The 129,424-nt window shown below is 35.0% G+C and overlaps 1 protein-coding gene across 2 annotated transcripts; it reads right to left on the reverse strand.

Moving 5' to 3' along the window:
• Positions 1-61,945: 61,945 nt before the first annotated feature.
• On the reverse strand, positions 61,946-121,188 carry LOC123322700 (estrogen receptor-like). Of its 2 annotated transcripts, none has more exons than XM_044910685.1 (3): positions 121,068-121,188; positions 97,435-97,512; positions 61,946-62,920 (listed from the first exon to the last, which is right to left on the reverse strand). In XM_044910685.1, the coding sequence occupies exons 2-3, from the start codon at positions 97,510-97,512 to the stop codon at positions 62,105-62,107; spliced, it is 894 nt and encodes a 297-aa protein (XP_044766620.1). In that variant the 5' UTR covers positions 121,068-121,188; the 3' UTR covers positions 61,946-62,104. The 2 variants fall into 2 exon arrangements, with proteins under 2 accessions (XP_044766620.1, XP_044766619.1); XM_044910684.1 differs by lacking the exon at positions 121,068-121,188 and adding an exon at positions 106,081-106,302.
• Positions 121,189-129,424: the final 8,236 nt, after the last annotated feature.

A 129,424-nucleotide genomic window follows, 5' to 3' on the forward strand; every position in this document is an offset into this window, starting at 1 on the left:
AATAGAGACGCTTGCCATCTATTGGTCGACAAGATTCGACAAGTCGAGAATGATTTCATAGCTGGCAAATAAATTTTTTTTATGTTAACAAAAATAAATAGATTATTTATAAACTATATATTTCTGGGAAATAAAGGTTTAGACTAAGATAACAAAACGATATTCATTTCTATCAAATAAACAATATTTGGACCAAATAAATTAGGCTTTAATAAATTTCTCATTAACTATAAATATCTGAAATTTCTGAATTTCTTTGAGGGAAATCACGTTTATTTATTATTGACTTATTAAATTTATAGTGAATAAATTCAGATCAAATAAATATTTATTAAATGTGAACCGTATCATTTTTTTTTCACAAGTGCATAAAATCACTTGTGAGATAAAATAAAAATAAAAAATAAAATAATGAAATAAAAATAACATTGTCTATGTTTTTTCAACAAGCTTTCAAACCGAGCCAATTAACTTTTGATCCTATATATGTTACTTTCAAAACTTTGTCAGGAAACCAACGTTGAAACGACATTTCAAATTATCCCTCAAATTCATCTAAGTTTGAGGTTTCCTAGAATGGAACTATGGATGCTTAGTGGATGTTTAGATTCATTGGGGGAGATATGACCGAAAAACCACAAAATATGCTCATTTGAGACTACTTTTTGGTACCGCCAAGGTTAAGATAATCTTATTTGTTCTCTTATATATCCATTAAGAGATTAAAAAAATTTCTAGCAATCAAATCCTCATTGAACTTTCAGTTTTTTTATATTCTTTAAAAGCATCCTCAAAATTTATTGTTTTAAAGTTACTCAGAACATACTAATTCAGTAAACGTTCCAGGTTTTATTTCTAATTCAAGGTACAATAATAGAAAGTAGTAATTTTCATCTCCTCCTTCCATCTCAGCTCCCTGTACAAACTAGGAAGAACTTCTCCAATTCCGAACGTCTCATTAGAGATGATTCGACCTCATTTGAATCGACTTCTGATGCAATTCAAAATCAAATCATCCTTCTCCCGGAATAGATGATTGCGAAGGAAGTCGCTTATTATATTAGCGAAAAATGTCGATTCACAACAAATGAACTAATCCTCATCAGATTTCACACGTTGATTTGCAATCATATCACAGTTTTTGTACATCCGTGGAATGGTTGACTCTTTGTAAAATGAAGCACAATATATCCGAAATAAACTGATCAAACCAAATAAAGGCAACGCAATATATCTTGTTGAAATCACTCGATAATTGCCCTGTTCTGTCGAACTACTGCAGATCCAAGGGTTTTCATCTACGAACCACCTTTCAAAAGGATATTCGAGTTTTGAGTTTAACAACAGCTTTTATCTCTCTATTGGTTGGTCGTCTAATCATGGGTCACAAAAATCAGATCAACGGTTGATAGTTGTTTTATTGATCCGCATTGTCTGCCAAAGATCAGACAATTAGTTCCCAGATTTGAAATTGATAACAATTTCCATGAAATTTGAAAGAATGAAAATGACATCTGTGCCGGTAATTCCAAATTTGGAAACAGGAATTTGATACAAAAACATGCCCTCTAACGAACTACTTGAATATATTGAAAAATTCTCATCCTACTATAAAACCAAACAAAATTTCAATGTCAAAATATTTTTTTACTCAACATATTCTCCTCTCAATTGGATACATTTATTACAGCGAACCAGCAACTTCTCTAGACATTTCAAAAAAGATGTTTCTTCCTGCTGTGCAAACCAGACCTCCACAGCTTTTATTACCTCCTCGTTGGAAGAAAATGTACGACCTATTAAACTTTTTTTCAGTTGGGGAGTGAATAAGGGGAGTGTTCTAGTATCTCAAACCCAAAATCACGAATTTTTTGCATGACAACATGAGATTTGTGTGCAGAGGCGTTGTCCTGCAAAAACAAAACACCTTTGGATAGGTTTCCGCGTCTTTTCTCTTTTATTTTTTCCCGTAGAGTGGTCAGTAATGTCTAATAATAATCTCCGGATATTATTCTACCCTTATCACAAAAATTAATTAATGATTTCTCCATGGCAATCCCAAGAAACTGAAGCAAGAACATTTCCAGCAGATTTTTGGACACGAAATTTCTTAGGCTTGGAGAACCAGAGTGTCGCCATTCCATCGATTGTAGCTTTGTTTCTGCATCGTAGAAATGTACCCAAGTCTCATCCATAGTAACAATTTGGTTTAAGAAGTCCACATCGTTTTCAAATCGATGCACGCTTTTGGTCAACATTCAAACATTTGGGGATCCATTTTGCAGCAATTTTTCTCATGTCCAAATTGACGTGAACTATATGATGAACGCGTTCGTATGAAATATTCAATGCTTCAGATATCCGTTTCAGCCCAATTCGACGGTCTGATAAAATCATGTCATGAACTGCATCGATATTTTCGGGGACTGACACAGAAACTGGCTGATGATCTGTCATCATCTTCAATGGAAAATTTACAATTTAAATCTGCCTCTTAACCCTTTTGAATACAGGTACTTGATGATGCCTCGATACTTTTCGATTTTCACAATTTCGTTGGACATCTTTTCTCTTTCAATTAATTTCGTAACTCTGGTTTACTTTTTTGACCTCAAACTTCACACTGACACTTCTAATGAGTTATTGTTCGTTGATATGGTAACGCAATATTTTTTTCATGCATGGAACTGGTGTAGGCTAACTAGATACCAATACATCCTCGTATCTGGTTGAAATCAGAAATGTTTTGTGGTATTACTCGAGATCCAAGTGTTTTCAGCTATAAGAACCATCTTTCAAAAGGATATTCAAGTCTTCAGTCAAGTCTTACAACAGCTTTTATTTTGTCTTTATTGGTTGGTCATCTAACCATGCGTCACAAATATCAGATATCAGATCAACGATTGATCGTTTTTTTATATCCGCATTCTCCGCCAAAGATCAGACAATTAGTCCCTAGGTTTGGAAGTGATAACAATTTCCAAAAAAGTTGAGAGAACGAAAATGACAGCTATGTGACGATAATTCCAAATTTGGAAACAGGAATTTGAAACAAAAATATGCCCTCTAACGAACTATATCCATAGATCATATTCTATTTCAGAATTGGCCGAAGAAACAGCTATTGAACAATAGTGAATTAATATCAAGGCGTACTTCTATGCACACTACTACATCTATATAGATGCAGAACATCATTTGAGACTTGTTCGATGACATAAGTCTGCTGCCGATAAAGACTCTCAGAAATCAGAATCAGAATAAGATCAATATTCAAATCGGATTCCTTTTGCTATTTAAAGTCAAATGTCATTCGCGAAATTATCAATCGAGAAATTTTGTCGGCAAATTTCAATCTGTGGTAGGTACTACATATGACTGTTTTCAATAGGTAACCTTTACATTCAAAGATTTCCAACTTTTCGTGAACGTCTCTTTTTCCGTTTCGTCCAGTGTATACAATGAAGTGGAATACGTGTGTGGCTTCTGAACGAGAACTCCATAATATCAGTTTTTCAAACTCGATACCCTTAATAGCAGGAAGGAACATAATGCTTCATCTCTTTTTATAAGTAAATGGAAGCTCTGATTTTGTACATTAGTTGAATTGTTTGACATACAATTCAGTTTCTAAAGAAATGTTACTTTCACAATATCATTAAATTTGTTCCACCTACCGCAGCGCGCAGTGGAAAAGTACGGTTCATCAAACTGTAACATCATTTAGGTGTAAAATGTGAACTGCCTATTATGTCCGGATTGTTCTTCAATAAAAATCAATCGCCTCCGTCCAATTTTGAATGGTTTCGGTGAAATGAAAAACGTCCGTTGTTGGGTCGATGTTGAAAAACTTAATCTGTCGGTAATCTCGCTTGGAGCAAGTGATTTGTTCATAGGAGGAAATATTGTACGTTCTAATGTATCCAGTACTTTTTAACGTAGGATAGACGTTTTTTAAACATATTATTTGGAACATGTTTCATTATAGGTACCTCAAATTACACATGACTTCAAAGGTCAAAGGTCTAATCATACTTAGATAGATAGATAGATTTATTTATTCTCATAAACATATACATTATGTGAAGAGATAACGTCAAAGGAAAACAAAGTACAAAATCTTAACCTACAAGTAAATAAAGAGCGCTCAGATCAAGATGAGAGGAACTCCTGAATGCTGTAGGGTTCTCTTTCTATTAGAAATTGTTTCAAGTTAGATTTGAAGGACTTGAAAATTTTTATGGTTTGGATAACCTTAGGAATTTTATTGAAAAGGGTAATACAGATATACTCTGCATTTTTCTCAGTTAGCCTTAAATTATGTTTTGGATAATGCAAAGGGAACATGCGCCTGGTTTTATTTATGTTTTCATATGAACTAAAATAAATTTCTCTATTTTTATGAAAAAATAAGAGACACCTGTAGATGAAAAGGCCAGTAAGTGTCAAAATTTTGTTCTTTTTGAAATGACCACTACAAGACTGTCTGTAAGATAGACCATAAATCACTCGGATAGCCGATTTTTGAATGATAAATATTTGATCGACTCCAGTACACCCTCCCCAAGCAATGATTCCAAAAGTTAGAAGTGCTTGGAAATTAGCATAGTAAAGTATCTCTAATACATTTTGATCTACTTGCCTCGCCATCACTCTCAAAGAATACACGACCGAGAGTAGTTTCTGTTTGAGACACGCTAAGTGTTCACTCCAAGTCAAATTTGAATCTATAATCACGCCTAAAAATCTTGTGTTAGAAGAAACTGAAACTTTTGAAGATATTTTAGTTTTTCATAGCTATGTACGTAAACATTCACTTGAAATGAGGACAAAAGATCTTGAGGTCCTGGTGTGCTGAAAATCTTGAAAAAAATAGGGGATTCCGGGAGACTTGCTCAGGTAGGAGTCTTGAACCACCTCAAATATTTCAATACAAATTTCGCGCTACCGGTATCGTAAATAGCTTGCGACATACTCGTAACAAGGCACAACCAGTGGCGGCTCCATTTTGGCCGCCATCGGAGCAGTTCGGGAGTGAGAGGGTTGAACGTGATTTTGTTGTTAGGAAGTAAGAAATTGAATAATTTCTGTTTGTCACACTGTCTGAATAGTTTTATAGGTGCGTGGTGTTCTTTAGTTTTATTGCTCTCATTGATTAATATTGTTTTACAAACGATGAGCTTTTTTAATAATAGGTATACTCCATTCACTTTTATTTTAGCAGTCGGTTGGCTATGGGAATATGACACATTTCACTCTGTATAGTACGAACATGTGGGGCTATGACGCTTGTCAAAACATTTTTGGGTTTTAAATCAACGATATGTTGCCCGTTCTACGTAAAAGTTTCTGTTATTACGTATTTTATCACAATGTCGAATCTCTTCGGAAAATATGTGACGAACATAATTGAACTTTATACAAACTGATTGAAGGCATACCAAATCCAGTTATTTGCATGGAAAATACAAGAGATCAGTATAATATCATAATATGCACTAGCTTGAGGAGACTTAATGTTCGTTATCTTCTTTGGCTAAAGTTTGAATACGTTACATCAGTTGTAGATTTCGAAAATATTAACCCAAGATGAAATGCATATGATGCAGTGGTTGGGAATGGGTATCTCCCGAAGGAATTAACAAATAATTACAAGAATGTTGAATTCTTCAACAAAAATCATCTTGCATCAATACAAGTAAAAGGAATTAACCTTTGAACAAAAATTTCACATGAATAAATAATTAGCAGGACAACTGGCGCGTATTTGTGGCTGTTCATCTTAATGCATTGATATAATAATAGTAACTATGTAAATATTGGTACCTTAAGACATTTACAATGTATAGGACAAGTCAAATGAAAAATAGAAAAATCAATTTTCGGGAACTTATTCTACGATGACATTCATCGAAAATCCTGTAGTAAACTTTTCGAATTAATTCACTCAAACATAAAATTCTCGAATGCCACTACTTTTTTGGGTCTCCCAATAGAAGGAAATTCTTTGTCATCCCCTTCATTCACAATTTTTCTGATTGTGGAAATATTCAGCTGAAATATAAGTCGTTTAGATTCAGAAGAAACATTATATAAATTCTCTATTCTCTATTCTCTTACATTGAATATGTTCGCTACCGTTTGACGTATTGTGGATTTTAGAATATCAGGGTATAACTATTTGAATGAGCGGACCTGAATTCTAAATAGCACTTCCTGAAACCCTGTCTCTTTTTTCAATCACTTTCGGCATTTTCGTAATATTAATTGATATTAGTTGTGGCAACGGTGTTATGACATTAACGACATTTCATGAGTGCCAACCTTACTCCGTTCTCCGTTCAAAAACTTGAGAAATTTATTTCATGGCCAACCGAATGCTAAAATAAATGTGAATGCAGTATAGTTATAAAAGTTTCAAGAAAATATCTGTTGAATAGACTAAAAGGGAGTGTGGGAGACTTGACCCATGCTGTGGTCATCGTATAAAGACAAAGTGGTCTTTATACAATGCTGTGGTCAAGAGACATAATCAGTGGTCCAAGTTTTCCGCACTGAGTTTAGATAATAGTTTGCTTCAAAAAAAAGAAAATTGAATTATAAAAATAAATATAAAAAAATATACAAAGGAACAAGAAAGTAAAAAACATCTCGGAAATAAGGGAGAGTGACTCTGAAATAGAAAATATGTATTTCATACTCTGATACATCTGATGATGAAAACCTTGTCATAGACAATCGGTGGTCATTGGAAATTGTTTTCTTTCAATGTTTTTCCTGATAAACAAACTTATGGTCAAGTTTCTTTCGCCCCCTGTTCAACTTCCCTATGGATTAGAGAGACATGAGCCAATTTTCGGTTCTTAAAAAAGAATTGCTGTACATCTCTCTACTATTATCTATCGTTATCTATTTGGGCATGATTTACGCAGAAAAATGTTGCTACCATTTACGAATACAAAACTCAAGTGGCAAAACTCAGTGGCTCAAAATGAAAAGGGGTTCAACTCTCCCAGACTCCCCATATCTACATTCAATTCAACTACACCAAGGGAACTTCTTCTTCTTCAACGTACGGTGCCTCTACTGGCCTGAACTGAGGTTTTGTGGTCCATTGTTATTCAGCATGTATTTTTAGAGACTCTCTACCCTCAGAGACCAGAAACGCTTGCAAAAATGCCAGTAGTCGACAAAGAGTAGTCCCTCTCACCAAAAGAATATTGTGTGTTGGGTTACGTAGGTGTGTTGTCCTTCAACACTGTAAAGTTACTACCGATGAACAGAATATATATGCCAGGTGTTTATTTTTTCACCCTCATCATCGAGTGAAGAATTTCAATAAAAAACATCTAGAATATGAGCAAGTGAGACAAGTTCTGAATAATATGAAAGTTCATATATAAACGAACTGGCAGCAAAAAGTTTGAAGGAACATCTATCCATAAAACGCAGTCCGCGCATTTCTTAGCGATCCCATAGACAGACAATTGCGTAATTTGTATGTGTAACACTGGAGGATCTTCTGCAGTTTATCTATCGCTCCAGCAAAATGAAAGAAACTATTTCACACTCGCCTTGAGGATTGAGACAGTTGTAGATCTGAAATAACATCCGCACTTTCCAAGAAGCCCGGGACGTGTTTGTAATTCATTCAGTTTTTTTCAGTTTGGATTCTTCACCATTTCCATCTAGATATTGTGCTGAGTCCTTTTTAATTACTCGTCTTGAAGCCATCAATGTCTCTGTTCCCGAATAGGAGTTTCATCATTAATTTTCATTATATCGGTGTCAGCTGAAAAGGATTGAGTTACACTTTCGCAAAAAACTATCGCTTTCATCGTCGATAAAAATGATACGGGGTATTCACACGCTCGAGACGGTTGAGATTCCATACACAGAGGCATGGTAATAGCGGACTAGAAGGGGTAGAATCTACTTGATCAATCTTGGGAGAAACGTGCCACTAATTATTGTAGCAATGGACTCAAATTGCATTTCGCATAGCTTATTTGATTCATAAACAACTTGTAGCGCGAACCAACGATGAAATATAACGAATTGAGCTAAAATCATCCTAATCTGAACCTCTGCTATCACTCACCCTAAAGGCAGAAGGAATGTGGCAGACAACGAATTGATGTTGAAAAACGAAAAGAGATCACCATCCTTGTTCACTGAGTGTATTTTGAAAAAGTAGAAATTGCCACATTTGCACTTCGATGATTTCGAGGTTCTTCACGGAATATTGATCGTGTGACTCACTTGAAACAGAGAATAGTGGTCCTCTGTAATAAAAACTTCATCAGTTTGTTATATTACTTTGAATCACACCTAAATTTGGATTTTGAAAGAAATTGAAATCAAAGATTATAGAGTAGAAAGGATCGGAAACGCCCTCATATCGCTAATACTAAAAACCGACTACATTTTGGCCAGTGAAAACTCATTTGACAATGAGATGGCGCTGAAAACGTATTGCCAATACAGAAAATAACTTTTTAATAACAGTTTTCTGTTTTATAATTGAGGGGTGCGAAATTCGAATTGTATTCCTTACATTGAATTTCAATATTGACCTTGTTGAGACCAGAAAATAAACATCCTGAGCGACAAAACAAAAGGATGGTTTTGTTTTGTGACCAGGATGTTAGCTTTCATCTGAACATTGTTTGGAATCAATTGGTATCAATGAAATACGCTATTGGATGTAATAAATTTTTATTTGCAATCTATAAAAAATTTACAAAAATTTGAAATTATGGATAATGAACAGAGCTTTGACTAGGACAAAAGAGTATATGGTTATCTGCTATAGGTACGTCAAAGGTGTTTTTTCTTTCTAATTTACCGTCCTAGGATACACATTTCCGTTACTCACATATTATTTACAAAATTTTGAGAACCACAAATGAAAAAACCTAACAGAGGTATACAAGCCGGTCAGTATAATTTCTTCATGCTTTTTTATCATTTCTTCATGGTATGGTCTCTTTATGACACAATATACAAATTGATTAATGAATGAACAAAACACTCACAATAATTTGACAGTCACTCGATTCCCAAATCGAAATACATAAAACTTTTGCATTTCTGAATATATTGAAGTCAATTGAGAATCTTTGAATGGACGTATAAAAGTCATAATTTACCCTAAATGGGCCCTTCATTCAAGGGATGCTTCCTGCATACAACAATTTACGTGGATAAACAGTTCTCAATTGAATTGAAGTAAAATCTTCATTGCACATGGTGTAGTCAGTAGCGTTTGCAGGCCTTTACGCCCTGAAAATTGTATCCACTTGGTAGCATTGAAAATAAAAATCAATGAATGACGCAGTCACGTGTTATCAGTTTTAATATTTTCCCATTCTCCTTAATAAAATTCGATTCATTTGATCCACAGTTCTTCACCATACATTAATTTTCAAACGACATTTTAGTTTTTCACCAAGAAATTAGACAAAAATTTCAATAATCAGCAACTAGAAAGAGCTTGATAAACAGAAGGCGGTCCAAAAAACATCAAAACATTCAGAACCTCTGTGATCAAAATGGGCATCTGAAATTTCATATGTTTCTGTAAATGTCCCTCGAATTGATATTTTAACCAGTCTTAGAGCCTTGAAAACACATTTGAAATACAGATGGCGCTCACATCACTTTAGTCGCTTCGTCTCCTATCTTTCTACTCTATAATCCTTGACTGAAATAATTTATTAGATGTCAATGATTGGTTTACACAGCCGAATACAATATTAATCTAAGAAGAATCTCAATGGTGAAAATTTCGTCTGACGTTTCGCTCACAACTGCAGAAAGTATCTATGAACAGGATTCACAGAAGTGAAGAAAATACAATAGAGATCGATTTCTAATAGAAACCGATGTATAAGCCCGCACAAAAGTGGAATAAGATAAGGAGTGTCAAGGACAAATAAATCCAATTTCAGAAGCGGTTTGAATGTAGTAAAATTCACATCCCAACGACCAAATAAAGCATTCACACAAATTCAAGCATCACCAGAGATCTTGTCAACTTGTCACAGAAAAACTTCCAGGGGTGGATACAATATTACATAACAAAAAGGTGTTAACCTCAATATATCAGATTCCCCGGCGATTGAACCAATTCTGTGAATACAGAATTTGATGAAAACATAAATGTCTGTGACAATAACTGTCATTTGATGTTGTCAAATTAATTCTTTATGATACTAGCTAAATTTTACCAGTGAATTAGGAACGTGGTCTGAATGTTAGTGTTCAGTATAATCAAAAATGGATAGTGATAGCGATATAGATAACAGTAACACTTGACCAGTCTTGTCTCGCATGCTTGCTATCCTCGACTGCGCCTCGGCTATCAATTTGAAGGCTCGTCTATAATAGACAGTTTTTCTTCCTTGTTACATAAATAGCTATTTTAAGTGGATATATTGAGCTGGTTGGGAATTGGGAAATCTCAAATATTGAATAGGAAAGAATGACCATGATTTATTGTTGATCGACACCAAATTGTGTTTTCAATTCCATTCTATTTTGAGAGCGGTCTTCGAAAATGAAAAAAAAAGCCGAGAACGAGAGCAGATAATCGTCAAAAGAGAGCAGTTAAAAGCTCGTGAGAACCGATCATCTCCACTCCACTCTTCATCGACAAGTTTCACACGATATCATTGAAAAACCTCCATTATAACCAATTATTTGGGCTTTAGGTATTCTTAGCCGACTTGCCCGATATGGCGAGATCAAAACGTGATCACGATACCACATTTTTACGTAAACAAATATCAGATCAAACTGATATTTGGACGATAGCGATCTGTACACTTGTTCAGTCGCTTTATAAGTGGATCGCCACGATTCTTTAATTGACATTTCTTCTTGCTATATACTAGCTGAAATATGTAAAGTACATTTCTGTAATGGCGGAATTTGCCGACAATCGTAAGAGTTACTCGGAGAGATAAGGGAATGACGAAACTCCGGCTACAATTAATCACGAGTGAAGAGGGGTTCGACCGCTTTGATACTATCTATTTATGTTGGTACAAATGGAAGTGTGAATGTACTCCCCGTTGAATAACGAAACTTCCGACTTCACGTAACTGAAGATTGGCTATACTCGATGACAGTGCACCGTGCATCCATTCAAGCAAAAAGGTAAGAAGGCTCTCCAGCCTGGCGCTTCATATCCATAACAGGAATCTACAAACGGCACTCGTGGATGAGGTAGCGCATATGCCTACCTGGCGATAGATGGCGTACCCGACTGAATATCTCTACAGTGTCTCTAACACGACAATGGCGACAATTGTGGTCTCCTTTTTGATTGGTTAGCTCCGTTTTTGCAATAGCATGGCGGAGTCACGTGACGTGAACTGACTAATCCATCATCAATACTAAACTAATTTCCTTACAAAATATTCTGAAGACGTATGTGGTTCTTCAGGTGATTTTTAGAGGTTTTTGGTTGTTTTCACGTTATATTTAAAAATGCAACAATTAGAGCACTGCATTCATTTAGTCAATACACTACAATACATTGGGGTATTACTTCCTTTTGAATGCTTAACCCTCTAATGCCCAAGATTTTTTCCTTTTTAAAATTATTTCCGTATACTTTCAAGTTAGCTTATGTATAATCTACATCTTTCTTTCGCAAATAGTTAACTGATTTACATTAACACCTGTTCTCACAAAAAGAACCTATACTGAAGGCGGACATGGGTAGTTGAACTATACTGCTCACAGGGAATAATTTTGTATCCACTTATATGCAACCAGTCTCAAGGCGGAGTTGGGTATTAGAGGGTTAAATAATTAATGAACAGGCATGTCCCTTCTTAAAATAATACATTTTTGTATTTCTTATAGACAATTCCAGGTTTTGAAACAGTCGATTGCAGTACTTAATTCTACCAAAAAGGCTTTTTGATGGATGAGTATTTCCTTGAGGATCGTTTGAGGAGAAAACAGTGGATGACTAATATGAAAAGACATAAATGGGCTTCCGATTATTCTTGTTCTGTGAAGTAAGTGGTTTCACTGTTTTCAATTATTTTTATACTGATTCATGAACTTTCAGGTGCTTATACATGTGATTATCCATCATATGTTTCTGAAATGTTTCTGTGAATTCTGTCATTCCACTTCAACTGTTGAGCTTTTCCTTGTCGAACAATCCTCCAGTATTGATGGTTATTTATCTTGCAGGAAAATTATAGTAGATCTAAACGTGGTACATATCCTGAAAGAGCAACTTTTCTACTAACAAATCTCAGAATTTCATCCATCTAGGTATAACCGTTCGGTCTTGACGAATTCTAAAGTGAAATTCGCAATTTTTTTTAAATGCCATTTCCTAGATGAACATCTCAACAAAGAGAGATAGGCTTTCAAAACTGCTCGCAATGGATTCAGCGTGTTCGAAAACCTATATTTTCATACCAAAATTTCAAATATTCGGCCCAGTTTAGGAGAAAATTATTATTTTTTTTTGTTTTTCCACTTTTCATTTTCTCTGGAGTGCAATTCTCTACCGAATCATTAACTGTTTGGTTTTCTAGAATCTTCAAAACAAATTCTATGCATTCCATATCCTAAGACAGTAATAGAACATCCTGATTTCCACACAGAGTAGAAAATAGGCCATTTTAGGGGGGTCTAACCGATTGCTCATGTTTGACCCAAAAATCCAGATTTTCGAAAACAAGTTTTTTTGCTTGGGTGGAAGCTTTGGCAATGCTGATTATAAAACCGAAAATCCCAATTGGATCAGACGAATATAACAGGAGAAATCGCAGATTGAAAATTGCAATTCTTGAAAAATGCCATTTCCAAGAAGAAAATCTGAAAGAAAGAAGATAGGCTTTCCAAATTGCTGGCAATATGTTCAACCTGTTCGAAAACCTACATTTGCTCACCAAACTTTCTTATATCTAACACTGTTCACCAGAAAATCAAATTTTTAATTTTTCCATTATTCCAGTTAGGCGGTGGAACATACTCTGAAGAAGCAACTCTTCTAGTAATTAATCTGAGAATTTCATCCATCTCGGCGTAACCGTTCGATCTTGAGGCAGTACTAGGTAATGCCCCCTACATACAGGTCTAATTTTTGGTAGAGGTACAGGGTCCAAGGTATCTCCTCTTATATTAATATGACACGCTCGAATAAATCCTGAATTTTCCTTCTAAGCATGTAGTAGATATCTCTTGAAGGAGCCTCTTTATTCGTTATGATATGGGAGTCAAAGGCAAAGAGTTCTCACTTCATCTTTGGCAGATGTGTTAGTATGTGGTAGAAACTGGCTCAGTCAATCTTACTAATGATTTTTTCAGACAATTCCGGGATGAAAGACACTTATCCGGGATGGTGTGAATTCACTCAATGCCAGAGACGTATTCTTCTTAGAGATGTAGTACTTGAACGACTGCTAAAGATAAATGAACTGAATCTGCCTATTTCAATTTTTTTCGGACACTTTTTGGCCCAAAAAGTCTAGAAGTTTATTCTCCCTCTCTGTACTTTCGATGGTCCTAAGAAAAGAAGTGTCTTTTTCATGGAATTTATATGATAGCAGTCTGCTAATTGAATTGGTTACTTTCTTAGGTCTCATTTCTTAGGAAATCTACGTCAACCCACCATAATCACATGAACCGGTTAAACTTGATAATTTTTAGGTCTTAGTTTTGAGGATCTTTAGAATTACATCGAGTACGGATCTGTCCGAATATATGTTCCAGGTACCATCATCCAAAACGATAAATAAGTCGTGGAAAAGTTTATGACGATTTTTACGGTTGCATGCAAATAATAAGAGTATGAGGTACGTCCCTTGAAGCGTGGGAATTCCAAAGATGCAGATTTTTCGTGCTTTCTATCTTAATATAATCTGGGTTAGTCACTTTATCGGTACGCTACATGCAACTATCTAGATTATCGTGTGGTTAATGATGATGTTTACATTAGGATGATGATTCTCCTTTTTTCTCAGAAGTACGTTATGGTTAAATGCTCTTAAGGAAGAAACTAGGCTAGATCGACTTGCAAATATGTAGTTGGGATGAATGAAAGTAGATAAAAATCACCGCAACTTCGGATGATATCGGAAAACATTTTTATCTCCTGTTGTGAGAACCATATAGGAGGTTAACTGTTGTGCCACTATCCGACGATTGGTATCAATCGGATCTCTTTATACTGGATTTGTTACGTATTTAATTTTAATCGAATACTTGGTCGAGAACTACTAGAATTAGATCGCTACTTTGAGATTGTTGAAGATTGTTGGATTGAATATTGAAAGAGATGAAGGCTAGCAGTGGCATCAACATTTGTCGTTTGTTGAAAATTGTTGAGAAATAAAGCTTTCGCGAAATCTCATTTCAAATAGAGAAAATACATATTCACTGGGTGACTTCAGATGAAAATCGATTAATCTACGAGGATGTATTGATATCTAGTTACCCTAGACCAGTAAAAAAATATTGCGTTACCCTAGCAACGAACAATAACTCATTAGAGGTGTCAGTGTGAAGTTTGAGATGTCCACCGAAATTATGAACGAAATTGGACTGCAAGCTTCAAAAGAGGTAAATTTTCCATAGAAGATGATGACCGATCGGGAAGGCCAGTTTCTCTGTCAGTCCCCGAAAATATCGATGCAATTCATGGCATGATTTTATCAGACCTTCGAATTGGGCTAAAACGGATATCTGATGCACTGAATATTTCATACGAACGCGTTCATCATATAGTTAACGTCAATTTGGACATGAGAAAAATTTCTGTAAAATGGATCCCCAAATGTTTGAATGTTGAACAAGAGCGTGCAAGGGTAGAAGCATCGCGTTCGATCTGTGCTCAATTTGAAAACGATGTATAGTAGACTTCCGACCGAACTGTTACTATGAATGAGACTTGGTTACATTTCTACGATCCAGAAACACAGCAACAATCGATGGAATGGCGACACTTTGGTTCTCCAAGACCTAAGAAGTTTAGTGTGCAAAAATCTGCTGGAAAAGTTCTTGCTTCAGTTTTTTGGGATTGCCATGGAGTAATCAAGATTGATTTTTTGGATAAGGGTAGAACAATAACCGGAGATTACTATTCGACATTACTGACCACTCTACGGGAAAAATTAAAGAGAAAAGACGCGGAAACCTATCCAAAGGTGTTTTGTTTTCGCAGGACAACGCCCCTGCACACAAATCTCATGTTGCCATGCAAAAAATTCGTGATTTAGGGTTCAAATTACTAGAAAACCCCCCTTATTCACCAGATTTGGCTCCATCCGACTATCATCTCTTTCCTCAACTGAAAAAAAGTTTGAAAGGTCGTAAATTTTCCTCCAACGAGTAGGTAATAAAAGCTGTGGAGGTCTGGTTTGCTGAGCAAAAAGAAACATTTTTTTTTGAAAGGTCTAGAGACGTTGCAGGTTCGCTATAATAAATGTATCCAATTAAGAAGAGAATATGTTGAATAATAAAATATTTTGACATTGAAATGTTGTTTGGTTCTGTAGTAGGCTAAGAAGTTTTCAATATATCCTCGTACAGAAACCTAAGCCTCTTTAATTTGTTACCTCTTCTAGTTCTTAGTTGTTCATGTTCATGGTTGTTGTCAAGTGGAAGATGTAAATGGTTCACCCGTTTGATTTAATAACGAAAACAGCAAAGATTTCAGATCTTATCTGAGTATATCGCCTTAAAGTGATGCAATTGGTACCTATTTCTCCAATAAATCAATGCATATCTCGTTTTGATTTTGATATTACCCATTCAACGATTAATAATTCGAATGTAATGTTTGATTATTTTGTTTCTGAATGCCTGGTGAGAAGTATAATTTCCTTGTTCATCACATTCATCATTGCCTGATGCTCAAAGTGAATTCCTACAACTAGATTTATTTAACACAGTCCAAAATGTCCGTGCCAGATGATGATATATTGTTAAATGTCTAACTCGAATCCATCAAATTGACAACTCAATTCTCTTCCCCGATGCTGAACAATGAATGGTCTGACCTACTCTTTAACGTTTTTATCTCAAAGTTTCCAATTAACTTATAGTTTATGCCTCAACTTATCACTTTTGCCTGACTTGACAGATAATTTATATCTATCAGTTTCATACCTCACAATTACAATATTAAAATCTATTAAGAGGAAGAATACATACCGAAATGGCTACCATTGTTTGAAATTAGGAAGCTCTGTTGTTTCATAAGCCATATGAGAAAGTAGGTATACTTTTATTTCTTGTGAGAAGAGAACAGACGGTCGATTTATTTTATTAGAAATTAAAATACATATTGATAGCTTCAGCATTGTAACGATTGAAAGAAAAATTTATCGATGTTACGAGGATATATTGAAAAATTCTTAGCCAACTATAGAACCAAACAAAATTTCAATGTCAAAATATTTTATTACTCAACATATTCTCCTCTTAATTGGATACATTTATTACAGAGAACCTGCAACGTCTCTGGACTTTTCAGAAAAAAATTATTCTTCTTGCTCTTCAAACCAGACCTCCACAGCTTTTATTAGCTCCTCATCGTTGGAAGAAACTTTGAGACCTTCTAAACTTTTTTTCAGTTGCGGAAAGAGATGATAGTCGGCCGGAGCCAAATCTGGTGAATAAAGGGGGTGTTCTGTGTTCTAGTAATTCAAACCCTAATAAATCACGAATTTCTTGCACGGCTACATGAGATTTGTGTGTAGGTGTGTTGTTCTGCAAAAACAAAACACCTTTGAATAGCTTTCCGCGTCTTTTCTCTTTAAGTTTTTCCCGTAGAATGGTTAGAAGTTATTGAGTAGTAATCTGCGGTTATTGTTCTACCCTTATCCAAAAATCATTTATGATCACTCCATGGCAATCCCAAAAAACTGAAGCAAGAGTTTTTACAGCATATTTTTGGACACGAAACTTCTTAGGTTTTGTAGAACCAGAGTGTCGCCATTCCATCGATTGTTGCTTTGTTTCAGGATCGTAGAAATGTACCCAAGTCTCATCCATATTAACAATTCGGTTTAAGAAATCTACATCGTTTTCAAATCGAGCACAGATCGAACACGAAGCTTCTACTCTTGCACGCTTTTAGTCAACATTCAAACATTTGGGGATAAATTTTTGTCATGTCCAAATTGACGTGAACTATATGATAAGAGCGTTCGTATGAAATATTCAATGCTTCAGATATCCGTTTTAGCCCAATTCGACGGTGTGATAAAATCATGTCATCAACCTTGGACATAGATACAAGGAATGGAAAATAAACATTTGTTGTTGTCCAACATAGACATATCAAACATAGACATATCAAACATAGACATATCAAACAACAATTAAACAATGTTCAATAGGTCTATGTTGTCTGACTGGAGTGAGAAAGCTGCTTAGTGTCGCCAATAAGAATTGAGATAGTTGAATCTGACATCAATGTCACGTCAATTTTCCGTAAAAAAAGGTAGGAGCTATATAAATCGATTGATTTTACGCCACTGTCTTAGTGTCGCGCAAGACAGAAAAGCATCGAATGTTTGTACCACAACAAATACTTTCATAGCCCGTCAATGTCCATTCCATGTATTTATGTTCTGAGTTATGAACTGCATCGATATTTTCGGGGACTGACCCAGATGGCCCTTCCCGATAGGTCATCATTTTCAATGGAAAATTTACCTTTTTGAAGCTTACAGTCCAATTTTTCACGGTCGCATACGAAGGACAATGATCACCAAGGGCATTAAGCATATCTTCGTAAATCTGCTTACCTCTTAACTCTTTTAAATACAGGTATTGATGATGGCTCGATACTCCAATTTTTCGTTTTTCACAATTTCGGTGGACATCTTCTTTCTTTTAATTTATTGCGTAGCTCTGGTTTAGTTTGTTGACTTCAAACTTCACACTGACGTATGAGTTATTGTTCGTTGCTATGTTAACGCATTTTTTTCATGCATGGAACTGGTCCAGGCTAACTAGATATCAACACATCCTCGTATTCGCAAATCCAATTACCGTTGAGGGCGCTGCGAAATGTAAACAAACTTTGACGTTTGTCAGTACTCTTTTCGAGATTTGTACGGCCTAACAGAGTTTTTCTAGTAAATCAAGATATTTATCGGAAATATCGGTGAATTGATTGATTTAGTTGCGTAAAGAAAGATCAACATTCTTTGGAAATACTTCAATTGAAAGGGATGAATTGTGGAATAAAATATGATGATATTGGTGACCCACTGTACATAGACACAAAATGCTATTATTTCACAGATTCTTTCTTGAATTAAACCTAGCTAATAATGGTGAGGTAGCATATACTGAGTTTGTGAAGTGTCTATTTAAAATATTTCAATTCCATGTTATGATATAGAGGTATTCCTCATACTGAAATCTCAAGAGACATAAATATGATTCGGCTCATGGAACAAGTTCTACAGATGTGAAAAAGCATTCATTTGGAAGTATGAAAATTATGAAATTGTATTTCTAAATCGTCATTTGAATTTAGCAGAAAACTCTCGCAAAGAAAAATAGTTTAACCTAACTCCTGCCAGTTGAAAGCACTGGTATAAATACCTTTCCAATATTTTTTCGGGATCAATATTTCTATTCAGAAACCCAGACAATAATCTCATTATAACTTCTCCAAATAATAATTATAATACTTTGTTGGACAACGTGAGATAAGAAAAAACATAGATAAGGAACAAAACTGGTTTTGACTTTGCAGTACTGACAAAGTAGTTTCGTAATTCAGTCGGCAGAGGGCGTCTAGATTTTTGGATTCGCCAATAGTTATAGAAAGAGTCATTTGAATGGTCCTTAGATTTATAGTAATTTGTAGCCCTCTACGAATATTCAACCTGTTAATGAAAACAGGAAACAAACGTTTTTATGTAGAAGGGTAAAGGTCATTAAGAGCATTCTTCAAAGATAAACTTGTTCAATGATTTTGTCAGATGATTCAATTGCTTGTAATCGAATTGTGGAAACATTTGAACTCAAAATGTATCACGCGGCTCATATTTAGATACTATTCAAAAACTAGTGGGCTTCCCTTTAAATATATAGGTATCTGAATTCAGATGACACTTTTTATTTACTCACCAAAAGAAACACTCGATCCGTAGATACTCTTGAAAATTTTCGAACGAGTTGTCGGTTTTCGAATTCCAACACCTTGCGAACCAGCGAGTGTAATGGGGCAATAAAAGTTCAAGATTGCGCCTCATTTTGCATAGATTTTCGAGTAACGTAATTGTTCTTCATTGTGCCGGGGTAAAAATTTAAGTAGGATGGCTCAAAAAGCTAATGATTTGCAAAGGGGTATAATGAGCAAAAAGGTTAGATACTCCTCGGGTAAAGTGCTTCCACGACATATTTATCGAAAGATTTACTGTTATAGCCGTTAATGAACGATTTCGTGTTGTAAGTACCAAGTATGATCACAGTCGGTCAGCCCAGCTGACATTTGTGAGCAATATTATTTATTGCTCTTTTCTTTACGAGTGTTATTCGGAATGCAAAACATATAACGTTGTATTGTTATCATTTTTATTGTAAGCGGGCACTTGCTGGAGCATTAATTTTAGTGTTGTCTGTATTCAATTTCATTGGTGAATCCCAAATTCTATTTAATTAGACTTTCCTGGGCAGAAACATCGTTAAGAGTCGATTTCAACTGTAAATCTCCATTATGGAACAGCAGAACAGAGAATAGAAATGACAAAAAACTCAAGGATTTCGCCGAAAAACAAAATGCCATAGTGATTGGACCAGAGTTACCGACATATCTTGCTTTTGGTATAGGAATACCAGATGTTATAGATATCGCGATACTGAAAAATATAACTCAAGAATTCTCGATTGAGACTTTGGAAGATGGAACCTCAAACCACAATCCCGTGGAATTGACAATTGGAGAAGAACCAAGAGAAAAACTGATGGAGATAAGAGAATATACTAATTGGGCTAAATACTGCCATTTACTGCAATCGGAAATAACAGAAATACCAACAATAAGCACTCCAGAGGACCTGGAATATGCAGAGACTAGCACCAAGTCATCCGCATGGCGATACGCCTGAAGAAGTAAAAGGTCTTATGCGAGAAAATCGAAGACTCAGAAGCATATATCGGATGAATAAAAATAATCTGGACAAAAGGAACCTCAACCACCACAGCCAAATTCTGAAAAATGCCCTGAAATATCTAAGTACAAGCAGATGGAACAAAAGGATTCAAGAACTGAATACAGTTGATCATTCTGCATGGAGAATGCAAAAAAGCCTACGAGGGGAAAAGACTGAAATTCCACCCCCACACGGAGAAAGGGGAATGGCGAATGCCAATACTGATAAGGCAGATGCATTGGCGGACTCGATCGAACGAGAATCGAGAATAAATTACAGGATAGGCGACGATGAAAAAGATTTAGAAGAACTGGTTGAAGAAAATGAAGAAGAAATGGATGAACTACCAGCGGCTGCTGAAATAGACAAACCAACATCGCCAAATGAAATCAGGGAAATAATATGAAGTTTGAAGAAGAGGAAGTCTCCCGGAAGCGATAAAATAACGAATGTTATGTTGAAGAAATTACCTAGAAAAGGTGTAGCAGCTCTAATAAATATCGCGAATGGAATTATGAGGACAGAATACTACCCGGAAAAATGGAAAACAGCGGAAGTCATAGTGTTCAATAAATCATTCAAACAGAAGAATTTCCCACAAAACTACACACCGATAAGTCTACTATCGGCGTTAGGAAAAGTAGTAGAAAGAATTATAGCCACGAGGCTAAATGAGGAAACCGAAAATCTGAAACTTATACCAGAACAGATCGGATTCAGAAGAGAGCATTCAACAGAGCAACAATTATTCAAGCTCACAGAATACATTACAGAGGGGTTCCCAAATAAAAAAGCTACGGTTCTTGTTTTACTGGACGTCGCCAGAGCATTCGACAGTATGGCATGAAGAATTAATATATAAAATGAGATGTGCTAGATATTCGATCAAAATATGCAAGTTGATCAGGAATTATCTCAAAAATAGAAGATTTTACGTGAAAGTGGAAGGAGAATTCTCCACAACAAGAGATATAGAGGCTGGAGTACCCCAAGGGTCAGTACTTGGGCCACTTCTGTACAACATATATACATTCACGATATTTCGAAGAATCCAAGAACCATGCTAACGTTATATGCTGACGACACAGGCAAAGCAACTCGACACCGCAACCCAGAAGTAATAGAACGAGTTCTACAAGAAACGATTGACGAAACAAATGACTGGTGCATAAAGTGGAAACTCAAGCTCAATGGACAAAAGAGCCAAGCAATATTACTACAGAATAGAAGACTGCGACCCACAACCAATCTAGAAGTTGACGGCGAAGAAATCGACTGGAAAAATGAAGCCAAATATTTAGGAATAACGCTTGACAAAGGACTTACTTGGAAAAGTCATATCAAACAAGCAATCGACAAAACGAAAGCAGCGATGAATAGACTCTACCCTTTGTTAGGAAGAAGAAGCCACATGTCGAAAGAGACAAAATTGAAGATAATCAAAGCCGTTGCTAGGCCTCAACTGACTTATGTATCAGTCGCCTGGGATTTCGCGGCAAAGAGCCATATCAAAAGAATTCAGGCCACTGAAAACAAGCTGCAACGATGTTCAATAGATGCACCTTGGTTTGTCAGGAATAGACAGATTTATAGGGACCTAGAATGGGAAACCATAACGGACTTCATGATTAGAAAAACAGAGAAATTATTCGAAACAGCGAAAAACCACCCGAATCAAGAACTCGGGAGAGTAGTGGACTACGACCCAGAGGAAGACAAAAAGAGAATGCGAATTTACCGAAGGAGACCAAGAGATCAATTAAAAAGAGATTGAAATAAGAACAGAAACTTATTGAAAAATCTAATAAAGTGTTATCCAATAGAGTATAAACACATAAATCCCAGCACGGTAGTGTGCGAGAAGAAAACCGACTAAGAGATGAACGGTTTATAGCCAAATGCCCGGAACCAATATTCAAGAAGCAGTTAAGGGTTTCAAGTGGGTCTCGAGCTCAGGCGAGTGAGAAACATCGTTTTTTTGGTATATTTAGTGCCTAAAAATGGCCATGCAACTGTGATTTTCATCGTCTTCGGCCTCTTCATGGATGTAAATTTAGGTCTTTGCAAGCCATCAATAAAACGTGACAAACAAACCAAAGGCCATTCCTCCAGAGGTTTGAAGAAAGTCAGCTCATGAGAGATCCTCCAGAATGTGTTACTAATGTGTTAAATTTTCAAACATCGATTGAAATTCGAGTTGCGAAACTTGCTGCTTTCAATTTTCATTAGAACATCTCGCTGAGTGTTCTGTCACAACACGCAATTCCTGAGCTCGATTTCGATTATTGGAGTACAAACAACTGAACGCTATTCCATTTGGTACACAAGTCCAGAAGCAATTATCACATCGATAAATAACTGTAACATATATACATCTCATTTGCGTTGAACTTTAGGAGTGAATTGTAATTATGAGTAAATATTGACAATGAATGCTATCACATCAATTTGCATGATAGTTTCTCAAGAGTACACATCAGTTGGATAATTACGAGAGGTTATTTATAACTATGGGAAGAAATGTTCTAAATACCACGGTAAGTAATCGACACCTACTGAAGTTGTCACTACGAAGAAATGAACAGAAACGTCGTGAAAATAACTTATGGATCTACATAATCATTACACGTTCATTGTTCTTCGAGCACGTCAAAGGGTTATAAATATCGAGGTCGGGAGGTTGATCTGAGATGAGAAATCGACTACAATTCATTATTCATTATTTCTAAAATCTTTTAAAAGTTAGTCATGAAGAGAAGAGTTGATCTTATTCAAACTCAACCCAATCGATATTTTTTACTATACAAGGTGAGTCTTTGACTCGTACAAAAATTTTAACAGTAGATTCTTGAGGTTAAAAGAAACACTATCCTTCTATACCATCTACTCCGATTCGGCTCTGATAAAAAGATGTAGCCATTTTATGTTTTCATAATGAGCTGTGCCAACCCTGGAAAAACAAAATTACCTTCGGAATAACTAGCTTAATATACGACATTACACATCTGTGGATCTTTTAAGCAGAGTTGTATTCAGCCAAAGCACACAAATTTTTCAGATCCCACAGGTACTTTTTAATTTTTGAACAAATTACTCGAAAACGGCGCATTATACGAGAAAATATGAAGAATACTTTTATTTTACAAAACGTTCAAATATTCATTAGATTGCATCCACCTTAGTTTAAAGAATAGGTTTCTTTGAATTGTTGGTATTTTCATGGTACGTAATGGCCATAATAGGAAAACTGGAAGACATGGAGGATATCTTGAGTTCGAAAAAGATTCATCAAAGAAATGAAAAACTAGATTCCAAAATTAATTTCATACGATAAAACCGTTTGTGAGATAGAACTAAAAATATTTTTTTTATGGTTTTTCAACAGCCTGTATCTTTCAAACCGAGCCGATTCGGAAAAAATGGTATAGGAAAAAAGTGTTTCTTTTGACCTCAAGAATTTACTGTTAAAATATTTGTACGAGTCAAAGAATATAGGTAGTAGAAGGAAAATGAATATTCATTTTTTAGAATGCAGTATAAGTCTGGATCTCGAGAAATTTTTCGACAAAAAATATTGAACGATTCCTCTACAGGGTGTAATGCAATTAAAGCAAAAAAATTTGTTCACAGATGCTCGAGATAAAATTTAGCGTCCCCTCTTTTTTTTTGTCAGGATGCCTTCACAAGACCCATTCAATTGAAAAACTTTTTCTATTATTGGAATTTTTTCATGAAACCCAAGATTTCTTCATCTGGGATTAACAAGCAGAATTCCACTCAAATCTTGGAATGTGCTCAGACACATTCTTAGGGCTTTCTCAAAAACCTTGCGTTTCATGAGAAAATTGTAGAAGACAAGAATATTTTTCATTTGGGCTTTCTAGTGGTTCAACAGAATGAGATTTCGCATATCATGAAACTCCTGTGTACCAAACTCAGTAATTTTCGTATTACTTCTAAAAAATAATTAAGAAGGGGTTAATAAAATACCCTACCAATGTCCAAAATATCCTCAAAACTAAAAATCTATCCATTTCTGGTAAACAAGTTAGGGTTGCTATTAAAAAAAACGTCTAGAGTGTACTTGACAAACTCCTGCTCAATGTACATGAAAAGTTAAGTCATTTAAAATAAAGCATTTTTCTACAGAATAATAAAACCGAAGATATGAATTTTGTGAGTTACTTTTTACTCACTGTGTAGAAAACCCCACGTAGGAAGAAATGATACAGAATCCTTTTCGAACAAATTGCAGCACGAAAAAGTAGTACCATTTTCATGCCATCTCAATTTTGGTTTGAGATTTCTTCTTTGTGTTATAGAGCTATGAAAATCTCAATTGTTCATTAAAATTTTTTTATCACAATATGCAAAAACAAGGCACCCTTTCTGTCAAAGGGCTACAATAAGAGGCAGTTGTAGATTGTTCCTTGTACCGATAGAACATCTCCGAGTATAGTACTAGGTATACTTTACATCTTTACAACGTGGTATGGCAACCGTAGCAGTAGGATGCAGCTGCTCAACGTTGATGGACATGGCCACCTTCAAGCCCGACTGCAGAAGATGCAGCAAACATATAAGAGTGTTATTCCGAAAACATTTCGACCATAAAATGCCGCAACAATACAACATAGAAGACTTGAACCGGTTCATAGTAACTGAATTCTTACAACAATATTTGAAATGGCTTCATGGCGAAATTAATTTATGTATTACCAAGCGTTAATACCTGCCTCGTTCTGCTCACGTACGCGAAGTGCTATTTTACGACACTGCAGAGCTGGTCGTAAAGTGTTTTATTCAATTGAATATTTGAATTTGCTCGCTGGTAATGTATCCTTTTGTGCCTCAATCCAACTCAACTGGTGTGTCTTGCGCGGGCACCATTATAAGATTTTACCGGCTCATATACGAATGCATTCAGGATATAAGAATCACGAGCCTTTATTTCTATCGAATGCTGCATATTCGAAGCTCCTGGGGGATTTCCTGGAAAGCAGACAACATGGCAAAACATGATGGCGTTGCAAAGAGACATTCAGACACAAATCATGTTATAATCCTGAAGAAACTATGTCGTTTCCCAACTCAATTTCAGACTAATTGGTTTTGTTTTTGAATCAAATGAAAAAAACATGACCTCTTGAAGAACCTTCCACCTGGTTCACCCTATTTTGAATAATTTCCGTCTGAATCCATTCCCAACTGAGTTATGAATATTATCATGTTTGACAGCCACATATAGAAAATAATTACCACACCGTATACATATCTAGACATCCATAATTCCACCAATATGGATGTGAAAGTTTTATTAGTATTACCTGAAACCGAAACATCTCTAATTAAATATTTGTGCCGCACCGAATATATTTCGTAAATTATGGAAGACATTACTGCCAAGAGACATTATTCTCAATCGTTCAGTTGAAACTTCGTCCCACGCGTTTATGAGGACATGAGATATTGAAATTAATTCATGCAACGCAGAGATGGTGCGGCCAATTTATTGATCATTAATAAAACTAATTGATACAGAAGCAAAAGTATCGGATTTAATGCAAATTCGAATAGAGATGAAGGTTAGTTTTAGGATGGGCTTCATTGGTTGAGATTTGTTTAGCCTGAAAGCCACATTTTCATGAAGAAATTCTGCAGAATTATGGTTCGGAGATTCACTTTCGCCTTTGACGTTTGTTGAACTTCGTCTGTGTTTATTTTGAGACTATATCCGGTATAAGAATTAATTCAGATGTATACCGCCCGCTGATATGAATATAAACAAGTGTTACGATCTGAATTAAACTAGCCAATTTGCCATCGTCGGGACAACTAAGTGAAGAACGTTCCACCGAAGAAGAGTAGATGCTGACCATGGTTTCGGTCTTATTTGATCTCATCAGAGAAACACACAACTCTATATCCGGGATTATCGATTCACTTTGCGTGGCGAATAAAAAATCTGTACGAAATTTTCTCCTCTAGGACTAGCTAGTCTCTGGTTGAGAAACACTAATCGAAATTTTATGGTTTTATTTCGTAGACTCGAGAAAATGTCCCTATACATAAAATTTCAAAAAGCTTTCATTTTTGGGCAATGAAAAATTACCGCTAAAGGGAGGTATTTAGATCATTTTTTCCTAGTAACCATGGTCCTGAAATGAAATCTTTTTAAGACACCATATTTCGAAAGCAAGACCAAATAAATAGTTTTGGTCGAAAATTTCGTAAGAATGTTTGCATATCCAAATTCTTTATTCTATTAGAATAATGTTTTCTTTCACATGAGATCGAATAAAGAGAGGGTTAATCCACTCAAGAGCACGCATTTGAAGAATTGTTTGGGGCATGGTTATGTGGAACCCTTGCCGGTGGTTTTGGATATATTTCATAAATATTCTTATCATTCATGCATTTGCTATTTGCACTCTTAAAGGTTATGAGGAAAAAACAGTTGTGGTCCAAACAAATAATACATTCAATTGAGTTGGGATCTTTCCAGTTTTTGTAAAATACATGGTGAATCTTTGATTCGTACAAATATTTTAACAGTATATTCTTGAGGTCAAAAGAAACTCTTTTTTCCTATGGCATTTTTTCCGATTCGGCCCTGATAAAACATATAGCAATTTATAATCAGCTGTGCCAACCCTGAAAAAACAAAATTACCTTTAAAATAATTAGCTAAATCTGAGACACTCCACATTTGTGGATCTTTTAAACAGAGTTGTATTCAGCCAAAGTACCCAATTTTTTAAATTTCGCAGATACTTTTTAATTTTTGAACATCAAATTACACGAAAACGGCGCATTATACGAGAAAATATGAAGAATACTTTTATTTTACAAAACGTTCAAATATTCATTAGATAGCGTCCAACTTAGTTTCAAGAGTTGGGATCTCTGAATTTTTGGTATTTTTATGGTGCGTAATGATCATAATGAGAAAACTGAAAGACGTGGGTGATATCCTGTGTTCGTAAAAGATTCATCAAATAAATGAAAAACTATATTTCGAAATTCATTTCATTCTATAAAACCGTTGGTGAGATAGAACTAAAATATTTTATGGCTTTTCAATAGCCTGAATCTTTGAACCGAGCCGATTCGGAAAAAATGGTGAAGGTATAAAGTGTTTCTTTTGACCTTAGTAATCTACTGTTACAATATTTGTACGGGTCAAAGTCTCAACCTGTATATTTGTAGTTTCTTATCTCATATACATCATTCTATAAACATAATACTTAAATTCAATAATAGAATGAAAATTTTATTTGATTGAATCAATTTTTATTGGACTATAGATACAAACAAAATATGGATTCGTAATTGCAAGGCAGTTTCGATACAGTTACTGCACTACCACTGCTGCATTTGAAGTGCAGCATTGCCTTACAGTTTTTGTACAGTGACTGCAATACCATCGCTGTATTTGAAGTGCAGCAACGCTCTACTGTGGTTGTATATCAAATGCAGTCTCTACTGCACAGTAACTGTACAATTCCGCAGGACATATACAGTCCGTTTTGATAGAGTAACTTCATTACCATCGCTGGATTTCAAGTACAGGGTGGGCAAAATTCGTTGTCTCTTGAGGGTATCTCGAGAACTATAAGAGCTAGAAGAAAACGGATGACTTATTTCCTAGCTCTTTTTCAGAGAAACAGAGAATGGTGATAAACCGTAGCCTCCTACGATTCTTTGTTTTTGAGTTATTAGCAAAAAATAAGATAACTTTTTTGTCTTTAGTTACAGATCTGAAACTTGAATCTTCTACAGACACTTTTTACTTACTTTACGAGCTCAAAATATTTTCAAATTTCAAATCATTAGGCGAACTTTCGTTTTTCAAATTGCAAACTTTTAATGAATTTGTTAATATTGAATTGGAAAAGTTTCAGATCTGTAACTTCCAGGACAAAAAAGTTATGAGAACTTTACGAAATCGTGAAAATCTCATTTTTTGCTGATAACTTAAAAACGAAGAATCGTAGTAGGCTACGGTTTTCACCATTCTTCGTTTCTCTGAAAAAGAGCTCGGAAATATGTCTTCCGTTTTCTTCTAGCTCTTCTAGTTCTCGAGATCCCTCCAGTAGAAAACGAATTTTTCCCAACCTGTACAGCAACGCTCCACAGTTTTGGTACAATGGCCTGATTTCAGTGATTGCTGGGACGTAAACAGAAAAAAATCAAAAAATCTAAAGGGGCATTAGACAAGTACCTATAAGCACCGCAAGAGATGGCGTTCACGTGCGAAACTGGTCTCCAATACTAATTTCCTGATGAAGTTGAATATTTTTCAGATCCTGAACTGGTTCATTAGGCATTCAAAATCAATTCGTCCCTCTTCCGTGGTTTGTCGACAAAAAAATTAAGGATGATATTTTATGAACAAGCATCGGTCGTATTTTTGATAACCGCTACCAGTGACCACTTACAACATATCGGGAAAGGGAGCTCTAACTAAATTCATAGTTCATTAATATTCAGTACCTCATTCGATATGCATAGTTGGAAAAATTCGAGAATAGTAAAATCCCTGACTTCCTTTCAGTTTTTCAACTGAAAGATTATGTACTATGAAATATCGCATCTTTGTTATCTGCTAACTAACTCCATAATACACGATACCGAAGCAATTTATTTGAATAGATTTCTGTCATCGGCATTTGTGTGAGTCTGGCGTCGACCGCTCGAACAATTTCTTATCTAATCTATCGCTACACTCCATGCGAGAGATCACTACCCATAAATAAGTGTTGGAAGGCCTTGCTAGAAGAGTGCCGCGCCGCATCTCCAAGAGGAAATAACCAATTGAGTAATTTCTACAGGTATTCCTTATATTCTCGGCGTCTAACTCGGCCATACGATTCTCATATTAGACGTGTTCATCTGAATCGTCTTGCAGCCCATCTGTCGATCTGCCGAGCTCTGGGTGAAAGGACGAAATTGACGAGAGAAATTTATGGCACATCGATACAAATTTTACTACGGCGAAATTAGCACCGCACATAAGTAACAACCTCTCCGCCGACCTGTCATCAACTTTCAAACAGCAAATTTGTAGTCGGCATCCGTACAAATTGGTTGCAATGGCAATCCGTGCATTCCGGTAGCTCTATTCATTATGATTTGATTGATTTATATTTCATCGACGCCTTGAAATCCACTTTTTTTCGATGCCCATAAAGATTTAAGAGTTGCACTTCCTGAAACTCTCGACTTTTCGAACCGGCGAATTAATTTTGATGGAACTGGCTATGGGAGCAGACTGCGATGATCATTTTTTTCACGTTTACCTTTGCTAGTACTAGTAAGATAGGAGATCCACCTTCACGAGCCTTTAAAGACTATGATGAAATGAATTTTTGAATACCCAGGCAGAAACAATATTTTTTCCTATTTGTGTCGAATCGATATTTCTCGCCCCTGTCTGTGATTGATGACCATAGATATAGTTTTCTTCTTCTTCTTTTTCTTCCTTCAACTATATCCATGGCTGCTTAGACTATTCAGACAAATTTCCAGATCAGCCGAATGAGCCTGCTGCTAAGCAGATCTTGGTCATTCCAATACTCAATCGGATTTTATATATAAATTATTATAGAGTACCATAGTCAATAGACATAATATGTCAATGTCGGTGACAACCTCACTTTTGTCAAACTGTCGTTAACCTATATTTGTAAGAAACGTCAGGCGAGAGTTTATTCTGTGATCGTGAATTTGTTTACTTTTTCGTTTGGTAAACGTCAAAATTCTCAATTTTCTCAAGTTTTTGAGGTCTTCAGGGTTGATAGTATTACCTGAGCGTCATGAGCCCGATCTGATGATTCTACTTCCGTATGGTTTCTTTCAAGGCCGGAAGACGCTGCGGTTCGGACAAATAAACCATTTTCCGAACACTCTTAATCCGCTCATCTTTCCTTGTCGCCTCTTCCACTTGGTGCTTATTCGAATTTTTCATGATGGGGTTTTCTACTATGAACTTTCTGCCTAAAATATATAAATATACAGGGTGAGTCTTTGACTCGTACAAATATTTTAACAGTAGATTCTTGAGTTCAAAGAACTCTTTTTGAAAACCTCAAAAAAAAACAGTTTTATCGGATGAAATGAATTTCGGAACATGGTTTTCCGTTTATTTGATTAATCTTATTCGAACACAAGAAATCACCCACGTTTTTCAGTTTTCTCATTATGATCATTACGCACCATAAAAATACCAAATGTTCAAAGAACCCTACTTTTGAAACCAAGGTGGACGCTTTGTAATGAATATTTGAACGTTTTGTAAAATAAAACTATTCTTTATATTTGCTCGTTTAAAGCAAGGGTAGAAGCATCGCTTTCCATCTGTACCACCTACTCGATTTGAAAACGATGTAGACTTCTTAAACCGAATTGTTAGTATGGATGAGACTTAGGTACATTTCTACGATCCAGAAACAAAACAAAAATCGATGGAATGGCGACACTCTGGTTCTCCAAGACCTAAGAAATTTCGTGTCCAAAAATCTGCTGGAAAAGTTCTTGCTTCAGTTTTTTTGGGAGTGCCATGGAGTAATCATGATTGATTTTTTGGATAAGAGTATAACAATAACCGGAGATTACTATTCGACATTACTGACCACTCTACGGAAAAAAATTTAAAGAGAAAAGACGCGGAAAGCTATCCAAAAGTGTTTTGTTTTTGCTGGACAACGCCCCACACAAATCTCATGTTTCAATGCAAAAAATTCGTGATTTAGGGTTTGAATTACTAAAACACCCCTGTTATTCACCAGATTTGGCTACCGACTATCATCTTTTTCCTCAACTGAAAAAAGTTTAAAAGGTCGTTAATTTTCTTCCAACGAGGGGGTAATAAGAGCTGTGGAGGTCTGGTTTGCAGATCAAGAAGAAACATTTTTTTTGAAAAGCCTAGAGACGTTGCATGTTCGCTGTAATAAATGTATCCAATTAAGTTGAGTAAGAAGATATTTTGACATTGAAATTTTGTTTGACTCTATAGTAGGCTAAGAGTTATATATCCTCGTATAATTTCCTGATAATTTCAATACAACAATCCAGAACCCTTTCTTGAGAGTTTCCCTGCAATATGATACAGCAAAAGCTAATCCTTATACAGAATAAGGAGCTTCAAATTCCCATAGACCACTTGACGACGAATTTCTACAGTATATCCCGTACTCTATTTTTGATAATCTGGAGATAAAAAACAAGCTATCACCGCCAACTGTCGCAGTCCGCGAAGCAGGTTTATTTCAATGTTGAAGCTCAATGAAAATTGATAAAACCAGAATTCAAATATAGTGAAACATTCTCCGATATAAAAGAAAAATAAAACAACTTATGGCATGTGCGCAAAAACACTGATCACATAAATCGAAATCGAATGTCTCCACTTAAGAGCTAGTTCGTCGCTTGCTTAGGATATTTATTGTTGGAACGCATACATCCAGTCACCAATTAATTTGTCCAGAGAGTTAGTAATTGAGCATTTCCTGCTACTGATAGGCGTTCGAATAAAGTAGGGATGATTAGTTTGCGACCGCTGATTTCAGATCCGATGGCTGACAACAAGCAGGCTATAAATAAAATGAGGATTCATAAATATTCCTGAAAGGATACCTATTTCCATTGGAATGACGTGAGCAAATAATGGATTTTGGTTAGAGGAAAAAAGCAATTTTGCACTCGACATAGAAACCCTCAAGTAGAGCTCCTAATGAACCCAGAGAAATGACAATTCGTCGAGTTATTTTAATAAGGGCTATTAGTTGGGGAGCCCAAGAGGGAAAATTGGGATTTACTCGAGCATTTACCTGTATAATATAGGGATAATTGCCTAGGACAGTCTGTCAGAATAGTGAAAAAACGATCATTGTACATACTCGGGCGTGTCAGATTAAGATATAGGTATGTGGTTAATTACATGTAGAAAAGTTTTCTTTTAATCTGACAGTTTAAGCTTGAATAAAATGTGTGGAGGGCGCCAAACTTGCAAAAAAATCGTCACGGGTGTATTCCCGAGGGTGGTGGTTTTTTCTCATTCTGAAGCTAATGATTCAAGAATAACGGAAAAAAAATTAATCTGACAGTGTCAGCAAGCCGAAACAATAAAAATTGGCCATAAAGGTCACAAAATCAGTTTTTATGAATTATCCCATCTCCTGGGCTTCAAATCATTTTCACGTTCATTATAAAAGTTGTAGAGCCTAATATTTTCTACAAATTTTGTCCGAAGCAATTTCTTTCTGAGTTTGAACGTTTTTGAGATATATGGCGATGAATGTTCCTTAGACTGGGTTTCTACATTGACCTTGACCTTCGCATGTGTTGCTGAGCTCCTCGCCCTTATCGCCCTCTAACTCGAAAACGGTTAAGAATATGTAAAATTGCTTAAGACAAAACTTGTATAGAATTTTATCATCTTTCCTATTGAATACAGAAACGATTAGTGGTATAGGAAGGGAGATATTTAAAAAAAAGGCTTTCTTATCATCTTCAAACTGTCAGATTGAGAAAACCCCTCCTGATTAAGATCAGATTAATGGGTCAACACATCTGCAACACCGAGATTAACCATCTGTATGAAAATCTGACACGCTCGAGTATGTACAAGTAACCATTTTTTTTTGCATTTCCAAAGGACCGCAGTGACCTTGCGTCACGTCATAATTGTCAGTCTCTTGAAAAGTAGCTTCCTTTGGATCCAATTAACATATCCTCTAAAAATCTGACATGCTCGAAAAAAATTTTTCTTACCATTTTCAACTCTTCCGTACGTCCAGCCCCACCACGCAAACTGTCAGATTAACATGAATTTATTATCAGAGGCACGTAGGGCATATACAGTATCTTAATCTGACACTCGAGTATGTACATCTGACGATATTTTTACATCTAAGAAAACCTTGAGATAGACCTTTTTTTCTTTCTACCATCTAGTCTTCAAAACCAAAGTCAGCTCCCCAACTATGTTACTAAACTTCTTCTGAAATGTATTTTTTCATTGATTCTACCTATTCATTTCATTCTAGTACTAGACATAAAATGGCGAATTTGAGAATATTTTTGAAATGAACTGTTGCAATGCTCTCTGTTTATTCTTCAACGTTGCCCAAATGGTATCTATATATATGTTCCACTGTGAGAGAATTTCTTGCGAGTGCACTACATTTTGAAATAATTATACGGTCAACGCTTGTTTTGGAAATTGTGGCTACTTTAATGTAATAACAATGATGTCTTTTAATGGTCTGAATAGAGAAGAGGAAATGAACACAAATTATAGTGATGGGTATTCCATTATATGGAGCAATCTAATAACGATGATAAGACGAAATATGATCTATTTCAGAAGGAGATAGATTCTCGATAAATAATCCGATGGAGAGAAAACTAACATACGCCCAATTATGGTGTTATGAAAGTCACATGAAAAAATAGCGATTTAATTCACTAACTTCTAGCTCAATATTAATCTCATCAGTTCGTTTGTAACAATTCCTATTCCAATAATTATCATATACCTACAAACAATGAGTTCTTGTAATTTTTTTAACTAAGCCATGATATAAGGACTATACAGGGATATATTGAAAAATTACTCAACATATTCTACTCTCAATTGGACACATTTATTACAGCGAACCTGTAACGTCTCTAGACCAGTCAAAAAAATGTTTCTTCTTGCTTTGCAAACCAGACGTCCACAGTTTTTATTACCTCCTCGTTGGAAGAAAATTTACGACCTTTTAAACTTTTTTTCAGTTGAGGAAAGAGATGATAGTAGGATGGAGTCGTATCTGGTGAATAAGGGGGGTGTTCTAGTAATTCAAACCCTAAATCACGAATTTTTTGCATGGCAACATGAGATTTGTGTGCAGGGGCGTTGTCCTGCAAAAACAAAACACCTTTGGATAGCTTTCCGCGACTTTTCTCTTTTAAATTTTTTCCGTAAAGTGGTCAGTAACGTCGAATAGTAATCTCCCGTTATTGTTCTACTCTCATCCAAAAAATCAATCATGTTTACTCCATGGCAATCTCAAAAAACTGAAGCAAGAACTTTTCCAGCAGATTTTTGTAGACGAAACTTCTTAGGTCTTGTAGAACCAGAGTGTCATCGATTGTTGCTTTGTTTCTGGATCGTAGAAATGTACCCGAGTTTCATACATTGTAACAATTCGGTTTAAGAAGTCTACATCGTTTTCTAATCGAGCACAGATCAAACGCAAAGCTTCTACCCTTGCACGCTTTTGGGAATCCATTTTGCAACAGTTTTTCTCATGTCCAAATTGACGTGAACTATAGGATGAACGCGATCGTATTAAATATTCAGTGCCTCAGATATCCGTTTTAGCCAATTCGACGGTCTGCTAAAATCATGTCATGAACTGCATCGATATTTTTGAGGACTGACAAGAAACTGGCCTTCCCGATCAGTCATCATCTCCAATGGAAAATTTACCTCTTTTGAAGCTTGCAGTCCAATTTTTTACCGTCGCATACGAAGAACATTGATCACCAAGTGTATGAAGCATATCTTCGTAAATCTGCTTACCTCTTAACCCTTTTAAATACAGGTACTTGATGATGGCTCGATACTCCAATTTTTCGATTCTCACAATTTCTCTCTTTTAATTTATTTCGTAACTCTGGTTTACTATTGACCTCAAACTTCACATTGACACTCCTTATGAGTTATTGTTCGTTGCTATGGTAATGCAATATTTGTTTATGCATGGAACTTCTCTAGGCTAACTAGATTTCAATACATCCTCGTACGTGTATTTCGAAGTTTGTCACCAGAGAATGCAAGAAAGTAGTCTCCTATAGAAATGTCTGACAGCTGAAGTTTTCTTTCAATCAAGCACACTATTTGTGTGTATGTGATCGGAAATCTGTGAAATTACCTCGGTATTTCTCAATCAGATCCCGTAGGATGGCGGAGAGCAACTCGCTATGAGTCCGTACTGAAAAATGGCAGAAGATTCAATTAACAGAAATAATGCCTGCTTTATATTACGTTTCTTTGTGTGTCGTCTTCGCCGTCAGTTTATTATTCTCGTGATCTCTGTTCGAATTGAGAAATTAATGAACCCTTATGATGTCCAACAAAGCGATGTGCAACATGAATCGCAATGTATATCGCCATAAAAACATAGATGTTGCAAGCCTTTGTGAACCTAAGCGCACTCATGAATGTTTCATTGAATAAGTTTCTATTCAGTTTTTACCTTGCATTTCATTCTCACCTAGGCGCATCAGGAATGAAATCAGGTGCATGAGCAGATGAAATGATTCTTTTCTGTATGCGAAAGTTATGACGGCTGCCAATCGATCAGGCAAGTAGCAGAATTATTTTACAGATTCATAAATGCAAATAAATCCTTATTTATATACAATTCATATAGCGAATTGAAATAAAGAACTAATATTATACAATAAGGTGCGAATATACACATAGAATACAGAATACACACAGAGGCATTCTGTAATCAGGTGTAATCAGGAGTTTATTCCTCTTCCCCGCAGAATCTATACACTCGTTAGTTTCTAACTATGTTACTATACTACTTTATTTTAGCAGTCGGTTGGCCATGAAATAATTTTCTCAAGTTTTTGTAACTAGAACCGAGTAAGGTTGGCACTCATGAAGTGTCGTTAATGTCATAACGCCGTTGCCACAACTAATATAAATTTTTATTACGAAAATGCCGAAAGTGATTGAAAAAAGAGACAGGATTTCAGGAAGCGCTATTTAGAATTCAGGTCCGCTCATTCAAATAGTTATACCCTGATATTCTAAAATCCACAATACGTCAGACGGTAGCGAAAATATTCAATGTAAGAGAATTTATATAATGTTTCATCTGAATCTAAACGACTTATATTTCAGCTGAATATTTCCACAATCAGAAACATTGTGAATGAAGAGGATGACAAAGAATTTCCTTTTATTGGGAGACCCAAAAAAGTGGTGGCATTTGAGTATTTATATTTGAGTGAATTAATGCGAACAGTTTACTACAGGATTTTCGATGAATGTCATCGTAGAATAAGTTCCCGAAAATTGATTTTTCTATTTTTCATTTGACTTGTCCTATACATTGTAAATGTCTTAAGGTACCAATAAATACCTAATTATTATTATTATATCAATGTATTAAAAGGAATAGTCCCAAATACGCGCCAGTTGTCCTGTTGATTTTTTATTCATGTGAAATTTTTGTTCAAAGGTGAAGTTCATCTTGACTTGAAACTGCGTTAAATTCCTTCTACTTATATTGATGCAAGATGATTTTTGTTGAATAATTTAACATTCTTGTAAATATCTGTTAATTCCGTCGAAAGATATCCATTCCCAACCACTGCATCATATACATTTCATCTTCGGGTTAATATTTTTGAAATCTACAACTGATGCAACGTATTCAAACTTTAGCCAAAGAAGATGACTAACATTAACATTCCTCGAGCTAGTGCATATTATGAAATTATAATGATCTCTTGCTTTTTCCATGCAAATAGCTGGATTTGGTATGCCTTCAATCAGTTTGTATAAACTTCAATTATGTTCGTTACATATTTCCCGAAGAGATTCGACATTGTGATAAAATACGTAATAACAGAAACTTTTACGTAGAACGGGCAACATAGCGTTGATTTAAAACCAAAAAATGTTTTGACAAGCTTCATTACCCCACATTTTCGTACTATACAGAGTGAAATGTGTCAAATTTCCATAGCCAACCGAGTGCTAAAACAAATGTGAATGGATTATAGGTGTGTATATTATTTAAAATTATAGGATTACTCTCGAATTGTCAATCTGTGACTTATAGCATTGAAACAGTTGAGATTTCAACACACAACTGCAAAAATTAAACGTACATATATACCTACTTTTATTGCATGCCGCACATAACATCATTAGATTTGGTATTTTGTCCAGAGCTCTTTCTAGCTGAGCTATACTTTACCACGGCTTGAGAAACCTATCAGAAAAAATTCGCCGATCTTCAGTCATCAATTTGCCATCGTCAGGACAACTAAACGGAGAAAGTTCCACCAAAGAAGAGCAGATGCTGGCCATGGTTTTCTTATTATTGTATTCATTGCTTCCCTGTTAAGGCGTTATCATTGTTTCATCGTATTAATAAACCTCTTTCTACACCCCATCATTGATCTACGGTTCAACCCGTATTTAGGTCTTATATGCGTGGGTCGTTTCAGCAAAAAAAAACTATGAGGACTTCTCAAGAACTTTCAGTGCTAGGTTCAACCCCATGGATGAAGCAAACTAATAGAAATGGAGAAGGACAAGTTCCATCCAAATTCCAGCCTTTCCATGCTTTCTCTGCTAAATCAGAAGTGAATATAACAGGATAATACACAGCAAATGAAGACACCTGAAACTAATAATTTATTGATATTATTATAACTCTTCTAGCATGCAAAGAAGTGATTGAATCGGAATTGAAATAGCTTGTGCCTGTGTGGCTTCTTGAGTCGTTTACGAGATATAAGATGCAAGTGAGTAATCGTTTCGAAACGACTAAGCCGATTTGGATGATATTTCAAGCGGTATTAGGTTACATCTGAAACGTTGGCTGAGAACGGAGCTGCTTGATGCTTGCCCATAAGGTTCAAATCCAAATTGAAATGTTGTCGGAAATATAATTTGTCGTCATACCATATTCGTCAATCGCAATTCCGAAAAGCTACAAATTAATATCACTCATGAATATTGGTCCTTTAGATATTCGTACCAATGTTTTTCGCAATGTATACTCCATTCACTTTTATTTTAGCACTCGGTTGGCCATGGAAATTTGACACATTTCACTCTGTATAGTACGAAAATGTGGGGAATGTACGTTCTACGTAAAAGTCTCTGTCATTACGTATTTTATCACAATGCCGAATATGTGACGAACATAATGGGGTATTTTCCTAAATTTCAAAATATATGTCATAAAAATCCTTATAACTCAAATATCTCGAAATATATTTTTTTCGAATTTTAACATATTGCATTTTGTCTGTATTCGATTACGAAAATTCTGATTTCAGAAGTGCTCTTGTGAACATTCTACGTCATTTTTACAATCCGGCAACGCCCATTTGTGTCTGTAATGGTCATGAAAGTTTTCTGATCACCATAGATGTAATAAATATCAAGTTTGATGATCACATTTAAGATGTCTAAAAACATTTTTAGACATCTTAATCAAAGATTATAGAGTAGAAAGATAGGAAACGAAGCGACTAAAGTGATGTGAGCGCCATCTGTGTTTCAAATGTGTTTTTAAGGCTCTAAGACTGGTTAAAATTTTAATTCGAAGGACATATGAAATTTTGCGAGATGTCAGAGTTATATATGGCCATTTTGATCGGACAGGTTTTGAATGTTTTGATTCTCGTATCCATAGACAACCGCGTATCGCCTTTTGTTTTTCGAGTCCGTTCTAGTTGCTGATTATTGAAATTTTTGTCTAATTTCTTGGTGAAGAACTGTGGATCAAATGAAACGAATTTTACTAAGGAAAATGGGAATGTAAGTATTAACTGGTAACATGTGACTCGGTCATTCATTGATTTTTATTTTCAGTGCTACGAAGTGGATACAATTTTCAGGGCGTAAAGGCCTGCAAGCACTATTGACTACACCATGTGCAAAATTTTACTGCAAGTCGATTGAGAACTGTTCATCCACGTAAATTGTTGCATGCAGGAAGCATCCTTTACATGAAGTGCTCATTTAGGGGAAATTATGACTTTTATACCTCCATTCAAAGATTCTCAATTGCCTTCAATATATTCAGAAATGCAAAAGTTTTATGGATTTCGATTTGGGAATCGGGTGACTGTCAAATTGTCGTTTGGAAAGTCAAAATTTTATGAAACCTTTTGTGAGTGTTTTGTTCATTCGTCAATCAATTTGTATATTGTGTCATAAAGAGACCATATACTATGAGGAAATCATAAAAAAGCATGAAGAAATTAAACTGACGGGCTTGAATACAGGTCTTGTATACCACTGTAAGGTTTTGTTCAATTGTGGTTCTGAAAATATTGTGAATAATATGTAATTAACGGAAATGTGTATACTATGACGGTAAATTGAATATTGGTTCATATCAATTTTTGATAAAAATTGTACAAATTCAACTCAGTTTCTTAATTCAAAACGTTCTCACAGAAAAAACACCTATGACGTTCCTCTAGCAGATAATCATGTACTCTTGTGTCCTAATCAATATCCAAATCAATATCATAGCTCATAGCTCTATTCGTTGTCCATAATTTCAAATTTTTGTAAATTTTTTATAGATTGCAAATAAAAATTTATCACATCCAACAGCGTATTTCATTGATACCAATCGATTCCAAAAAATTTTCAGATGAAAACTAACATCCCGGTCACAAAAAAAAAACAGGCTCAGGATGTTTGTTTTCCAGTTTCAACAAGGTCAATATTGAAATCCAATACAAGGAAATATAATTCGAATTTCGCGCCCCTCAATTATAAAACAGAAAACTGTTATTTAACAGTTTTTCTGTATTGATAATACGTTTTCAGCGCCATCTCATTGTCAAATGTGTTTTCACTGGCCAAAATGTAGTCGGTTTTTAGTACTAGCGATATGAGGGCGTTTCCTATCTTTCTACTCTATAATCTTTGATCTTAATCACATTATACACATTTGACAAGAAAAACACACAATGACACAAAATGTCATCGGTTTTAAGAAGGTAAAGACACAGATTACAGAAACAATTTTTTGTAATCTGTGGATATCTTCTCGATCGGTTCCAGTGTTGTCGAATTAACAAAAATTACTATATTTAAATAAAGGCATTCTACGTCACAAGTTTCACATAGTCGAAGTTTCGAAGGGTGTATTTCTGAAATGTCTGAATCTTGAAGCGAATCTTTTGCGTGTTGAATAACTAGTAGAAAAGGCTTTCCATAAATAATCTCAAATTCGGTTTTGGAGTTTTAGGAAACTTGCCCATTGAAGTTTATAGAAACTGAAGGCGTACCAAATCCAGTTATTTGCATGGAAAATACAAGAGATCAGTATGATATCATAATATGCACTAGCTTGAGGGGAATTAATGTTCTTTATCTTCTTTGGCTGAAGTTTGAATACGTTACATCAGTTGTAGATTTCAAAAATATTAACCCGAAGATTAAATGCATACGATGCAGTGGTTGGCAATGGGTATCTCCCGAAGGAACAGATAATTACAAGAATGTTACATTATTCAACAAAAATCATCTTGCATCATCAAGTAAAAGGAATTAAAGGAAGTTTTAAGACAAGATGAACTTCACTTTTGAACAAAAATTTCACATAAATAAACAATTAACAGGACAACTGGCGCGTATTTGTGGCTGTTCATTTTAATACATTGATATAATAATAATAATTAGGTATTTATTGGTACCTTAAGACATTTACAATGTATAGGACGAGCCAAATGAAAAATAGAAAAATCAATTTTCGGGAACTTATTCTACGATGACATTCATCGTAAATCCTGTAGTAAACTTTTCGCATTAATTCACTCAAACATATTCTCAAATGCCACCGATTTTTTGGGTCTCCCAATAGAAGGAAATTCTTTGTCGTCCTCTTCATTCACAATCTTTCTGATTGTGGAAATATTCAGCTGAAATATTAGTCGTTTAGATTCATGAGATGAAAAATTATATGAACTCACTAACATTGAATATTTTCGCTAACGTCTGATGTATTGTGGAATTTAAAATATCAGGGTATAACTATTTGAATCAGCGGATCTGAATTCTAAATAGCACTTCCTGAAACTCTGTCTCTTTTTTCAATCACTTTCGGCATTTTCGTAATAAAAATTGATATTAGTTGTGGTAACGGCGTTATGACATTAACGACATTTCATGAGTGCCAACCTTACTCCGTTCTTTACAAAAACTTGAGAAAATTATTTCATGGCCAAACAACTGCTAAAATAAATGTGAATGGAGTATACAAAAAGCTAGATAAACAAAAGGCGGTACGAGAATCAAAACATTCTATATCTCTTTGATCAAAATGGCTGGAATCTTACGAAATTTCATTTGTTGGTGCAAATGGCCCTTGAATTAATATTTTGAACAGTTTTAAAAAAACACACACACTTAAGTCGCTTCGTTTACAATCTTTCTACTCTATAATCTTTGGCCCAATGTTTTAGATCGTGTACCAGCAAAATAATCAACCCATAATACCAATAAAATAATCGATTTCTGATATAAACTCTCATAACAATCAGAAAGAGGCTACATTTATACATATGGTAAATGTACAATAATCCTTCTGAAGAATATTTTGTGGAAGTTGTAAATTCTCTTTCATGGATCAAAATGGCCTAGTTTGAAACCTTGATCCGGTTACGCCCAAGAAGTAGCAGCTCGGCCAACGTAAAATATTGAATGAAAACGCGCACCGTACTTCACCGTCCAAAACAGACTTTAGTCCTCGCAATTCGATATCCAAGTGGGCGAATATTCGAGCAGAAACAAGCGATTAAAACGTATAAATAACGCCGAATTTCGTTATAAACGAATTCCGAAACGGGTCCCGATACCTCCTTATCCAAAAGGTGCTACATACAACACTCTCAATCTCGGAATTGAACCAGTTCTACCACACCTCGAAGCCATATCGGCCTGAAACGGAATTGGTGCTATTTAAAGTGATTCAAGCCACTAAAAGTGGGCAATAACCATAAGAGCATCCATATCATACTCCTGCTGGCCGGGTTGACGAGTCGGACCACCAAAGTGGCCCCTCTATGTCCCCTGACCCCGATCCTATTACAAATATCCTCGCATATCTCACGCCGTTATGTTGTGCTCGCTGTCACCTAGTGCGCTATCAAATTCTTTGCAATTGTGTCTCAGAATGCCATAAAGCCTCGCCCACACTTCGAAGATGAAAGGATCCGGACTTCTTATTTGATTCAGTTTATGTGTTCGCGACTAGAAATATGATCATAATACGCGATATGATGAACATAAATTTTCCGTAGTTTTATCTCCAATCAATAAATGTTCGTACACTTTCTAACCGTCTAGTTTTTGGTACTGCTCGGTTCGTTTTATGGACCTTCTCAGAAATTGCAGAGTGGAGAGCGCTATTAGCGAACCGAATTGATGTCTTGGAAGTAATTATTGCTCTCGTCGAGCGAGAAGTCGCTGAAATGTTGTTGAGTTCTTTCACCGTAGATAATGGTGTTCTGGAATCAAACAGAAAAAAATTAGGCTTTTCAGATAGTTATTTCGATTTCGAAAATTCCCCTATCGTTGAGGCCATTGGCTAGTTTAACACGAGGTCAATAAACCATCCCTGATTGTTCAGAAACATAAGCTCCTAGGGGTCTCTTTAGTAACTAGCCAAACATGGAAGGGTTATTTTTTTCATCAGGGGCGACATGACCGACGTGGAATATATCCAGTTTGTGTTGGAACCACATGTTCTGCCTCATATTCGGAGCTGTCTAAAGGTGCCTACAGATTATACTGACGTGACGTGGGCCCACGTCATAATGCGGATGATTCAAAAATATAACATAGGAGTTTGCGCGGAAGCGTTCATATTGATCTGACGTGACGTTGTACTTGCATTTCTACAATTTGAACGCTTCCGCGCAAACTCCTATGGAATCATGCGCCTCATGACGAGGTCCCAAGTCACGTCAGAGTAATCTGTAGACACCTTAACCCAGTTTTCTAACGGAATTATATTTGGCTCAATTTGAAGACAATCAAGTCGATTTGTTGCTCTGTTCTCCTAGATCTCCCGATCTTACACCCATATAGAACACGTCTGGGACATTAGATACGTGAAGAAAATCACTCAATTTGGCATAGGGTACAAGTTGCCTAGGATGGGTTACCTCGAAAAGAAACAGATTATGTTATAAGATGTGTGCCTCGATGGATTGCTGAGTACAGGGTGGGCAAATTTCGATGTTTTACCACTACAGCTTTTAAACCAGAGAGAAGACAAAATCTGATAACACATTCTCGTTCTCTTCTTCTCAGAAACTAACAAGAGTAGTAGTAGTCATTTTTGGCCAAGATTCCTATAACAAGAGCAGTCTCCTTTTGGCAATGTCATTCTTTCTATGCTTTTTACCAATTTTCACAAAATTTCAATCTAGATATATTTCATAAATTTTTATAATAATGAAAGGATTAATAGATGGAGACTGTGGTAATCATACGATGCCATATTTTTTTATGCTCATGAAAAGTTGAAACTATAAAAATATTGAGAAAAAAGGTTTTTGGCCATTTTCTGTTATTTATATTTATACAAACCATATAATGTTATACATTTTTAAAATCAGTAAAAATTAAGCTTTCAAAAAATTGTACACCCTGTAGAGGGCGGTCAAAATTCGTTGTCTACTGGGGGGAACTCGAGAACTATAAGAGCTACAAGGAAACGGATGGCACATTTTCGAGCTCTTTTTCGGAGAAACAAAGAATGATGAAAACCGTAGCCTCCTACGATGGTTCGTTTTTGAGTTATTAGCAAAAAATGAGATTTTCGATGATTTCGAAAAGTTCTCATAACTTTTTTGTCTTTGAAGTTACAGATCTGAAACTTGAACCTTCTTATGCGTTTTGTTCTACTACTCTGTTGACAAATTTTATTTAGGCGAATTACCCTCAATTCAATATGATTTCAATAAAACTAATCCATTATAGTAATTTAGTTGACGGAAAGTTCATTATACCTACTGGTGAAGAATATTTGAAGAACAGACTACAATAGATTCGTTTCTGTTCCTTAATACATGCTCACAATTCACATTTTGTATTTTCAATACAGTTGAAGTTGCCATAAAACTGTTAGCTGTGTATCCGTTCTGACTGTTCATCTGAGATTTGGTTTTGCCTCTAATTCCAACAACATAGAGTAATAGTTCAACACCACCGAATTCTTAGCTGTAGTTCTTATGATTGTCCATACAGAAAACTGAACGACATGTTGAAAAAATGAAAGTTCTACACTCTTTATCGAAAATAATACATTTTCACAACCAATAATCACCTATGAATATACCTACTACAGCACATTTGCAAGTCCTAGGAATGTATTCAAAACTCAAATTATTTTCAAATATCAATTAACAATAAGCTGTCAATTCCTAAACATCGCTACCTACAGTTGGAAAAACGAAACTTATTCCATTTTCTCAAAATTGGTAAGCATAATCTAATCAGTGCATATCTACTCCATCTTTTTAGACATCTTAATTTCGACTCAACAAGCTGCTTTTTTATTGAAATTGTGTCTTACAAAATCTTTCAGTTCTTGGCGATTTGATATTGAAACTCAATTCAGATTACCCACTTCATGTTTCTATCCTTTGGACCATTCATCTCAATTATGATGAACAATACAAACAACCTGTGGAGAAACACCCCTGCACTGTGGTGGTTCCTTCACCTACCTACAACAGAAAAAGCTCCTGATATTACCAAGAGCTGAGTTTCAGCTCAGCCAACTTCTGATATACTTTCTTCAATTCGATTAAGTTTTGGAATACGAAAACAGAAACGGTATCGAACCCCATAAAATTTCACGTAGATGAGCAAGAAAAGCCCTCAAAACACGAATTTCCAGTAACAAAGAAAAAGAGACAAAGATCGCCAATGCAATGAAGGACTCATTTTTTGTTTTGTTTTATCATCTGAATACTAGTGAGAAAGTTTTTATACCTCCCAAAAAGGGAGCTGACTTTGACTGACATGGTCTTGCGTTTCATTTCATGTCATTCACAAGCATCCTCTTAGCATGTTTTACCAATAACTGGTTTTCGCCTTTAGCGTACCTACTTTTCTGCCTGTATTACGCGATTTGAATGGATTTGTGTTAATTTATTGCTCAACGACTCGTGGAGTCTAGCAAAAAGTAAACTGGTTGAAATTCTAAATCGATTGATTCTTTGCAATGCGGATAGTACCCTAAGATGATACTTCTGTTCACTCGTTTAACAAGTACACAGGTGATGTATCAGATTCTTAAAATCTCTTCAATCTGCACACGACTCAGTTTATCTGGCTTATATTAATCGCCGAAATTCAATTCTTTGTAATTTGATTTAAACAACGCGACCTATCCGAGGGAATCCTCGTCTAGAATATTCAGAAAATTATTCGCCTATCGTCTATCGTTTTTCTTCACTTTTGTCAATCTTCAATACTTTAAAGTTAGTCAAAAATTTTAAGTGGTTGGGTTAGTCGATTTTTTGTAGAAAAAGTGAAGAAAATCACTTTGATTGTTGGTCGAGAGTGATCATAAACGAAGTTTTTCCCCATTCTATTGGTATCATCACAATTGATTGGAAACAATAGAAGACAAGATAACTAGGACTTCTTGATTTATTGCTCCTCAAGAAGCCATATGATTTTTCTTCGATTTCATTTTTTGCTGAACAGGAACTGGGAGGTATAGAGAAAATAGATTAAATATAAATATGAGAGAGGACACCAGAGACTACGAAAACTTGACCTACATATTTCTGTTTGGGATAAATTCATTTTTAACTCATTTGTACTTAAGATGAGTATAGGTAGGTATGAAGCCAAATTATATGCTTTGTCAAAGATCTATCACTTGAGCACAAATATACCCAGTATCCATGTATCAGATATGTTCCTATATCTACCTCAATCAAGAAACACAATTCTTTCGAAGAGCAAAGTTATTATAGTTGAATCCGACTCAAGCTAGTTTTTTTCAGACTGGTGGTGTGAAACTGATTTGTTTCATAATGTATTATGTTGCAGCAGGCGTAATGAATCTATAATGTATTTCTCCAAGATATAGTTATTTAAATTTTATTCTAGTGATATTCTTCATGCATATTTATTTAGAAGACACTTCTTATTATGTTTTTATCGAATATAAATTGTTTATGGAATTCAATGGACAAGTTGTGGAAACACTTTTGGTTAGAATCTAGAAAATTTGTTTCTCCATAAATATTTTTCGATTTCATAGCTCGTAGTATAAGAAAGAGAAACTGTTTCTACAAAAACCAACTCATAAGTAATGGTTTGAGTTTCGCTCTATAGTCCCATTAAACTTATGCTATACATACATATATGACATTTATAAACACACACACTTGCCTCTTTAGCAAGTGACCTAATTCACAATGAACTGGTGGATGTATTATTATTCTTTTATTATAAGACTTTAGCCTTATGGCTTTTACACTCCTCTCCAGAGGAACATTCATTTTTTCCAGATATCTCAGATATCAAAAGATTGATTAAGTTCTGTTGAAGCCCTTTCCGGGATTTAGGGGGTGATACAGGTATTCTTATTCAACAATATGAGGTCTGGTCTATTGTGAGTTATTTTTCGGTCTGTGAGAACCGTGTCATCCCAGAGCTTGTGATGACCTTTTTCCAATACAGAATCTGAATGGTATCTAATTGTAATTAGGAACCTTTTTCGAAGTTGTAAAATCTTGACATCATGTCCATGCCCGCGAACTTCTGGCATTCGCATTTGATGTGCTGGATGGTTTCATGTGTCGCAAAGCCATAACTACAGCTATCGTCCTCTACTGAGGTATCCTTGGCTTCATATATCATATGGTTTGCCAATCAGTTTCTGCATTTTGGTGTTAGACGTGTTTGACGAGTGTTAAGTGTGCCTGTCATCATCATTATCAGCATCACAAACTAATCGATGAAGTTCTGATGGAGCAGCCTCGTCCAGAAAATAGTTCCTCAATTTCCTGAGATGGTTGGACAAATCCACAATTCTTCGACCCCTAAGGTGTCGTGGTAGCTCTGAACGTTCTATTAAGATTTAGGGAGATGTTTATGATGTTTTGTCAGCATTGTTCCCAATTTTTCTATATAAAGCTGCTTAATCGGTGGTTTTCCAAGAGATGATACCGGATGAGTAGCTCAGTGCTGAGCAAGTGTAGTTATTAATTACTTTGGTCAGGCTCCTGCTGTTCAGACTAGTTCTCGTTATCCTTCTTCATCTCCGAGTGAACTCCTCCGTCAATTCTCCGTTCATCTGGGTCTGATTGATCCGTCTAGAGTGTTTAATTCCTAGATATGTAGCTCTAGCTCCTTCCTTCAGGGCTTCGATTTCCGCACCTTCCACGAGTTTAAGTTATTATCATGTGAAATCTTCACAGGTGATCAATATATGGGTAAATCATCAGTATTTTCAATTCAATCGGAATAAGCTTTTTGAAAAAAACATTTTATGGAAGTGGCCTCAGGGAGAACTAATCGTACAAGTAGAAGAAAGTAAACGTGAAAAGATTGAATTCCGTACGAGAAATTGAAGTGATATATTTCGCTACCTTTCGAATAACTCCGAAGCATCATCTCCCACATTGTTTTATGCGGATGCACGTGAAATATATTGAGCATTCATGAAGTGATTACTAATGCCGATCACATAGATAGCCGCGTAAGAATAATAAAATGGAGAGAGTTAAATTTCAAGTTTCCAAATAATGCAATCTGAGTTGAATGGTACCAGTTCTGGTATAAAGTACAGCTGAATGATTATCTTTTATTGGTTTATGAATGCGGTAATATTTTACAATCAATGGGATGTGTGTATGTGAGAAGGGACAGAACACAGGATACCATTGACTCTATGTCAATCGAGATCTATCTATGCTCGCCGCAATGGTAAGTAACTGGGCACGCACGGGTTTCAGCCAATACCCATGTATTACGTTGCACAAAAGGGCACATGCACAATCATGCATTATTCTTGTTGGAAAATATGTTATCCGATTTAATTACTACATCGGGAAAGAAGTCTTTATTACTGGACTGTTCGATGGGGTCTTTGTTCGTCCGATTTCACTTTGTACGCTTTTCCTAATGAAATTAGATCTGCCTCACATTTTTTGCTCATTTTTATTGTTCCACAAGGAAAACACTATTCCAAAGCCTTCACTGAGAACAATCACGAGAAAAACGTTGGTCTCATTTGGTGAATCGTCCAAGAGAATGATTGCCATAACAGAATAGGTATACTAGTAGAATACTGTACTGTATATCTTAGAACATAGATACATGGAATGAAAAATAAACATTCCAAGGACTGCAGTGAGATAGTTGCTTAGTGTCGCAAATCACAATTGAGACATTTGTTTCGAAGATCAGTGTCACATCAATTTTCAAAGAAGAAATAGATAGGAAGTATATAAATTTTTCATTAAAACGCCACTGCCTTAGTGTCGCGCTAGACAGAGAAACATCGAATGTGTGTACTACAAAACATTCATTTGTAGCACTGAATGTCCATTCCATGTATCTATGTAAGCTGTATATTCCCAGTTTAGTTTTCTGTGTTCACGATTGACTTTGTGTCTATGGTTGTGACCATGAAGTTTGATAAACCAGAGTATGAAGAGTAGAGAGAAGGAGAACGATCGGCGTACTAAAAATGTGTCTCCACAAACGGGGAAAATAGGAGGCGCTGCGATCGCTACGTTGATCGATAAGGGGTTGGGATTTCAGCGTCAACTTGAAATGAACAACCTTTATTTCATTTTAGGTTATGTGTTATCGTAGTTTTTTTCGGATGATTTTTCTAAACGTTGCTTCAAATCTATAATAAATATAAATTTTCTGAATTATGTACATGCAATAAAATACAATTAACATTTAAAAGGCACTAAAGTAATCAGCTTTATTCATTCATAATAAATAACGACTCAATGAAATTCAAAAGAAATCACTAATCAAAAAAATGATACCTATACTTCATTCAATTTTATTTTAGCAGTCGGTTGGCCATGGGAATTTGACACATTTCACTCTGTATAGTACGAAAATGTGGGGTTATGAAGCTTGTCAAAACATTTTTAGGTTTTAAATCAACGTTATGTTGCCCGTTCTACGTAAAAGTTTCTGTTATTACGTATTTTATCACAATGTCGAATCTCTTCGGAAAATATGTGACGAACATAATTGAAGTTTATACAAACTGATTGAAGGCATACTAAATCCAGTTATTTGCATGGAAAATACAAGAGATCAATCAGTATAATATCATAATATGCACTAGCTTGAGGAGAGTTAATGTTCGTTATCTTCTTTGGCTTACATCATTTGTAGATTTCAAAAATATTAACCCGAAGATGAAATGCATATGATGCAGTGGTTGGGAATGGGTATCTCCCGAAGGAATTAACAGATAATTACAAGAATGTTAAATTCTTCAACAAAAATCATCTTGCATCAATATAAGTAAAAGGAATTGAAGGATGTTTCAAGTTAAGATGCAACATCACCGTTGAACAAAAATTTCACATGAATAAACAAGTAACAGAGCAACTTGCGCGTATTTGTGGCTATTCATCTTAATACATTGATGTAATAACGAGTGTAATAATAATAATTAGGTATTTATTAGTACCTTAAGACATTTACATTGTATAGGACAAGTCAAATGAAAAATAGAAAAATCTATTTTAGGGAACTTATTCTCCGATGACATTTATCGAAAATCCTGTAGTAAACTTTTCGCATTAATTCACTCAAACATAAAATTCTCGAATGCCACCACTTTTTTGGGTCTCCCAATAGAAGGAAATTCTTTGTCATCCTCTTCATTCACAATCTTTGTGATTGTGGAAATATTCAGCTTAAATATAAGTCGTTTAGATTTAGATGAAACATTATATAGATTCTCTTACATTGAATAAGTGCGCTACCGTCTGACGTATTGTGGATTTTATAATATCAGGGTATAACTATTTTAATGAGCGGACCTGAATTCCAAATAGCACTTCCTGAAACCCTGTCTCTTTTTTCAATCACTTTCGGCATTTTCGAATTTTTGTAATAAAAATTGATAATTAGTTGTGGCAACGGCGTTATGACATTAACGACATGTCATGAGTGCCAACCTAACTTCGTTCTAGTTACAAAAACTTGAGAAAATTATTTCATGGCCAACCGACTGCTAAAATAAATTTGAATGAAGTATACATATGTTTATCATTGTTTATTAAGAACAGGATTTGTTAGTTGCTAATCTTCAAAATTATATAAATTCGCAGTGAGAAGTAGAACATATCAAGAAAACAAAAGGTAGCAATCGCAGATTTATCACTTATTAAAGTAGATGATGGGCCTGTTCCGATATTGCTGGTTTTACTGGCCTGCAATCGAATTACAATAGAACTCAAACGACTGGGCCAATAGACATCGTCTCTGAAATACTGACAGTACTGTTCAGGAATATCGGAACAAACGGTCTGTTTCTAATACTCAGCTGGGAACCGTTCTAAACCATATATTATGCTGCACAAACAATATTCTTCAAGAATATCCACTTCTGAACCATGTAGTTTTATTGGTTAGATATTCTTATCCAGATATGAGTCTTCTCACGAGGGATGACAATTTCGATTTCGTTTATAATGAATCCATCATCTTTTTGATATCTTCATCGCAAAAGTGCTCTTGACACACAAATTAGTTCCGAGTCGATTTTTGAGGTAAGGTTTTTTTCCAATTTTTTCTCAGAAATATACTCTGAAATTTTATCTCTTCTCCTTTTCTTTCCGATGCCAAAACACTTACACTAGCGCACGCTTCAACATTTCACCATAGTCATTCGTTGTTCTGTTATGAAAAATCGAAAATAATAATATTCTAATCATCTGTCACCAGGAAGACAGTTCACTCAGGCAACTTCAACTAGTTTAAATCAAAATTTCGCCATCCTGTGATCGCCAGCGCGGCTATTGGCAAAAACATGAACTACCTATTGGTACATATTTTAGGGGACAAATTATCTGTGGTTATCGATCTCCTTCTCTCTACTCTCCATAGACCAGTGACTAGAACTGATCCATGAATGTCCTTATGGTCAAGGAATCCAATAGAATATGATCACTATTCAATGGTGGTGGACAAAGAATATTATATACCTACCCACTTAAATTTGGGTCCATAATTTGAGAATTGTGAATTCCATAAAACGACAATATCCCTGCAAAATATTGATTCATTATTTTCGCAAGGTTTTATGGGTCCATAGATTTGATAATTCCAGGTTGTATATTTTATTGGTCTGTACTCTTTGAGAGCTCCCATGTCTACTCAATTTCATTTCTGGTTTTCAGGTGTCATATCTAAAACTATATCTAAGCAGGGGCTACTCAAGAAAAAATGTATACATTCGAAAGACCCATACTATTTTTTGACAAGAAATCACCCCTTAATTTTTTTAGGAACCATTCGTATACACCCTGTAATATTAATATCTCTGTGCAACAGATGTAAACAGTGTGCGAACTGCAAAATAAAATAAACGTCTTGAGTTCAAGGCTTGAATACTTTCAATTTTTCATCCGGCATAGGGAAGCTTCTAGTGCTTGCAATACTTCAGGTTCAATAAAACTCTGAGGGGAAATTTGCATTATTTTTTCTCGAGATATATCAGCAAACTACTGAATGAATATCCTCATTATGATTCTCCTTCTTTTCACGCATCAGATAGATATAACGCAACATCGAAGTACCGAAGAAAGATTTTTTTCAGTACCGTACTGGAATCGTTAATTAAAATAAAAAAGATATTGAGAAAAGAGAGGTTTTGTTGAGTGAGTTCACGGTGCGTTCGCCCGCATTCCTAGCTTGTACTAGATGGGTTATTTCAGATTCTATTACATTTAGAATCAGCGATTTCCTAAGAAGTGAAGACGATTCACGTACAAGTACTCTAGGTAAACATATATGATGCTGCTTTTTAGCAATTAAAACAACAAAAAATGATTGAAGATCGAGTCGATAAGGTGATTTACTCTTAATTGGACGTGCAGCGTCGTTAAGAACCTTATTAAATTTAAGTGTTCTGGTTTATCGTCCCGGTCGATGTAATTGATCCATTTCATCTAATATTAAAATATCACTTTTTATGGACGCATTCCGGATTTCGTATACACTTATGGGGCCCCATATCTCACTGTTTTGATTTCAAGAGTGCGACATACTGGACGTCGATGAGCTCTGGTATTTAGACCAGGGATGGGCGGGAGATGTCGATGTTTTCTCAAAGTTCGATGCTCTTTCATTTCATGATGAAAGAGTGATAAATTTTTCAAAAAAAAAATAAAAAGTCAGATTCGAAATGGTTGCTTACAAAACAAGTATGTAGATGAGTAGTATCAAATGGATGGAGTAGTATGTTCCAATTCGGAAATCTTGACTACTTTGAAAAACCAAGAATTCAAGGCTCAAAGATGGCATATAGCATCTCCAAGATGGTGGTACTAAGATGGCGTCTCTAACAAAGGTTTTCGTGAATGCTCCAAATCAATTTCTAATTAGTATCTGGTGTTCTCCAGACCCAGTAATTATGGATCTTTTGTTAAAATTTCGAGAAATTTCAATGGGAACAAATAAAAAACGAAGTACCCCTCAAAACTGTTCAAAGATACACTCGAATTGTTCCTTTCAGATAGGGACAATGTCGAGTCATTAAAAGTGCTCAATTTGAACATTAATTTCACTGTGAATGATTTCATAGATCTCAAGTTAAATAAAAAAATTCAAAATTCGAATTCATTAAGTATACTCTATTCACTTTTATTTTAGCACTCGGTTGGCCATGGAAATTTGACATAATCCACTCTGTATAGTACGAAAATGTGGGGTTATGACGGCTTTAATTTTAAAGCTTCCTTTAACCCTACTAACGTCCAGTTTCATAATCGAATTAAACGTCACTTTAAGCTTAAAGCTTCCTTAACTGTCATTTTTACTGCCGGTTTCATAATCAAACCTAAAGTCACTTTAATTTTAAAGCTTCCTTTAACCCTACTAAAAATGACACTAAAGGAAGCTTCAAGCTTAAAGTGACTTTAAATTTGATTATGAAACCGGAAGTTAAAATGACAGTGAAGGATGCTTAAAGCGACGTTAAATTCGATTATGAAAGTTATGTCCGGTTTCATAATCAAATTTAAAGTCACTTTAAGCTTAAAGCTTCCTTTACTGTCATTTTTAGTAGGGTTAAAGAAAGCTTTAAAGTTAAAGCAGCTTTGATTATGAAACCGGCCGTTAAGTCGTTTAAATTCAGATGAAACATTATATAAATTCACTTGCATTGAATATGTTCAATACCGCCTGATATATTGTAGGTAGATTTTAAAATATTAGAGTCATTTTTGTAATATAAATTGATTTTAGTTATGGCAACGGTGTTATGACATTAACGACATTTCATGAGTACCAACCTTACTCCATTCTAGTTATAAAAACCGAGTCCTAAAATAAAAGTGAATGGAGTAAGGTATTACCATTTTATCCCTATAATAAGAAAAGATTGACAAAAACACCCATCAATAAACCTCAGCAACAAAAGACTATCCATGCCTGGCAAAAAAATTAGGGTTTCTATTCGAAAAACTCAACTACCCCCACCCCTCCTCGAGGAGTCAAACTCCCCTATGAACAAATTGCGAAATGCTGTATACTACAAATAAGTAAATACCTATTAATATGATTTTGTGCTTTACTTTATACAGGATGTCCCAAAACTAGTGAATCAAACGTCACACCACGTAGTAGATAGGTACTATCGAATGACACCAACATTAGTTGAGCGAAAATGTACCGTTTCTGAAAAAACCTAACCTAAAGTTGCCGATGTTCGAACTATTTGTTCAATCACAATTTGTGATTAAGGATAGCGTTTTTCTCCCATATTATCACCCCTATAGAGGGGGTTTATTCTGAGTAATAAAAATCTTGTAGAAAAAACAATTGTTTTAATTTACATTCATTTAGGTTATCGATTAACTACTTAAAATAATTTCAATTAGGGGAGATAAAACAATAATCTTAGTTCAATATAATTTAAAATCGATATCCTTTTTCACAAATTGGCCCTGTGATTAAGAAAAATAGTTCGAAAATCGGCAACTCGAGGTATTTTGATAAAATTCTGATTATTTTGGAAACGGTACATTTTCGTTGAACTAATGTTGGTGTCATTCGATAATATTTGGTCTACTCTATCGTGGTGTGACGTTTGATTCACTAGTTTTGGGACACCCTGTATAGTTACTCTGTGTTTTTTATTGATTTCTTAAGGTAAATCTGCAGAAAAGGTAACCCTATCTTCGTTTGTCCAAAATATCGATCAAAAAAAGCCACAATCGCTTCCTAACATCGATGTTACATTATCCATGCCCCATCCCTAATCTGGACCATTACTAGTGGACTCTAAGACATGGATACTAACAGCTTATGGTGCATAGATTAACAATAAAAACGATCGTGAATAATAACGACATCTTTTTTTAATTGTGTATTTTTCCTGCCGCCGGTCAGGCATGGTAAATAATTCATTGCACGTGTCTTTGCTCGGGTCGAGAAGATTTCAAACGTGCTGGGCTCTTTTAGAGGCATCAGGGGACATTACCGACGTCCGATCGTTATGGGAAACTCGATGGTGGTCTCAAACAGTGCGTTTTAGGATCACGGTATGGCGTTTTTTCCGCGATGGCAAAAAAGCCGCGGAATGGAGGTGTCTTAGGATTGCGGGTGGTGTTATTTGGGCCGGATTTGCGATAGATGGCGACCTGTTGGTCCGAAAAGAAGGTATTATCTACTGGGCGGGTCTTTGACTTGAACATATATAATATATATCTCTTTATCCTTCGAAATAAGCTACTTTACTCTAATATCATATAATAATAACGAATTCAGCTTGCAACCTCCCATATAAGCTCTGATATGGTGATATTCTTGTCCATTATGTAATTATTTATTATCGTTGTTTACAAAATTCACCAGATTCAAACATTTACCATTGTACCAAGTAAATGCATTGAGTTAGTACTCAATGGTAAATGACATTTTCTCTAAACGTTCAAACTTTGCCAAACACAGAACATTGACAACAGAAATCCCTTCAGAATAACAAGCTAACCCCAGATTTCATAAAGATTGATCGGGGAATCAACGCTTGATACGAATATACGTCAACTTGTTTTCAATCGATAATTCAGTGATGAGCATTCAGAATATCATTCTTGCATCAAATTATGATGTTCATGCGTCCATTCAATTAATTTCAATTGCTACTTCTTCAGTATATTCAGAAATGAAAAGGTTTTACTGATTTCGTTTTAGAAATCGAGCGACTGTCAAATCTACTATATTCTCCATTCACTTTTATTTTAGCACTCGGTTGGCCATGGAAATTTGACACATTTCACTCCTCTGTATAGTACGAAAATGAGGGGTTATGACGCTTGTCAAAACATTTTTGGGTTTTGAATCAACGCTATGTTGCCCGTTCTACGTAAAAGTTTTTGTTATTACGTATTTTATCACAATGTCGAATCTCCTCAGAAAATATGTGACGAACATAATTGAAGTTTATACAAACTGATTGAAGTCATACCAAATCCAGTTATTTGCATGGAAAATACAAGAGATCAGTATAATATCATAATATGCAGTTTGAATACCTTACACCAGTTGTAGATTTCAAAAATATTAACCTAAGGATGAAATGCATATAATGCATGGTATTTCCCGAAAGAATTAACAGACAATTACAAGAATGTTGAATTCTTCAACAAAAATCATTGCATTAATATATGTAAAAGGAATTAAAGGAAGTTTCAAATCAAGATGAACTTCACCTTTGAACAAAAATTTCACATGAATAAACAATTGACAGGACAACTGGCGCGTATATGTGGCTATGCATTGATGTAATAATAATAATTAGGTATTTATTGGTACCATAAGACATTTACAATGTATAGGAAAAGTCAAATGAATAATAGAAAAATTAATTTTCGGGAACTCATTCTACGATGACATTCATCGAAAATCCTGTAGTAAACTTTTCGCATTAATTCACTCAAACATAAAATTCTCAAATGACACCGCTTCTTTGGGTCTCCCAATAGAAGGAAATTCTTTGTCATCCTCTTCATTCACAATCTTTCTGATTGTGGAAATATTCAGCTGAAATATAAGTCGTTCAGATTCAGATGAAACATTATATAAATTCTTATATTGAATATGTTCGCTTCCGTCTGACGTATTATGGATTTTAGAATATCAGGGTATAACTATTTGAATGAGCGGACCTGAATTCTAAATAGCACTTCCTGAAACCCAGTCTTTTTTTTCAATCACTTTCGGCATTTTCGTAATAAAAATTGATATTAGTTGTGGCAACGGCGTTATGACATTAACAACATTTCATGAGTGCCAACCTTACTACGTTCTAGTTACAAAAACTTGAGAAAATTATTTCATGGCCAACCGACTGCTAAAATAAATGTGAATGAAGTATACATCTGTAATTTGTTACGTTTAATTCTGTTAAGATTAATTCTGTGGATATTTTAAACTGAGTTGCAATCAGCCAAGGTTGCCCCAAGTTTTTCGAATGTCATAGATAATCTTTATTTTCGTGTATCAAATTACTCGAAAACTGCGCATATTACGAAAAATATGCTTCTTTTCAAAAAAAGTCAAATATGCAGCGAGAGTTCAGCTTACTTTTAAGAGATAAGTTTTTTGAAATTCTGGTATTTCATGGCATGAAATTGTCATAATAATGAAATTGGTAGATTTGGGTGCAATTTTGTGTTCGGAGAAAATTCATCACATCAATGAAGAGCTATTTTCCGAAAATCCTTCTCTTCGATTAAATCGTTTGTGTGATATGAACTGAAAATTATTTTTTTTTTTTTGAAGAAATAATCTGTACATGAAAATGTACAGGTTGCTTAAACAAACGAGGTGCATTGAGAAATGGTGAAGGGAAAAAGTGTTTCTTTCGATCTTCAACTTCAGGAATTCTGTTGAGATATATGTTCAGGGTGGGCAAAATTCGTTGTCTACTGAGGGGATCTCGAGAACTATAAGAGCTGGAAGAAAACAGATAACACATTTCCGAGCTCTTCTTTATAAAAACAAATAATATAGAAAACCGTAGCCTCCTACGATTCTTCGTTTTTGAGTTACTAGCAAAAAATGAAAAGTTCTCATAACTTTTTTGTCTTGAAACTTCTGCAGACACTTTTCAACATAAAATCCACTGACGAGCTCAAAATATTATTTGATTTCGAATCATTAGGCAAACAACCAAACTTTCGTTGTTTTGAATGCAAACTTTCATTGAATTTAATATTTTTGAATGGGAAAAAATCTTCTGTCAGTAGATTCTACGTATAAAAATGCCTAGAAAGGCTCAAGTTTCAGATCTGTAACTTCAAAGACAAAACAATTATGGGAACTTTTCGAAATAGTCAAAATCTAATTTTTTGCTAATAACTCAAAAAAGAAGAATCGTAGGAGGCTACGGTTTTCACCATTCTTTGTTTCTCTGAAAAACACCGTTTTCTTTTAGCTCTCTTATAGTTCTCGAGATCCCCTCAGCAGACAACGATTTTTGTCGACCCCGTACAAGTCAAAGACTCACCCTGTATACTAATAGTTGGGGAACCGAAGAGATAAAATAGGGATTCACTAGAGTTTCTCAGATTTAGATATTTATATATTTTGGACCTGTTACAAAAATTATATTGTAAGATACTGTATATCATCATTGCCCAAAAGTCCAAAGCAGATCAAGAAATATTTAGTTAAAAGTACATGTTGAAAATTGTATACCTATTTAAAAAATCTGACATGACGAAAGAAAGATGGGGTAACTTATTACTCATCCTGTATACATATCGATACGTCCTATACGACGTACACAACATCAAAGAATGTTATCAAACATTCTGAGAGATACGAACGACCTTTTACAAATAAATAAGGTTATTGAATGTCGATCAAGAATTACTAAATTTATACCGGCTAAATTAATTCCTCAATTCTGATCAGACCACTAAAAGTGGTTGGTTTAACATCATTCGAATTTGAATTTTCATTGTTCATCTCACAAAACACACATCACACAAAAACGAAAAATTGTAAAGGATAAAAATCACCTTGACACCGTGAATTGTTGAAAATTCTGAGCCGAAAGCTTCACTTTCCATTTTGACATTCCTATCACAGTCCATCTTATTACAAAATATAAGCTCAATCATGGGCATAGTTTTCAACCACGATGTCCTCAAATTTCATGAGATAATGAGTGATAAAATTTGGGTAGATTTTAGCGGAGCGTCCTGTCATAAAAATTAAGCGTAGTGAAATGAGTTGAGTGTGTAGCTCTATTTTATAATGAAGAACGCAAATTAGATAAAATCAAGAAAATACTGTTAAAATTCTATGTGAAGATGGTGTTCTTCACGAGAAGCGGTGTAAAATAACGTATCTCTAGCATCTGATCGGAATAATTGGAGTTATATATAGAACTCCTCCGAATCCAATTGTTGCTTCCATTTCATGGGTTTAACTCCAGGCGTTCTTCGCATCGCGTGTGAACCCAGATAACATGTATCCGATATGGATGACATGCTAGTCTATGGTTTGCGTAGGAGGTGGGCAACTATAACATTGTTCCCGTTGAACCACCCAGAATGCTCTGATATCTGTGCTGTAAAATAAGTCGTGTTCTCGCAGTATCTATTTCTGATTGCAAAAAGTTGATATAAATAATAATATAATAAGAGACAAGAATTCAAATCCTTTCACATAACTGTTTTCGACAACCTAAACAAAAAATGACATTTCACGTACTAATTTATGAAAGAAAAGTCGACTATTTTTTAAGACAAGTACTTTTCGTCAGCAAACTCTATTCGTCTGGCTGTTCGTCACTAGATAGAGCGGCGATTGAATCAATTTTAGGAATACAGAGTTTGATGAAAATATAAGGGCTCTTGACAATAACTGTCATTTGCTGTTGTCAAATTAATTCTTTACGAAATCTGTTAGAAGTTTCACGGTGCGCTTTGATATGTTGTCTATGGCTGAGATAAATTATTGTTTATTTCCATAGACATAGTCTATATGTCTATATGTCTATGTTTATTTCCTTTAAAAACACAGAGCAACGATTGTATCATGACAGTGGATGTCAGTGTTCAGAAGTATTCAGTAAATGCTTAATTTTTTTCCGTGTTTTTGTTTTCAGAATGGAATAATGAAAAATATCGGTCATTACACGTCCAGAAATGCTTTTTCAGTGCCTGGTAACGAAATGTACTATTACATTTATGAATTATCGTTCTGCAAAATTTAAATTCTTGGATCTTCCAACTCTGGCTGGGTGGAAATGTGAGTTAACATTACTCCTAGAAGAATATTTAACTGATACTCTTTTCATCTGTACTTATACAACAATGTTCAAAACCATAGGAAAGATAATCAGAGTGCATGAAATGACTGATCATAAATCACCAATTGAACTATTTTCGTTTGGGGTCAAATAAAACTCGAAATAAACTTATGGTTTCAGCTGAGAGCTGAAAACTACGTATTCTTGCAATGTTTTATTGGTCCGTTGATCTTTCTATATGACCACAAGTCTATAGCTAATAGGGATACTCCATGTCTCATGAAGTTTATGGTTTTATGATTTCTTATGGTCGAAATCATTACAAGCTAACAAAGCATGTCTAGGTTCAAAATGAAACCACTTGATTCAACAAAACATTTTATTATAGCAAAATATAAAAATCAATAACATAAGGCACGTTTTTTACTGGCCGAGTAATCTTATATAAACTTTATATAAAAATAATCTTTCATTTACATACAAATTATATAAACATCTTATGCACTTCATTGCTGACCCAAAACTGACCATCGTATATATAAATATTCATTTATAAATAATATTCAAGAAGGAAGTAGAAGAACTGATGAAAAACAAAAGTTTCATTTTATGTCAGGTACTGAAATTTTTTCAGTAAGAAATAGCATCATTCAGTTCCTCTGAAGAATTGTTTTTTATTTACATCCTAATAAGGTAAAATAAAATATGTTCTTTTGCTTTCCATCGAAAAATCACAATAGTAAAATAAAAATAAATGCTGTATTCCAATAGTTACAGGACAGGAGTCACTTGGTTTAGGACTGTTCTCACAAATAGTTTCGGTTATGCTCTAAGGGTAGAATCAAAATCTGTTGATCCTTCGGAAAATTATTTAACTTGTTAAATAATTTTCATTATCTTGATAATGTTCAATTTGAACATTGAACGTGAGAGAAATAACATCGGCACGCAAATAGAAGAAAAGGTATGTACAGTATGTTCAACGTAAGCGGATTAATGAATCATAATCATTGAGCAAACCGAAAAGTAAAACATCAATGTATTTTTCACGATCTGAATATACTATCAGAAAAACTGTCGAAAATGGGCATGGAAAGTTATAACTATTTTTCAAAATAAATTTAATTTCCAGATTCCTTTTGGAATTAAATGACAATTTCAGTTGCAGCTTTCTCGAAAAACACAAAAATATTTTTGCACAATATACTTATAGGTTCGAATTTTTGTCAAAATGATCAATCAATTTTCAATTCGAATAGGGGGGTGTAATCTTTATTTCTGGAATTTTATTCCAAATTGTCCTGAGGAAACTCAGAATGGACATTTATATCCATGTTGTCTATGGTTTAATGAATATCACTTGAATTCTTGATGTCAACATGGAATTTTACAAAAATTCACTGGAACAATAATTATAGAAAGCAAATATCAGAATTTAGAAGTGATTGAGAATGGGAAAAATTTTAGAAAAATGTGAAATGAAAAAAATGAAAATTGGCTCTATACCGATCAATTTCGCAAAACATTCGAATCTACAAAATTTATTATTTTTGAAAAACATTTTTCCGAGATAAATTTTCATCCTAGTGAAAAATATTGTTATAGGTATTGATGGTTCACTTTTTAATTTTGCTCAATGAATAAGTTACAAAACCCAGTGGCTCGCTTACCTTACACACACTGTACATTACAGCAGACCCATCGATCTGCATTTAGGTACATCGATTAGCTGAATTCGAATCTTCAAAATTTCTAGTGAATTTCGAAAAACTAATAAAAATGTCGATAAAAAGGATCAACTAATCTTTTTATTTGTCCTGAAAATCATCCAGAATTTGTGTGAATTTCTCAATACAGTATTCAATTAACTGAAATCAAAGATGGGTACATATCTGCAGTTTTCCGCATTTTAGCGAATTTCAGCAGTGTTTCAGAATTTAATAGAAAATTTGAGAGTGTTCGAGCAAAACGAACTTCAAATTCGGATTCAGCTCGTTGAAATACACAAAGGTAGATGGATCTTGTCATGTGTACACCTATAAGACGCGAGTTTCAAAAAATAGTATAAGGGACTTCGAACTCAACACTCAACTCTATTGATAATTTTCTTAATCGTGAAAATTAATTGAAAATAAAGGTATTTTCAAGAATAAGTTGGGGTGATGTGAAGTAAACATTCGTAAAATATGACACTGAATCAAATCGTTCGAAAAAAATTTTCACCGGGGGACCCATCATGATTGACCACTGAAATTACTAATTGTGCAAAACCTGGGTCAGAAAATTATTTAATTAAAGTTTTCAGGTGAGAATCGAATGAAGACCTTCAATCTGACCTTGCAGATAGATTTCAAGGTCATTTCATGGTCGAGAAGATTTTGGAATGAGGAATATACATGTTGTCCTCTTGACTCTTATTCTTTGTGAAAAACTTGAGACATTTTGGCCTTGAAATAAAAGTTTAAATCAAATGTTATCATTCGATGTCCCCCTGAAGACTCAGAAACATTTTTTGATCCAGGCTCTTTCAAATGAGGTATTTCAATGGATCTTTCAAAATGGGTATATCGAGCATTCAAATCCAATCTCGGACGTACAAGCCAAGTTTGACAATTTTAGGCTCACAAGATTTTTGTTCGAACGCTCGTGTAAAGGAACATGTTAGATTCAACAGTTAGTAACATCTGTCGTTTGCCGATTCAGGGTGAGATCCAAAGGCGCCGATTTCAAGTGTCCTTCAGACTTGCTCTTACTGTGTCCACTATCGGAATCGACACAACAGACGAGAGGACTCGTTTTCACTGATAAGTCTATCGGCTGATCCTGACAAGTGGGCGGTGTTATCGCGATCGGCGGAAATGGAATTTTCACCCAGTAGTCTTTCCATGTCGAGGGATCACTGAAAACCGACAGGGGCGGCAGCCATTTCGGCATAACCCCATTGGGAGGGAGAGATGTGGGAGACGGAGATGGAATCGGACAATGTATCACTTTCCTTCTCGCGAAATATTCGCTATCACTAACCGATGACGGATTATTCTTGGAGGATTGAGCTGAAAGGCACTCGCGGTCACTTGGAGGGGACGAGCATGGCTTGGTGGTGCTCTCGTGGAAGGGGGATTTCGTATCTTCCTCCACGTCGATGGAAGAAGCCCCGCTATCTGACTCCGAGCTCCTTGTGTCCCTTGTCGACGTGGCTGCAGGGGGGCGGATGAACGGGGTTAGGTAAGGGTGAGGTCTGAGCAACGCAGCCGCCATGTTCATGTTCTGTCCGGACTGTTGTTCCTGAAGGAGGCAATGTATCTTGAACCAATTCGAACGTCTTCCGTATCTGGACCCGCTTTTTGACATGCCCACAAAGAGGCACTTCCTCAGGCGGCAGGCCTTGCAAGCTGTGCGGTTCTTCTTGTTGATGACGCATTCCCCGTTGTTCTTGCATTCGGAGATGGAGCTCAGGTTGTTGTAGGTGCGGCCAAAAAATGACTGGAAGAGAAGGACAACCATAAGTATTTCATTAAGTTACTTCAGTTCAGACGGAATTTTGAGCACTACAAGGGAATTGTCTAAGTGCTAATTTCACCAAGGATATACAGGGTGAGTCTTTGACTCGTACAAATATTTTAACAGTAGATTCTTGAGATCAAAAGAAACATTTTTTTCCTTCACCATTTTTTCCGAATCGGCTCAGTTTAAAAGAAACAGGATGTGGAAAAACCATAAAAAACGTTATTTTTAGTCCTATCTCACAGACGGTTTTATCGAATTAAATAAATTTCGGAATATAGTTTTTCATTTGTTTGATGAATCTTTTTCGAACACAAGATATCACCAACGACTTCCAGTTTTCTCATTATGACCATTAAGTACCATAAGCATACCAAAAATTCCAAGAACCCAACTCTTGAAACTAAGTTGGACCCTATCTAATGAATATTTGATAGTTTTGTAAAATAGAAGTATTCATCATAATTTCTCGTATAATGCGCAGTTTTCGCGTAATTTGATAATAAAATCTACTTCTGAAATTCGAAAAATTGCAACTTTCAAAAGATCCACAGATGTTTAGTTTCACAGATTTAGCTAGTTATTCTGAAGATAATTTTGTTTTTCCATGGGTGGCACTGTTCATTATTAAAATGAGCTATATCGGTTAATTACCGAAGGCTTACCCTACCCTTCAAAAGGTTTTCCCTAGAATTATTGTTTCCAAATTGCAATCCAATCTTCAACATGTATTATAGCCGCTGTGAACTGTTCATTTCATGCAGGATAGTCATCTATGTATAATTGCATCAAGCACAATTTCTGGGTGGTCTACCAGCCACGAGAAATTGTGTATAAGGGAGAGAGAAATTAACTTTATTGATACAAATCAAACTGTTAGAGATCGAAGTCTTCCTGCCAGTTACAAATGCACGTTTGTATAACTAAATATACAGGGTTAGAACTATTTAGAGGGGACTACCAGGATATCGAAAACCGTTAGAAATACAGGGTAGCTTAAATTACGACGTAATTACGGCGTAAACAGTCCCCAAATATCTCTAATGGTTCCTGAGATATCTCGAAAAAACTGAAAATCAAGATTATCATTTTTTCTTCATAACTCATTTGTTTTTAGAGATAACTACACGAAATTCGGTGTGTAGTTATAATCCTATATAGCGATTATACTGGTGTACTACTTTTTTGTAATTTAAGCCACCCTTTATTCATAACGGTTTTCGATACTCCTATAGTCAGCCTCTAAATAGTTCTAACCCTGTATATATATACAGGGTTAGAACTATATATTCTATATAACATAAAGTTATTCGTTTTTCAACAGATGTTCGTAAATAAAGTTATACGATGATTTTTGTGGGAGATACGCGTGCCGAAAGTTCCCAAAAACATGGGCTAAGTTGAAAATCCGTCAAGACCAAACGGTTGCAACAGTTGCGTTGACAGTTCTTAATTTTTTTGACGGTTTCTAATAAACACTGAGTCCTAAAACTATACATAATATGAAGCACTAAGTAGATTTACTCACACAATTTTCTTAGATCTCATAACTTTATTATTAGGGGTTGAAAATAACAACATGTATTTTAGCGGAGGTAGTCATTCTATGGAATGTTATAAACAGGGTGTCTTACAGACACCCTGTATATTACATTAACCTCTACGAAGATTTTTCTGGGAGATACAAGTGATCTTCAAATATTCCCAATTTTATTTCAATAATTGCAGAGTTGATCTTTCAAAATATGCATCACATTTAGAATTGATCAAGATTACGAAAATTTACTTAGTATGAGATAAAATGGCTCTATCACCAGGAAAAACCGTTTTCATAAAAATCAAGGATTGATGCAGCTTTGATGGGATTATACTTTCAGCTGGCACAATCTTCCGACTCAAGAAAGTGACAAGTTTTCTAGTTGCTCATTGTGTTAACTCCAATGACTATTTCAAGTGTAAGCGAACGGAGAAATCTCCAACCATCATCAGATCAAACAGATACGCCTTGTTCATTAATTTCCCTGCAGTATTAAACGAATGATCATTTCTCTGGAGAAACCCGACTAAACATGTTCTGCACATAATGCACATCCATATCCATCAAGAGATCTAACTCATCGATGTATTTTACTGACCCCAATAAAGTACCTGACGAGTAGGTGTTAAAAGATCTTCCCATAGAGGAAAAGATAAGCGTAAACTTTTTGAAATGCTAACAGATTCCGTTATGTTAACACTTGTAGTTTGTTCGGAAGATGTTTCAAGAAGGCGACAGCAACTTCCTTCACACACACCTTAAATATTCCGACTAGAAACATGACCTTTGGGACCTGCTCTGCTCATCCACCTGTCCTACGGGTTATTTTGAGGTTCGACAAATCTGCTAGTTCATACGGTACAGCACACAGCGAGTCTAGAAGGACATATTTTGCTCGCGATTATACGGCTATCATACAGAGTTGATCGAAATATGATGTACAGCGTGGGCAAAATTCGTTGTCTACTGAGTAGATCTCGAGAATTATAGCAGCTAGAAGAAAATTAATGACCACTCCTGAAGATGCCATTGTGATAACTAAACACGTGTAGTGGTTTAAAAACTGATTTTGTGAAAATCGTATAATCTGTTTTAAATTCAATTATGGATTTTCTTCAAGTATCGGCCACATCAATTCAACATTTGTTCAAGTTTGAAAGCTTCTGGCTAGATGCATGTTAAAGTAGATACCATTTATCCACAATTGAAACTACACAACACAAAAAATATCATATACCTAAAAACAATGAGTTCTTGTAATTTTTTTAACTAAGCCATGATATCAAAAGGACTATACGAGGCTATATTGAAAAATTCTTAGCCTACTATAGAACCAAACAAAATTTCAATATCAAAATATTTTATTACTCAACATATTCTCCTCTTAATTGGATACAATTAATACAGCGAACTTGCAACGTTTCTAGACCTTTCAAAAAAAAAAACGTTTCATCTTGCTTTGCAAACCAGACCTCCACAGTTTTTTTGAACTCCTCGTTGGAAGAAAATTTACGACCTCTTAAACTTTTTTTCAGTTGAGGAAGGAGATGATAGTGGGAAGTGGGATGATACCAAATCTGGTGAATAAGGGAGGTGTTCTAGTAATTCAAACCCTAAATCACGAATTTTTGCATGGCAACATGAGATTTTTGTGCAGGAGCGTTGTCCTGCAAAAACAAAACACCTTTGGATAGCTTTTCGCGTCTTTTCTCTTAAATTTTTTCCCGTAGAGTGGTCAGTAATATCGAATAGTAATCTCCCAAAAAACTGAAGCAAGAACATTTCCAGCAGATTTTTGGACACGAAACTTCTTAGGCCTTGGAGAACCAGAGTGTCGCCATTCCATCGATTGTTGCTTTGTTTCTCTTTCGTAGAAATGTACCCAAGTCTCATCCATAGTAACAATTCGGTTTAAGAAGTATACATCGTTTTAAAATCGAGCACAGATCGAAAGCGATGCTTCTACCCTTGCACGCTTTTGGTCAACATTCAAACATTTGGGGATCCATTTTGCAGCCATTTTTTTCGTGTCCAAATTGACGTGAACTATATGATGAACGCGTTCGTATGAAATATTCAGTGCTTCAGATATCCGTTTCAGCCCAATTCGACGGTCTGACAAAATCATGTCATGAACTGCATCGATATTTTCGGGGACTGACACAGAAGCTGGCCTTCCCGATCGGTCATCATCTTCAATGGAAAATTCACCTCTTCTGAAGCTTGCAGTCCAATTTTTCACGGTCGCTTACGAAGGACATTGATCACCAAGGGTATTAAGCATATCTTCGTAAATTTGCTTACCTCTTAACGCTTTTAAATTCACGTACTTGTTGATGGCTCGATACTCCAATTTTTCAATTTTCACAATTTCGATGGACATCTTCTTTCTTTTAATTTATTGCGTAACTCTGGTTTACCTTTTTTACCTCAAACTACATACTAACACTTCTAATGAGTTATTGTTCGTTGCTATGGTAACCCAATATTTTTTTATGTATGGAACTGGTCTAGGCAAACTAGATATCAATACATCCTCTTATGAAGATTACTTTTATTTTACACGACGTTCAATTATTCATTAGGTTAGCGTTCAACTCAGTTTCAAGATTTGGGTTTTTTGAATTTTTTGTATTTTTATGGTACGTATTATTATGACCACCATAATGACAAAACAGGAAAACGTTCGTAGGTCGTTGCTATGGTAACGCAATATTTTTTATTCATGGAATTGGTCTAGGCTAACTAGATATCAATACACCCTCGTATTTTGTGTGTATGTAATATACAAACATACGCATCTTCTATTGGTACGTACAGCATTACTGAAAGTTTGAATCCAGGTCAAAAAGTTTCCTCTCGAATATCCAATTGAATTTTTCAGCAGTGCATATTAAATCGATTTTGACATAAAAGTTATTTATGACCTACAGCTATTAAACTATCAACTATCAACAGAAACAAACTTCAGCCTCTTAAAAATCTTCTTTTTTCTTCTTCATTGAACTAAAAATGCTTTTATAATAGAAGAAATGCTCCTCACAAAACACGGTCCAATGAAAATTACGCAAGATTGTCTATATAGAAGGCATGCTCTGAACAAAAGCTGAAATAATTCCAAGCTCGTCAATTAACATTAAGGAATAAATGAGATGATATAAAAGAAATAAATAATGTGCGGTTCCTTCGTTACATGTACTTATGTAGGATCCAGAACACAAGAAACTGGACTATACAATCTTATCTGCCATGTTTATGGCACCATTCAACAGCTCAATATCGAGAGAAGGTGTCATAAGCACAGTGATTCGGATAAGCAATGCATTCGAAAATTTCCTCTTTAATGTATATGGACCAAAGGATTACCTCATCACCTTCTCACTTCACTCTAACTCTGATATTCTTCTATATTTTATTGTATCTATACGTAGCTCTATCTTTATCCACATGAAAAGGCTATTATGAAAGCGGAACATGGTTAAGTGGTATTTTCGGCGAAAACTGTGTTTGTCCATCAATATTACTTACTTCGTCAATACTACAACTACTGAATTTAATTCCTTAAAAAAATTTTGTTCAGATTGAGGAGAAAAATTGAGATGAGCACGTGAGTATTGATATACCCCGATACCTTGTAACATAAACAGTTTTTCGAGATTCCCTCAAACACAATATATGAAAATCGACAAAGAATATCTAAATACTACTATGAGGTGCTCCCTGATTTCTTCCATGCAATTTCTTGAGAAATGAGTGAAATAAATAGAGCTTTAGAATTTTTCATAAAACCAAAATTTTTATCAATGAAAAAATTTGCCCGAAAATCAAAAAACAAATGATGATTCTGAATAACGTCGATCAAATGCAACAAATGCATGGTAAGATTTCAATAAACGATGGAAAAAGTCTTCTTATTTCCAAATGAGATTCACCTTGCCAAGAACCAACCAGAATCTTCCCTTAACTCACATCCTGTTTCCACTGCAATAAATCAATCTTTCAGAAGACATCAGAATGGCCGTGCCATTTTAATCCGCTATTGATTCGGAATGATTCAAGAATTTTAATAGCGAGGAGCAGTATTCATTCTTGTCAAACTAATTTATTGATATAATAATCAGTGAGAGATCTTTTCTTCTGATAATGCTCCCATATGAGTTGTCATTTAATCAAATGAATTCTTCATTCATATCAGATTCCTCATAGTGATCATGTCAAGGTTCAATACGTAGGTTTGCCTAGAGGAAAAAATGATCCATTCGAGAAAAATATTCAATTGGATGTTATGATTCGTTTGGGAATATAACGAGTCCGATTTTTGAACAATTCAATTCATGAAAAAACTAAAGAAACTGAACTACATGATTTTGACTAGGGTGTCAATAGCTTCTTCCGGATTTGAAGACGTACAAGACCGTACTATTTGTCTGCAAAATTCAGGAAACTGCACAGACCATTGAACCATAATAATAAATAGTTTACTTTTTCATATTATCGAAAAATACCACATAATCAGATGACATTAAATGTAAAATTTTAGGGGTTGTTCTCATCACTCTCACAGGATTATATAAATTGATTGAAACCAACCGTATACGGTTGGTTTCAATGCAATGGATATTTTATATATAAAATATCCCCTTTCGAACAAAATTTTACCTCTTTTTGCATTTTTTCTGATTTTGAATGATTGATATTAAGGATGGTACCATTTCAAATTGACATACTTTATATCTTTATACAGAGTGAGTGTTTGACTCGTACAATTATTTCAACAAAAGATTCTTGAGGTCAAAAAAAACACTTTTTTCTAATACCATTTTTTCCGATTCGGCCCTGATAAAAAGATATAGCTCATTTTCATAATGAGCAGTGCCACCCCAGGAAAAACAAAATTATCTTCAGAATAACTAGCTAAATCTGTGCACTACACATCTGTGGATCTTTTAAAAAGAGTTGAATTCGGTCAAAGTAACCAATTTTTCGAATTTCACAGATATTTTTGAACATCAAATTACTTGAAAACGGCACATTATAGGTACTAGAAAATAAGAGAAATACTTTTATCTCACAAAATGTTCAAATATTCATTAGAAAGCGTCCCACTTAGATTCAAGAGTTAGGTTCTTTGAATTTTTGGTATTTTGATGGTACCCAATAGTAATAATGAGAAAACTAGAACACGAAGGTGATATTTTGGGTTCGAGAAAGATTTATCAAACAATGGAAAAACTATATTCCGAAATTCATGTCATTCGATAAAACTGTTTATGAGAACCATTTTTGCCATTTTTTATAGTTTTTCAAAAGCCTGTCAGCGGGTTTCATAAAACTTTGATTGTCCAATCAACGATTTGACAGTCACTGGAGTTCTAATACGAAATCGATTAAACCTTTTCATTTCTCAATATATTGAAGAAATTGCAATTGAGAATAATGGAATGAACGTATGAACATCATAATTTGATGCGAGAAGGATATCCTGAATGATCATGACTGAATCGTCAGTTCGTCAATCAAGCGTTGATTCCCCGATCAAGCTTTATGAAACCCGAGCCGATTCGGAAAAAATGGTGAAGGAAAGAAGTGTTTCTTTTCATCTCATGAATCTACTGTTGGAATATTTGTAGTAGTTAAAGACTCACTTTGTATAAGATTAATATCAATTTTCCTTCTTCTCGTGCATATTTATTTTATTTTGCATGCGCTTTTCAAGTTAAGAATATAATAAGAATTTTTTTTCTCAAAATGAATTCGAAAGTAAGAGGTTTTTGAGTCCAAGCGGATAGTTGAGTAAATCTAGCGATGACTCAGATTTATTATTTCTAAACTTTCTAAGAGCTTCAGATTTTTACTTTTGCCAATATTTAAATTTAGAAATCTTCATTGACTGGCGTTCAATACACGGTTATCGGTGGTAAAACAATTATACATCGTCCTCCAACAAATACATCTGTATGATTTTCGTATGACTACTCCGAATTTCGCAATAGAGTGACATTACCGACCTCTTGTCGATTGAAATCCACATAAATTCCAAATTCCAACGTAATCTTCTCATGAAATCTATTCGGCTAGATCATCACACTTACTCCAGATTCCATATTACCTATTCATGCTAAATTCGCCCTGGTTTCTGAACCAATACGAAATTTTCACATCGGATTTCATCAGATCGAGAGATGTCACATTTCCACACACGATATTCACGAACTCTCAACTCCGGACAGGTCACTTAAATTTAATGGCGTCTCTTTTCTGTATTTTTTAACCATTAAGAGTGTTACGGTATCGAAATGTCACAGGATTTTGGTACAATTTCGATTCTGAATATCAATCACGCCGAATGAATGAGAACGTATTGTATATCTACCGCGCGGTTAACGGTTTATCGATATATTTTATATTTATTGATTTCATTATCGATGATTTCTTTTCATAAACTTTTATAGCCTTCGCCGCGTGCTTAATTTACATATTCCGAATTGATGGGTATGGTCGTCGGTTCCTTATAAGAATCGGAGGATTTTCAATCGTAAACAAACTTGGAACGCGTTCCAACTTTTCCGGAATCAGTAACCTGAAAAATACGAATTTGACGATTTTATAATTATAATACACTCCTGGACAAAAAAACCTGAAAAACAAAATATTCACCGAATTCATTTTAGTATAAATTTTTTAGGAGTGCATCGATTTTGATCATTTTGTTGTCTATTTGTAGCCTATCTCATCTAGTTTATCACCTGATATCGAGTTTGCAGGAATTTCAATTGAATTTGATGGTATACAGGGTAGAACTGAAAGTTCCTCTTAATTTCTGAACACCCTATGGAGGTAATTAGTGACGCATTGATGGGTCTTTAAATTAGTTTTTGAAGCTTGATCTTAACTCAAAATATTCTTGTTTAATTCACGTCAATAGCTCTTTCCTGAAAGGAAATACGATTTTTCAAACGAATCTTTGCAATGTATAACATTAACGATAACACATTGAGAATATACAGATAATATTATGAAAATAAATACATTCTTATATTCTAATATTGATATTGAATATTGCTTCCACGTGCTACAATTGGCAATTGCCTGTTGTGGAACGTTTTTCCATTCTTCAGAAAGATCTGTTCTGAGAGCTGGAACGGTTTGCGGTGGACAGTTGCGAACAAGCCTCCCTAATATGTCCCACACATGCTCAATAGGGTTTAGATCGGAGCTACGTGGCGGCCAGTAGGATGTTCGATCTATGATCTGTTACAATTCTGGCCACATTAGAAACTGCTTGCTCAATTTCTTCTGACCACATAATAAAGAAAATCACTCGCTAAATTCAATACTAAATTCTAGTGAACTATAACATACAAGATGAATTACATAAACACTAATCATAACGTTGCTACGCAACAGGATAATGTATTTCTAGCTGAAAAAGTAAGTATAATTCTTAAATGTTATACCTAAATTGCATAGTTCCGTTTGAAAAATCATATTTCCTTTCAGGAAGGATATATTGACGTGAATTGAAGAGGAAATTGTTAAGAGAAGATCGGGCTTCAAAAACGCTTTGAAACACCCATCATTGCGTCACTAATTACCTCCACAGGGTGTTCAGAAATTTAGAGGAAATTGCACCTTTCAGTTCTACCCTGTATACCATCAAATTCAATTGAAATTTCTCCAGACTCGACATCAGATGGTAAATTAGATGAAATGGGCTACAAATAAACAACAAAATTTTGAAAATCACCTTAAAAAGTTATTGCAATATGAATTTCAGGAAAAAAAATTCTGTCTGTACTTCCCAAATTTCTTTCCAATTTTATCGTATATACCAGATTCTAGAAGTACCAGATGAAAATCTCGTAAGCCTTTATGGACTTATGATTTTCTTTATTCGAATAATAGTGACAAAGAACTTTGGCAATCAGAATGGAATTCGTGTAATCTCTTCAATAAAGGTTTGATTATTATTGATTATTCAAAAAAATTCCCTGTATATGATCATCCTAGAAAAATTTGGTGTACGCTAAATCAACTTAGGACTGGCTATGGTCGATGAAATAGCATGCTCTTCAGTTGGAATGATGTTGATAGTCCGAGATGTGAGTGTGGTGCAGTGGAAGAGACTATAGACCACTTGGTAAACAGTTGCAGAGAAAATATAAATTTCAGGGTGGTTTAGAAAGAATTCATTCGGTGAACTACTCTTTTTTAAGAGGGGTTACAAATTTCACAATTATTCAATGAAAAATATAAAATTCAATACTCCTCTCGTTTACTCTTTCTTTTTTGTTCTCACATTATTCTCACTTCGTCAACCATCATGGTAGAAAGAAGAGGGAAGAAGTCTTTGGATTTTGTACTCTGAAGAAGATGACCTTCAATATAATAATTTCAGCTTATTCTTTGCACAAATTCATTATCATCACACTTATACCGGCAGGCATGGAGTTTTCATCTCTGTTGTCATGTATCATACGAAGATATGTATGGTACCCCGTTGACATTTTTCCTTTGCTTACACTGAGATCTGGATCGAGGAGCAGGTTCTAGGAACTGCTACTTGTTGCCCGCTTCATCGCTACCCTGTTCGATTTTATCATTTATCATGTTTAATCACGAAATATCAGTATTTTCGAAGAACGAATCACCTCCTGCCGTATCTTTTGTGCCATGTATACTACACTACAACATACTACAAAATTTAAACTTTTTGATGGATGATACGTGTCCTGTCTGTCTCTATGGACCATACACTTATTCTCTCAGTTTCAGAGTGACTGTCGAAAAGTGCTGAGGTAGCCCATTTTATGCAGTTATCTTGAGAACCTTTTGGAATAAACAGAAATTCAACGGCACGTAGCAGCATAAAGCTAGAACAATTCAGCACAAAAAAAAAATTAAAACCGAAGAGTGCTGGACCCACTGAAATGTTCTTGATAATAGTAGACGGTTAGATTTCCTGTGTGTGGAGGGTAAATACGTCCCTGTACGTAATGAAAAATGGAAATGGGGCAAAACCCGAAGCGAGACATCTCCCTCGGTACATATGGATCATGAATACCGCAGCGATTTGCGACCGAGTTACATTTGGCGTGATCGTTATGTTCCTGTAACTCAGCACCACCAGGTGCGCTGGTGCTCTCATGTTTCGGGCCCTGTCATACAGGCAGCAACTTGTTGTTCGCAACGATTTCGTGTTTTCCAGGACGGAACGGCAGGAAGGCGACCAGAGAACACGACAAATCTATGATATATCCGTGCATCGTTGCTGGATCTCGCAATCACGAGCCATGAGAAATCCGAGTCCTTGCTATTGCATCTCGAACGTGAATTATTACACATGCAACACCCGCCTATTAATCATTCGTTAACGGCTCTTCGATAATTTATAACCTGCCATAATTTCTTCACCGTGCGTCTATGGATAGACTAACAGACGTAAACGGAACAGGTTGTAATTCAATTTGCTCGGCGCGCATTTAGGTATGTGTATTCTGAATTATCGCCAGCCAGGCTTCGTATCTAATTTATCTTTATGAATAATGTGCCGATGCGAAATTTCAGTAGAACACGATCGAGGTGATGCCCCTGCGAAAAATCCAAGTATATCGAGGCGCCTCTAGCTGAACTCTCGACCAGAACATGATTTGTTACCTGTATCGAGATCCATACGTGCGATCTTCAGAATTGTTTCATTGGAGCATGAGCTCCGAACCGAAGCCATTTTTACTAAATTAAATTGTTCTATCTAGCATTTAGCAATCAACGGAAAGGCACAAAGTAACTAGAGAGCTAACATCGTACATCAAACAGAGAACACAGTTAACACCGCTCTTTTCCCAGTTCAGATCCGATTCAGAGCCAGAGCACTCTCGTTTAATATATCTAGACTTGCTCTGTCCAGTGCGAAATTAACTTTTTAGATGTATCTACCAGAGACAAACTAGACAGAGCAAGCGCAGGTAAGTAAGTACATAGACAGACCTGTCTCTACGCTTGCTCTGTCTAGTTTGGCACTGATTGTGTATCGCAAACGCGTCTAATAGCTGTGTTCACTGCGTCATACGTTGCTCAGAAGTAATCCCGAACTATACAGAGCAAGCGCAGATAAATTTACAGAATATGTATAGGTATTTACATACTGTATCTGTCCAGTTAGGAAGTAGCTTTCATCAATTCACAATTTTTTAAATATCTATGTCTGAGTTTTCTTTGTCTAGTTCGGGACTGGTTCTTGTGTGAAATTGTGTATCGCAGATTGAGCTAATAGTTCAGTGTTCATACTGTAGTTCAGAATCTCCAACTATAGACAGTGCAACACGCATCTTGCTCGGCACATTGATTTATCTATGATAGTCGTTCGTAGAAAAAATTAGCGATTCCTTCAATGTACAGAGTATCCTAAATTGCTTGATTTTTACTGTATCTATTACCTACTTCCAGACTAGATAAGTCCATTAGTGGAAACCGATTTACGATATCCTCATTTGTTTTGAAGATATAACCAAATTTTGATATTTTGTCGATTTCGAAAATGTGTCATAACTTCTTTACCTTCGGAAATATCCCAAAATTATGAAAAATTCTTCACTGGGAATACAATACTTATTAATTTTTTCCTTATCTTTCGAAATAAGGGTAGAAAAAAAAACAAATTCATTATTTTGAATACCAATTTTTTTGATCTCATAAAATACGAAAGAAAAGATAGCGTAAAAGTGAAATGATCACTAAATGTGGAGTCTCTCATACATTATTCTATGAATGAAGTGGGCATCGAATACTTCAATACATTGTAATAGTGAAGGTCATGAATTTTTTACTCTAGATCATTTCTCAAAAGAAGCATTGTCTTAGATAGAGGCAACCAGTAGATGGGGACGGCTGGTCATCAAGATCACCAGACCTCAGTCGTTTGGATTTTTCCGTATATGGATATGTTAGAATCAAAATTTTCAATAATCCGGTCATTTAGAACGGACAGTCAAGAAGTAGCGTAAAAGTGAAATAATCACTAAATGTGGAATATCTCATACATTATTCTATGAATGAAGTCAGAAGTGGGCATCGAATACTTCAATACATTGTAATAGTGAAAGTCATAGAATGAGTTGAATTTTCATGAATTTTTACTCTAGATCATTCCTCAAAAGAAGCATTGTCATAGATGGGCACACCTGGCCAGCAAGATCACCAGACCTCAATCGTTTAGATTTCTTCGTATAGGGATATGTTAAAAAATAAAACTCCGGTCATTTAGAGCGGAGTGTCAGGAACGCCATCAGAGACATTTTCCGCAATATGCTATTGAAAACAGTGCATTCTTTTGGAAAAAAATGTTGAATTTGTTTACAAATAATGGTACTCAATTTGAGTATCTTTCATGAGTTATATTAAAATTTATTATGGAAGTTCTGCTTGATATTTATTCAAATTTAGTAACATGAATTACCTACATGATTTTATTGAAGTTATAGATTTTTCAGCTAACAAATGAAATTCTATGAATTAAAAGTTTTCATTCGCATCATAAAGATGGAAATTTATTGGGAGTGGACAATTTTGTGGTCAACATAGTGTCATAGACTTCTATCAAAAATTTAAGTTTCACTGAAATGGCAATTCTGCCTTGAGTATAGGAGTAATATATCGACATATTTTGAAAAGCTATTTTTTTCGTAGAACATAAGATCAAAAAAGATACTATCTGTATTCAAAATAAAGAAGTTTTTTTTTCCACCCTTAGTACAAGAGATTATCGTTCTTAGAGATTTTCAAAAATGCAAAAGTTATGAAACATCTTAATCGACATATGTATAACAATTTGGTTATATCTTCAAGACAAATGAATTTATCGTGAAGCGGTTTTTACCTATGGACTTATTGAATATATCCTCTCAGGAGTGCTGTGTTTGGCTAAAGAGATATTTTTTGATTGCATCAAAAGTTTAGAACTGTTTGAAATTCAGTGTAATATAGACACTACCAACAGCTATGTTCGCTTTGAACATGTACTTCAGAGTAGTTATATTGCTTTGCAATTTCTTTGTCCATTTTTAATGATCTTTTTTTCATCCTAATTGAGCCCTAAAGCAACGCAGAACGGATTATTGATTTTGGTGGTAAATCTGTGATTGTTGCGTTAGCATTACAACGAATATCCTACCCAACCCAATTCATGATTCTACAGTAAATGCCTAGACCGATGTCCGCATAAGAACCATGAGAAATTTATCGCGAAATATCCACTCCTTCACATACTGGGAGATCATTTGATAAGAGAAATTTTCGACGTCAAAATATTAAAATAAGTGCCGATCACAGAATGAACTATAAGTCCGGCATGACCATAAAGTAAATTTTTATGATATGTTATGCATTCTAATTATATTCCTTTCCAACGCCCAGTAATTTATGACTTGAAATATAGTGAAGATGAAAGGTAGAGTTTCATAGTTCACGACACTGAATCACGAACGGGTTACAAAAGTATTCATTAGGTTATCATTATGCATATATGTATATTATAGAGAGTGGTTCCCGATTAATTGAATTTGAAGCTAGAGTTCCATGTTTTGGTTCCGTAGACGTTATTCTGAAATGAAAGGGCGAATATCTGATGGTGATTGAATTGGGAAACACCAATTGTTCGGACGTACCTCAAAATTATACCACGGTGCGAAATTCAATAATGGCTTAATCATTTCAAGAGTTTAGAACTTATATAAGGCGAGTTTCAAAAAATATTGATTGTCCAATTTTACTTAACTATTAGATTTCCAGTTAAATAAATGAAACTTCTTTATTTGTGATTTTTTTGAATAATTAGGAATGGAGAAGAATTGAATGGGTGTATATCGATAATATTTTGATGCGAGACTGGTACGAGTGTAAAAAAGGTTAAAAATCAAAGTCATCCGCCTACTGTTTGTTCTGGTGATATTTTTAGGGGTTACCACCCCATAAAATCTACCAAGATGCAAATGTACAGCTAGAAACCTCATTCCTCATTCTCTGAAACCTTGGAGTATAAATAATTATTTACAAGAATTATAATTCTTGTTCTACTGCTCTAAACCCAACCGTTTCTAATCAAAAACGTCTGAAAAAAAACCTAGTCGCTTTTTCAAACATTTTGTAATATTTTCTTAGTAGAAGTATAGTACTCAACTAATGAAAGGCCACTAAAATTACCAGAGTGAATTTCACATTTTTGAAACCCTATCTCCATTATAAAAGAAGTTTGGTGATACACCTGAACTACAACTTTTTAACCCAACGAGATGGAGGAAAATGAATGGCACATTACGGTGTTTTTTTTCCGAGAAACTTATAATGCCATGAACAACATTTCACTATTTTCTTTTGTTTTCGAGTTATAGTCCAAGATTGAAATTTTGGCGATTTCAACTTTGGTCATTATCTCCGTTTCTGTTTATGCTAAGATATTGAAATGAAACAATTATTGAGACACTTTTTTATTGCAATCCAGTGGCGTACTACGATATTTCTAACGGGTTTATTTGCTGAGCTGAAACATAAAGCTGTGTAGTAGTTTAAAATGACTTAGAAAGAATCTCAATTTTTTACCGTTTCCGAAATATATCATACATATGCCTTTAGTCTTTCTAAGTCATTTTAAACTACTGTTTTCATAAAAAAAACACATCTTCATGTTATAGCTCAGCAAATATACCTGTTGAAAAAAAATATAGTACGCCACTAGATTGCTATCAAAATGTATCTGTATAATGTTTTCTTTTCAACATCCTATCACAAACGGAAACGGAGATAATGACCAAAGTTGAAATTTTTATTTTGATCTATAACTAGAAATCAAAAAAAGATAGAGGAATGCAGTTGATGGCATTATTAGTTTCTCGAAAAAAGACGACCGTAATGTGGCATGGATTTTCCTCTATTTCTTTGGGTTGAAAAAGTTGTACTTCAGATATCACCAATTTTGCCCACCCTGTACACTGATCCGAAAAACTGAAGAAGACTTGAAAACCCTTCGGGAAATTCAATAAAACAATCATACATTATTTGCGAACAGTTCTCAAGATATGATCTCTAGGTAAAACCATCGTTACCGTAAAATTTTGAGGAAAAAGAATCCTGTCAAAAAGGTACATGTCCAAGTAAATTATGATAATTGAGATATTCTCGTGGGGAATAGCTGGGTGGTATCGTGTTTCTCCACTTTCAGATCACCCTATAGAGTCAAAAATAATTTTAACTTATGCGCTAAGTAGAGAGTCGATCCCGCCAAAATTTGAATCATTCCCCTAGCCCAGAATTTCTCAGAGTATTCTACCAATCGACTCACCCTGTATGTGAAAATAGTTGACACTTTTGAAAATAGGATTGAACATATTGGAAAACCCATGTTCTTCCTTCCACCAAGGCGTGGAGCCTGTTCTCTATCAATAATGGCCTTGTTCTCTCAGCAAAATGTGGCTTTATCCTTTTTTGTCTTCCTTTACAATTCAGCTTCACTACTGAGTACATATCGCCGGCTTCAATACTCAATGGTTATGTTTTATTTCTCAGTTTTCATCCCTCAAAATAAGTTGAGTGAAGCTGAGAGTAATTTCTTGAGTTACTTCAGTAGAGCAAGCGGACAAATTTTGTCAGTAACACAATGTATCTTCGAGAAAGCACTCTGTATTCATAGCACCATCAAATCTAGAAGAAAAAGACCCGAGTAACAGTTAGCGCTAATGCCTTAGCCGAGCCGACCTAAGGAGCTCTCAATTGAAATGATTAAATAAACAGTGAGTTACTTCAGACGGTGCGAAATGATTCTCGGCAAAAACGAAGCACTGAAAACCGTCAAAAGGAAATAGATCTCGATCAATAAAAGTGAATATCGAACCGTGCTCGTTCCATTTACCGGTAGGCTGTAAACATCAGACGAAGAACTTAATCCAATAAACGACTCAATTAAAATGATTCAGTTCGGATTATTCCTCAATTCCCCAGTACGTTAATTTTCGTGTTTATGTATCTGTAAATGGTGAATCCGAGTATTCCTCGAGTAACTGTTGCGTCCTACGATATTTCACTTTTTTTTTCGATGAATTAAAACCGACTGCTTTTAATGAAAGTTTTTACCACTTTGATGTACCGTTTTATGAAGTAATAATCGATTTAATTCGATGGAAGGTTCGTATTTCATCGGTGATGAGTTGGATTATGAATCAGGAAACAGATAGTTGAGTACATGAAGAAAGAACAATAGGAATAGGCAGGATAATGGCTTTGCGGTGGTTCTATGAGGTAGGTTAAGCTACTCTTTCAGGGAAGTCAACGAATTTGCGTTATGGCTTACAACGCTGAAGCTGTTGGTCATATTGTCGATGATGATGACCTTTTAATGAACAAAATTCATTCTATTTGATGTAATTCAACAATGCAAAATGATAAAGAGAAATTTCTGTTTGTCTTTTCATGATTTGATTACTGAATACAAGTCAGTTACAGGTTTAGTTAGTTCTCATGAAGTTTCAAAAACTTATGATGGGTCATCTGCCAAATTTTCCTGTACAGGGTGGACAAAATTCGTTGTCTACTGAGATGATCTCGAGAACTATAGCAGCTAGAAGAAATCTGGTGACACATTTCCGAGCTCTTTTTCGGAGAAACAAAGAATGGTGAAAACCGCAGCCTCCTACGATACTACGTTTCTGAGTTTGAGAATTTCAAAAGTTCTCATAACTTTTTCGTCTTTTAAGTTACAAATCTGAAACTTGAACCTTCTACAGGCATTTTTTTACGTAGAATCCACTGATGAGCTCAAAATATTTTTTGAATTTGTTATTTTTGAATTGGAAAAAAATCTTCTGTCAGTAGATTCTACTTATGAAAGTCCCTAAGAAGGTTTAAGTTTCAGATGTGTACCTCCAAAGACAAAAAAGTTATGACAACATTTCGGAATCGTCAAAATCTCAATTTTTGTTTATAACTCGAAATCTAAAAATGATAGGCCGATTCTGTTTTCAGATTTGGATTAGTCATGCGAAAAGAATGTGTCATCCGTTTTCTTTTAGCTGCTATAGTTCTCGAGATCCCCTCAGTGGACAACGAATTTTGTCCATCCTGTACAGAGTGAGCAAAATTGGTGATAACTGAACTACAACTTTTTCAACCCAACGAATTAGAGAAAAATGCATGGCACATTACGGTCGTCTTTTTTCGAGAAACTAATAATGCCATCAACTGCATTCCATCTTCTTTTGTTTTCAAGTTTTAGGCCAAATTTAAAATTTCAACTTTGATCATTAACTCCGTTTTTGTCTGTGCTAAGATATTGAAATGAAACCATTATTGAGACACTTTTTTGATAGCAATCCAGTGGCGTATGATGTTTTCCAACAGGTTAATTTGCTGAGCTATAACATGAATATGTGTTTTATTTATGAAAACAGTAATTTAAAATGACTTGGAAAGACTGAGAGGGCGATGTATGATATATTTCTGAAACCGAAAAGAAATGGTGATTCTTTCTAAGTCATTTTAAACTACTGTTTTCATAAGAATATACACAACTTTATGTTATAGGTCAGCAAATAAACCTGTTGGAAAAAATCATGTACGCCACTGGATTGCTATCAAAAAAGTATCTCCAAAATGTTTTCAGTTCAACATCCTAGCACAAACAGAAACGGAGATAATGACCAAAGTTGAAATCACCCAAATTTAAATTTTGGCCTATAACTCAAAAATAAAAGAAGATAGAGGAATGCAGTTGATGGCATTATTAGTTTCTCGAAAAAAGACAACATGAATGGCACATTCGTTTTCTCTATCTCGTTGGGTTAAAAAGTTTTAGTTCAGGTATCGCCAATCTTGCCCACCCTGTGTGTTCTGAAAGCTTGGTAGTCTTCATTTTTATGTACATAAATATTTTGGGCGAAGAATGAATAATTTTTTGAAATTCATTTTTGGCACCAAATATTTCCATGAAAATAAAACCACCCTCAAGCGTACCAACTTTGCCCTTCGGACCAACTGTAGAGTGATCCAAAAAACTGCAGAATACTAGAAAACACTTCGAAAATTCGATTTAAAAAAATCATACATACATTTATCTCGACTGGTTTTCAAGATATGATCTCTAGCTGAAACCACCACAACCATGAAATTTGTCGAAAAAGTGGCCTACGTCAAAAAGACACACCTATAAATCATGACAAGTGGAGTATGTAAGTAGGTAGGTACACCTTAAACAGGAAGATCCAATACAAAATCAGGTGAGCTACAAGAATTGAGGAGCATTCCCAGCATTTCTTCCAAGTAAGTTTAAATCATGCATTCTGAGAATGATATCGAACGAATAAATACACCTTGAGCGAAGATACAGTTCTCTCAATAAGTTGGCTCAGTTGCTACATAGAACCCTGATCTATTGCATGTAATAGCATGTAATCCCATAAGTCATGGACCGCATTGGCCGCACGTCAAATGCCTTTCCTCGAGTTTCGGACCACCTGTATCTTTAAAACTCAATTCTAATTAGTTTCGTAATAATTCTTGCCTGTATATTAATAACCATATTCATTAGAATATTATTCAAAAGGCGATGGTGTGCCATTGGATTATATATGTGATGGTTTAATATTGAAATCGAGCACATAGGTCACCACTTCGCTTGAGAGCGAACGTACCTATGCTATAAATTTCTTCTGGCCATTAGGAAAACACGTTCCAATTTGTTCTTGCTGCTTCAGTGAGATGACTTATAGTTCCGGATGATCGTAATAGAACATCTGATTATTTTTGTGCGGTGTCGTATAAGTATATGCGTGAGATTTTTATTGATGCGTTTCTTTTTACTAGGAATTTTCCTTTTTCGTTATACTCGAAATGATATTCGAAGTAGGAAAGTTCTTTTTCATGATGAAAAGAACCTATTCATTTCAATTCAGAAAAAGCTTGGGGTATTCTATATGGAATTTGGAACTGCTATTATACTCCATTCATTTTTATTTTAGTAGGTACTCGGTTGGCCATGAAATAATTTTCGTTAGTTTTTGTCACTAGAACAGAATATGGTTAGCACCATGAAATGTCGTTAATGTCATAACGCTGATGCCACAACTGATATCAAAATAATTAATTTTACGATCGAAGGGGTGTACGGTGTACATCTTCCACTTAGCAACAACTATGATTCAAAAAAAATGCTCAAACTTAGTAGGTATAATCCATTAACTTTTATTTTAGCACTCGGTTGGCCATGGAAATTTGACACATTCCACTCTGTATAGAACGAAAATGTGCGGTTATGACGCTTGTCGAAACATTTTTCGGCTTTAAATCAACGCTATGTTGCCCGTTCTACGTAAAAGTTTCTGTTATTACGTATTTTATCACAATGTCGAATCTTTTCGGAAAATATGTGACGAACATAATTGAAGTTTATACAAACTGATTGAAGGCATACCAAATCCAAATATTTGCATGGGAAATACTAGAGATCAGTATAATATCATAATACGCACTAGCTTGAGGAGAGTTGATGTTCGTTATCTTCTTTGGCTAAAGATTGAATACGTTATATCAGTTGTAGATTTCAAAAATATTAACCCAAAGATGAAATGCATATGGTGGTTGGGAATGGGTATCTCCCGAAGGAATTAACAGATAATTTTAAGAATGTTAAATTCTTCACCAAAAATCATTTTGCATCAATATAAGTAAAAGGAATTAAAAGAAGTTTAAAGTCTAGATGAAATTCACCTTCGAACAAAAATTTCACATGAATAAACAATTAACAGGACAACTGGCGCGTATTTGTGGATGTTCATCTTAATACATTAATATAATAATAATAATTAGGTATTTATTGGTACCTTAAGACATTTACAATGTATGACAAGTCAAATGAAAAATAGAAAACTCAATTTTCGGGAACTTATTCTACGATGACATTAATCGAAAAGCCTGTAGTAAACTTTTCACAATAATTCACTCGAACATAAAATTCTCACATGCCACCACTTTTTTGGGTCTCCCAATAGAAGGAAATTCTTTGTCATCCTCTTCATTCACAATCTTTCTTATTGTGAAAATATTCAGCTAAAATATTAGTCGTTTAGATTCAGATGAAACATTTTATAAATTAATACAATACAATACAACACATCAATGGAATTTCAATATACATAACACAAAAAAATATATCGGTGGTATTGGCCGAGAAATTACAATAATCCAAAAACTTCCAGGAATATCGATAAGGATATTAAGAAATTGAAACATTATTTCAGTAATCGTGAACATATCCGCCTTTCAATTCTGTAGCATCATTCATCAAGGTAGAATCTCCTCCTGATATATTTTCCTCCCTAGGAGATGCGCACTTTTTAAACGAGAAATAATTATGTTACCAAGGGTACCTATCTAATTGTATCCTTCAGAAACACAAACTGTGCTTCTTATATTCATTAATGATCACAACGTTGCTGTTATGGTTGTTTTCAACAGGACCGGATTGCGTTCAAAATGGGAGGAAAACAAAAGGGGACGAAAAAAATGAATTGTTTATTCTTTCTTGTTTTGTTATGGAAATATAGAGATTTGTAAAATCTAATCATTTGATGTTATAATTAGAATTTTCTTCTGAGGAACCAGAAAAATGTCATCATGGTATCCATATATACTAGAAAAACTACGAAGATGTGTTTTCCAGCCTATAGTACTACTTAAGCAAGTACCTGTTCATATTTTTTTTTCTCAAAAACCGTTAATTTGAACGAAAAACTACAAGAAACCTTTTTTGTCGAAAATGAACCAAGCTATCGAAAATAAATCTTTCAATGCTATAATATGAATGATGAATAATTTTTTACAAAATATAGGGGTGGCTCTTTCTACCTCTCAATTAAGGGAATTCTTCTCTCTTTCATAGGAATTTTCTGATTTCAAAAAAAATATTGAAAATTTTTTTTTCAGGTAACATCCTTCGTGGGCTGTATCTTGAGGAGAAAAGCTGATCAAAAAAAATGTTTAACTATTTTTGACCACTCTTCATTTATATCCTGTATACAACTTCTCTTTTGAAATTGTGTTGATTTGTTGGGGGGAATATGGTACTAACCAATGAATGGAAGAAAATTATCGAATGCAGTCTTTGAATTCCAAAGAACGGAATAAAACTTCCAATCCGCTTCTGTCAGAGCACTCTTTCAAAAATCGTACCATCCTGATTGCACCGCGCGGTATACAGTTACTTTCAAATAGTGGAATGGCTATTCAATTCATACATTAACCCTGAATTTTTTCCAGGTTGGGTAATTATGTTGCCACTTACGGTGAATCTTCAATGTTACCATAAATCACCGTGGTATAATAGATTAAACTGGCAAAGCGGAATCGAAAGGAGTTGCCAAGTACTTCGCATATATAGCATGATGTAAATTACCAGTAACGTTATTTTATACAATTGAGAAATATACTGAACAAATACAGGAGATTATTGTGATTAGTTAACCGAACCACCATTCAGATTCGAAGCAAAACAAATAAAAAATGGACTGCTCCTGATGTTCAATTCGATTCGAATTAGCGTTCATAGAATATCTACTCTTCTTCTTCTCCTTGTAGTCCTTGTATAGCTCTGATTTATAAAGGGTCTTTTACATTGCATGAAAGAAATTGGTTCTTGGAAAAAATAATCCGAAAATCATTCCAACCGTTGATTTACTGTGAAGATGAGAAAGTGATACCTACAAATCAATATAATCTGTGTATCCACTGCATGGGAATAACAGCAGATGAAACACTCCGCAAACCAAGGCGAGTAGGTACACAAGATCGAGTTTCACAAAGAGAGTTGGTCGAGCAATACATCAAGGGACGTCCTCATGTAATTCGATAATATAAATAATTTAGATCTGCGAGACTTGCAGGCTGTCCTTAAGATCAATTAATCTCGACCTCATCAGTGACTAGTCTGGATTTTTATCTAACGATTTATAACACTTGTCCGTAACACCAGCCTGGGAGTTCTGTCCTTGCGATGCAATTGATATTGTGTCGTATTGAAAAGAAGTCAATCTTAAAATTTTCTCGATTCAGGATACACATTTTATTTGAAGATGTTGATGTTTTTTAAAATAAATGATATAAAAAATCCAGTAGGTATTACTGAATGTATTACAACAATTTCTTGTATATCTATACTGCATTCACATTTATTTTAGCAGTCGGTTGGCCATGAAATGATTTTCTCAAGTTTTTGTTACTAAAGCAGAGTAAGGTTGGCACTCATGGAATGTCCTTAATATCATAACACCGTTGCCACAACTAATATCAATTTTTATTACGAAAATGCCGAGAGTGATTGAAAAAAGAGACAGAGTTTCAGGAAATACTATTAAGAATACAGGTCCGCTCATTCAAATATTTATACCTTGATATTCTAAAATCCACAATGTGTCAGACGGTAGCGAACATATGGTAACGGGATACAGCAATGAATGAATGAATGAGCGAACATATTCAATGTAAGAGAATTTATATTAACGTTTCATCTGGATCTAAACGACTTATATTTCAGCTGAATATTTCCACAATCAGAAAGATTGTGAAAGAAGAGGATGACAAAGAATTTCCTTCTATTGGGAAACCCAAAAAAGTGGTGGCATTTGAGAATTTTATGTTTTACTGAAATAATGCGAAAAGTTTACTACAGGATTTTCGATGAATGTCATAGAATAAGTTCTCGAAAATTGATTTTTCTATTTTTCATTTGACTTGTCCTATACATTGTAAATGTCTTAAGGTACCAATAAATGCCTAATTATTATTATTATCTCAATGCATTACGGTGAACAGCCACAAATACGCGCCAGTTGTCCTGCTAATTGTTTATTCATGTGAAATTTTTGTTCAAAGGGGGAGTTCATCTTGATTGAAACTTCCTTCAATTCCTTTTACTTATATTGATGCAAGATGATTTTGTTGAAGAATTTAACATTCTTGTAATTATCTGTTAATTCCTTCGGGAGATACCCATTCCCAACCACTGCAACATATATGCATTTTATCTTCGGGTTAGTATTTTTGAAATCTACAACTGATGTAATGTATTCAATCTTTAGCCAAAGAAGATAACGAACATTAACTCTCCTCAAGCTAGTGCATATCATGATATTATACTGATCTCTTGTATTTTCCATGCAAATAACTGGATTTGGTATGCCTTCAATCAGTTTGTATAAACTTCAATTATGTTCGTCACATATTTTCCGAAGAGATTCGACATTGTGATAAAATACGTAATAACAGAAACTTTTACGTAGAACGGGCAACATAGCGTTGATTTAAAACACAAATATGTTTTGACAAGCGTCATAACCTCACATTTTTGTACTATACAGAGTGAAATGTGTCAAATTTCCATGGTCAACCGACTGCTAAAATAAAAGTGAATGGAGTATAGATGTAATATCATCTGAATATGAACCCATTTTCGTAGAGTTTATGTAGCGATATATAAGTTGGGGTTGACACGAAAAAACTTTAATTAATAATTAATTTGCTCATTCAAGCAATATTTCGTACTACATGTACAGGGTGAGTCTTTTACTCGTACAAATATTTTAACACTAAATTTATGAGGTTGGAAGAAAGAGACGAACTCGGTTTAAAAGTTACAGGCTGTTGAAAAACCATAAAAAATTTCTTTAGTTCTGTCTCACTAACGGTTTTATCCAATGAAATGAATTTCGGAATAGAGTTTCTCATTACTTGAAGAATATTTTCGAACATAAGATATCACCCACGTCTTCTAGTTTTCTCATTATTACGTATCATAAAAATACCACAAATTCAAAGAACCCAACTCTTGAAACTGAGGTGGACGCTATCTAATGAATATTCATCGTTTTGTAAAAAAAAATATTCTTCATATTTTCTGCACTATTTGCTATTATTGAAATTTGAAAAATTGGGTACTTTGACCGTATGCAACTGTTTTTGAAAAACCCACAGCTGTGTAGTTTTACAGATTTAGCTAGTTATTCTGAAAGTAATTTTGTTTTTCGAGGGATGGCACAGCTTGTTATGCAAACTCAAAATGGCTATATTTTTTTATCAGGGCCGAATCAGAAAAAAAAGTATAGAAAAAAGTGTTTCTTTTGACCTAAAGAATCAACTGTTGAAATATTCGTATACTTTCCTATGATAATTGAGGAGATGAGTTGCTTCCCGATATTGACTTAATTATATTATTGATAACTTAATTTCAAAATCGCCTATAGGGCTAAAACTGCCACAAGGGTATGGGTCACCTATGTAGCTCGGTAGTGGAGTAAATCAACAGAATCACTTCGAGCTATAGAGATAAACCCACGCTCGAAAGCTGAAAAAAATCAAGATTACAACCAATTTGTTCATGATAATCGCTGAATTAAGCGAAATGGGATTTCACGCATTTTCGTGAATATCATGGTAAGAGAATGAATAATTCATCACCAAAACTGGTATCCTACTATATGTTTCATGTGTGGTCTGGTGTCTATTTCGACGTTTCCTGATTGTTCGGTTTGTTCTGAATTTTATTGCAACAAAACAATAAAAGCTCTTGGTGTCATTTTTCAAGTTTATTCGAATAACCACGACGTTTCTTCATTCATCAAATAAAATTATGCATATATGTTAAGCATTCGCCAATAGTTTATTCACTGATGCTAAATTATGCACTTATTTTAAAACACTACGTAGAATTTTTTTCGCAGAAAAGATTCACCGAAGGATTGTTGCCATATCATCAACATATCTAGGTATTATGAGTTTTCGTGAATATTTCACTTTTGGAACATTATTCCCGAGGATTAATATTTGGAATCGAGAACAAATAAAAATTTCAACAAGTCTTTTCTGCATCCACTCTTTTTTTAAGACATCCAGATAAAAAATCGAATGAAGAAATGCGTCTTTTCTGAATGTTAATGATAATTTTGGAAAAACATCCTCTGTGAAATTTGCAGCTTTTATATGAAATGATCTTGGTCGCAGTTTTGAGATAGCACTTTTAGAAGATTAGGTACCTGATTATGAAATCGTTCCAGACATTTTTTCATTTTATCTGAGGAAAGAAGAAATCAAAGGTTATAGAGTGGAAAGATGGGAAACGAAGCGACTAAAGTGATGTGTTTCAAATGTGTTTCTAAGACCCTAAGACTGGTTAAAATTTTAATTCGAGGGCCATTTGCAGAAACATGAGATTTTGTTGAAGATTTCAGATGGCTATTTTGATCAAAGAGGTTTAGAATGTCTTGATTCTCGTAAATTCTTTTGTTTATATATCTCATTCTAGTTGCTGATTATTGAATTTTTGTGTCTAATTTCTTGGCGTAAACCTCACAATATCGTTCGAAAATTATTGTATGGTGAGGAACTGTGGACCAAATAAAAATAAAAATGGGAATGTAAGTATTAAAACTGGTAACATGTGACTCCGTCATTCATTGATTTATTTTCAGCGTTCCGAAGTGGATAAAATTTTCAGGCCTGCAAACACTACTGACTACACCATGTGCAGTGAACATTTTACTGCAAGTCAATTGAGAACTGTTCATCCACGTAAATTGTTATATGCAGGAAGCATCCCTTGCATGAAGGGCCCATGTAGGGGAGTTTATGACTTTTATACGTCATTCAAAGATTCTCAATTGCTACTCCTTCGATATATTCAGAAATGCAATGGTTTTATTGATTTCGATTTGGGGATAGAGTGACTATCAAATTGTTGTATGGAAAGTCAAAGTTTTCTGAAACCAGCTGTTTTGTATTTATTAATCAATTTGTATATTGTGTCATAAAGAGACCATACCATGAAGAAATCATAAAAAAGTGTGAAGAAACTGTAGGTATAGGTACTGACGGGCTAACATACAAGTCTTGTATTCCTCTGGAAGGTTTCTTTTAATTCTGGTTCTAAAAATTCTGTAAATAATATGTAAGTGACTGAAATGTTTATTCTTTGTTTGATTAGATATTGAATATTGGGTCATATTAATTTCTGATATAAATTGTACAAATTCAACTGAGTTTATTAATTCAAAACAACGTATTGCACAGAAATAACACCTCTGACGTATAGCAGATCACCATATACTTTTGTGTTCTAGTCAAAGCTATATTCGTTGTCCATAATTTCAAATTTTTGTAAATTTTTATAAATTGTAAATAAAAATATAGCACATACGACAGCGTATTTTATTGATATCGATCGATTCCAAACAACGTTCAGATGAAAACTAGCATCCTGGTCACAAAACAAAACCATATTTTTTGTTTTGTCGCTCAGGATGTTTGTATTCTGGTCCCAACAAAGTCGATATTGAAATTCAATACAAGGAATTGAATGATAATTTCGCGCTCCCCAATTACAAAACAGAAAACTGTTATCAAACAGTTCTTCTGTATTGACAGTACGTTTTCAGCGCCATCTCATTGTAAAATGTGTTTTCACTAACCGAAATGTAGTCGGTTTTTAGTACAAGCGATATGAGGGCGTTTCCTATCTTTCCACTCTATAATCTTTGGAAGAAACCTCATACCTATGAACTTCAAATTTGCCGACTATCATGGAAGAATTTCTTCCTTTTCAAAGATGAAGCTCGTAAAAATAGCTGCGAATTGGTAGCTCGAATGAACCTACTCAATTTATCGAATATTGAATCGTGGTTGTTGATCATTGCTTCAGTATTTGCTGTCACCAAATTGATCCATCTGTCCCTCCATTGTGATGCGGTTAACCGAGAGATTCAAAGAGATCACTGCCTCGTCGTGATATTCAAATTAAGTTCGAAACATTAATGCTAACACAGGAGATGTCTATCAAATCCAATAAATACGAACCGGTTCGTACTCGTGCCCAAAAAAATATAACATTTCTGTTGATTAGAGCCATTATAGCATAAAAGCCCGTACGGACCGATTCCATTCTTTTATGCCTCATAAATTAGCTTGGAGAATGTTAATTGACGATTAACAAATATGTGTTCCTCATTTTTCATCAATGTCGGAATCCAAGAAATATTTTCATGTACGTAGACGATCCTCTGGCGATTTCCGTGTGATTTAAACCTAGGTGCGTCATTTTAAGTGACAATTTTAAGTCTGCGTTAAGTGGAGAACATAGAAATAAAAACGGGGTATTATTGTTTCGTTCTGAGATCTCGATGGTATCAAATTTAGAAATTTCAAGATGATGGCTATAAAAATTCCGCTCGGACTAAACTACTCATAAAATATATATGATATGGATGGGGAGATCCTCGTGGGATGACTATCAGGCCTCTTAATCGATGTCATATAATTATTTGTAAAACAATCTGCGCGTACACTTAACGATGAGATGGAATAGAAACTGTTTGATGTACAAGATGTGCCATAAACACTATTAGTTTCGAAGATTTTATAACATGTTTGAAAGTCCTATTAGAATATGTATTTGTGTGACGCCACACAACAGACCGACTCAGATTAATTGTTAAATATTATTCAAATTAATTGGTTAGAGGAACTGGATACGTATTAGGGTAATCTTTGACCTGAACTCATCTTTAACGGTTTAATTAACGAGCGATCCTGGCATCGTTTTTTTCATAGCATCCATCATTCTTTAGACTAATCCTCCGAATGTGCAGAGAGCTATTATTATAAATAATTTTCTAATTTTTAAAACGTCATATTGGAAATTCGCATTTTTTTGCGGATAACCAGAGAAAGTGGTCCAAGAAGATCATGACATTCAGAATAGTGTGTTATTTATATTTCGAAAATATCTTAAATCATTTCTCTTATAATGCATAATGCAAAAACATTTCATGTAGTATGGGAGTCTGGGAGAGTTGAACCCCTTTTCACTCTGAAGCCACTTAAGTTGAATCTGTAAACGGTTTTTTTGCGTGAAGATATCATGTCCAAATAGGTAACGATAGATAATAGTATAGTGATGGTGAGATGAACATTTGGTGTACAACAATTCTTTTTTAGAATCAAATTGGCTCATGTCTCCCTTACCCATGAGAGAGTTGAACAGGGGGCGAGAGAGACTTGACCATAAGTTTGTTTATCAAGAAAAACATTGAAAGAAATAAATTTTCTATGACTAACGATTGTCTATGTCAAGTTTTTCATGATCAGATGTATCAGCGTATGAAATACTTATACTCCATTCACATTCATTTTAGGAGTCGGTTGGCCATGAAATAATTTTCTCAAGTTTTTGTAACAAAACGGAGTAAGGTTGGCACTCATGAAATGTCGTTAATGTCATAACGCCGTTGCCACAACTATTATCAATTTTTATTACGAAAATGCCGAAAGTGATTTAAAAAAGAGACAGGGTTTCAGGAAGTGCTATTTAGAATTGAGGTCCGCTCATTCAAATAGTTATACCCTGATATTCTAAAATCCTCAATACGTCAGACGGTAGTGAACATATTCAATGTAAGATGTAGATAAAAGAATTTATAGATATATTGTTTCATCTGAATCTAAACGACTTATATTTCAGCTGAATTTCCACAATCAGGGAGATTGTGAATGAATAGGATGACAAAGAATTTTTTTCTATTGGGAGACCCAAAAGAGTGGTGGCATTTGAGAATTTTATGTTTGAGTGAATTAATGCGAAAAGTTTACTACAGGATATTCGATGAATGTCATCGTAGAATAAGATCCCGAAAATTGATTTTTCTACAAGCGTGCGCGTTCAATCTTTTTCCCGCACGCATTTCAAGTTGCAAAGAGTCACTTTTCCAAAACGTGCGGGAAAAACGCCTGCTATTTCTTTCCCGCACGCAAATGCGTGCGGGAAAGAAATAGCAGGCGTTTTTTTATAGAATAAATTAAATTCTATCATGTCTCTATGCACCGAACGTCAACGATGAGTAACCCATGGTAACGACATGCAGAATTACGTCTGTCTTTTTAATGAATTAATCAAATGAGATATGATCTGTATCGTGCAATTGATATATTTATATATTTCAAGCGCTTGTAGAAAAAATATTGTTCCTAACTCTTGCGGAAAGTGTCTTGCCCGCACTCAACTGCTTACCCGAACTCTGCTTCGCATCGTTCGGGCAACGGCAGTTTCGTGCGGGCAAGTATCACTTTCCGCACTTGATAGGAAAATAACTATTTTCTATTTTTCATTTGAATTGTCCTATACATTGTAAATGTCTTAAGGAACCAATTAATACCTAATTATTATTATTATATCAATGTATTAAGATGAACAGCCACAAATACGCGCCAGTTGTCCTTATAATTGTTTATTCATGTGAAATTTTTGTTCAAAGGTGAAGTTCATCTTGACTTAAAAATTAAAACTTCCTTTAATTTATTTTACTTATATTGATACAAGATGATTTTTCGTGAAGAATTTAACATTCTTGTAATTATCTGTTAATTCCTTAGGGAGATACCCATTCCCAACTACTGCATCATATGCATTTCATCTTCGGATTAGTATTTTTGAAATCTACAACTGATGTAACGTATTCAAACTTTAGTCAAAGAAGATAACGAACATTAACTCTCCTCAAGGTAGTGCATATTATGATATTATACTGATCTCTTGTATTTTCCATGCAAATAATTGGATTTGCAACATAGAACGGGCAACATAGCGTTGATTTAAAACCCAAAAATGTTTTGACAAGCGTCATAACCCCACATTTTCGTACTATACAGAGTGAAATGTGTCAAATTTCCATGGCCAACCGAGTGCTAAAACAAAAGTGAATGGAGTATACACGTTTTCTATTTCAGAGTCACTCTCACATATTTCCGAGATGTTTTTTACTTTTTTGAACATTTGTATATTATTTATTTTTTTTATATTTATTTTTATTATTCAATTTTCTTTTTTTGCAGCAAACTATTATTTAAGCTCTGTGCGGGAAACTGGGACCACTGATTATGTTTCCCGACCATAGCATGGGTCAAGACTCCCGCACTACCTTTTAGTCTATTCAACAGATGTTTTCTTGAAACTTTTACGACTATTATTAAGAAGGGTCTCGCCAAAATGAAGCCTCCACTAGTTGTGCCTTGTTAGAAATATGTCGCAAGCTATTTACCGGTAGCGGGAACTTTGAATTGAAATTTTTGAGGTGGTTCAAGTCTCCTAATTGAGCAGATCTCCCGGACTGCCCCTACTCACTGAAAAAAATCTCAACTTTTTTGTTTTCCGATTCATCAGATCCCAAGCATTATTCTTCTTTCTTTCCTATCATCCAACTGGGAGTTTTTGAGATATAATTCACTGAATTGTTCCCTTTTCTCCGAGAAACTTCTATTTTTAGTAGAATTTATTGTGCTATTTCCATAATTTCGGCTAATTTCATTTCTATTTCTTCACGAAATATTCGACTGAAAAATTGTCCACATCTGCATAAATATTTATTTCATTTATTGCTTTCCACATGTCTGGAAATGTTTCTTAAAATTTTCACAGAAATGTATTAGGTCCATTTTCAACTGGAAGAAAACATATATCTACAAATAAATTCATCTGAACTCAAAACAAGCTGGTGATCACGTCCAATAATTTTAAATGCCCTTTTTATATAACAACTCCACAATCGAATAACTTCCTTATGCCGACCTCTTTCTTGGCGACATTTTCAATACCAAAATTCCTCAAACCACAAACCAAAAAACACTACCATTTATCCTTAACCGTTAACAATATATTCTGTAATCGATCGAAAGAGAAAATTGTTCTTCAGAAATTTCATATGAACCAGTTTTTGTCGGATCAATAATAATCCCCAATTATATCACAGCAGCTTCCAAGAACTAAACGGAACTTTCAATTGCTAAAATTAATATACGGACGGCGCAGTATATTGATTGTCGCACATGAGTTCATATTCGGAAAGTTTATTTGTTTACCCCACTTTATATTCTTGGAAGATGTTATACCACTTTTCTGTGTTCGAAATCTTCAGCAGAGAAATCGTTAAAATTAGGTGAAAATCGATCTCCGGATAATAATTATTGGAAACAAGGCCACTCAGATTTCAACAAACAAGGAGATTTTATTGATAGTTGGGGAACCCAAGAGGGAAATTCGGGGTTTACTCGAGCGTGTCAGATTAATACAAGGGTAGATACCTTGAACCCTGTAGAGTACCTCTACTAAAAATAAGACCTGTATATAGGGGGAATTGTCTAGGAGAGCCTGTCAGAATAGAAAAAAAAACGATCATTCATTGTACATACTCGAGCGTATCAGATTAAGATAAATGTGGTTAATTACTTGTTGGAAAGTATATCTATATTCTCTTAATCTGAAAATTTAAGCTTGACGAAAATGTGTGGGAGGGCGCCAAACTTGCAAAAAAAATCACGTGTGCATTCTCGAGCGCGGTGGTTTTATTTTTATTTTGAAGCTAATGAGTCAAGAATAACGGAAAAATATAATATGACAGTTTCAGCAAGCCGAAACAATAAAAATTAGCCATAAAGGTCACAAAAAATCAGTTTTTTTGAAGTATCTACTCTCCTGGGCTTCGAATTGTTTTCGCATTCATTATTAAATTTGTAGAGCATAAGATTCTCTACAAATTTTGTCCGAAGCAATTTTTTCTACGTTCAAACGTTTTTGAGATATACGGCGATGAATGTACATTAGATTTGGTTTCTTCAATGACCTTGGCCTTCTGCATGTGTGGCTAAGCTCCTTTCCCTTACCGCACTCTAACTCGAAAACGGTTGAGACTATGCAAAATTGCTTCAGACAAAAGTTGTTTAGAATTTCACTATCTACAAATTTCATAATGAATACAGAAACGATAAGTGGTACAGGAAGGGTGATATTTAAAAAAAATGCATGGATATCATCTTCAAACTGTCAGATTAAGAGAACCCCCCTTATTAGTGTCATATTAATGGGTCAACACTTCAAAAATCTGACACTTTTGAAACTTTTTTTACCATTTTAAACTCTTCCGTACGGCCAGTCCCACCACGCAAACTGGCAGATTAACATGAATTTATGATCAGAGACACGTAGGGCATATACAGTATCTTAATCTGACACGCTCGAGTATGTAACACCTGCCGATTTTTTTACATCTTTGAAAACCTGCAGACGCTTTCCCCACCTCTGAAAGTGCATACATCATAGAACCTTTTTTACTTTCTATCATCTAATCTTCGAAATCCACTAGGTCTCCAAGACGCTGGAGTAAATCCCGATTCAGCATCGTCCGCTCCCTAACTATAAGGTGAATATAAAAATATTAACTTAATTAATCATTTATTAATATTGTTTAAGACATCATCCAAAGGATGATGACACCATTGTCTGAAATTTTCCTGATGATTATTCAAAATCCTCTAGCTCAAATGAAACTGTTGGAGAGCATAAGCTTCGATTTGAAGCCGTCGTAAAGAGCAATGCACCCAAAAGGAATCGACAGTCATTACCTCTACGGATAAAACTAATCAGTCCTGTATGCCAAGTTGTTAACCTTTTATATTTAGCCTACCTGACAAAATATACGAGATGGCTTGATCGTATTCCGGCAGTTCATGGTTTCATGAAAATAAAGCGAAATTTATGATCCAACAATCATGATACCGAAGGCGCATAAAATCATGTCGAGATGGTTATTCACTTCTGGTAACCTAATTCTCAGGCTCAACCCACTACGGCAAGATGAAGCATTTCATTCCTTTATTGTGACTCTATGCTCGAATTTAATATATTCCGGTAAATCTGCTCTGAAACGGGCGATATCGTTCAGCATGGGCGTGGGTTATGGTTTATGTAACATTTTTATGTTCACGTGGAAAGCGCCATCGCGAACTGAGGCTGTGAATACAGGGTGTCCCAATGAAAAGGAGTCAGACTTTGATATTTCTCATAGTATGATGATAGGGAATAATTGATGGAACACTTCTATTAATATTAGTAAGTGGCATATTTTGCGTTTCCCAAAAATCTCAAAACAGCCATTTCCTACGAGAGGGTGCTACATCCCCAAAAGTAAAGGGAACCAGGTTGGTTATAATCTAATTTCAAAGGTTTGAATTTCCTCTTCAGAAATGTCAGAAATCATATAAAGTATTCATCAAAACACGGGTAGCACTGGCTGTTACTTTTTCCAGCCCTTAAACAATTTCAGAATTCAATGAGCAAAAACCGCCTCGTCCACAGTCAAAGCCAATTTGTACACCCAATACTACATTAATGAATTCTTTTATATACAGGGTGATTCATAACTATTGGGAGATAGGCAAAGGGCAGATTGTTTGGACCAAAATATGGCGATAGGACCAAATAAAATATTGCTGTGGAAAAATATAGAGGGCGTTAAAGTTGAATTTTTTATAAGGGGACAGAATATAATATTTTCTTCGAAGTTCGAAAGTCCTTTATTAAAAAAATTAGAAAATGCAAAGTCGAAGGAGGCCACGTAAAACATTTAATTTATGTTCATTCTTCTTATGCTACATTGTTTTTAATTATGCTCTAACATCGAAATAAATAAATAAAATAAATAAATCGTTACTTCAAATCCCCTTCCGATGCTCTGAACTGTTCAATTGTGCTTTTCTTAAAAACGGATGAAAAAATGTACAGTGAAATTATTAGCAAAAAACGAAAAAAAAATTCAACTTTAACGGCTTCTATCTTTTTCCACAGCAATATTTTATTGAGGTATATTTGGTCCTATCGCCATATTTTGGTCCAAACAATCTGCCCTTAGCCTATGTCCCAATAGTTATGAATCACCGTGTATATAAAAATGTCAGGTGCTATATTTTTTTGTGTTTGGTTTAAATTAGTTTTTGTTCCTATTGGGATAGGAACACGATAATTGATCTAATCGAATTATATATAGTTATAGTCACTGGTTTAAATTTACTTAAGAAATCATTGAGAACTTTTTCTGTTTGAACTTCTTACCTTGCATCCTTCGCAGGTAAATGCTCCAAAGTGGAAACCTGCCGCAGGTTCCCCGCATACCTTGCACAGCTGGTTCATCTGAAAATATATAGGGTGTGACATATCGTTACGTATTCTCACGAAGGAAGTTTTTGTCCTCAGAAAAATGATCTACATTTGATAAGACAAGAATTTAAGAGAAACAGACATAGGTTGAACAAAGAACTTCAATAGTTGTTACATCGGAAAATAACAGAAAAGGATAATCATAAATCAATCATCCATATAGCAGTAGAGGCCTCACCAATAATGGCAACATTTTTTTTTTAATTATGGGCGAATAAACCGGTTGTAAAGGGCAAAATCCTGGCATCCGAGTGTTTTTTTTTTTCGATACCGGTAGATTCGGATGACTTTGAAAGTCCTGTAACTTGGGACAATTACCCCCCTTGCAGATTTCTATGTTTTTTATACCATTTATGAATGATGGGACAAACTTATAAGATTGTGTAGCGTCTTTTCGGTAAGTTTAACAATTAATTTCTGTTGAGTTTGCCGTGATCAGAATACAGGAGAGTAAAAGCGCATTTTTTATGGCCCTTATACTTTCTGTACAATGTGTTTCACTTTGTGCATGTTTAATTTCTTTTTCTGGATACATGGGATATTGGGATATTAGATATGTCATGAAACAAGGTTGTTTTCAAATCAAACGGCAACATGGATCTCATTCATTTATTTTGTAGTTTCATAGGGTGACTTGGGACAATGCCGAATAGATACAAGCGGCGCATTGGCAGCAGGAAATATGCCGATTTTTCGCAGGATATTATTATTTACGTTATTTCCACAAATAAATCACCAAATAATGAAAGAAATCAAAGTTCCTTTGTTTTGTTTAGTTTTTTCACCTTTGAGTTGCAATATATTTACTTTCGCTGTAATGGGGTTTATCATTTAAAGTACTCACCTTCAACTATATAATCACAAATTCTAATTTTACACTATACACACTATACTATTTCATTTGAGGGTTGAGAAATCAATAGATTTTAACTTGTGTCGCATGCTTGCCAAATCGGTGGGTGACTTGGGACAATTACATTTTATTTTTTTCAAAATTTATATCCGAATTCTGAAGCATGGTATATATCCTAATCAATAGTCTGAATCATTAAGCATAGGTCACCGTTTTGAAAATATGAGTTGAAGTTGAATTCAACAATCGTCCCAAGTCACCCGAATCTATGGTATTCGAAAGAATACGCAGAACCAGTTGAAATAATACCTATGACTAGTTGTTAAGTACTGAGCGAGCGAGATTTTGTTCTGATCGCATCACTATTAAATCGAAAAAACCTCTCCATCTCTGAAACAATTCGCCAGGGACACTCAAAATCTACAAAACTTTCAAAACGTTATTTTAGGCAATAGTAGGCACTATATAGTTTTCTACCCGAAGAGTCTGTAGCTTTGAACGAATTCAGTACAGGTTACGAATTTTAAGTACGCAAAAGATTCTGACTTTTGCGCGTCAGTGTCATCCACATTTTGTTAGTTAAGAGACAAAATTTAATTAAGATACAGGGCTGGACATTATTTTAATTGCTCGTTTTCGAAATAGGTAGTTGAAGCACAATTAAATAGTGGTAACTGTAATTCAATTACTTTTTGAAATCATAATTTCTAATTGATTTTCAAATACCTGATGCTAACGTATTTTGTAGTTAGTATTTCGAATACTTTATAGTCCAGTAGTCTTCATAAAAAAAGTTTGGTCAGCTCGAAAAAATTCCGAAGTTAATGGAACAGGGAGAAATAGATCACAATAGACCTGCTGACCATAAAGTAAGTCAAGTGTGTTCTGTGCCGTTGACACCAAGGCAGCAGAATGCTATAAGCGATCTTTGATGTGCCCCTCTTTCAAGGGTGTGTTTTCCAAGACAATCTCAGTCAGCACTATCAAGCAGGCCAAATTTCTATCCAACGACTCATACGATGCTGAAGGGTAAACTGGATTAGTTCTTTCCCATTTACATAACCTAACATTAGACTGGATTTTGTAATTTGTCTTTCGGATGGAAATACATACAGTTAAAATAACGTATTTCGTTTTATATAGGGTGAGTCTCTGACTTTAACAGTAGATTCTTGAGGTCAAAATAAACACTTTTTTCATATACCATTTTTTCCGATTCGGCCCTTATAATGAGCTGTGCTCTCCTCGGAAAACAAAATTCAAGAATAACTAGCTTAATCTGTGACACTTAACATCTGTGAACCTTTTGAACAGAGTTGCATTCGACCAAAGTAGCCAATTTCTCATATTTCACAGATATTTCTCAACTTTTGAACATCAAGTTAATGGAAAACGGCGTATTATACGAGAAAATATGAAGAATACTTTTATTTTAGAAAGTGTTGAAATATTAATTTGATAGCGTCTAACTTAGTTTCAAGAGTTGTGTCCTTTGAATTTTTGGTATTTTATGGGACGTAATAGTTATAATGAGAAAACTTGAAAACGTGACTGATATCTTGTGTTCCAAAAAGATTCATCCAATAAATGAAGAAGTGTATTTCGAATTTTATTTCATTCGATAAAACCATTAGTGAGATAGAACTAAAAGTAAGATTTTTTATGGTTTTTCCACAGCCTGTATATTTTAAACCGAGCCGATTCAGAAAAAAATGATAAAGGAAAAAAATGTTTCTGTTGACGTCAAAAATCTACTGTTAAAATATTTGTATAAGCCTGTATATTTCAAATGCACGCCTAAAAAATATTTTGTATTTCGTATTTTGAATACATATCAACAATCATTTCAACATGCGAGATAGTATTGTGTAGTTTGTATTTCAATTTAAACTGGGAGTAACTGTTTGTTCAGCTTTAAATGGAAATGTTCGAAAGAACAATGCCTAATGAATTTCCATCCATCACACGCCTATGGCAAATCTAAATACAGAAGTCGTATCTCAACAGTCGACGAGTGAAAACTTATATTCAAATTTCTCTCCGCGAACTGACTGAAGACGTACTTTCCACTGAAAAAGTAGCATCACGATAAATGCCTATAATCAAATGGTAAAATGCACGATCGGCAATAAATCGAATAGTTTCATTTAAATGGCACCGCTCTTGATCAAAATCGAAAACGGCTTTTACGGTTTCAAAACGCGATACTCTCGTTCATCTACGATTGGAAGTGAATAATGTGGAACATCGCATGATAATGAATTTTTCGTCCTTATACGCAATCTTTTCAAACGTATTACTGCCATAATCAATAGGCCGTTTCAAACACCAATGCACTTAAATAGAAGGCGGTATGTAGACAGCGCAGCGTTGAAGATGACCAGGAGGAAAATGGTAACTATTCGTCCCATGACCATTAGAGAAGAGCAGTCGGTTTAAAATGTCACTCACAGAGCCGCCTGTGTCGTTAATGTTGTTCAGCGGTGATCTGCCTTAATTAAGTGTCTCGTGCAGATATTTCACGCATAGATGATACTTCTATGGAAGAGCCGCGTTGTAGTCCGAAGCAGGCCGGGACAGTTACTATCGCTACAAGGAACTTCACTAAACGCCGACGTTATATCTGTGAATACCGGGAAGATAGAAGTTTTCCGCACTGCTTCCATTCAAGCTGCATACCGTGGAGCATCATTTGATACACTTTTTACTCTACGCCGCCAGATATGGCCATATGAAGATCATCTTTTCGTGCCTTCGAGCTCCTGATAAAGCTTCCTACGAAAAGTATTTTTATGCCATTTAACGGGGCATTCCTGCACGGCGATGCCTGCAGACACGGGCATTTTCGATTGTTGTTGCTGAGTTCATTCATGTTCGCGTTTTCCTGGTAGGTTGGTGATGCTATACCGTTTTATGATCCCTATTTAATCGAAATACGGGTTAAAAAAGTATGATTCCATTTATATTCACTCTTATGAAAGTTATAAGAGATAAACGGGGTCAAAATCAAAACATTCCTAAATGTTAGTGGTATACGCCATTATTTGCCCCTAACACTTTTAGTTGGGGAGCCGACTATGCTGAATCCTTGGAACATGAATACATGGAATGGACATTGACGTGCTATGAATGTATTTGTTGTGGTACAAACATTCTATGCTTCTCTGTCTAGCTCGACACTAAGGCAGTGGCGTAAAATAAATAAATTTATATAGCTCCTACCTTTTCGTATGGAAAATTGACGTGACAATGATATCAGATTCGACTATCTCAATTGTGATTGGCGACACTAAGTAACTAATCTCACTCCAGTGACATAACAACAACAAAAGTTTATTTTCCATTCCTTGTATCTATGTTCCAATCGGGATTTACTCGAACGTCGTGGAGACCTAGTTGATTTTGAAGATTAAATGGTAGAAATAAAAGAAGATTCTATGATGTATGCACTTTCAGCGGTGGGGAAAGCGTCTACAAGTTTTGAAAAATGAAAAAAAGTCCTCGGTTGTACATACTCGAGCGTGTCAGATTAAGATACTGAATATGCCCTACGTCTCTCTGATAATAAATTTATGTTAATCTGACAGTTTGCGTGGTGGGGCTGGCCGAACGGATGAGTTGAAAATGGTAAAAAAAATTCAGATTTTTGAAGGATATGTTAATTAGACCCAAAGGAAGCTACTTTTCAAGAGACTGACGTGACGCAAGGTCACAGCGGTCTTTTGAAAATGCAGAAAAAAATCGGTACTTGTACATTCTCGAGCGTCTCAGATTTTCATACAGATGGTTGAGCTCGGTGGTGCAGATGTGTTGAAATTTGGCATTAATCAGGGAGTGGGTTTCTTAATCTGACAATTCGAAGATGATAACGAGGCATATTTTTCAAATCTATTCCTTCCTGTACCTCTATTCTTTTCTGTATTCATTATGAAAATTGTAGATAATAAAATTCTATACAACTTTTGTCTGAAGAAATTTTGCATACTTTTAACCGTTTTCGAGTTAGAGAGCTATAAGGGGGAGGAGCTTAGCCACACATGCCAAGGTCAATGTAGAAACCCAGTCTAATGTACATTCATCGCCACATATCTGAAAAACGTTCAAACATAGAAAAAATAGCTTCAGACAAAATTTGTAGAAAATGTTATGCTTAACAATTTTTATAATTAATGCGAAAACAATTTTAAGCCCAGGAGAGAAGATAATTCAAAAAAACTGATTTTTGGGATCTTTAGGTATGGCCAATTTTTATTGTTTCGGCTTGCTGAAACTGTCAAACTATATTTTTTCCGTTATTCTTGAATCATTCGCTTCAAAATAAGTTTAGCACCGTCACAAACATTTTCGTCGCGCTTACATTGTCAGATTAAGAGAATATATACTTTTAAACATGTAATTAACCACATATATCTTAATCTGACACGCTCCGGAATGTACAATGATCGTTTTTTTTTTCTATTCTGACAGGCTGTCCTAGACAATTCCCCCTATATGCAGATATAATTTTTGTTAGAGGTACTGTACAGGGTGGGCCAAATTCGTTGTCTACTCAGGGGATCTCGAGAACTATAGCAGCTTTCTAGCTGCTCGTCCCGTTTTCTTCTGAAAACGGATGACATATTCTCGAGCGCCTTTTTCATGACTAAACCAAATCTGAAAACAGAATATCGGCCTATCATTTTTAGACTTCGAGTTATAAACAAAAATTGAGATGTTGACGATTTCGAAAAGTTCTCATAACTTTTTTGTCTTTGAAGTTACAGATCTGAAACTCAAACTTTCTTAGGCACATTCATACGTAATGACAAAAGTTTTTTTCTAATTCAAAAATAACAAATTCAATATAAGTCTGCAGTTAAAAAAAGAAAGTTCACCTAATGATTCCAAATAAAAAAATATTTTGAGCTCATCAGTGGATTCTACGTAAAAAATTGCCTGTAGAAGGTTCAAGTTTCAGATTTGTTACTTCAAAGACAAAAAAGTTATAAGAACTTTAATAAATTGCCAAACTCAAAAACGAAGTATCGTAAGAGGCTGCGGTTTCCACCATTCTTTGTTTCTCCGAAAATGGGCTCGGAAATGCGTCATCCGTTTTCTTCTAGCTGCTATAGTTCTCGAGATCCTCTCAGTAGACAATGAATTTTTCCCACCCTGTACAGGGACCATGGTATCTGTCTCCCTTTATATTGATCTGACACGCTCGATTAAATACCGAATTTCCTCTTGGGCTCCCAACTATTATGATTGCCTAATAGAAAATGTCAAATCAAAGCTTCAAAGGATATATGCGACCCACATTCAATCTTGAATATAGGTAGTCAACCACTACCTGTCAAAGACTCAGACTAAGTGTCTATTGATGCATGATTCGGAAAATTCACAGAATTCCAATGTTTCGGAGGGTACATATGATATTCATCGCAATACTAAATCTTTTTATTATTTTCCAGTAGACGAAAGGGAGTTAATGGATGTTGTCAAGAAAATGAAGAGTAAAAACTCCTGTGGTTATGATGACATACCTATAACAGTTATCAAAAAATCAATTCATATAATTGCTAAGCCTTTGTCACAAATTATTAATAGAGCTTTTACCGAGGGTTCATTTCCATCGGCCCTCAAATTAGCCGTAATAAAACCTCTTCATAAAAAAGGAGATACTGTTGATTACCGCAATTATCGTCCTATCAGCTTGCTGACTTCATTCTCAAAAATATTTGAAAAAATTTTGGTGAAACGTTTGTTGAATTTCTTTCAGAAATTCGGGGTATTTTCAAGAAATCAACATGGATATTTGCGCGGTAAAAGCACCACCACGGCTCTCTATGAGTTGACATCAGGTATTGTTGAGACGCTTGAACAGGGTGAGGTGCCTGTTGGACTTTTTCTGGACTTATCCAAGGCCTTTGATTGCGTGAGTCACCAGAAATTGTTAAACAAATTGGAACTTTATGGCATTCGTGATAACCAACTTGAATTATTGCGTAGTTACCTGAGCAATAGGATGCAGAGAGTTTCAGTTGACACTGGCGATAAAGTTCACACGTCCAAAGATGAGATTATTGATATGGGTGTACCTCAGGGGAGTATTTTGGGGCCCCTACTTTTTATTTTATATATAAATGATTTGCCTTCAGCACTGTATAATATTGTCCAAACATTGGTTAATATTCTTATGTTTGTGGATGACGCAAATGCACTCATTAGAAAGGAAGACATAAAATCCTGCATTGAGCAAACGCGGACAGTTTTTGATCTTATCAGCAATTGGTGTAGTCGAAACGGGCTCCTTCTCAATGTGGATAAAACTGAGTGCATTATTTTCAGGACTAATAGATCAACGGAAAATTTTCCAGAGAATATCCAGTTCAATAATACCATCGTTGAAATAGCACAATCCACCAAATTCTTGGGAGTTCATGTCGATAATAAATTGAATTGGTCCGAACATATACATCAGTTGAGTAAAAAACTAAATAGTGCTTTGTATATGATAAGGGTATTATCCCGACGTGTAGACAGGCAACTTTTAAGATCCATCTATTTCTCAAGTTTCGATTCCTTACTTAGGTATGGAATAGTGATTTGGGGTAATGGTTCTGATGGCTGTAAATTATTTATTATTCAAAAATACGCTTTAAGATCTATGCTTGGACTAAAATTTAGAGAAACTTGTAGAGGGCATTTCAGACAGAATGGAATTCTCACTTTTTATGGATTATACGTTCTGGAAAGCATACTTTTTATGAAAAAAAATCCACATTATTTTGAGGATTTAAAAAATTATAATAACACAAGACGTACTGTACCCTTTTTCTTTCCAATACATAAAAAGACACTAACTGAAAAAAACACTAAGTATATGTGTATAAAATTCTATAATACTGTACCTAAGAATATTTTGAATATAGTGAATTTCGCCAAATTCAAAAAAGAACTCACAAATTTAATTATAGATATCGAACCTTACTCGATTTCAGAATTTTTAAACTATTCCTATGAGAACACTATCGTATAATTTGTTTTTGTTTTCTATTGTTGACGGTTTCTCATTTTTTTGTATATTTGTAGTGAAAATTCTGAGAATAAAGTTGTTGTTATTGTTATTGTTATTGATTCTTACTATTGTCCTCCTGGTCACTCCACGGTCTTAGCATTGTATCAGAATCCAGTCGTTGTTTTAACGTTGCATAAATGGTGCAGGTAAAACTCACAGGTTCAATTTGATTTTATGATTGTGACAATGGTAAAAACCTGGTTGACTTCCAAAACCACTAGTCATTACAATGCATATTTAAGTCTTTGACAAATCAGCATTTGAAAATCCTACTAACGCGTTCTAAAAATTCTTCGTCAAGTAGGCTATGAGATTTTAAAGGTAGGTATTCTGTGTCTAAACGTAATTGTTATGCCAAGTTTCACTTAATATTGACCATATCAATTCCGAATCTGTAGAGAATATTGAACCTTACCTACTTTAATTTATCCATATAACTTGAATATGTGGAACCTTTTTGCATTATTGAAAGTAGAAAAAACATAATAACTCGATAGGATAAGATCGATAAAACATTTTCCCTCCGAATTAACTTATTCGACGTCAATAAAAAAAATTACATTTCTATACCTTAAAATGGCCCTCACTCATCCTAATAAAACTGAAATCTTCAATTATTTCGTAAGATTACCTGGATCTATGAATAGTTCACATATTCTAGAAAAATTCACTAACTCTCTGAAGTAAACGAAACACTCTTTGTTTCTAAACCATAACTAATTCATTGCACCAACAATTCATCAATCTGGTTCAGAACAAAAACGGACAGCGATAAGTCATAAAAATTCAGATGATCTGATTTACTTTTTTTGAAATATGTAATTTTACTTATTGTAAGGGTAATTCACACGACGCGATATGTTATATGAGTACTTCAAGAACTGGCAGACAGTGAGTCAAAACATTAGTGTGGACAAAATGGCATTTTTACTCCTGATTTTTTTTGTGCTTCTGCATTCATGACAAAGAATGGGATAGCTTCATTCTGATAAATTTCTTAGTAGTAGTAGTATATACCCACTCACTCTGTATATGCTTTATTGTTTAGAAATACATGAAAAACTCAATTAATATATGGAACCATTCTTGAAAACACAATACATCAAATATCCATATATAAATTCATCAACACATCAGATAAGTGTTGAATCAACTTTGGTTATTCAGTATACTGAGGATAATGTTTCAAAAAACGACGACAAATCAAATATACCCAGGCAGGTGCATCTTATGTTTCTCTTGAGCTTATGACATACGGATTTATTTATTCGATATAAATAATTTTTCACGCAATATCTTACATTTTTTTTCACCAATATCTACTGGGACATCATTAACCGGATTTGACAGTCCCCTGCTGTTACTTCATGATTCTGAGGCATTAAAACTTTGGTTTTTCACACCAAACCGATGTTCCATTTCAAAAGAGTGACAACTAATGAAGCCGAATAATCATAACATCTAAGGTTTCGAATATTATTCAATAATCTCTCGAGTGTTGCATAAATAATAAGCTAAACATTTCCTGCTCTGAGGAGTTTTGATCATATGCACATTGAATTAAAATTTCCAATGCAGTTTTTACCATAATGCATAAAAAATTAATTGGATAATAAAGTATCAAAACCAATTCGAAGATGACCATAGAAAATTTTACATGGAAACAATAACAATGTCTTGCTTTTTCGATTAGATTCATTGTCTGTTCGAAAAATATGAAAAAATCAATTCAGAATTCCATGTCAAAAAATAATTATGATGCCTACATAATACAGTGAATAAATAATTTGGGAAGAATTACGAGAAAAATCTACAATAGGTAATATGACTACCATAAAAATAATTTCGTACTAACCAAACTGAGAAATTGATATAGGTAGGTAAGCAATCAACATCTATAGAAATTTTGAGGAATTCCCTTTTAGAGTGGCGTTTGCGTCCTAATCCAAATAAAACCGAGGTTTCGTGTTTCTTTTTGAATAATCATCAAACATATTTCGGTTATTTGGAACATAAGTTCAATCATCAGTATCTAGGACTGATGCTGGGTTCCTGGCTAAATTTCAAAGCACTTATTAATATGCGTGTGAAGTTAAAAACTAGGAATAAAATCCTTCATGAACTAGCTGGTTTTTCATGGGGTGCTGATGCAACTACTCTTCGAAGGTAGCTCTAGCTTTGAATTATTCGGCTGCTGAATATTGTTGCCCCGTTTGGGTTAATAGTGCTCATGTTCAAAAAATTGATGCACAGCTAAATCTTTCTATCAGAATTATTACTGGAACTATTAGATCTTCACCTATTCAATGGTTACCATTTCTTTCAAACATTGTACCGCTCCATATTCGTAGACAGTCTGCTATGTGTAAATAGTACAACTCTTTTGTTAATTCGAATGTAAGGGACAAGGACATTTGGCACTCTGAATGGAATACGTTCACTATTTTCTAAATCGTATCAGAACAGGCCATGGTTGTTGCAATAGTATGCTTTTCTGATGGAATTCAGTTGAAAGCAGTAGTTGTAAAACTGAAAGAGACCTTAAATGATCTGATTAATCATTGTCCTATTTAAAAATGTTTTTTTCACAATGAGTTGTGCCATCCAGGGAAAAACAAAATAACCTTCAGAATAACAGCCAAATTTGTGAATCTTTTTTGAATTAGGTTGTGAATTTTATGTCAATCTGATATATTGAATTTAATTTTGTATTATTTCAAATTTTTATGTTTTTTTTTATTTCTATTTTAGATGAAATTTTCTGGTAACTTGGAGAAGATTTCCTGGATTTTTTAACCCTTTACGCTAACTTATGCTAAAACTGTATGTCATAAAAATGCTATTTTATTGTTTGCTGTTTAAAATTATTTTGCTCTAAATAAATAGGTGAGTCTTTGACTCGTACAAAGATTTTAATAGTGAATTATTAATAATTGAGGTCAAAAGAAACACTTTTTTCTTATACAATTTTTTCCGATTGGGCCCTGAAAAAAATATATAGCCATTTTAAGTTTTTACAATGAGCTATGCCATCCAGGGAAAAACAAAATTAACTTCAGAATACTAGTTATCTGTGACAATAAGTAGGTACACATCTATGGATCTTCCAAAATGAGTTGCATTCAGACAAAATAGCCAATTTTTCAAATTTCACAGATACTTTTTAATTTTTGAACATCAAATTACACGAAAACGGCGCATTATATGGGAAAATATGAAAAAATACTTTCATTTTTCAAAACGTTCAAATATTCATTAGATAGCGTCCAACAGTTTCAAGAGTTGGGTTCTTTGATTTTTGGTATTTTTATGGAACGTAATGATCATAATGAGAAAACTGGAAAACGTGGGTGATATCTTGTGATCGAAAAAGATTTTCAAATGAATGAAAAACTATATTCCGAAATTCATTTGATTCGATAAAACCGTTCGCGAGAACTAAAAATAACATTTTTCGTGGTTTTTCAACAGCCTGTATTTTTTTAAACGATCCGATTCGGAAAAAATGGTAAAGAAAAAAAGTGTTTCTTTTGACATCGAGAATCTACAGTTAAAATATTTGTACAAGTCAAAGACTGTAAATTGAAGAATATTTTCCTTATTTGACATATGTTTTTTTTCACTAAGACCATAAATCATACGGTGAATATTCATCTCATACACATGCTTTGATGTTTGATCTCTGCAAATGTATTGCTTATATTCGAAAGAATAAATGTATATTTCTCTATCCACTATTTTTATTTATCACTCCAATTTTAACACCCCCTATGGATAACAGAACATCGAATTGCTGGTAGAGCAAGAGAAGCCTGAGGCATAATATTCATTAACAACCCATAAATTTCCCAGCAATGAGAGCATTCCAGGTGGTCGTCACCTAGTATCGAGAAAAATGACGTTATAACATGTTCCAATATCGCATCGAACGGGATTTTCAAGGATTAGCATAACTATATAAACGAGGGTCCATAAGAATCGCAGTCATACTTTTTAATATATTTATTACATATTCATAAGACAAGTTGAGCAATTTGTACAAATTGGATATGAATCATTCTTTACATAACTAAGAGCCTTTAATAGATTCAAGTTGCGCATTATTCGCGTAGAGATACCGTCGTCCATCTATGGAGTACGTGTGTGAGATGAGATTGAAGATAATGTATGCGTACCATTTCTATCATTTTGAAAGAGTGCTCTTTCTCCTCTATCTGGAAGCCTGCTACGTGGACGGAATCTGCAAACGGTGCCTGAATTATCGATCTCAATTGACTCTTTCATTAACCGTCCTGATAATCGGATAGGATTGAAGGACAAAGATACGGCCTCGTTCCAAATGAATGTGTTCACAGAGCCAAAAAGAAGCGAAGACTTATTCAAATTTACCGCAAACTCTCCAATAATAAAGGCCGGTCTTTTTTCGTTCGGAGAACTCAAGCAGTGGTCGTTTGCTTGTTTGCTTTTGATCAGTGGATCGCTTCGCAGGTTCATCAGGTGTTCCGCAAGGATCACTCCTTGGGCCTCTTTTATTTTGGCAACGAAAACGGTATTTGCTTTCGTTATAGCATTTTGTATAAGGAATTTTGAAGGTGAATGAACGCCTTTCCTAGAATTACTTCATCTTCCTAAACTGTAAACACTGAAAACATCAACCACCAAACCAACATTCAACAGTAGATTCTTGAGGCAAAAAAAATACTTTTTTCCCATGCCATTTTTTCCGATTCGGCCCTGAATAACCCTGATAAAAGTTTTCATATAGTTCATATAGTTTTCATAATGAGCTTAGCCACACCTGGCAAAACAAAATTACCTTCAGAATAACTAGCTAGATCTGTGACACTGCACATCTGTGGACCTGTGGATCTTTTAAACATAGTTGTTTTCAGCCAAAGTACCCAACATCACATTAGTCGAAAACGGCGCATTGTACAAAAAAAATACGAGGATATATTGAAAAATTCTTAGCCTACTATAGAACCAAACAAAATTTCAATGTCAAAAGATTTTATTACTTAATAATACTCTTAATTGGATGCATTTATTACAGCGAACCTGCAACGTCTCTTGACCTTTCAAAAAAAATGTTTTTTTTTTGCTCTGCAAACCAGACCTCCACAGCTTTTATTACCTCCTCGTTGGAAGAAAATTTACGACCTTTTAAACTTTTTTTCAGTTGAGGAAAGAGATGATAGTCGGATGGAGCCAAATCCGGTGAATAAGAGGGGTGTTCTAGTAATTCAAACCCTAACTCACGAATTTTGCATGGCAACATGAGATTTGTGTGCAAGGGCGTAGTCCTGCAAAAACAAAACACCTTTGTATAGCTTTCCGCGTCTTTTCTTTTTGATTTTTTCCCGTAGAGTGGTCAGTAATGTCGAATAGTAATCTACGGTTATTGTTCTACCCTTATCCAAAAAATCAATCATGATTATTCCATGGAAATCCTAAAAAATTCAGGCAAGAACTTTTCCAGCAGATTTTTGGACACGAAACTTCTTAGGTCTTGGAGAACCAGAGTGTCGCCATTTCATCGATTTTGATTTGCTCTTATATCATATAGATAATCCCTTTGCTCAGATTCTCGCTAAAAGTGCAATATCGCCTGATATCAAGAATATTGATGAGCGGGCCCACGGGACCGCTCTGGTCCCCAGAAAAATAGAAACGCACAGCAAATGCGGTACAGGTGAAATTTGTCGAGTCCAATCTCCTTATTATAACCATAACAACACCTGTTTAATTTTTTTCGAATAAAAATTCGAAAAAAAATAATACTGAAGAGTAGTAGTAAATTCTAAAACAGCGGTCCCTACGGACCGCCGTGGTCCTACAAGTAAGACTATCAGCGGTCCCTACGGACCGCTGTGACGCTCAACGTGGTAACAATTCGGTTTAAGAAGTCTACATCGTTTTCAAATCGAGCACAGATCGAACGCGATGCTTCTACCCTTGCACGCTTTCGGTCAACATTCAAACATTTGGGAATCCATTTTGCAGCAATTTTTCTCATGTCCAAATTGACGTGAACTATATGATGAACGCGTTCGAATGAAATATTCAGTGCTTCAGATAACCGTTTTAGCCCAATTCGACGATCTGATAAAATCATATCATGAACTGCATCGATATTTTCGGGGACTGACCAAGAAATTGGCCGTCCCGCCATCATCTTCAATTGAAAATTTACCTCTTTTGAAGCTTGAGTCCACGAAACCGTTTGTGAGATAGAACTAAAATAACAATTTTATGGTTTTTCAACAGCCTCTATTTCTTAACCGAGCCGATTCGGAAAAATGGTAAAAGAAAATGTTGGGTATCTCCCGAAGGAATCAACAGATAATTACAAGAATATTGAATTCTTCAACGAAAATCATCTTGCATCAATATTAGTAAAAGGAATTAAAGGAAGTTTCAAGTCAAGATGAACTTACCTTTGAACAAAAATTTCACATGAATAAACAATTAACAGGACAACTGGCGCGTATTTGAGGCATCGTAATACATTGATTTAATAATAATAATTAGGTTTTTATTGGTACCTTAAGACATTTACAATGTATAGGACAAGTCAAATGAAAATTGGAAAGTCAATGGGCAAGTTTCCTAAAACTCCAAATTCGAATTCAAGATTATTTATGGAAAGCCTTTTTCATTAGTTATCCAACACGTAAAAGATTCGCTTCAAAATTTAGACATTTCAGAAATATACCCTTCGAAACTTGGTAAACATTCGAATGTGTGAAAGCTTGTGACGTAGAATGCCTTTATTTAAGTCGAGTAATTTTTGTTAAGTCGACAACACTGGAATCTATCAAGAAGATATCCACAGATTACAAAAAATTGTTTCTGTAATCTGTGTCTATACCTTCTTAAAAGCGATGACATTTTGTGTCGTTATTTCATGTCTATGCGTTATTTGTTATTCTTGTCAAATGTGATCACCAAACTTGATATTAATTACGTCTATGGTGATCAGACACTTTCATGACCATCACTGACACAAATAATGGGCGTTGCCGGATTGTAAAAATGACGTAGAATGTTCATAAGAGAGCACTTCTGAAATCAGAATTTTCGTAAGTGAATACAGACAAAATGCAATACGTTAAAATTCGAAAAAAATATATTTCGATATATTTCAGTTATAAGGATTTCAATGACATATATATCGAAATTTAGGAAAATACCCCATTTTTGGGAACTGATTCCACGATGACATTCATCGAAAATCCTGTAGTAAACTTTTCGCATTAATTCACTCAAACATAAAATTCTCAAATGCCACCACTTTTTTGGGTCTCCCAATAGAAGGAAATTCTTTGTCATCCCCTTCATTCACAATATTTCTGATTGTGGAAATATTCTGCTGTCGTTTAGATTCAGATGAAACATTATATAAATTATCTTAAATTGAATATGTTCACTACCGTCTGACGTATTGTAGATTTTAGAATATCAGGGTATAACTATTTGAATGAGCGGACCTGAATTCTAAATAGCAATTCCTGAAACCCTGTCTCTTTTTTCAATCACTTTCGGCATTTTCGTAATAAAAATTGATATTAGTTGTGGTAACGGCGTTATAACATTAACGACATTTCATGAGTGCCAACCTTACACCGTTCTAGTTACAAAAACTTGAGAAAATTATTTCATGGCCAAGCAACTGCTAAAATAAATGTGAATGGAGTATATGTCCCTAGTCTGCGCCTTGATTAACTGAGAGGATTCCACAGTAGTTTTTTCCATGCCCGATTACAAGGGTACATTAGTGAAAAAAAGAAACCAAGAGTCCATGATTTCGAATGTCAAGTTCTGGATTCCACAAAAAAATCACATTTCTTATAATTATTCCTCGAGTCGAGCATTTGAATGAAGATATCCGATCCGTTTTTCGATCGTCTAGAAGCTGCAGGACTCTTTTTGGAATTTATGTGACCGGAACGAACGACTACCACAAAAAACCTCGATCGCAAGGTAATGTTCTCTAGTATTTATGCGATTTCAAATAAGGCACTGTGTGTGCAGGCAACGAAACGTCGCAAAGGTGTTTTGTTGCGATGTGTCATTAGCCTTAAACTTTTTTAGAAATCTGCTAATTGTGCTTTTCATCATTTTTAATCCCATTAGATGCTTGTACGGGGTTTCGGCTTCCTTTCATCGTCCTTTCTGTGCATCCGATTATTCGGCGGCTTTCTGCCTTAGTTTATAATGTGCAAGCAATTTTTTTCTTTATGTCTTTCGTTGGTATCACTTCCACAGACTCCGAGCAACGTTCCAGAAAAAAAACCTTGTTAGAATCCGCGATTTCTTTGAAACATAGATTAAATTCAACGTTTTATTCTTCGCTACGAGGGTGCAAGCAGGGGTCAGGGCCACCTCCGAGGTTTTTATACTAGTGGAAAAAATTTGGGGCCAAAAAAATTCCAAACTTTTCAGGGATTCTCAACAAGCTGTAACTTGAAGAAAAATGGTCGTACAGCTAATTGGAAGAAAGAAAATAATAGCCTCAAATGTATAGTTTTTGGATCAGATCTTCCAAATTTTTCAGCCTTAGCGGTTTTCGAATAGTCATAAGATTACCACAGCTAAAAATGCTCTGGCCTCACCACATTGTAGACCAGATTACATGTTCATTCAGCTTCAATGTTGTTCAAAGACCTTGGTTTAGCCACTTCTCACTGAGCTTTCGAACATTGTATGAAAATGGATCATTTGGTATTTGATTATCGATGTCTTAGCAAATAATGGCGACACTAAGAACTAAATATGAATTTCACAAAGTGCATTTAATCTACTACAAGGTTCAGCCATCGTTTTCCTTTTGTATTTTCCACATGAATTTAAATAAGCAAAAAAGAGCTCAACCAAAATCAACATTGGGAAACTTTATCATTGAAAAAATTGAATTTTTCTTATTTTATCATGTTTATTCATCGGATTCAGAAATTGTTCATTTTGTAACTATAGTCGAAGAGGCTCTTGGGATGGGTGTTAGCCACTCCATCGTATATCTTGTAGTGTTTTTTGGGTATACGAGGATGTATTGATATCTAGTTAGCCTAGACCAGTTCCATGCATAAAAAAAATATTGCGTTACCATAGCAACGAACAATAACTCATTAAAAGTGTCAGTGTGAGGTTTGAGGTCAAAAAAGTAAACCAGAGTTACGCAATAAATTAAAAGAAAGAAGATGTCCACCGAAATTGTGAAAATCGAAAATTTGGAGATCGAGCCATCATCAAGTATCTGTATTTAAAAGGGTCAAGAGGTAAGCAGATTTACGAAGATATGCTTAATACCCTTGGGGATCAATGTCCTTCGTATGCGACCATGAAAAATTGGACTGCAAGCTTCAAAAGAGGTAAATTTTCCATTGAAGATGATGACCGATCGGGAAGGACAGTTTCTGTGTCAGTCCCCGAAAATATCGATGCAGTTCATGACATGATTTTATCAGATCGTCGAATTGGGCTAAAACGGATATCTGAAGCACTGAATATTTCGTACGAACGCGTTCATCATATAGTTCAAGTCAATTTGGATATGAGAAAAATTTCTGCAAAATGGATCCCCAAATGTTTGAATGTTGACCAGAAGCGTACAAGGATAGAAGCATCGCGTTCGATTTGTGCTCGATTTCAAAACGATGTAGACTTCTGAAACCGAATTGTTACTATGGATGAGACATTTCTACGATCCAGAAACAAAGCAACAATCGTTGGAATGGCGACACTCTGGTTCTACAAGAACTAAGAAGTTTCGTGTCCAAAAATCTGGTGGAAAAGTTCTTGCTTCAGTTTTTTGGGATTGCCATGGAGTAATCATGATTGATTTTTTCGATAAGAGTGAAACAATAACCGGAGATTACTATTCGGCATTACTTACCGCTCTATGGAAAAAAATTAAAGAGAAAAGACGCGGAAAGCTATCCAAAGGTGTTTTGTTTATGCAGGACAATGCCCCTGCACACAAATCTCATGTTGCCATGCAAAAATTAGTGATTTAGGGTTTGAATTACTAAAACACCCCCCTTATTCACCAGATTTGGCTCCATCCGACTATCATCTCTTTCCTCAACTGAAAAAAGTTTAAAAGGTCGTAAATTTTCTTCCAACGAGGAGGTAATGAAAGCTGTGGAGGTCTGGTTTGCAGAGCAAGAAGAAACATTTTTTTTTGAAAGGTCTAGAGATGTTGCAGGTTCGCTGTAATAAATGTATCAAATTAAGAGGAGAATATGTTGAGTAATGAAAAATTTTGACATTTTTCAATACGTCGTATTGATCTTTGATGGCACACTAAACATTTCAATAGTTTCCTCGATAATTTTTATCATGTGCTTTTGCGAAAAAGCTCCAAAAGTAGGTACTATATCATTTATTTTAGTCCACAGTCGAAAGATTTCAATGTGAAAAGGTACCACCCTTAATTTATGCCCTCGGGCAAAAGCAGAAGAAACAGTGGTGAACCATGGTTCGTAGGGGGACATTTTGTATGGTTGATTCCAATCTACCCTAACATGGGGAGGGGGTTGAATGACACCCTGTTTGAAAGAAAATTCGATTGCTTCTCCCAGATTGAACATTCAGTCAGTTAGAACAAAATTTCTGGCAGCACCACAGCTAAGGGATGGATGAAAAACAATATCATCTCAAGATTCCCTGTCAGAAGGTCGATGATTTTATTTCTTCTAACTTTCATTAATATCATGGATAAAGCACAATGGAAACGGGGAATCATAATATGAATGGATATTTTTCTATTTGATTCGTTTTCTCCACTTATCTAAAGGCTGCATCACACACGCATTACCGAGCATAACAAATCATTGTCGAAGTAGTGACAGCGGTATTTGTTATCGAATTATATCCACATAACAATATGATGGAAATACAAGGCTGTGATTATTATGCAACTAGTCGCAACAGAAAACACATATATTTCAAGGAATAATTTCAACATGCTCGAGCCATCTTTCTAATCAATCTTATATCCCGAGGCTAATACTAGGTGTATTCTTACGTCTTATATCCTACTTCTCGGTGTTTTGTCACATTTATTAATCCGGGTAAGATCGAGAGGATATCAGATAACACCTGTATCGAAAGCACAGGAGTAAAATCTAATGAATAAGCAACATTTCGTCCATTCAGAGTGTCGGAATTTAACACGAATTTTACAGGGTGTATTTGAGGCTATTTTTCAGCAGAAGGTAGAAGTTGAAAAAAAATTAAAAATGATTATCCACTGAAATTGATCCTAATACGACCCTAGACCGTTTGTTAGCTGAATTATTGCAAAGCAGTGGGAAAAAACTTTTCTCCTGATTCGACCATGTGGTTTCGTTTAGGATATTGGCTCATTCGATATTTTCGTGGTAATGAAAATGGAAACTTGGGATTGCCGAATTGTTAATTCTCATTATTTTTTAGTTACTTACACGATTTTGTGAAATTGGCTCATTTCAATACAAACTGACAAAAGAGACTTAGGACACAAGTGTGAAAAATTGAATAATACTTCGAAATCTCACCAATAAAATTCGTTTAAATTATTCACGAATTTTTTCACAATGAGCATCACAATCTTCTTGTTCAAATATTCCAACAATCGTCGTAAAAATGGTATGAAATGGGGAAACATCATAGCACTTTTTCAACATAACTAAAATAAGCACTGCCTCGATTTTTCACATTTTTTTTTTCACCCTAAATTGCATGATACAACAATTATGATTCTCTCAAAAGTGACCTGATATATCTTATCCGAAGAACTTGGTACTGAACCATTCATTGTCCAGCCATATGTTTATTTTTTGTTTCGTTTTTGCGATGCCGGATTCACCTTCCACAGTCCCGTACTTGAAATTCAATGAAATTTTTTCGAACTTCTAGGGGTTGTATCTCAGCCATCTTGGATATTTTATATGGATAATTTTTGGTTATGACTTATTTTGATTTTGATATTTTGAGTTCTACATTCTATCGAAAAAAAAGCCTGACCTTTGAAAACACCTTGTATATCAGTGACGGAGATAGATAAAAGGGGTATTTCATAAAATTATTTCTAATTTTTGACTCCTCAAATAGAGAAGAAAAGAGTTTAAATTTTAGTAACTTTGAATCATTTCAGTTATTAGTTGGAAAAGCAAGGAATATTTATATTATTGTTTTTTCTTTATTATGTACAAGGATGTACAGGATGGGCAAAATTCACAAAATCTATAGGAGCTAGAAGAAAACGGATGACATATTCTCGAGCTGTTTTTTCCTGACTAATCCAAATATGATAACAGAATCGGCGTATCATTTCTATAGGTTTCGAGTTTTGAACAAAGATTAAAAAATTGCCATTTTCAATAGAGTCATTCGGGGCAACAGTGCGCACTTTTGCCTTTCAAGCCATACCCTGTCTCAAATGTTGAAGCTAGGAATATTAAAACATATTCATAAGATAGAGAATTTTCTAATCTATAGAGAAGCATCAAAAAGCAAACAAACAAAAACGTTCTTTTTTCGCAAAAAAAAATTTAATAGTGAAAGTCGGAGTGCGTTCACATGCCCCGTATTGCGGGTCAGTGTGCGCACCCTCACGGAGTAAGTGAACGCAGTGCTTAGTGAACCACACAATCAAAACAAATTACAAAATAATATCATCAAAATGTTACAATATTAGAGAAATGCTGTTTATTGTCAATGTAGAAGCGCCTTTTTACAAGCAGTGCATTATTGTTCGTGCCACCATTCCTGGTGAACACAACACTTGATACATTCCCCTGTTGGTGGCCCTTCATATTTTTCTGAACAAATAGGACAATATTGATCGAGGCTTAACCAAGAAAATCAACAATGTCATAATTTATTCCTCACTGATCAAATACCCATATAATGAATCTATGCGCACACTTACCCGCGCAAACTTTCCCCAGTAAGCCAAGATTTGAATTGACGTTCTTATAGAATTGTGCAGCTAAGAGAACCAAAAATTTTTAATTATATATTTAGATTAATATGCGCATAATCGAATAAAATATTGTTTAACACTGTAGGATTCGGAACTTGGACTTGGCACAATTTGAAGAGATGCTAAAAATTAGCAAGAAAACTAGTAAATTTGATTGATTGCAAATAAAAAGTTAACGAAACGTCGCACGGCGCACTCCTATGAAAAACTAATTTGGCGATTCTGCGCCCTTGCTTCACCCGAATGAATCCCTCTTTCATACATTGCCTAGTCGAGACATACGCACTGCGCACACTACCCTCTGCGCTCAGTTACCCCGAAAGACTCTACAAGGATGTACAGAATAGGCAAAATTCACAAAAACTATAGGAGCTAGAAGAACACGGATGACACATTCTCGAGCTTTTTTTTCCTGACTAATCCAAATATGAAAACAGAATCGGCCTATCATTTCTATAGGTTTCGAGTTTTGAACAAGTTTAAGAAATTGCCATTTTTAATATCTAATGCTGAATTAATCGCTTGTTTCAACCTACCTATTCGAAAATCATCAATCAGGCACTTTCACTTTTTTATGAGCCATTCCAATATGATTTTGTTGAAGTTTTCGATCCAGTCATTTTCAAGATACGACAGGGATTTCTGATTTTTCAAATGTTAACTATAATTGATAGTTCTTTTATCTTGCTGTAAATTTTTTGCTGTTTTCGAAAATGTATTATCATATGTAACCATATTCACCTAAATATTTCATGATAGAAAAAATGAACATTTTCCTACTTTTTCTTCCACTATTGTGTGGTGAAATTAGCCCTAAATGAAGCTAAATTTCATTTCTGAATTTGTAACAGTAAATTATTATTATCATAATATATGAATGAAGGATTTCCATGAAGAAGATCGAGAAAATTAATCCGAAAATAAAATGAATCAAAAAAAGGTATTAATTTAGTTGAGGAATGAAGGAACATTGTGAAAGAAGCGAAGAGCATCTGAGAGATTTCAACGATCGATCAAGGCAGAAACTGTAGGCTACCGCCACCTCAACGAATGGCTTATATTGCTACTGAAAGAAACCCGGTCCCTAATTTATCTATACTATTTAGTATTGTGCATCAGCGATATTGGTTTACACAGGGTTTTTTGAAAGATGAGCCTCTTCTGACAGAGGTAGAAGTCATCAAAATAAGTTATTCACCAAAAATTGTCTATAAACGTAGATATCTAGATATGGCTGGACAATGAATGGTCCAGTACATCCAATTCTATCTGGTTGGTTGCATTTGGTCACTTGAAAAATTGTTGTATCTTGCTATTTGGGGCGAGAATAGTGAAGAAAATTGAGAGAGTTCATTGAAAGTGCCTATGTTGACAAAGTGCTATATTATTGCTATCCTATTTCACCCTATAGTTAAAGGGTTCAAACAAGAAGAAGATTGTGATGACCAATGTGAATAATTTAGACGAATTTATTGGTGAGATTTTGAACTAATATTCTTTGTTCTTGAACTGTTACTTGAACTGATCAAATTCATATTGAGAGGGGAGCAACCCTGATTGAAGTATCATTCACCGATGTAATTGAAGAAAATTTAAGCTGAAAAGCTTATAAATATATAGGGTTGATTCGCTCAGCACAATTAATGATGACCCCGGAAGATGATGCGCAGAACATAGTATACAGGGTGAGTCTTTCACTCGTACAAATATTTTAACTTTTAATATCAGTAGATTCTTGATACCAAAAGAAATACTTTTTTCCTTTACCATTTTTTCCGAATCGTCTCGGTTTGAAAGATACAGGCTGTTGAAAAACCATAAAAAAATGTTATTTTCAGTTCTCTCATAAATATGAATTTCGGGATATAGTTTTTCATTTATTTGATGAAGCTTTATCGAACACAAGATATCACCCACGTCTTCCAGTTTTCTCATTATGACCATAAACCATACCATAAAAATACCGAAAATTAAAAAACCCAAGTCTTGAAACTAAGTTGGACGCTATCTAATGAACACTTGAACGTTTTGTAAAATAAAAGTTTTCGTCATATTTTAACGTATAATGCGCTGTTTTTGAGTAATTTGATGTTCATTAATAAAAATATCTGTGTTATTTGAAAAATTGAGTACTTTGATCGCATGCAACTCTTCTTAAAAGATCCACAGATGTGTAGTGTCATAGATTTAGCGTGTAAGTCCGAAGGGACCTTTGTTTTTCCAGGGTTGGCATAGCTCATTATGAAAACTTAAAATGACTATATCTTTTAATCAGGGCAGAATCGCAAAAAATGGTAAAGGAAAAAAGTGTTTCTTTTGGCCTGAAGAATCTACTCTGAAAAGATTTGTACGAGTACGTTTGTAAAATTGAACTAAAAATAAAATTTTTCATGGTTTTTCAACAGCCTGTATCTCTCAAACCGAGCCGATTCGGAAAAAATGGTAAAGGAAAAAAGTGTTTCTTTCGGCCTCAAGAATCTACTCTTAAAAGATTTGTACGAGTCAAAGGCTCACCCCGAATATGGAGATTACAAGGATACAAATAAGAAAAAGAACCCCTAATCAGTTTTGGCACACTTCTCGTTTCAACGAGCACCGAATCGATTAAGACCGGTGACCTTGGCAAATAATCATAGAATTCAACTAACCTTTTAGCGACGGAAAGGAGAGAGAATGTGACATCACGTACTGAATCCAATAACCACACCACGAACCATCGTAGCTAACAACAGGTGAGTCGCGCTGGTACTGAACCCGAACAGCATCCTTACACCTGTACCACAATTGTGATCTCTGGTTCGCGGTGCGGCCACTGGGGGCGCTACCTGTCAGTGTTTCCGGGTACCCGGATCCCCTCTATCTTCCGTGTACGCCTTCAATATTTCATATTGGTTATTTCTACGGCTACGAGCTGATGGTAACCAATATTTAGAGAGGGAGGAGCTGTTTCCCTTCTTGGTCACCTATCAGAGAGTTGTCTTAATTGGAGTGTTAAGGTTGAGTAATTAGAATCGAAGGAGGTATTTGTGTATTTTTGCTGGTGGAGGTTTATTACACTGGTTTTAGCACGTTTGGTTCACGTAATAGCTGCACTGCACACAGCGTGTCCCAACTGTTCATTACTATTAGCACTAATTCATTTTTCCTGGATTTCATCTCCCTATTTCACCCCTTGATGACCCTGGTGCTACCCCCTCAATATACCTAATGTGGGTTGAGTGACACATCATTTCGTAGACATTTTCGATCTGGATTTTATCGAATTTTTGAGATTAGATATAACAGAAAAAATTAAATTTTTCATGTGTAATTATGATTTGTCATGTCTACGAGACGTAGAAGCAGTGGCGGATTAACCTAACTGGGGGCCCTAAGCGCAAGACCAATCTGGGGCCCCTACTAAGAATACAATGTAGGACATAGACATATCTTATGTAAATACATACCTAGGACTTTTGTTTCAATTGTCTATGAAGTGAGTTAAGCTACTCTGTACTTATATCTTTATTTCAATACGAACAAAAAAAAAAGGGTTGGGATAAAATTAATAAGAAAAATAAATAAGCATATTTGAATAATTGAAAATATATAGAAGATATAGAAACTAATGCAACTATTTTATTCTACAAGAAAAAAAACATAACACTACTGAACAAAATTGAAAAATTCATAAAAACGACCATAACAAAATGAATGGAACATTTTTTTATTTAATTTCAATGAAATAAAAAATCGCTTCTATTTTGGTTATAGGTTTCTCATGATCACTTACACTCAATTGCAATAGGACCTTTCTAATATTTTTGTAGCTATCAGCTAAGGCACAAACTGCATCAGCTCTTGATGACCATCTAGTATCTCAGATTCTCTTGATATGTTTAGCTTTGTCAAGTTGTTTTGCAAAATATTCCATCGTCTTGTTGAGGCAGAGAAATAAATACATAAATTTTAAACGAAACAGAAATAATGTATGGCAGCTCGACATGATTCGGCTGCTGAGTTCCCCACTAAATTGAGAGTGGCTGACGCAAGGTAATAGGCTGTTGGACCGAATTCAGATAAGTACCTATTCAATGCAGGACAAAAAATTCCCTTCCCATTAGATTTCTCCCAAAGAAGACAATAGTTTCACAGTATCGACAATCTGTTTTTAGAATTTCACGCCAATAATATTTCTCTGCATCTAACTGTTTCATTAATTCTGTGTCAATGCGTCCAACAGTCATGCATCGTCTTCTGAATGAACACATTGCAGATATGTGTTCATTTTGAACATATTTCTCAAGTCACTGAAACCAGTTGCCAGTTTTGTGGTTTTTGAAAACCATGTTTGCAAACATAACAGTAAACAGCATTCGTTGTCTCTGAAAATATCAGCCATTCTCGTCTTTCTTTCGAACCATTGATTTTCACTGTGTAAAAATCTGCTTCTTGTAATTGCCTTCGATAAATCCTCTTTTATTTGGTTCATTAATTGATGGTACACTCACTTTATAGATAACAATAGTCGTGCTGGGGGTGTCACGTACGGAATTTTCATTTTCTCCTTCCTTCTCCTTCAACTGCGTTGTGGTACTCCCTGGGTTCAAATTTTCATTCCCCTGTTTTGAAACAGAGTTAGATTCAGCAGCCACTAAAAATGAAGATGAGAAATTCTTCTGTTTTACACATTGCTCCTCTCGTTGTCTCCGTTTTTTTCGCTTTTCAACACTCAAAAATGTTAAAAAATATGGGAAAAAGTTCGCATGAATTTGTAGGCCGAGGCACAATCTTTCTTTTGAGCGTTCACCCCGATAGTTGGCGAAGCGAATTCCATAGGCCTGCAATTAGGGACTACACTCTTGTCAGACATAAAAACAAGCCCTATTTCTTCTGGGAATAGATATCATAAAATATGGGGTAGAAAGTTGGGCTCGAAATTATAATGCGAATGATTGGTAAAAATTGCCAGATGTAGGATTGGAACAGCGTCGTCAAAACGAATAAGAAAACACTATCAGGTCGGGTGTGGTGCAATTTTTGGTGTTTGCAATAAAATTACGATAAACAATTTTTTTCCCATGAACACGGGGATTTTTCGGAGAGCTGGGGGGGCCCTATAGTTCCCAAAACGTCCCCAACGGATAAGAAAGCACGGTCGTGTGGAGTGCAATTCTTATGATCTGTAATGAAATTCTGACAACTTTTTTTTTGGTCCGACGGAAACGGATATTTTTCGTAGAACCGGGGGGCCCCTTTTTAGTTGGGGGCCCTTAGCGCGCGCTTAGTGCGCTACTGTGATAATCCGCCACTGCGTAGAAGTTACATTCATGAGTTATTCAAAATGGCGTCATTACATTTTTGTGCCAGAAATGGATAAACTGTTTGTTGTTGAGGAGGACTTGGTCATTGATGGAGTTTTTTATCATCCCTTCATTCATTATAGGGATGAACTTGTTGAACCTATTGAATTCCAATTTTCACCTTTTTATATAAAAAGGAGGAGTCCGGGAGACTTGCTCAGGTGGGAGACTTGAACCACCTCAAATACAATGCGCAAAAAAATTAACGCACATTCTGAAAATCTCAATTTTAATGAAAGTAAACTCTACATTGACTTTATAACTTATTTTTTATGTTCTCTCGGGAAGGTTTTGAACGAAACAAGACACATTAAATGGAAGAAAAATTCAGGATTTCACAGAATCTTATGTGAAAGAAGAGAAATGAACAATTTTCACAATACTGAAATGCTGATAAGTGATTAAATGCTTGGTATTTCCACCCCTTGCGTTAATTACAGCTCGGCAACGACGGTTCATACTCAAAATGAGTGATCTTAAAATGTTCTGATCTAATCCTTCCCAGATCTTTCCGAGTTGGATTCCTAAGTCATTAAGAGTAGCTGGATGATTTTCTGAACTTCTCAGCCTTCTATTGAGATTTGAGATCTGGACTTCTTGCTGGCCATTCCATTCGAGAGACTGCAACCTCTTCAAGGTACTCCTGAACGATGCGAGCACGATAGGGTCTGGCATTATCGTCCATAAAAATGAAATTTTCACCAATGTATGGGGCAAATGGCACTACATGCTCTTCAAGAATGTTCTTTATATACTTATCAGCATTGATAGCTCCATTATCAATGCAGTCAAAGATATTCCACCCCATACCATAATCGATCCTCCCCCGAAACCAGTAGTATTCAGGAAATTGCACTGAGCATATCTTTCATGTGGACGTCTGTATACAAGGGAACGTCGATCACAATGGTAGAGGCAGAATCTAGACTCATTTGTGAAGGGAACTCTTTCCCAATCGTCCTCTTCCCATGGATATGCTCTCTCGCAAAATCCAGGATCTGAATGAGGATGATCCCGATCGCTGACTCCAGTTCTGTGAAGTCGTGAGTGAAATGATTAACGGTAATTAAAACACCATGTTTTTAGGACGAAAGTTCATTTTACCTTAACATCATTGTAAATCGACAAAGTGTCGGTATTGGTCAGATGAAAATCAAAGATTATTTCGGGAGGTGCATACTCAGCTTCCCCAAAAATAAAATGTTTTGTGGCTATTTATGGAAATCACATATCTAATCGGTCCTTTTCTTATACCCGGTGATCTCATTGTCCAAAATTATTCAGATCTATTGGAGAACGCTATTTCTCCAGCTCTCGTGCAAGCATTGGAGGATGCAGAAGACCATCAAACGATCATTTTTTCAAGAAGATGGCGCACTACCTCATTTGGTTCAACCGATGCGTCAGTTCTAAAATGAAAATTTTCCTCACGTCGTGTTGGAAGAAGGGGACATATTGAGTGGCCACCTAGATCACCTGAACTGACTCCACTGGACTTTTTTCTTTGGGAAATCCAAGATTTATGCTATCCAGCCTGAGCGATTAACCACATTTTCTTTTTAGAGCTGGAAAATCGAGGTGTTAAGTTTCGTTTTGTATAAGTCGTTATGTACCTCATTGATAGGTCTTTCAGTCTTCTATTCATTGTACCAACACTTGAAAATCATTTTCTGTCAGCATGGTTCCAAAAAAAGTCAAAATAGAATGGAACTGCCATCTATACATACACATACTGAACTGATCCAACGTTACTTGGCTCTTTGATAAATTATTTGTTTCATCCAAAATTTTTCCCTCTACCACTTTGACGCTCTGTATTGATAATAACCTGCTAATTACGCTTCAGAATGTTTACTTTGTATCCATGGTTTCATAGTTCAATAACGATGAATGAAAATTAATTATTGGTAATGAAAATGAAAGAAAATGATGAGTGTCATTATTTTTATCGCCACATCTATTAAATACCCTTTGTTTCCTTCCGTTGTTTATTGATCTATTAATGATCTAAATAGCCCGGCAGAATTATGTATGTTTCCATTCCTACAAAAAAAAGTAATTCATTTAGGACCTCCAATGATATCATTAATTTATTGTTGGGTTAATACAGGATGTTTTCTTCTACAATATGAAACTATCGAACTCTCAATATCATATTGTAGCTTCTTCGAGCTTCATTCATAGATTGTTCACAAAGATAGGTAGGTAGTAGTTATAGTATGTACCTAAATCGAATGGAAATTTTTCCTCAAAAATTTTCAGGTAGATATGTACAAGAAGTTTCAATAAGTAGGTGTCACGCCTACAGGGGTTACCTTTAAAATAATTTGAAAACAAATAAATGCAGAGAGAGTATATGGCTGATAATATTGAAACTTTCATATCCTGGTGTATTTTTGAGATAAAGTTCATTTTCAACAGAATACGCTTCCAGATATGAGCTATGCAGGTATTAGGAACTGTACTTAAAGCAAGCAATCTGTAGATATGTATGTATATGCAGACGAAGATCACAAATGTGTTATTTCTCCAGTTGAATTATTTTTGTACGTGTTTTGAAAAGCTTCTGCTTTTCAAGACACGTATACAGGTTGAGTCTTTGACTCGTATAAATGTTTCAACAGTAGATTCTTGAGGTCAAAAGAAATACTTTTTTCCTATACCGTTTTTACCGATTCGGCCCTGATGAAAATATATAGCCATTTTAAATTTCCATAATGGGCTATGCCATCCTTCAAAAAACAAAATTACCTTCAGAATAACTAGCTAAATCTGTGACACTACACATCTGTGGATCTCTTGAACAGAGTTGTATTCAGCAAAAAGTACCCAATTTTTCGGATTGCACAGATACTTTTTTGATTTTTTAACATCAAATTACTCGAAAACGGCGCATTATACGAGAAATCATGAAGAATACTTACATTTTACAAAATGTCCAGATATTCATTAAATAGCGTCCAACTGAGATTCAAGAGTTGGGTTCTTCGAATTTTTGGTATTTTTATTGTACGTAATGGTCATAATGAGAGAACTGGAAGACGTTGGTGATATTGATCTTGTGTTCTAAAAAGATGCATCAAATAAATGAAAAACTATATTCCGAAATTCATTTCCTTCAATGAAACCGTTCGTAAAATTGAACAAAAAATAAATTTTTTTTATGGTTTTTCAACAGCCTGTATCTCTTAAACCGAGCTGATTCGGAAAAAATGGTAAGGAAATAAAGTGTTTCTTTCGACCTCGTACTGTTGTACGAGTCAAAGACTCACCCTGTATATGGAGATTATAAGGATACATATATAAGAAAAAGAACCCCTAATCAGTTTTGGCACACTTCTCGGTTCAATGAGCAACTAACAACGTTCCCTCAAAAATAATGAGACTGTCCCTAGGAAACCGTCAACAAGTGAAGAATAGGTTCATTCCTAATTCCATCATATATAGGGTATTGCTGCAAAACGCAAGATCCCAGCTGGTTAAGGCGGATCGGCCACCGAATGCGAAGTTGAGCGAAGCTGTGCTTTTTCAATGCTAAATCACGAGTTACGTCACTCGATTCGTAGCTTGTCGATTATATTAGTACTGAAAATGCTCAGCTTCGCGCAACTTCGCATTCGGTGGCCGATCCGCCTTAATCATATCATTATTTGTTTAGGCGACAGCTGCTTCAGTTTACGATCTATTCTATAGTTTTCCAAAATTAATGACCAAATGAATGAAATATTCATGAAATACTTATACAGGGTGTCTGTAAACAAATGCGAAGTACTCAGGGAGATGATTCCTCGATGAAAATAAGCAGGGGTAGTTCCTATAAATTTTTTTCGAAATCGACCTCCCTTCCAAGTTACAGCCTTTGGAAGGCGATGGCAGGTTGACAGTTTTTAATTCTTTTTATGGGTTCTAAAACACACTGAGTCCCAAAAATATACATAATATGAAGCACTAAGTAGATGTTACTTATACAATTTTTTTAGATCTCATAACTTTATTATTAGGGGTTGAAAATAACAGCCCCTTATGATTTTACTTCAAAATTCGTTTTTGTAGGGTAGATTTTCTAAAAATGAAATTCTCTAATGGTTTCCCATTAAATTCAGGAGGAAAAAAGTCTGTTGCAAAATTTCGATATAGTCGATACTTTTCTCGGAATAAATAAAAACTTACAAGCAGTTCTGATCACTGTCCATTCCATTTCATCGTATAGTGTTCCATAGAATGACTACCTCCGCTAAAATACATGTTGTTATTTTCAACCCCTAATAATAAAGTTATGAGATCTAAAAAAATTGTGTGTGTAACATCTACTTAGTGCTTCATATTATGTGTAGTTCTAGGACTCAGTGTTTATTAGAAACCGTCAAAAAAATTAAAAACTGTCAACTCGCCATCACCTTCCAAAGGCTGTATCTTGGAAGGGAGGTTGATTATTTTCATCGAGGAATCATTTCCTTAAGTCCTTCGCATTTGTTTACAGACACTCCCTCATTTTGAGGGAGTAAATGAAGATATTTTGAAAATCTTTTCTTGTGGTGTGTGTAGGATGACAATTTAAAATTATTGTCATATATACAGGGTGCTCGAAAACAAAGATATAGACCACAGTTACACTTTTTTAAATGTAACACCCTATATTTGACCTCAAAGATGGAGTGGCAAGCTCAAGTTATGATGAGTTTCTTCAGATAACTGTATAGCTCAGAAGCACCTTTTACGAGATAATGGCGAAAAATCGGAAATATGGAGTTTTTTTTTAATAGCAATCAATGAAGAAAATAGTTACGCCAGCGATACAGACAGAATTTTATCGAGTAGACAAGTTGGCTACTCCTACATATAAAAAAAATTTCAATTCTGGAATATACAGAGTGATCATAATTAATTCTCAAACATCAACTACAAATAATTGTCCAAAAATTTCCCTATTTCAAATGGCACACCCGGCACTATATCTCGTTGAACGTAAAAATTAATTTCGAAACTATCTTCATAAAATTTTCCTACATCTAAACCTTATAGTTTCTAAGCAATTTTCGATTTTAAATTCAAAACTAGTAAACCATTTTCGCCATTATCTCGTAAATGGTCCTTCTAAGGTATAAAGTGATCTGAAGAAAATCATCATAATTTGAGCTTTCCATTCCATTTTCGAGGTCAAATACAGAGTGTTACATTTAAGAAAGTGTAACTTTGGTCGCGTCTTAGGTGAGCCACCCAGTAGATAGATAGTTATATCAGAGACCACCGGCTTGTGTTTTACATAAGCATACCCTGAAAGTTTTTACCAGGTGCGTTCGTTTTGGTTTGTTTATTGCAATAGAATCAAGAAATTCTGCTCTCAATCACTGTTCTAAAATTTTCGATAAAACCAACTTATTTATTCGCGCTTTTGAAATCTTGTATGGAAAAAAGGTATATAAGAATACGGAGGAATGATTCTAAAGCTAAAGTTTTCAAATTCGGAAGCAGAACTTCTTCATTGTCCAAATTATTCACGAGACTACGAGGCCACTGCGAGACTCTCGTATGAGATTCGATCTTGTCTCGTCTCATTTTCTAGACGAGACGAGACTAGGCTTTCGAAAACGTGAGCTTCACTATTGGTGAATGGGTTTTTACGCATTAATTTGGGATAATCGATAGAACAGAGCCTAATTCCA

The sequence above is a fragment of the Coccinella septempunctata genome, chromosome 1 (genome assembly GCF_907165205.1).
Source record: "Coccinella septempunctata chromosome 1, icCocSept1.1, whole genome shotgun sequence".
Classification (NCBI taxonomy): Eukaryota; Metazoa; Arthropoda; class Insecta; order Coleoptera; family Coccinellidae; genus Coccinella; species Coccinella septempunctata.

Excerpts from the sequence above, each read along its gene's own strand:
- LOC123322700 (XM_044910685.1), bottom strand. The coding sequence starts at position 97,512 with ATGAACCAGCTGTGCAAGGTATGCGGGGAACCTGCGGCAGGTTTCCAC. Across the intron at positions 62,921-97,434 it reads TTACCTGCGAAGGATGCAAG|TCATTTTTTGGCCGCACCTA; the intron begins GTAAGAAGTTCA and ends CTTCTCTTCCAG.